This window comes from Pelophylax lessonae (assembly GCF_965119305.1).
Source record: "Pelophylax lessonae genome assembly, chromosome: 4".
Lineage (NCBI taxonomy): Eukaryota > Metazoa > Chordata > Amphibia > Anura > Ranidae > Pelophylax > Pelophylax lessonae.
Window position 1 is genome coordinate 119093052 of NC_138771.1, and position 144179 is coordinate 119237230.

Genomic DNA, 144179 nt, shown 5'->3' on the forward strand with positions numbered 1-144179 from the left:
GCCGAATCGCAAAATGCCCTCTGGTCGTTTAGCAGCCAAATCCTCCGGGGCTTAAGTGGTTAAGAGTGAGTGGACAGAAAAATATGCATTTGTGCTCCCCGTGGGAAGCAGAAAACCCATGTGTTTAATATGCACAGAGACAGTAGCAGTCATCAAAAGTGGTAACGTAAAACGCCATTATGAAACCAAGCATGCACATTTTGAACAAAATTACCCTCAGAACACTGAGGTAAGGGCCATAAAAATAAACCAGCTGAAATCATCCTATGAAGCTACAAGCAGTGTAATAGTTAGATCAGCCACACAACAGGAGCGGGCAACGGAAGCCTCACTAAGAGTAGCATGGGTCCTGGGAAAACAAAAGAAACCCTTCTCTGATGCTGAAATAGTCAAGGAGTGTATGAGTGAAGTGGTGACTGCTCTGTTTGAAGGGACTCAAAAGGATGAAATAATCCAGAAAGTAAGCCAAATACCCTGTTCTGATTCCACTGCTGCAAGACGAACTGAAATACTTGCTGATGATTTGCTTGAACAACTTAGCTTTGCTATTAAAAAAGCCAAATTCATTTCATTGGCTGTGGATGAATCCACAGACAACACAGACAATGCCCAACTCATGGTCTTTGTCAGATTTTTTGATGAAGAAAAGGGAGAATTTCATGAAGATGTTTTGGGTCTCACAAACCTCCATGGACACACACGGGGGGATGACATTTATGAAGCAGTGACACAGATGCTTAGAGACAGAGAGATCGACCTGAAGCATGTTGTTTCCATTGCTACTGATGGTGCACCATGTATGATTGGGAGAGAGAGTGGATTAGTGTCACGCTTGAGAACTCACCACCCTGACCTCATGGCATACCACTGCATAATTCACCAGATGGTTTTGTGTGCCAGCCTTGGAGAAAAGTACTCAGAAGTAATGACAACAGTCATGAAACTTGTCAACTATCTGAGGGCATCCTCTGCTCTGCAACATCGTTTGTTGCGCTCATTTTTAATAGAGGTGAATGCAACATTTGATGATTTGCTCCTTCACAACAATGTCCGGTGGCTTAGTAAAGGCAAGGTACTGGAGCGATTTTGGGCACTGCGGAAAGAGCTGGAGACATTTCTATTGAATCAGAAGAGTGCAAAAGCCAAACCATTTCTGGATTTCATGCAGAATGAAGAAGACATGGAAGTTGTTGCTTTTCTAACTGACATTACTTCCCATCTCAATGACCTTAATATAAAGCTCCAGGGCAAAAACAGCACAGTGTGTGACCTCATGTCAGCTGTCTGTGCTTTCCAGAGGAAGCTGGAGGTCTTCAAATGTGACTTACAGCAGAACCTTCTTCACTTTCCAAGACTTTTGGTTCAGACTGCAGGAAAACCTCACCGTCACAATTATGCTGAATTCCTGGAAAAGCTGATTACAAATTTCCAAACTCGCTTTGAAGATTTCCCTCTGGCAAAACAAGTCTTGTTGTGCATCGAAAATCCATTTCTTGTCAAAAATGTTGCAGAATTTTCAACTGAAGCCACAAAAGTCTTCCCATGGGCCAATGCTGCTTCTCTGCAAACAGAGCTAATTGAGCTCCAAGAAAACCTAGCACTGCAGGAATCTCTCTGTGACCCTGTCACCTTCTGGACAAAGATGGTTACTGCAGTAGGTGTTCCTCTGCTGCAGAAGATGGCCCTTCAGGTTCTCACCATGTTTCCCTCAACGTACTGCTGTGAATCTGCCTTTTCAACCATGAACATGGTGAAAAACACTTACCGCAGCACACTCACCAATGAACACTTACATCAGTGCCTCCGCCTGGCCCTCACACCTTTTATGCCCAAGTTTAAAAAACTGGTGGCACAAAGAAGGTGTCACCTTTCACACTAAAGGTCTCTACCACATTTTTTTGTATATAGTTCGAAAGTTTTGGGGAATTACTTTTTTTGTTGTTGGCGTTCTGTATTTGGAATTTGACGGTCACTTTTCCGGACCTCGGACTGAATGGAAAATTGGTAAGTGGACCTTTCAATTTTATATTTGAGTACCCCTGTACTAGATCCTTTGGTCTGGTATGGATTTTTTGGGAAAACCCCATGCCAAAATAAAAAAAAAAAAAACAGCATGAGCCCTCCCCCCAAAAATCCATATCAGACCCTTATCCGAGCAAACAGCCTGGCAGGCAAGGAAAGGGGGGATGAACGAGTGCCCCCCTGAACCATACAAGGCCACATGCACTCAACATGGGTGGGGTGCTCTGCCCCTCCTCCCAAAGCACCTTGTCCCCTTGTTGATGGGGACAAGGACCTCATTCCCATAACCGTGGCAGGGGTTGTGGGGGTCTGTGGGCAGAGGACTTTAAAAGGGTGCCCCCAGATTGCAGCCCGCCCATGTGAATGAATATGGGGTGCATTGTACTCCTACCCATTCACTTTAAAAAAAGTAGTGTAGTGTGACAAAAATCAAGAGACAGTCCTTTATTGAAAATGTCTTCTTCCTCCAGTCTTCTTCTTTCTATGCTTCTTCCTCTGGTCTTCTTCTTCTGGTCTTCTTCTTCCATCGCCGACATCATCCGGAGACCTAGCCCCTTGTGACATCACCGCCTAGGGCATGATGGGTCCATGACGTCACAAGGGGCGGGTACTATGGATGATGTCACCCGCTGGCCACGCCCTATGCTTGTGGAAGAGATGTCAGTCATCAGGGTGAACAGAAAGGCAGGAGCCAGTGCGAGGATGATTGTTTTTTTTTTATTTTCAGCGGGTCAGCAGAGGAAGAAGAAGACCGGAGGAAAAAGACATTTTTAATTAAGGACTTGTCAAAAACTGTCTCTTGTTTTTTCTCACACTACACTACTTTTTTTGGGTGAATGGGTGGGGGTACAATGTACCCCATACTCATTCACTTAAGGGGGAGCCGGGATCTGTGAGCCCCCTTGTTAAAGGGGGCTTCCGGATTCCGATAAGCCCCCTCTCCGCAGACCCCCACAATCACTGCCCAGGGATGAGGATAAGGGGATAATGCCCTTGCCCTATTAACATGGGGAAAAGGTGCTTTGTGGTGGGGGGGGGGGGGGCAGAGCCAGCCCCAAAGCACCCACCCTCAATGTTGAGGGCTTGTGACCTGGTATATTTCAGGGGGGGGGCGCTCGACCCCCCCCTCTCATGGCCTACCGGGCTGCATGCTCGGATAAGGGTCTGGTATGGATTTTCGGGGGACCCCATAACATTTTTTTTAATTTTGGCGTGGGGTTTCCATACCAGACCGAAGGACCGAAGATGACTCATCGGTTGCTGAGGACAAGGCGGCTGGCTTGCTGGCTCGTTCCTTAGCCACCAGCTATTTGCAGTGAAAAAATGGAAAGTAAAAAAAACAAACAAAGAAAAAAACAAAATGCGGCAAAATTGTGGTCAAATTGTGGTAAATATGCAGTATTTGCGTTTTGGATGCTGATCCATTGGAGTCTATTACTTTAAAATGCTGCATGCAAAAAAAGTCAATGACCCTTTCCAAAAAGCAGAGGCACAAAAATGCTTTGATGTGAATGTATAGGAATAACATAGGAACCCATGTTAAAAAAATGTCTTGCATTTCTGAAAAAACAAAAAGCAGGAAAAAACGCATTGGTGTGAATGGAACCTAAAGGAATCCTTTCCTGAGAAAACATGGACTTGCCAATTTTTCATTCTTTTCATTCAAATGCTAATTTCCTGGCTGTCATGCTGACACTTTTGCTTCAATACTTAAGCCCCGTACACACACGCAGATCGTCGTCATACAAACGTCGGCGGACGAAAGATCTGCCGATTGTACGCGTGTTAGTATGGTGCCTCCGACAGATGTCTGCACACAATCCGCGGACAAGTCTTTCTTGCAAACATGAAAATTTTTGTCTGCAGACACCAGAACGGACGATTGTTCGCCTGTCAGTACAGAAATCAGCCGACAGACCGCAGATTTGCAAGACTGGGCATGCTCAGAAAATAAAAAAACACAGGGAAAGTTAACCATTACATGACATCACTTCTGCAGTCAGCTGAAGTCTGCGGACAAAATTCTTGTGCTGTCCTTGTGCTGTCTTTGCACTTTTCAACAGACACCGACATCCCGGGGAGAAAAGACGAACATTTGTATGACGACGATCTGCGTGTGTGTATGGGGCTTAATCCAGAACTTGTTGCAGTTCAGTGACTGAGAAAGGATTGAAGCCCGAGGGTCAGCATAGCAACATTTTGAAAAGGTAGCACCCATTTGACGATATTTCTTTTTTAAGGATATGAACAACATAATTTTATACCTTTTAAATTATCTATGAAAGCAGGAAGTTTGTAGTTTAAGTGATATCATTTATTGGTCATCTCAGTTGGCTGGGAATAAACATTTTAAATAGGTTATGGATGTGTAACATGATTTGAAAGGTTGCATTTTCAGTGTATTAAATTAGGAAATAAATCGAATTACATGAATTCAAAACTTCTAAACAGAAGCGATATTGCAAGTACATTGTGTGAGGAATAGGAATAGAGTTTTATTAAACATATCAACCAAGATGCAGCTCTTAATTTCTTGAGTCAGTCAAACAGCTGCAGACCAAAGGTGCATTCAATAAGATCTATGTTTCCTCTGGAAAAGATCCTGTGTGGCTAAATGAAATAGTATAATGACCTAAGCAACAATGCTCCAGGGTGTGAAGCAGTCACCTGTGAATTTGTAAATGAGAGGCAATGCATGGTTAAAAAAATGTATAACATGCTTATTTTATGATGTTAAAGTGATACCACTCCCTGGCTAGCTTATTAGACTGAAATACAAGCATTCAAAACATTTTTTTTCAAGATATACAAATATGTAAAACATTAACCTCCCTGGCGGTATGATTCTGTCAGGAATTCTGTTCCAAAAGCCGTACAATTCTTTTCATGGAAATTTGGCGTTATGTATTATAGGCCTACAATTCTTAGTAATTACTGACTTAAACCTGACCAAAATAAGACTCTAGTAGACATCCCAGATGTGATAAATTTGAAACACAAACAAGTGAATTATAATCGAATCAATAATATTATTTTATTATTTAATATATAATATATATAATAAAATTATATTATTGATTAGATTATAATTCATGCGTTATATATTATATATATATGTGTGTATATATATATATATATGTGTGTGTGTATATATACGCATGAATTATAATCGAATCAATAATATAATTTTATATATATATATATATATATATATGTGTGTGTGTGTGTATATATATATACATATATATATATACAGCAATGAGAGCTCATCGCTGGATCGCCAGGATAAGGTAAGAGAAGCTCCGCTGCGCTGTCTGCATAGCTCTGCCCATTGACCCCGAGCGTGACTCGGGGATACCGCTAATAGCAGAAAATTCCTACCCCGAGTCACGCTCGGGGATACCGCTAAGGCGGTTAAGTAGTGGTTGAGGCACTCAAACAGATACATCTCACAAAGCAAAATGTATTACTTTGCCCATCTTTCACAATACCAAGAGAAAGATGGATTGGGCCACACCAAAAGCACACAGACAGGCAATAAATATTGCTTGTTGAGATCTACAGTAGCTCCTTGTCATGTAAGGGCCACGAACACTACTATGGGGATGATTTACTAAAACTGGAGAGTGCAACATCTGGGGCAGCTGTGCATGGTAGCCAATCAGCTTCCAGGTTTTATGTTGAAGCTTAGTTGAACAAGCTGAAGTTACAAGCTGACTGGGTACGATGCACAACTGCAGCAGATTTCACACTCTCCAGATTTAGTAAATCAATCCCTATGTATTATTTACACTTCATCTATAAGAGCACCCAGTCCCTCACCCAAGTTATATACACCTATATAAAAACACATTATTTTATTTGTAAGAAAAGCCCTGCCACTGTAAAATGGCAACATATATATGAATGTTATTCATATGGCAAGTTGTAAGGTAACACAGTTCTTCGCAAAGGCAGTTAGATAAATTAGTCCAATTTGGATTCCATTTCTTATTGATTAGACTGTTGATTTACTGTTATTTTTTTTTTTTTTTTGCTTTGTTTTTGAACACTGTGGGGTTGGTTTACTAAAACTGGAGAGTGCAAAATCTGGTGCAGCTGTGCATGGTAGCCAATCAGCTTCTAACTTCAGCTTGTTCAATTAAGCTTTGATAAAATTATGGAAGCTGCACCAGCTTTTGCACGCTCCAGTTTTAGTAAATCAATCCCTGTCAGTCTGAATTAACTTTACTATTTCAGTAATTTTGTTAGAAAGTTTTGAAGAATATGCTACCACTGATCACAGTACAGTTGATTTATTTATGTTAAATAAACTGTAAATTTACCCATTAGGCAATTTTAGTGAAGCATGGATAATGTGTTAAAAACACATAATTAATGAGAAAATCAAAAAAGCAGATCATCATTATTTTCATGATTTTCTAAGTTCATGTGGTTGATAAAGTTAAAGTGTATGTCTGGGCAAATAAAAAGAAAACATTCAGTTTTGCTGATCAATGTATTTTGACATCGGAGAAGTTCCCACTGTCAAAATACAATTTCACAGCAGGGAGGATTCCTCTATCCAACTCGCTTGTTTAGATGACGTAATCCGCTTGTTTTCTTTCGATCAGCCCATTGGCTGATTGGCAAAAATCAGACCCGTGTATGCACAACTTTACTCTACATGACACTGAGACTAACTCTACATGACATAGAGAAGAAGGTCCTGCTCAATGTGAATGTCCTCCTATTGTGGTCACCAACAAAGAGAGGCCTACAAGACAGCCTGGACATGAGAAAATACAGTGTGAAAAGGATACTAGCCATCAAGCCAAAGAAAACAAAAATCACAATGTTGTAAAGGAAGACAAAAATCATGGTGTTCCAAAGAGAGAACACAAAACAAATGAAGAGTTCTTCCTTTACTATAAACAACTTTACTCTTGATTAACCAGCTTAGCGGTATCCCCGAGCGTGACTCGGGGTGGATTTTCCATGCTATTATCGGTATCCCCGAGTCACGCTCGGGGTGGATGTGCAGAGCGTGCAGCGGTATCACTTACCTTTTCCTGGTGATCCAGTGATGATCTCCCATTGCTGTGATCGCCAGCCGAGATCCCCGCCACTCGTCCGTAGGTATGAGGACTTCCTGGTTCCGTTCCCTGCAGCAGCAATGCTGCATGGGAGCGGAACTAGGGAGGGAAATTCAAACGTTGCACAAAACACAAACACATAACATTTATATTATATATATATATATATATATACATACACATATATATATATACATACACACACACATATATATGTATATATACACACACACACACACACACACATATATATATATATATATATATATATATATATATATATATAACACATGAATTAGAATCTAATCAATAATACAATTTTATTATATAATATAATATATATATATATATATATATATATATATATATATATATATATATATATATATATATATATATTATATATTATATTATATAATAAAATTATATTATTGATTAGATTATAATTCATGAGTTTGTGTTTCAAATTTATCACATCTGGGATGTCTACTAGAGTCTTGTTTTGGTCAGGTTTAAGTCTTTAAGTAATTACTAAGAATTGTAGGCCTATAATACATAACGCCAAATTTCCATGAAAAGAATTGTACCGCTTTTGGTACAGCATTCCTGACATGATCATACCGCCAGGGAGGTTAATGTAACAGCTGCACATAGCTTGGCCTTAACATTAACCAATTATTACGTTTTAAGCCAGGAAAAGAGGCCTTGAATGACAAGGTATGCAGAGCAGTCTAAGCCACCAGGAGACATCTAAAACCACCGGAAAGATTCCAATCTGGAGAGGAAAGCATAGAGGAAGGGAGGGAGTGGAAAGCAGGGAGAGAGGGTGGGTGGGAAGGGCAGAGAAAGGGAGGATGAGAGCTAGGGACAGGGAGGGAGCAGAGGAAGGATGGGGGACTTTGTAGTTCAGCAGTGGAGAACTCAGACAGGGCTGACAACACTGCTTGGGATTTCAGTGCAACCCACCATTTTGTGGTGAGCTTATCCAGGAAATTAGGGCCATACTGGCTTTCTGGCAGGACAAAGGGTATTTGTATGTACTTGCAGCATTTTCTGAAGCCCTTTATCTTGGACTGCAGACTAAGTACTGTCTATGTTGTGGAGAATATATGAGAGTGAGTGATTTGAGTAGTTTATAAAAAATATACCTGGGCAGGGCTGACAACACTTCCAGCCAACAAAAAATGCTGTGTGCTGTCAGCCCACAACTGAACTTAGGTGCTGTGTGCATTTCTGACAGATCAACAGATATTTGTAAGTACTTGCAGGGCTTAAAAGCGATAAAATATAATGTGCATGAACAGCAGAAATGTACTGCATACATTTTATTTTTTTTATTTTTTTTTATTTTGCCCTAACATACTCTTTACCTATCCCTGCATTGCCTAGTGGAAAGCAATGCTTGGACCTCAATGATATTGTCATTCTGAGCAGCTGTGCTTACTCCACCAAACATATTGTGGGAGAGTTGCTATTCATCTTCCATGTATAACTCCAATATACATTTAACCAAAAATAAAAAATAAAAATCAACAGCAACACAATTAGAATTCATTTTTATTTATTTAAATTGTAAATATTCAAGCTATTTAAATAAAAAATATTTTCTTTTAAAGCATTCATTTTCAAAATATTCAGTACAGCAGCAAATATATGAGCTTTGCATTAAATATTTAAGCTCGTTTTTTTTAAGAAATATGCAAGAAAAAGTTCATGTAGGTCTGTCTCCATACATGTTCCCAATATGTATTGGGACAATAATGTTCGCCCATTTGTGTATGACTGGGATAAATAGAAATACGGAGCCAAGGACTGAAACCAGAAGAAATGTCCATAAAAACACGCGGTCCAATACTTGAGCCACAAATTTCCAATCTTCAACAACCTGGAAAATGAAATATTATTTCTTAAGTATGAGAAATTGTATGTATGCATTCATCTTTTTAAAAACACAAATATATAAATTAACCACTTTACCCCCAGCCCTATTTCGGACACTTTTTGTTCACAAGTTAAAACCAGTATTTTTTCCTAGAAAACTGCTTAGAACCCCCAAACATTATATATATTTTTTTAGCAAAGACTCTGGAGAATAAAATTTCGGTCATTGCAAAATTTTTTGTCACGCGGTATTTGCGCAGCGGTCTTTAAAACGCCATCTTTTTGGAAAAAATTTGAAAAATCACATTTCACTGCATTTAAAAAATACTAAACAGTAAAGTTAGCCCATTTTTTTTGTATATTGTGAAAGATGATGTCACGCCGAGTAAATAGATACCAAAAATGTTACGGTTTAAAATTGCGCCCCCCGTGGGATGGCGACAAACTACGGTCAATAGAGATCTCAATCTGCGACGCTTTCAATTTATGTAACGGTTACCAATTTAGAGTTAGAGTGTAGCTCTTTTTTTTAAATTATTGCCCACGCTCTGGCAATCGCGGCGATACCTCACATGTGTGGTTTTAACAGCGATTTCAATTGCGGCTCGTCTTGCGTATTCGTTTTTTTTTGTGCGCGAGCTAACGGTGACGGGGGCGGTTAAATTTTTTTTTTTTTTTCCTATTTATTTTTTCTTTTTTTTAACTTTATTACAGGTTTTTAAAAAAAAAAAAAATCTGATCACTTTTATTGCTGTCACAAGCAATGTAAACATCCCTTGTGACACCAATATGTAGTGACAGGTACTCTTTATGGAGGGATCGAGGGTCTAAAAGACCCTAGACCCCTCCACTACACTTCCCTGTATGCAAAACGCCGAAAACGGCATTTTTGCATACAGCCGTTTTTCAAATCTGCCGCCTTTTGCAGCACAGTAACCCGGATGTGACGTCATGGACGCCGCCTCCGGGTTACGTCATCGGAGCCCCGATCTATGCCGTTTCCGGCATTCATCGGGATTCCATCCAGCCGGCGGACGCGCCGGCTGGGTGCTCGGGGCTCCCGGTGGGACGGGAGCCCCGAGCAAAGCTCGGAAGGCGGCGGGAGGGGGGGGGGACGTCCCCTCCCGCCCCCCCGGGTAACGATCGAGCGGCTCCCGAGCCGCATTGATCGTTACCGACGGAAAGCCAACCGTCGGCTTCAAACAACGGTACCGGTATGATGCCTCTAGCTAGAGGCATCATCCCGGTATAACCACTCAAAGTCAGCTGACGTAGGTCTACGTGGCTGGTCGTTAAGTGGTTAAGGTAACAGTTACAATAGTTTAACAAAAGAAAACATGCCTTGTTATACTATGAGTGTCTTGCCTACTTTGCCTTTCTAATTTCTTTGATCAGAAACACACAGCAGCTGTAAAGAATGCAATGTAGAGGACAAGTACTGCACATTAAAGTGGTTCTAAAGCCTTAAGGATTTTTACCTTAATGCATTTATGCATTAAGGTGAAAAACCTTCTGTGCTGCAGAATCCCTCCCCCTCAGGCCCCCCTTATTCTTACCTAAGCCTGATCTGATCCAGCAATGTGCATGGGAGCAGCATCTCTCGCCACTGTCTCCCTCCTCTGATGGGCAGATTGATAGCAGTGGGAGCCATTGGCTCCCACTGCTGTCAAACAAAGCTGTGCTGATCGAGCAGAGGGTGGGTCCGAGCCACCTGCTCTGTGTCAATAGACGCAGACAGGGGGGCTCGAAAAGAGCATGCACGGGTGCCCCCATGGCAAGTGGCTTTACATGGGGGCACTTGCTGAAGAGGAGGAGCCTGAGGCACCAACGGGGGACCCAAGAGGATTAGGATGGGGGCTGCTCTGCGCAAAACCATTGCACAGAGCAGGTAAGTATAATATGTTTGTTTAAATTTTTTTTTAAAATTAGGCTTTAGTATCGCTTTACCTTTTCAGCTATGTTTTAGTTAGTGAAGAACCTGTGAAGCGAGAGTTGGACCTATATACACCACTTGTAGCACAAGATGTTAATAAGGCCTGTTTCACGCAAGCTTCAGCTTGTATAAGAGCAGTGTGAACGGCAAGCCTTGACAAAGCATTTTCAGAGTTTTCAGAAAGCTTTGTTTAAGCTTTTAATGTACCATTCAACTCCAGTTTTTAAATCTTGAACACAGATCTTAATGGGAGTGCTGACTGGTACTTTAAACAAGGTACTAGCAGACTTCAGCACTTCTTGAAGCTTTTTGAAAGCATGCTGAAACCTGCTAACAGATTGTTTAACCACTTTAACACTGCTCACATTGCTGCTACTACAGCAATGTGGCTCGTTATCGTCCAGCGACGTAGACCTACGTCGCTGGACTCCGCCCCTTGTGGGCGGCGCGCACGCACCGCCGGAGGCTCGCTCCCGCTGTTTTCAGTCACAGCGGGAGTCGGGCCCGGGGAGGAGCGGCGACGATCGCCGCTGCTCTTCCCCGATCATCGGGGAATCTAGTTTGGGGATCCGCCCGCTTGTGTAAACAGAGCTGGCGGATCTCCTCAGTGACAAGGAGTGACAGATTGCAGTGTTCAGCATAGCTGAACATGTGATCTGTCCTTGTGTCACTCAGTCAACCCCCCCCCCCCACACGTTAGTAAGCACCAGGCATACATTAACCCCTCCCTCTCCAATAAAATTAACCCCTTCCCTGCCAGTGTCATTTTTACAGTAACAGTGCATATATATAGCACTGATTACTGCAGTAATGTCACTGGTACCCCCAAAAGTGTCAAAAATGTCAGTCAAGGGTCCGATCTGTCCGCCGCAATGTCACAGTCCCGCAAAAAAAATCGCAGATCGCCGCCATTACGCGTTAAAAAAAAAAACACCAAAAATGACAGAAATCTTTCCCTTAGTTAGTAAACGCAATAACTTTTGCGCAAACCAATCAAAATACGCTTATTGTGATTTTTTTTTACCAAACATAGGTATCAGAAAACAAATTGGCCAAAAATTTAAAAAAAATTAGATTTTTACATTTTTTTGGGGGGAATTTCATATAAAAAAATGTTAAAAATATTGTTATTTTTTCAAAATAAACGCTCTTTTTTTGTTTATAGCGCAAAAAGTAAAAATCGCACAGGTGATCAAATACCACCAAAAGAAAGCTCTGTTTGTGGGAAAAAAAAGGACGTACATTTCGTTTGGGTACGGTGTCGCACGACTGTGCAATTGTCAGTTAAAGTCGCACAGTGCCGAATCGCAAAAAGTGGCCTGGACGTAAGACAGCAAAATCCTCCGGTGGTAAAGTGGTTAAGGTGCCAATCAACACTCCCATTAGGATCTACAATCTAACATTTACAAACTAGAGTTAAATGGTACTTTACACGCTACAACAAAGAAGCTCATGTGAAACGGGCCATAATGACATGGGGGGGGTGTGGAAGGATTTTTTTCATCCTTGTTTTGCCTTCCTCTGGAATTATGAGTTGATACACTTGGGTAGACATCTGTGTTGTTTTAGCCTAACTACAGTATGTACCTTCAATCATCATATCAAGTATACAGCAAACTAAGTTAAATGAGTTAGGTTTACAAAGCGGGATGATCAAAAAAAAAATTAACGGATTCCCCCATCCACACAAGCAAAGTGGATAAATGAATCCTCCACTGTCAGAATACACTGATCAGTGTTGCAGCCTATTGGCTGCATGCGTTGATCGAAGGAAAATTTTCCAGCATTTCCATTCAAGAGAAGCAGGTTGTTAGATTGACTTCTCTCGAGCGGGATTGGCCAAAGAAGGATCAAAATTAGGCTGGTCCTTGCTGAACCAGCTGATTTTTGATCCATCTGTTACAAGCTTTATTAAGCTACGTGAACATTCTCAAAGCCGTTAGTAAATTGACTAATGGCTTTGAGAATGTAATGGTTGTAATGGTCATCCATGGTCATGGACACTGCACACTAGTTTAAGAAACTACACTAAACTACGCTGGTTGAACAAAGAACACCATTAAACTGTGATGTAGACCAGAGTGTTGCATCAACCCTCAGGTACAGACTCAACCAATGCACCCTAAGCAAGGGCAGAGGATCAGTATTTGGTGTTGTCCCTAATCCGGAGACCACTCCTTCTTCTTTGGAATAACAATAAGTTCTGTTCATGACACATTTTCTCCTTGCTTTTTAATTCCTTCTTCTTCTTTGGAATAACACTAAGTTCTGTTCATGACACATTTTCTCCTGGCTTTTTAATTCTTGACAAAGCAGACACTGAAATTATGAAAGCCTATATGATTCTTGTAACCTAACTGAACCTACATTACAGATCAAGATACCTGTATCATTGGTGTATGGGAGTTGGAAATACACTTAGATAATTATGGACGTGACCAGGGACCTGCACTGAAAAACTTTATCTAGTCTAGGCCCAGCTGCAGTTGCAATGAGGGGTCTAATAATCATTAATTCATCTAACACCTCACCTACAGTATTTTTTCAGGGGTTATAGGTGCTCATTTTATTGAGGAAAACTTTGATAGTATGGGCCTTAACCATTTTTGCTTAACCACTCTACTACCACCGCCTAACAATTGTTATGATGGTTATTTATCCAGTGCTGTTTATAAATGGCACTATATAAAGCACCACTCAGTGGTTGTTTCACCCAAATGCCAGTGAACTGAACCATCTTCTGATGGTCTTCAGACACTGTGTTTAATTACTAAAGGCAAATACACTGTTCCACATTGAAGTAAAATTGCACTCTGCAAGAGAAGTTTCCCCACAGCTTAGTGAATGTGGTGAAGCTTCAGTTTGCAATCACAGCATTTTTAGCTTACACATGATTGGATAATAGAAGTAAGCAGAGCATCACCCCATTCATTAAGCTTTGGGGACAAAGCCCTTGCAACTGCAATTTGTCTTTAGTAAATTAACTTGTCTGTGTGCAGAGCCAATCTGAGTGGCTCTGTGTCTTGTCTTTGTAGAAAAAGAAAAAGGTTGCACTCCGTCATGGAATGAAGTTGCTTGAATTTATTGAAGTATCGTCATGCCAAACATCCAAACAGACAGGAACTGTTAACGTTTCACAAAGATCTCCCTGCTTGTTCGAAGTGATCACATATGTAAACAATATAGTGTTTACATCTGTTGACCACACCATTACACTTACAAAAGAGGAACAGAAATGTCAACTAAAGCATAATGCCTTAGTCCCCTTTCACACTATCCGTCTGTCGGTCCGCCGATTCCCCGCTGAGCAGCAGGACGACAGCTGTGTCTCCGTGCTGTGCGCAGAGACACAGCTGTCAGTTCCCCATGCATCTCTATGGGGGAAATTGGATGGGAACAGACCGTCGGTCCGTTCTCATCCGATCCCATCCGATCCGATCCACTGGATGGAAAATAGGGTTTCCATCCGTCCAGATTTGACGGAGCGGATCAGGTCGGATGTCAGCGGACATGTTTCCGCTGCCATCCGATGCCCCATAGGAATGCATGGGGGGACCGTTCAGATCCGCCAAAAAAACGAACAGGCGGATCTGAATGGTCCGCCTGTGTGAAAGGGGTCTTAATCAAAGCAACAGCAGCAAATAAAGCTTAACTCTTTCACCTCCGAATTCTCTCCTACATTATTGATCTCCAGTCTGTTTCCATGTGATCTGTATATTAACCTCTTTACCTGCATATATGCACATTAACACCACCATTTTCATCTTCCCAATGTATTTGATCTGTACATTAAACACTTTGCCTTCTCCTCCCTTTGTGTATGACCTTTATGCTGTTTATTGTGCAACATTACCAAGTTTCCTTTTTAGCCCCTAAGTACCAGCATGTTTTTTATTTTCAAAAAACCATGGCAAAAATCATACTCAATAGAAAGGAAACAATATTTTTTTTTCTAAAAAAGGTAGGATTATTTTTTCTTTAAATAGGTAAAAAAAAAGTCATATCATAACAATGCATATTATGTATATGTTATGTATATGTATATTACTTGATGTGAAAATCAAAATGACTTTGTGCAGATAATACATTTTTAATACCTGTAAACCATCCATCACTTTGTACAAAAATTAGCAAGTGCAACTTTAACATGTGAACTACAATTCTAAGCATAAACTATAAAGTACCCAGTGCAAATTTTGGCCAGTGCAAAATGTTTTGGATATTTGCACAATATGCTGATGTGATCCACCAATGTGCAAACAAATCAATGCTGTGTAACCAATAGTTAAAAAAAAAAAAAAAAACAATAGTCCAAAAATACTCTCAGTGCTACTTTGTTGGGTGCAGATATTAATAACACAATATTAATTCGTTCACCAATCTTCTGAACACTTAGCAAATCCTCAAACCTTTGATTATATGGGTCTTACACACCTATTTTTTATACACTGCCAGAGCCAGACCACCAACCCCAGTTTTGGGTACAAGTTGAATCAGGAGAGGAAATAAGCTCACATAGCTTAAAATTGTTTATTAAAAGTCAAACATAAAAACAAATCATGGTACCAATACCTGCACTTGATAAAAATGCTTGTATATTCATGAGAGTGCGGCTCCACCAGCTGACTGCTGTGTGTAAGTGGCCGCTCCACTGTGTGGTAAGCACAAACCTCCCTTTCTCATAGTTATACAATCATTACCCTTACAGTGCTTCTGATGGTGTCTAGAGGAGGAAAAGTGTAGGGCGTAGGGACCCATGCATTGAAAAGACTGTTCATTAAAGTAGACTTCCAGGCTAAACCGAACCAGTCTTAAAAAACACCAATGCTGACTAACCTATGTAAGAAAGATGTATATGCTTACCTATTTTTAGCCCACTTGGGTCCGGCCATGTAATCCATCTCCCCTTTGTCAGACAGCAGCGGCTGCAAGGGAGAGGAGGGAGACAGATGGGTCATATTAAGCCTATGTGTGACATTACTGCTCCACGGCTTTACCAAGCATTGTCGAGCACTCTCTCTTCTCCCCCGCAATCACCACTGGCTGACATGGGATCACTTGACCAGACCAGAACCCACTGAAAATAGGTAAGTATATACAATACATCTTTCCCACACAGGTTAGTCAACATAAGTGTTACGTGAGGGGAGCTGGACTGAATAGGTTTAGCCCAGAATTCTACTTTAAGTATCGATCAATGTTTGTACAAAACTACCCTTATGATCAGAGTACAAATATTGTGGAGCAAAAAGGCTCTATGTAATGTTAAAGTCCGATGATGAATGGGGAAACATTTACAGTTAGTCATCTGTATTACCAATTGGACAATAAAGGAGCAGTACTACACTGATGAGTTCATCTCATTGCTGTCTCCTTTTGTAAGCATGTATGTATATTAACCTCCCTGGCGGTATGATTCTTTTGGATTTTAGGTGCTGAAAGCGGTACCATTATTTTAGGTGCTGAAAGCATGTAATTCTTTTGAATGAGCAGCCCAAACCAACTGTATACATTTATTATACATATTATATATATGTATATATATGTATGTATACATATATTATGTATACATATATTATATATATATTATATATATATATATATATATATATATATATATATATATATATATATACGTATATATATATATATATATATATATATATATATATATATATATAATGTATACAGTTGGTTTGGGCTGCTCATTCACAAGAATTACGTGTATATATATATATATATATACACGTGTATATATATATATATATATACACGTATATATATATATATATATATATATACATATATATATATATATATATATATATATATATACATGTATATATATATATATATATATATATATATATATATATATATAATATGTGTGTGTGTATATATATATATATATATATATATATATGTATATGTGTATATATATATACGTATATATATATATATACTGTATATATATGTATATATATATATATATACATATATTTACATAAAAAGTACAGTAAAACTGCAGGAAAGGGCACTGGGGGGCAATGTAATGTGATTTTATTTTGAACGATATCAGTGTGTTTGGTGCATTTTACATTCGAATTTGCCGCCGGTTCCACCCCCCGGCGGACGTCACGTCGCCGGAGACGGAAGCCGGGGCTCGCAGACGATCGGGAGAGAGCTCCGCCGCCGCACACCGCTCGCAGTCTTCGCTGGATCCCGGAGAAAAGGTAAGTAAAACCTCCTCCAGCATCCAGCGATCTTCTTAGCGCTACCCCGAGTGTGACTCGGGGTTACCGCTTTTGGCACTAAAATCTTACCCCGAGTCACACTCGGGAATACTGCTAGTAAGGTTAAGACTGACAGCACACTGCAAAGTGCAGCTCTAACTCTACCACTCCAGTATGAGCCCTGCTGGGCAGATGATTATAGGTTGTTTTTTTTTTTTGTTTTTTGTTTTTTATATATGCCACAAAATTAATAAAATCAAATGTTTAGATAAATTATTTTTCAAAACAATAATGCAATTTTTATGTATGCTTTTAATTGTTAGAACTTAAAAATATCCTGCAATGCTTTAGATATTCTTTGAAAAAAGTAAGAAGGGTTGTACGCTGGCTGTTATGCATTAAGTAACAAGGACATTGCTGTTGGCAAAAATGGGATCTTTGACTTTCCATTTCTCTGATGTTCATTGACTGACACAGCTCCTGATCTTCTTAACCTTTGGGTTATACTGCCCCCTACAGGAGTAGGATACTAGGCAGAAAAAAAGTCTGGCTACGCCTATGGGCATTCCCAGGAGGTATAATCCCTCTCTCTGCTATACGTACTCAGTTTTTTTTACAAGCAGTGTCAGAAGAATTACAACTCCGCAGAGGTGTGGGTGCTGTGTCCGACAATGAACATCAGAGAAATGGATTTTATGGTAAGTCAAAAATCCTATTTTCTCTTTCATTTATTGACGGACACAACTCCCAATCTTCTTAACCACTGGGACGTCCCAAAGCAGTGTTAAAAATGAGGGGTGGGTAACTATAGCCAACTAGCCAAATTAGGCAACAGGAGCTCAACCAAAACAACTGAAGCTCACCTGAAAAAAACAATACACCCTCAAAGAGGACCAGGTCCTCCAAACAGCAGCCTGCAAAACCTTGGGGCCAAAGGAAACATCCACCTCATACAACTTTGTGAAAGTGTGCACCGATAACCAGGTGGGCGCCTTGCAAACCTGCATCACTGACCCCTAATGACGGAAGGCCCAGGAGGCACTGAGCGCCCAAGTAGAGTGTGCCTTGACAGGGAAAAGAGGAACCTGACCCTTGATGGAATAGACCTGAATTACTGTCTGTCTGATCCATCTGGAAATGATCGCAGAGGAAGCGGACAACCCTTTCCAAGGCCCATCCGTAAGCACAAATAGGGAGTCTGATTTCCTAAAAGACTCCGTAGCTGACAGGTACACCCTAATCACCTGGACCACATCCAAGGCATGCAAAGCAATTTCCTTCAGATGTTTTGGCCTGGGACACTGGGAAGGCAACACAATGTCTTCATTCAAATGAAAATCAGAGACAACCTGAGGAAGGAACAATGGACAGGGGCGAAGAACCACCTCATCACTGTGAACCACCAAGTAAAGGTGAACGACAGGGTAACGCCACCTATTCCGACACCCTGCGTGCAGAGGTAAAAGCCCCCAAAAAGGCCACCTTCTGGGACAGTGTAAGCAGGGGAATCTCCCTAAGATTCTCAAAGGGAGGCTTCTGGATGACTGAGAGGACCAAATTGAGGTCCCAAGGCAGCAACAGAGACCGCACTGGAGGGGTCAAGTGCCTCACTCCCTGAAGAAAAGTACGCACCAAGGAGTATGTGGCGAAGGGCCGTTAAAGTAAGACCACTATGGCTGACACCTGACCCTTGATGGTACTCAAGGCCAGTTTCTGCTCAACCCCCCGTTGAAGTAAGGTCAAGAACTGAGCCCCTGGAAAAAGAGCGAGGGTGAACTCCAGGAGACGCACACCATGCACTGTACATCTTCCACGTACGGTGGCAGATCTTCCTAGAAGTAGATTTCCTAGCTTTTAACAGCGTTGGAATCACCGACTCAGGCAAACCTCTATCCATCAGCACCTGGTGTTCAACAGCCAAGCCATCAAAGCCAGCGACTGTAAAACAGGAAGGAAGATCCTCCCTGAGAGGAAGCTTCCAACAACCATTTGCAAAAGATCGGTGTACCAAGCCCAACGAGACCAGTCCGGGTCCATTAAGATGACCGGAATCCCTTCTGCCTCAATCCTGCATAGAAGTCTTTGCAGAAGCTTGAGAGGAGGCAAGGCGTAAGTCACATCATACTGACCCCCACGGTGCCACCATTGCATCAGTGGCATCCGCTAGAGGATCCTGTGACTGAGCCACAAACCTCTGCAACTTTCTGTTGAGCCGGGACGCCAACAGATCCACTTTGGGGATGCCCCACTGTAGACACAACTGATGAAACATCTCCGGATGAAGGGACCACTCCCCTTGGTCCAACGCCTGCCGACTAAGGTAATCTGCTTGCCATTTTTTCACCTCGAGAATGTATATGGTGGAGACTAGAATGAATCGTTCTGCCCACCTTAGAATGCCGGCTACCTCCAGAGCCACAAGGACACTTCTTGTGCCCCCCTGGTGATTGACATAAGCCACGGCCCTGGCATTGTCCAATTAAATGCGCACTGGACATCCCTAAAGATGATCCGTCCAATGTTCCAGGCCCAGTCTGATCGCTTGGAGTACCAAGACATTGATCGGTAGTCTGAACTCTTCCAGTGTCCAGACCCCCTGAGCAGAAAGTTTGCAGAGGATGCCTCCCCAGCTGGACAGGCTGGCATCCATGGTGACCAATGTCCAATACAAGGGGAAGAAAGATTTGCCCAGCCAAAGCGCTGAAGAATAAAACCACCATATCAGGGACTCTCATTCCTCGGCTCAGCCAGATCTGATTGTCCAGAGACTGTAGATTCTTGTCCCATTTGGCCATAATCTCCCTTGCAGGGACCTCGTATGGAACTGGGCAAATGAAACCGCCTTGAAGGTAGACACCATCAGACCCAGCACCCAAATGCAAGTCTGGAGCGATTACTATCTGCTGGACAGCAGGAGAGGAATTATAGCCTACAGTTTCGGGAGTTTGTCCAGAGGAAGGCACACTCTGGCTTAGGCCCAGATAGTCCAGCTTTGTGGATGCAGGTAGAGCAGACTTCTGAAAATTCAGAATTCAGCCAAAAACCCTCAAACTCGTAAGGGGATTTCCAGGTTTTCCACCAGAGCAGTAGGTGACTCCCCTCGCAGAAAGGAGGTTGTCCAAGTAGCCCAGTACCGCGATCCACCATTGGCGTAACAATGCTAGCACAGGGGCCAACTTTAGTGAAGACCTGAGGAGCAGAAGCGAGATCAAAGGGTAACAACACAACTGATAATGCTCCTCTCCCACGGCAACGCGGAGGAAGCGCTTGAGACCGACACTTATTGGAATGTGAAAGTAAGCGTTCTTGATGTCGATGGAGGAAGGAAAAATCCCCCTGATGCAGGGAAGCCACCACCGTGCGAAGAGACTCCATTCTAAATTTCTGCACCCGCACAAAGCATTTCAGCGCCTTGAGGTCCAAAATTGGACACACCCTGCCTTCCTTCCTGGGGACTGTAAACAGGTTTGAGTAAAACCCCTGAAAACATCTCGAAGTCAGAACCAGGACCATCACCTTTTAAACTAAAAGGTCTTGCACTGTCCCAAAAAGAGCCTGTAAGTGGATCGGGGGCAGTAGTTCCTTGGAAGGAAGAACCTTACCGGAGGGTAACTAAACTTGATATTGTAGCCGGACTGAATGACCTCATGGACCCACCTGACTTGTACCAGGGGAGTCCACGGGTCCAGGAATCAGCGAAGAGGTCCCCCCACACCAGACACGGGTGAGGGCACACTTTCATGCTGAAGGGGCCTTTTCTGCAGGTTTGGAGAAACCCACTCTGGACTTGCCAGACAAAGTTCACTTGGATCCTCCAGAGGAGGTCCCGAAGAGCTCCGATCTCTTATCAGTCGACCCTGAGGGACAAAAAACATCTTATGAGCCGAGAAGGAGAGCCCAAGTCTATGACGAGGGTCCTTACCTTTGGTAGCCTGCGGAAGAAAGGTACTCTTCCCTCCTGTGAGACCTTTAATGATTTCATCCAAGGTAGCACCAAACAGGTGATCTCCTTGAAAGGGAAGATCAGTCAAGGCCTTTTTAGAAGTCTGGTCCGCAGACCAGCATTTGAGCCAAAAGACCTGCCGAAGGACCACTGCAGAAACAGAGAGCTTAAGCCACTAGGGGAGCCGCATCCAAAGAGACATCACAGATAAACTGCAGCCCTTGGACCAGCTGGTAGTAGGGTTAGGGGATACTGCGCTTCTGGGAAGTATTAATGGCTGATCTTGAAATAGATATTTAAGTGAAAAAAATTTGATTTAATATATAAATTAAGATCCCTCAAAGGATGTAAACAAAAATTATGTTTGTTTATATAAAGTGCTTCTATACATAAGTGTAATCTATACATAAATTAGATGATAAAAAAAAATATATATATAGTACTCTTATCTCCATACAAAACCATCAGGTGTAAAGTGCATTAGTGTACTCCATAATTTCAATAAATATTAAAATTAACGTTCTTATCTCAATATACAAACTTATAATTAATCAAGTGACAGGTAAAGTGCAGTGCATTAAACAAAGCAATAGTGCATAAAATCATTCAGTCCTTTATCGGGTGCCACAGGTGACCAAAAGGATTTTTTCAGGTGAAAGATAATATATATCCAGGTAAAAGAAATCCCAAAAAGGAGTTGACCCTCCATTTAACACTGTGTAGAAAAAAATGTGGGGTGCTTCTTCTCTCTTGTATACCCCTCTGGGTGTGCTAATCGCTCACCTCTATATCTCTGATCGTGCGCCGTGTTACAAAATCCCGGAGCTCCTCTCCACTCCTATTCTGTGTTTCAATGGATGGTGGTACTCAGACTGCCTAGCATGGAACAGCCTTCTATATTCTCCAATGGCCAGCCAATCTCAAAATCAAAAAGCTTACAATAGTGCAATATTGTCATAAACCATCGACTTTATTTCAACAATAGATTAAAAACACTCACATTTGTGATTCGAATAGTGCGCCTTAGGTTAGGTAAACAGGAGAGATCGCGGTCCTCACTTCCGCGTTCATACGTCACTTCCGGTTAAGCGTCCCTATGCGTTACGCCACTTCCGCTCACGTGGCTTCTTCAGGGGATTCTCCCCACATTTTTTTCTACACTGTGTTAGGTGGAGGGTCAACTCCTTTTTGGAATTTCTTTTACCTGGATATATATTATCTTTCACCTGAAAAAATCCTTTTGGTCACCTGTGGCACCCGATAAAGGACTGAATGATTTTATGCACTATTGCTTTGTTTAATGCACTGCACTTTACCTGTCACTTGATTAATTATAAGTTTGTATATTGAGATAAAAACGTTAATTTTAATATCTATTGAAATTTTGGAGTGCACTAATGCACTTTACACCTGATGGTTTTGTATGGAGATAAGAGTACTATATATATATATTTTCTATCATCTAATTTATGTATAGATTACACTAAAGCACTTTATATAAACAAACATAATTTTTGTTTACATCCTTTGAGGGATCTTAATTTATATATTAAATCACATTTTTTTCACTTAAATATCTATTTCAAGATCAGCCATTAATATTTCCCAGAAGCGCAGCATCCCCCAACCTTACTACTAGCCTTTTACTGCATGGTTGTCAGTACCGGTACATGCAGCATTTGGGAAAGGTCCATTTATTATATACCTTGCCTCAGACAGCGCGTGACTCATACCATAATACTTATAACCCTGGACCAGCTGGTCCGCCAGCTCAGCAAAGGCAGGGGGAGCTACTCCCCCTCCAGGTCACGGCGCAAAAGCCTTGCCTATTCGGTCAGAGTCTGCGACACCAGGGCAATGGTGAATATAGGCGTCAGTGCCGAACCAGCCAGGGTGTACATATTACGGGCCACAGCCTCCGCCTTCCTGTCAGCTGGGTCCTTAAAGGCCGGGGTCTATTAACCGGAATCATGGTTGCCTTGTTTAATCTGAAAACCGGAGGGTCCACCACCAGTGGAACAGTCCACTTATTAAGAAGGGACTGCTCATAGGGGTATCGCCTAGAAAAATTGCTAAGGGACCCCAAGGGAACGCTTTGGTCCTCCCCACTATTTAGTGACAATTCTGTCAAAATAGGAGGGGAAAGGGAACACCTTTTCCGCTCTAGATGGCTTGTGAATGCCAAAGGGAACCTGTGCCTCTGCTGCAGCTTCAGCTGCGTTCTCCATCTTTAAGGTCTCACGCACAGCTACAATCAGAGCGTCCCCTAGTGCCTTTTCATACGCGGTTGCAGAAGTGAAGGAATCCTCCTCACTATCTGAGGATTCAGGGCGCTTGGTCGCAGATCCAACACGGTGACTAACATCCATAGCGGCCGAATGAGGTTTAGGATCTGAGGAGACAGATGAGGCAGGGGAAGGCTGGGGGTGTTTTTTGCCAGCCCGTCGCCCAAAAACCACCTCCACCCGGGACACCAAGAACTCCAGAACAGCCGTCAGTGCATTGATGAATGGATGGGACCCGGAGGGCCCCGCAGCCTCAGAGAGGGGATCAGGTGGAGAGATGTGCTCCAAAGACTCCATGAGTCAATAGGGGGACCCCACAAAAAGGTGCAAAAACACTGCTAAATGACAATCCCCCCCTGTTCTGGCAGCCCTCCCGGTTACCAGTCACAGAGCACCAATTAGTCCTCAGTAGAGAGGGAGAGGACCCCACCAGACTCACTACCCCACAGAAACCAGGCACCGCAGCTACCAGGAGAAACTGAACTGCATGAACGGCGATCAGGAAATGAAAAGATCCAGGAGGATAAGGAGGGACTCCCACTGCCCAAATCACCACCCAGAGTGCTCCACTGTCATGGCCTCCGCTAAGTTCAATGGCAAACCACCAAAAAATGCCCGCCGGACTACACAAAGATGGCCGCCGTGCATTAAGCACACAGGCTACAAGAAAATAGCAGCCCTGCGCGGCACCACGAGGCTCCCAGGGACCCGGGAGGGATCCCTAGGCCTCAGAAAATGACACAGACAGGAAGAGGGGGCCCTGGAAGGAGCCCCCTCAAGTAAAGCCCCCCCCACAGCCAATCCCCCGGTCCGCACCCCCTGCCCCAATCACCAGCTCAGCACCCTGCCCCCACCCTAGGAGGTGGACTAAGCCACCCCACAGCCCCAGCGTCAGTGGAGGGGGGGCGGACGGTGGGCGAGATGGCCCACAGGGACCACCAGAAAAATGAGGGGTGTGCCTAACAGGAAGGAGGGGAACCCAGGGGTCCAACTGTCCCATGGAGGGGCCCACATGATTGTAGATCTCATAGGAAAAAAAATCCAGGACAAAAAAAATTCTATCTAATAAGAAAAAATTGCCAGGGCCAGAGATCGCACCAAGACACTAGGTACTGTGGCAGGGCAAATGGATCCGTGGTCGACGGAAGATACGTGTCACCGAGGTTCCTGGCCTCGGTGAGATAAGAGCCGGTAATTCTGTGTCAGCAGCAGCTAGTGCTGTTTGACATTTTTCTATTTTAGTATGGCTGCAAAGCCGAATCCGGGCCGGCTCTGACTGCTCCTGGGAGCAGTCAATGTGTGGGTGGGTGGCTGCTCCCCACGCTCCAGGCCAGGTCTTGCCTGGGGTTTATAAGGCAGACAGCCTAACAGGTGATTGAGAATTATCTCCATGCACCAGAAGGCTGTGGAAGTGAGTGCTGAGGCTGGAAAGGTTTCAAGCAGGTGAACTGATCCGTTGCTGTGTGTGAACAGCACCAAAGAGACACAGGTGAATGGACTTGTTGCTGTGTTTAAAACCTGCCTTAAAGACTGTCGTTTTCCTTTTTGTTGGGTGTGAGTTAACACCAAGAAAGACTGTTACTTTTGTGTTCCTGAAGTGTAAATAAAACACTCCTGATTTACTTTGAAGAACCATCTGTTTTGCCTCTATACTGCACCCGCAAATCCTACCTACCAGAGCAAATCCCCACATTTGGTGCTCGGATGCGGGCAAGCGCAGTGAGGCTGGCGTAAGACGCCAAAATATTTTTGTTCTGCTGAACATGACTGTACATGTCCTATATTAAGCCTGCTAAGCTGAGGCCACAGGAAAAGATGGAGGAGATGATAAGGCAGCTTACCCAGGTCAGTTTAGGACAACAGCAGGCCTTGGAGCTACAGCGGGAGACTAACCTGCAACAGCAAAAAAGACATGAGGAGGCTATGCGTGCACAGCAGGAGACTAATCAACGGCTGCTGCAACATGTGTTGGCTTTGGAAAAGTCTGGGGTGTCTCAGGGAAAGCATGATGTCCAGAAAGCGGTCCGTGCAGCAATACCTAAGATGGCTCCCACGGATGATGTTGAGACGTACCTCGCCATATTTGAAAAAGTGGCGGTCCGGGAGAAGCTACCCCGTGACCAGTGGGCTGAGGTGGTCTCTCCGTTCCTGGCATCCGGACCCCAGCAGGTGTTTTTCGATTTGACAGATGACCAAGCTGCCGACTACCCGACCGTAAAAGGTGAGATCCTGGCGAGACTGGGCGTAAATGTCTTAGTCCGCGCTCAGCGAGTGCATCAGCGGGGCTAAAAAGCGGCCGAACCGGCCAGGCCACAATATTGCGATTTACTGCACAGATTGCAAAAATGGCAGCAGCCTGATCTGTTAAAGCCCACTGATATGCTGGACCGCTTGTTGGCTGACATGTTTTGGAGGGCCTTGCCTTATCCCCTCCAGCACTGGATCGGCCAGGCTTCTCCTGACAATGCTCTGGATATGGTTGACCTGGTGGAGCGCTATGAGGCCACCAAGAACTTGCAGGGATGTACAGGGGGGAGGGGGCCAGTCAAACCCCGGAAATCTCCGCCACAGACCCAACGCTTGGTGGCAATGAGACACACTCAAGACGTACTCCCTGTACGCCCGGCCCCAATAGTCTGCTGGCGGTGTCAGGAGCCAGGTCATGTGAGGGCTGAGTGTCTACAACAGGACGAGCCTATGGAGACTAACTATGGACACCGCCACTCGTTGTATGCACGAAAGCTATGCGCCACAGGCACTGGTGAGGTGATAGACGGTAACCATCTGTGTCAGGTGGAAGTGGGAGACACTTTGGCGGTGGCTCTGCTGGACTCAGGAAGTCTGGTGTCCCTGGTAAGAACGGCTTTAATACGGCCTGCTGAGTATACCGGCCGCAGAGTCGGGGTCGTATGTATTCATGGAGACTTAAAGGACTATCCCACAGCGCTGGTAACTTTGTCCACAGCGGCCGGCAAGTGGACCCATGAGGTGGCTGTCGCTACCAAGTTGCCACATGAACTAATACTCGGAAGGGACTTTCCAGGTTTTCCAGCGCTGTGGCCTACGGTTAAAGGGTCTGACAAGCCTGAGACAGGGACAACCCTAGCAGAATGGCCTGGTTCCAGTGCGAGGCCAGAGCCCTGGGAGCCTGAGTCCGAAGGGCCCTCGGTAGGGGTGACCACAGCTTCTGTGATAGAGGGGGACACCACCCCGCTAAATGTAATGGTGGGAGACGTGGAGGACTTGCCATCCGGCCCTGAGTTGGCAGACCTCAATGTCTCCGGGGAAAATTTCGGGACCGCACCACACCGGGATACGTCCCTAAGCAGGGCCTGGGAGAATGTTGTAATCATTAATGGTAAACCAAAAAACCCTAGGGCTGAATTGATGTTTCCACGTTTTATTGTTCAACAGGAAATGTTGTATCGAGTGAATCAAATCCGGGGTGAACTGGTTGAACAGTTGGTGGTGCCCACAGCGTACCGCAAGCTTGTTATGGAGCTTGCCCACCAACATGTTCTTGGGGGACACTTGGGGTGGCAGAAAACACAGGACCGAATACTACAGAGGTTTTATTGGCCCGGTGTGTTCAGAGAAGTGGAAGAGTATTGTAAGTCATGTCTGGTCTGTCAGATAACTAGCGCCCAGCCCCATTTCCGTAGTCCCCTGATACCTCTCCCAATAATTGAGGTCCCATTTGAACGAATCGCTATGGATCTAATCGGCCCTGTTCCAAAATCTGCCAGGGGTCACCAACATATTCTAGTCATCCTTGACTACGCCACTCGCTACCCGGAGGCGATACCCCTGCGACATACGTCCGCAAAACTTATAGCTAAGGAGTTAATGGAAATGTTTTCCCGGGTGAGACTGCCTAAAGAGCTCCTGACTGACCAAGGGACACCGTTTATGTCCAAGGTTATGAGAGAACTCTGTAAGCTGCTCCACATAAAACAATTACGTACATCCGTCTACCATCCCCAGACAGATGGCCTGGTCGAGAGATTTAACCAAACATTAAAAAACATGTTAAAAAGAGTAGTTTCCAGGGATGGTAAGGACTGGGACCTGCTTCTACCCTATCTGATGTTTGCAGTGCGGGAAGTACCTCAGGCTTCCACGGGGTTCTTGCCCTTCGAACTGTTATATGGTAGGCATCCTCGCGGGTTGTTGGATATAACCAAAGAGGCCTGGGAACAACAACCCACCCCCTACAAAAGTGTTGTTGACTATGTCACCCAGATGCAGGAATGGATGGAAAAGGTGATGCCCTTGGTCCGGGAACACATGGAGGCAGCCCAACGAGCCCAGAGTAGGATCTACAATCGACAGGCTAGGGTCCAGAACTTTAACCCGGGTGATCGGGTAGTGGTACTAGTACCAACAGTAGATAGTAAGTTCCTAGCTAGGTGGCAAGGTCCCTATGAGGTGCTCGAAAAGATAGGGGAAGTAAATTACAAAGTACACCAGCCAGGGCGGCGGAAGCCGGAGCAGGTGTACCACGTAAATTTACTAAAGCCGTGGAAAGATAGGGACTTGTCCGAGAACGACAGCCCCCAGCCAGGGTTTCTAGGTGAAAAGGGTCCAGCCCCTCCTCTTGAAGCCTGTGAAGCAGTAACCTCGGTAAAAGCTGCAGATAGCCTGTCCTCCAAACAGGTCCAGGAAGTCAGGGAGTTCATTAGTCGGAACACAGATGTGTTCTCAGACCTCCCTGGACGTACGTCTCTAATCCTACATGATATTGTCACTGAGCCCCGGGTCAAGGTCCGGGTAAAGCCATATCGGGTACCCGAGGCTCGGCGACATGCTATTGAGGAAGAAGTACAACTCATGTTAAAACTCGATGTTATTGAAGAGTCTAAAAGTGAATGGGCCAGTCCTATAGTCTTAGTACCCAAACCAGACGGGACGTTGCGGTTCTGCAACGATTTTCGTAAGCTAAACGAAATCTCCAAGTTTGATGCGTATCCCATGCCCAGAGTAGACAAGCTGATTAAGAAATTAGGCCAAGCCCGATATTTTTCAGTGCTAGACCTCACCAAAGGGTACTGGCAAGTACCCTTAACGGAGTCTGCAAAGGAAAAAATGGCTTTTGTTACTCCTCAGGGCCTATATCATTATAAGGTGTTACCCTTTGGCCTGCATGGCGCCCCTGCCACCTTCCAAAGACTAATGGACATAGCTTACCTGGACAATGTCGTCATCCACAGCCGGGATTGGGAAAGTCATCTGCCCAAAGTGCAGGCGGTAGTGGATGCCCTTAGGAAGGCCGGGCTAACCGCTAATCCAAAAAAGTGTTTAATAGGATTAGAAGAAACTAAATACCTGGGGTATGTGGTTGGGCGAGGAGTCATCAAACCCCAAATAAACAAAATAGAAGCCATACGTAGTTGGCCCCGACCAGTCACCACTAAGCAGGTCAGATCATTCCTGGGAATGCTGGGATATTATATGAGGTTCATTCCCCATTTTGCCACCTTAGCTGCTCCACTGACAGGGCTACTAAAGGGACGAAAGTCAGTCATGGTCCACTGGAATGATAAGGCGGAAGAGGCCTTTTCCGCTTTGAAGTCGGCACTATGTGGGTCCCCAGTGTTGGTCACACCAGACTTCAAGAAGGGATTTATAGTACAGACCGATGCCTCGGAAGTAGGTCTAGGGGCTGTACTATCACAGGAGGTCAATGGGGAGGAGCATCCTGTCGTGTACCTCAGCCGAAAGCTCACCCCAGCAGAGACCCGATACAGTATAGTGGAGAGAGAGTGCCTGGCTATCAAATGGGCACTCGAGTCTCTTCGCTATTATCTGTTGGGGAGGAAATTTCGTCTGGTGACCGACCATTCCCCTCTCCAATGGATGAGCCAGGCCAAGGAGAGAAATGCTCGGGTCACCAGATGGTTCCTGTCCCTTCAGAACTTCAAGTTCTCAGTGGAACACAGGGCAGGCCGCCTACAGGGAAACGCGGATGCCCTGTCTCGCGCACACTGTATGACATGTGTTCACCCCCTGAGGGTTGAACAAAGGGGGGAGGTATGTGGCAGGGCACATGGATCCGTGGTCGACGGAAGATACGTGTCACTGAGGTTCCTGGCCTCGGTGAGATAAGAGCCGGTAATTCTGTGTCAGCAGCAGCTAGTGCTGTTTGACATTTTTCTATTTTAGTATGGCTGCAAAGCCGAATCCGGGCCGGCTCTTATTGGGAGCAGTCAATGTGTGGGTGGGTGGCTGCTCCCCACGCTCCAGGCCAGGTCTTGCCTGGGGTTTATAAGGCAGACAGCCTAACAGGTGATTGAGAATTATCTCCATGCACCAGAAGGCTGTGGAAGTGAGTGCTGAGGCTGGAAAGGTTTCAAGCAGGTGAACTGATCCGTTGCTGTGTGTGAACAGCACCAAAGAGACACAGGTGAATGGACTTGTTGCTGTGTTTAAAACCTGCCTTAAAGACTGTCGTTTTCCTTTTTGTTGGGTGTGAGTTAACACCAAGAAAGACTGTTACTTTTGTGTTCCTGAAGTGTAAATAAAACACTCCTGATTTACTTTGAAGAACCATCTGTTTTGCCTCTATACTGCACCCGCAAATCCTACCTACCAGAGCAAATCCCCACAGTACTTACTCATGACTAGGCAGAAAAAAACTGAGTACCTATAGCAGAGAGAGGGAGTATACCCCCTGGGACTTCCCATAGGCATAGCCAGACTTTTTTTCTGCCTAGTGTCCTACTCCTGTAGAGGGCAGTATAACCCAGTGGTTAAGAAGATTAGGAGCTATGTCAGTCAATGAACGAATGAGAAACTCACATTTAATAAACAAAAGAAATAATCATACCTCACGGACTTCATGTTCTTTGACCACATGCCGTGTTATATAACGAATGGAATCCAAAGCTGCCTCTAAAGTGTTTCTGGAGGTCTCCGGGCCATTGGCTATTCCTGTCGATTCTTTTCGTGTAAAGTACCTGTCTACATGGCTCCTCATACAAAGCAGTTTAGGAAGCTTGTGAAGGAAGATCTTCCTCACCCATGGTGCCATTGCATTGTGTGTTGAGGAGGATCGGCTGTGGATATTGATGGCAAAGACTGTTATAACAATGGACAGAGTTACAAATATCATAGTGAACACCAAATATTCTCCAATAAGAGGAATGACTTTAGAGGAAGATGGAATAATTTCTTCAATCACCAGAAGAAACACCGTCAGAGACACAAGCACAGATGTGCACAGTGAAATTTTTTCACCCCCGTTAGAAGGAAGGTAAAAAACAAGGATGGTTAAGAAGGAAAGTCCTATACAAGGAACAATAAGAAAGAGTGTATAAAAGAGGGGCAAGCGTCTTATGATGAAGGAATAGGTAATAAATGGATACCAGCAGCATCCATCTGTACGGTTCCCCTTGTTTCCAGTTGCAGTTACTATTTCCCATTCTCCATTATCAAAGAAGTCTCTTTTGTCTACTTCATAGTCTTCAAGTGTGATGTCAACTTGTGACCCATCGTAAGTCCAGGATCCAAACTTCATAGAACAGTTTTGGAGGTCAAAAGGAAAGAAGGTCACATCAATAGTACAAGAACTTTTATAATTAGCTGGTGGTGTCCAGTTTATGGTGCCATCATATTTCACAACAGCTTTTGTAACAGAGCCTTCAAAACGCCCATCAGCACTAGAACAAAAAATATTGTTATACATTATTATACGTGATTGAATAGGTCTCAGAAGCATCTGCATTTTTGACTGTTCAATTTGTTAACTGCTACACAGATGTATTATCTTTTTTTCATTAATTTAAGATTACACAGTCAAATTAGATAAAGTGCTGGTTTAAAACATAGACCTAAACATATTACTATAAAATAGCTATAAAATAGCTATGTGTGTTGTTTTTATCTATACTTCCCTGTTCTAGATTAGTTATCTTGAGCCTCCTAATTTAGCAACAATATATAAATAATATAAATAAATAAAAATGTATATTAATATTCAAAATTATATTATAGTAATGGCTGCAACAGAAAAAGTTACAGACCAAAGCTTGTAGGGCCTATATTTATAGATAACTGCACGACCTGAGCTGAGAGAAAGAAATGATGGGTTCCTTGAGATGAGATCTGCTGGGAAGCTTCCATGTCAACTGCCCAACCATAGGCTCATAGTACATTGTCTCTACTTGCTACTGCACCAGCAAAAACAGTATTAAGTAACAGAGATCTGTAGTATTTTACATTGCTCCTAAGTTGATACTCTTATGTGCGCTTGAGGGTTAGGGGTGCAACCGTGCATGCGTATCAGAATGAGGTTTCAGAGTTAACAGACATGCTACTGCCGGACCGTAGGAGTACTCAGTTCTAGTTCAGCTGAAAATGTCAGCTAGATGGGGAGGCATACATCATTCTTTTGTAAGCAAACTGGCATAGTTACAAAGGTTTAATACTTAGTACTGTTGTAAGGGCAATACTAGCAGTGGTGGACACGGTGCTTCAGTACTGAGCTTGCAAGCAAAAATGTGGACTAAAACAGTAGCAGACTTGAATGCACTAAAGCAGTAATCTCCAAACTGTGGCCCTTTGCTTGCCTTTATCTGGCCCCTGTTGCGCTATTCCTCCAATGAACATCAATGATGGGGTACCATTTCTCTCACTGACACCATCAATGTGGCTTTATTCCTCCAAATGACACCATCAATGGGGCTTTATTCCTTCAACTGACATCAATGATGAGACACCATTCTTCCCACTGACACCATCAATGGGGCTTTATTCTTCCAACTGACACCAGGGATGGGGCACCATTCCACTAACTGACACCATCAATGGGGCTTTACTTCCCAAACTGACACAACCAATTATGGGGCACCATTCCTCCCACTGACACTATCAATGGGGCTTTATTCTTCCAACTGACACCAATGATAGGGTGCCATTCCTCTCACTGACACCAATAATGGGAAACCTTTCCTCTCACTAACACCATCAAAGTGGCTTTATACCGCCAACTGACACCAGTGATGGGGAACCATTCCTCTAACTGACACCATCAATGGGACTTTATTTCCCAAACTGACGCCACCAATAACGGGCAACCATTCCTCCCATTGACACCATCGATGTGGCTTTAGTCTTCCAACTGACACCAATGATAGGGTGCCATTCCTCTCACTGACACCATCAATGTGGCTTTATTCCTCCAACTGCCACCATCAATGGGGCTTTATTCCTTCAACTGACATCAACAATGAAACACGATTCCTTCCACTGACACCATCAGTAGGGCTTTATTCCTCCAACCGACACTAGTGATGAGGTACCATTCCTCTGACACCATCAGTGAGGCTTTATTTCTCCAACTGAAACAAATGATGGGGCACCATTCCTCTCACTGACACCATCAATGTAGCTTTAGTCTTCCAACTGACACAAATGATGGGGTAACATGCCTCTCACCGACACCAATAATGAGGCACCATTCCTCCCACCGACACCATCAATAGGTTTTTATTCCTCCAACTGACACCAGTGATGAGACATCATTCCTCCCATTGACACCATTGGTGAGACACTATTTCTCCAACTGACTCCAATAATGGGGCATTATTCCTCGCTCTAAAATGTATGATGGGATATAATTTACTGACACTGGGGGATGTTTCTACTTCCACTGGCCACAGTCTGGCCCTGGAGTACAGTAAACTGGCCCTTCATTTAGAAAGATTGGTGACCCCTGCACTAAAGGAACGCTTACACTGCCGGCTTTTTCTATAGTTTGTTTCTAGCAAACATGAATGCACTTACTTGTCATACAGAACAATGTCAGGAATCCAGATGGAATCAGATGGCACTCGAATTGAAGTTATTCCAGCAAACTCACTAGGAGACCACCTTAGCTTAACATCTACCCATTCCTGAAAAAAAATGATAAGGAAGTAAATATGGAACACCACTGTGAAAACCTTTTCATGTCTGTGAAATGTAAAAACCTCATTGAAAAATTGAAGATTTAAAGCTTTTCAATCTCCTCACTAGTGATTATATGTAAATAGGCAACTCTGTTACAATAGCTGTCACTTCCATGAAAATCATTTTAACATAAAGGGTAAAATATATGCAAGTAGATTATGTCAAACCACTTTATGATGTGCCTGGAACTCCCAATGGGTTAAGGAATGTTACAAAAGGTTGCTGTGTAAAGACTGATCTGAGAAGTGACAACTCTGATGGATGGGGAGGCAGGTATGGGATATCTCTACAGTTAAACGTGTTCAGTATGAATAATGTCTCATAAGCAGTCACAGCCCGTTCCGTGGTAAGAATCAGAGAAAGACTTAGAAAATGCAAGTACAGTACATTTAAAATGTACATTCAAAACAAATACAAAGCAAGTGAATACATTATAATACAGTACAACTGTATCTCAGAATAATCTTGGCCACATATGAAACTTTGTTTTAATTGATAAATTAAACATATAGGCTAGATTAGATGGATAAACCTTTTTTGTAATTCGTTTTTGAAAACAATATCAGAAAGGTTATACTGTAGATCAGGGGTGTCAAACTCAATTTCCTCACAGGCCGCATTTGCATTATGGTTGCCCTCAAAGGGATGGATGTATCTGTAAGACTAGATGTCGAGAGCATCCCCCCTTACAGCAGATATCAAGAGCCCCCCCACCATCAGAAGTCAAGTCCCGACCCTCCTGTACATAATAGTGAACCACCCTTACCTTGTGCTGCTGCTGGGAAGAAGCTGGGGGAAGATCTGTGAAGCAGAAAGTGCAAGGTCTGGAGGAGGACCAAAGGAGGGGTGGAGTCTGTTGAATGCTGGGACCAGGGGAAGCAGAGACAAAGTGGTGCTGTGGCTGCACCAAGAGGTACAGGATCTGTAGGAGAAGCTCTGTCCTCCTCTCTGCTGCTGACTGCTGAGACGGGAGGGCAAGAGATGAGCCTCTCCACAGCTGCATAAGGGGGGTACCGCAGCTGCAGGGAAGGTGTGAGGGCCACATGAAATGGCCTGGAGGACCAGATTCGGCTCGTGGGCCTTGTGTTTTACACATGAGCTGTAGATTATTGTTTTTGCATTGTACACAGAACAAACGCTGCTGAGGACAAGGATAGATCTAAACAATTGGTGGAGGTAGGAAGCGGAGTTTATTTAAATAAGGCTGGCTAAACACAAGTTTTTTTTTTTATTTTGTTCAATCAGCAGGTTGAAGAAAAAAATAAAAGACAGCGGCGCTGCTCAAGAAAATTTTCAGCAGGCTGGTTGTACACATGCCAATCGATAGATCAACTTGTGTACAACTGAAATGCTCATATATGGACTGAAATTCCTCTGGTCCCTGCGCTGAACTGGCCGAATTTGATTCCATATGTACTGCGGCAGGGCAGCAGGGTGGCCCGACTGCGCAAATTCACGTACATGTATGTGATTTTGTGCAAGGGGTTTTTGGGGGTGGGTGCGCGCGGGCCGTCAGAGCAGGGCGCTCCTGCTGTGATTGAACACAGCGGGAGCCAATCAGCGGCACCCACTGATTGTTCGGCAGAATGACAGAACGGTAGAATGACAGAATGACGGAATGGCTGTGTAAACAAGGCAAACCGCTGTTCTGTCAGGGAGAAAAAGAGAGATCCTGTGTTTCAGCTAAGCTCAAACACAGATCTCTCTTTTCCTCTAGTGTATCCACTCCCCCCACAGTTAGAAAGCACTCCCTAGGAGCACCCTTAACCCCTTGATTGCCTCAAGTGTTAACCCCTTCCCTGCCAGTGTCATTTATACAGTAACAGTGCATTTTTTTTAGCACTGATCACTGTATTGGTGTCACTGGTCCCCAAAAAGTGTCACTTAATGTCAGATTAAGTAAAAACTATAAAAAAAAGAAAAAGTCAATAAATGTATCCCATAGTTTGTAGATGCTATAACTTTTGCGCAAACCAATCAATATACACTTATTAGGATTTTTCTTACCAAAAATATGTAGCAGAATACAAATTAGTAATGAAAAAAATTGATTTAAAAAAAAAAAAAATATTGGGTATGTTTTATAGCAGAAAGTAAAAAATATTGTTTTTTTTTTTTTTTCAAAATTGTGGATATTTTTTTGTTTATAGCGCAAAAAATAAAAACCACAAAGGTGATCAAATACCACCAAAAGAAAAGCATGGGGGAAAAAAGGCATCAATTTTATTTCAGTACAGCGTCGCACAACTGCGCAATTGTCAGTTAAAGCAACACAGTGCTGTATCACTAAAAATGGCCTGGTCATTAAGGGGGTAAAACCTCCTGGAGCTGAAGTGGTTAAAGGATATTCACTTTAAAAAAAAAAAAAATAATAAATGCACATTTTTATGCAGGTAATTTTTTTTGAGCCTGCAAAGCATTGCACCAGCGATCAGCAGATTACTGGTCCTATGCAGGTCTCCTGCAGACCCGTCATTGTACCTGTGTGCCCCTACATCCTGAATAGGTAAGCAGATACAATCTGACAGGAAGAATTAATGAGCTACCACGGCACCCCATAGCAATGTGATGGTTAATTGAGGACTAAAAGCTGACATCGGCAAAGGATGTTGGTATTTGAAGTTCATTCATACACAGAACTCTGTTAATAAATGATGTGGCCTTGTGGGCAGAGCCCCTCATGGCCACGCTGATTTAAACAACTGGCAGCTAGTACAGGGAACTTCTCCCTGCACTGCTGTCACCCTGGGGGGAGGGTGTTGGGCAGCAGCTGCAGCTTTGGGAACATGTTATTTGTTCCACCCTAAAAACGGGTAGAACCTGTACCATTTTCCCAAAGGTGAACTTATCCTTTAACCACTTCAACTCTGGAAGGTTTTACCCCCTTAATGACCAGGCCATTTTTTGCGATTCGACACTGCATTACTTTAATGAAAAATGTAATGAAAAATACAATTGATGTCCTTTTTTCCCCACAAATAGAGCTCTCTTTTGGTGGTATTTGATCACCTCTGCAGTTTTTCGATTTTGCGCTATAAACAGAAAAATAGCGTCAATTTTGAAAAAAACACAACATTTTTTACTTTCTGCTATAAAACATTCCCAATAAAAAAATTAAAAAAAAAGAAATTTTTTTTTTTTTTTTATCAGTTTAGGCCAGTTTGTATTATGCTACATATTTTTAGTAAAAAAAAACAATCCCAAAAAGCGCATTTGGGTTTGCGCAAAAGTTATAGCATTTACAAACTACGGGGTAGATTTTCATTGATCTTGATTTTGGCAGCCGAGCCGCCCTGCCATAGTATATCTGTACATACTTGTTTTAGCCATACGTTAGTCGTCATTAGCTGATTTTTTTCATCCTGCAACAGATCAGAAATATTTTCTATTAGTATACAGTATAAAGATTGTCTAATGACATAAGAACAAATACAGTTAACTTTAGAGTGTGTTATGATGAGCATCTTAGAGTTGGAAAAGCTAAAGCTACCTACAAACATTGGATGGAGGGTGGACGTGACTGCTTAGATTGGCCAGCAACAGAAGTGCCTTCTTTACACATGCAGTAGCCATCGCTGCCCCTCCTAAAAGTGTATTTCTATTCAGTTGGGGGGTAAAAATATCATCTTCTCACCATAACTCTGAAAAGCCCACACCACCATGCTGCAACCCCATGCATTGCATGCGGTTGCCAAGCAGTTGTGGTTCAGCCCCATTCACCCCTTTAGCACATTATGGATTATATTTATATACATGTAGAAGCTATTCGGATTTGAGCACAGGTTTATCTTTTTTCTATTGCAGTGCAGGTCATTGGCCAGACCTGAACATTGTAGCTCTCCTACAGCTTGTGACTATGTGCTTCATATTGGCACTATATCCACTGGAACATTTGCAATTTGCAGAGCAGCATAGGAACTGGCCAAAGAGGGATTACTTTGACTCAGTCGGTCAGTTTAAACATGTATTGCAATGAATGTGAATTAAAATCCCTGTTTTTTTTTTTTTTTGCAACGTTTGCTAGGAAGGGTATATAGCAGTGTGCAGAGAGTTCTTTCAGAATTATTTTGTGTTAACGTGGTCAAATCACTTTAGCACCTGATGGATTATATACATGTTGAAACTATTGAGATTTCAGCACAGGTATATTTTACTTCTATTCACGAGAGTGGGTCACGTTCTGTGGCAGTACTGCCCGCTAAACATGACAGGGGGTATTTCTGGCTATTGTATAAGATTAAAAGGATGGTCAGGGAGATAGTAAAACCATGGCTCAACTGCCTAATTTTACCACCATGTTTAGAGAGTGAGGGATCCCCTTGCTCAGGAACCTCCTGCCTGCCAGGAGACTACCTTCTGTCTTTGAGGGGAACACTGAAACATCAATTTCTGCCTCCTGATCTTCCTTTTAACTGGGCCTGGCTCTGTTTTCCTTCTCATTTTTTTTGTTCTGGGTATGTATTTCTTATCAGCTGCTATATGACTAAGTGGTGCTCACACTTTACATATACAGTATTTATGCGTTTATTCTTTTTGGTTAATAAAACAACAATATATATCACTAAGTGCAGCAGCTCTTCACATTTACAAAAGTCCATAGCCCTCCACCCTTGGTGGTGAAATAGTGCAACGAAAAGGCAGTGCAAAGATCTCCTTAAAAAGGGCAGTTGTAAACTTCAATCCTCCATTAAGGATGGCACCCCCTTTGTGCTTAGGGGGTTACAACCCCTCAGGATGATACACTCATTGCAAATAATTGCCTGTCACATTAATAACTGAGCTATTAACAAACATCCCTTCAGGTGGATTCTTTAGACTTCTTCCTCGCCATAGCGGTCATGCTTCAAAGCTCAACATAAAGTAACAAGGCAGCACACATGGCATAATGCCGTTTCTCACATTTATTGCTTGAACTCCCTATTAAAATTCACTCACAAACATAGGACTCTTGATCAATTTTGTCATATATACAACACCAGATATTCACTGTCAAACTGGGGTGCTAGCGGTATCTCACCACTCCATGGATTCCCACGTTCCTTCCCAATCAACAGGCTGACGTCACTCAATTTATGCTGTTGAGACCCTAACGTTTCGTCCTTTCGACTTCTTCTGAGGAAGTGGCTAGATGGCACGACTTGCCTCTATTTATAATTACCTCTCAATAAATGTAACTCATTAGACTATTTCCTCAAACAACAAATAAATGTATCCCTCCGCTGTATGAGCCACAACATCTAGTGGTGACATATAGCATTGAACTTCATTATACAGGGTAACAGATGATTTTACATATTTCAATTAAAATTCCTTCTGTACTACATCCTATATCATTCATATATCGCAATTAGGATGGGAGCTATAAATAAATACATAACACATCTTTACATCACAAACTGACTCTTTAAAACCAGATTAAAATCAAAAAATAAAACTTACAAAAATAATTCCAGAATACTACTCTATTTTCCTTCAGAACTGATACCTATTAATAGTCACTAATAAAACAATTAATGTAATTTTCTATTTTCAGGCCTTTAGGGGTTAACGTGTCTGTCATAGAGATCCATTTCGTTTCTCTTTTTGATAGATCTCTCACCATATTATTTCCCCTCCATTAAGGTTTAATTCTTTCCACCCCCCAAAACTTCAAACCAGCAGAGTCCCTTCCATGGCATTGTCTAAAATGAAGCAAAACACTATGGTATTTGTACCCAATGTTTGTATTGTATATATGCTCTGCTATTCCTATTTTGAGGGGTCTTTGCTATTCTTTTTGGTTAAAGATTGGAGACAGGAGAGCAAGTACCTATGCAGTATTATGCTTTATGTGAAATGACATAAACTTGAATATTTGTATAATTGTGCATATATACTGAATAAAACTTTATTGTAAACGTTTTGGTATGCTTATTTGGAAAGGAATGGAAGCATGTTACTGGCAGAATGAAAAAAAAATAATGCAGACATTATTTATACTGGCAGAATAAAAGAAAATGCAGCCACCTCCCATAAGGACCAACAAGCTGCAATATATACATTTTTGTTCATGGGCTTGGATACGCTTTGAAGCGAAACTCTCCAGGTCTGTTATGGCAAAGAAAAGAAAATCCCCAAGGCCAACTATATATACAGTATTTCAAAGTTCTTTGAAAACCTTGTTTAAATTTGGACTCCAAGCAAACAGATAAATACACAGATGAAACACACATATAGAACTGTTTTACTTTCCAAAGGTTTGAGATTTACACAGCTCTGCCAGACAGCACAGTTCTGTCTAGCAGGGAAGAGGAACTTTATCTTTCTCTGCCACAGTTTCACTTTCACTTACATGTCTCCTCCCCAACTTGTGACTAGACAGTGGAAGGAGATGCACCACACAGATGAGTTTATATCTCTGTCACTCTGTCCTCTCCCACTATCCGCATGCTCGTTGCACTGCAGGTCTACATTTAATGCTTTTCCTGGCATATTAGAACAATAGGGTTAAGAGAGTTTGGATCACCTTTGTAGGGGCCACGGGGTCAACCAATCCCAACAAGCAAATTTCCACAGTGGGGATTATGTGTAATGTCGTGACAGAATTTACACATTGTACTACATTGAGCCAAAATTGTTGTTTTTCTGTACAATCCCAAAATACATGAATGAAATCCGCATTGGAGGAATTACATCGCCAACAGCTAGGCGACTGGGAGGGAAACATTTTAGCCAAACTAGCAGGGGTTAAATAAATTTTGTGTAAGAATTTATATTGGATAAGGTGGTCTCTTGCGGACACCAGTCTAATAAATGAGGTTTCCCAAAAATCTTTCCAGTCATCCCCATCCATGTTAGGAAAATTAACTAATCAAGCATTATGAAAGGGTAGGAGAAGCATGGCAGTATCAATAAATAGTTGCATATATATATGGATTATAACTCTTTTTTAAGGCGTCATCCCTTAGTTAGGGCTCCAAGTTGACCACATGCACTTCTATACCCAAGGAGCCGAACTGAGTCTGAAAGGCGTGTCTGAACTGTAGGTAGTGGAAGAGGTGACAGTTAGGCAATCCAAATTGGGCATTTAGAACATTACATGTAAGCAGTGTCACATTTCGCACCACAGATCCTACTGTTTTTACACCAACTTTAGTCCAAATAATGGGCTATAGAATGGGCTCCATAAGGGCATATAAGGAGAAAATACACTATCACCTCCAAACTCCGCCCGCCTAGTCACCTCCCAAGCCCAAATTGTGGCTTGCATGGATTCAGTGAGAGGATAGGGGGCCCTAGCTCCTAACAATACCAAATGGGACAATGCCTAATAGGAGCCAACAACAGCTGCCTCCAAAGACACTGCCACATCGTCATCTGGAAGAGTCAGTCACCTATGGACATAGACAAATTGCCCTGACAGAAAGTAACAGGAAAAATTCTGAACCGCCAGACCCCCCTCCTTCCATGAGGAAATTACATTTCTGAGGAAGTTCTGTAAGCCAACTGTGTACAGAAGGCCTGCAGTTTGCCATACTCTATGGAATTTTACAGAAAGACACAGTGGCTGCAGTTTGAAAAGAAAAGGTCATTTTTAATTACATTAAATTACAATATGGCTTGTGTAGCACCTGTATATGCTATATTTTTTAATTGCTATTTTTATTTTTCACAAAAGCAGAGTTACCTTCTAAATCAAATCAGCTTTACAAAGAAAGCTCTTTTAATAAAATCCAGATCATTAGCAAAATATGAACTCTTTTCTACTTTTATCATAATAAAATGTGTTATACATACTACATCCACAAGCTGAGTAATAGCAAGACCAAATTTCACTTTCACTGTGTCATTCAAATGTTCAACTGGGCGAACCCACTTCTGGTAATCTTGTTGTTGAAATAAATATTTGAATAATCTATCTTCACTCTTTGCTATAAAAGACGGTTCAGATATTCCTATTAGGCAAAAAAACAAAACAAAAACAATGATTAGTGTAAATTCAATCAGTTTTATATTCAGTCAATTGTATTAATAAATATGTTTGTATTTTATCCCTTTAAAATAGTAGTTAATTTCGTAAGTATGAACCAAAAAGAAATACTAGACTGCTGAAAACGTGTGTGAAAAATGGTGCGCCGTTCCTTTAAATAATGATGTAATAGTGGTATAATTGCTAAGTGAATCACAAATTACAACTGAAGATAGTGTATATACAAAGATAAAGTGCAAGTGCATGAAAAAACAGTAAATGTTATTATATACAACAAAAAATTATGAAAACTGAAAATCCATAGGGCAACCTATAAGGTATAAATATATATATAAACACATTCCAATATAAATGTGACAAATGAATAAAGTGCTCAGTGCTCATGGACAAACTTCTGCTCCAAAAAAGTGCTCCAGTGCTCCAAGCATGCTCCTTAGAATGAACAGACAGCCTCTTACCAGATAGCATTGATCTTGGTTACAGAGATCAAACAAGCCTGCATATAATCTCCAAAAAAGAAGTTCCAAATGATGGGGTATTGCTGCTGTGGCATTTCCGCTACTGGGAATAAGCTCAAGTGACCCTTGTGAAGAGCCACTCACCATGCATCTATATATAAAATGTAAACAGGGAGAAGCCTCATAGCGTAAAACAGTACAGTAATTTTATTAAGAAAAAAGAATTGCACTTACAATGAGGCTGAAAACCACAAGTGGTGTGTAAAAAAAAACAGGCTGGCCGCGGTGTCACTCATGGAGCCGGCAGCAATGATGTTTGCTCCGCCCGGCCTGCTTCCCCAAAAATGGCATCTTTTGAGATTGGACGCCGTTTTTAGAAGAGAAGAGATGAAAAATCACCCGGGTGCAGCACTCCTTTTTTAAAATAGCAAAGCCCCATTAAAAGGGATGTTTGAAGAAAACTTAGAAAATATAATAAAAAGGAAGGATTGGTTTACATTTTTATCCTGGTCCGGCTGATTTGTTTGAGATCTGGCCTTGCTGGCAGGGTTAACTTTTGGTCTCGCTGGCTAGGCTGAGTTTTGGCCTGGATGGTGGGGCTTAGTTCTGTCCTGAATGACTGGATGGAATTCTGTATGTATGTATGTATATATATATATATAAAAAGATTGGAGTGAACGGCTGGCTTCTGTCAGTCTTTGGCAGTATATAGTTTGTGTAGGACAGTGCAGGGTTCAGGAGTAAGTAATGCAAAGTGCAGAGGTCAGTTGTACATAATGCGGAGTGCAGAGGTCAGTGGGAAACAAATTCAGAGTGCAGAGGACATTAGGTTAATAATAAGTAATACAGACTGCAGAGGTCAGTATGTCAGTAATAAGTAATGAAAAATGCAGAGGTCATTAATAAGTAATGCAGATTGGGGATGTTAGTGGGTCAGTAAAAAGTAATGCAGAATGCAGAGGTCAGTAATAAGTAGCATAGAGGTCAGTGGGAAGTAATGCAGAGTAGAGAGATCAATAGGAAGTAATGCAGTGTGCAGAGATCAGTAGGTCATGGAAGTAATGCAGAGTGCAGAGGTCAATGAGAAACAATGCAGAGTGCAGAGGACAGCAGGTCAGTAATAAGTAACGTAGAGTGCAGAGGTCAGTATATCATTAAAAAGTAATGAAGAATGGAGAGGGTGGTAGTATGTAATGCAGAGTGAAGAGGTCAATAAAAAGTAATGCAGAGTGCAGAGGTCAGTAATAAGTAGCACATAAGTCAGTGGGAAGTTTTACAGAGTGCAAAGGTCAGCAAGAAGTAATGCAGAGTGTAGGGTTCAGTAGGAAATAATACAGAGTGTTGAGTTCAGTAATAAGTAAAGCAGAGGTATGTAGGTCAGTAAGAAGAAATGGTAGTGCAGAGGCCAGTAGGTCAGAAATAAGTAATTCAGTGGTTGGTAGGTAGTACTGTGGACTGCAGATGTCAGAAAAAGGTAATGCAGAGGTCGGACGGTAGTAATGCCAGTGAAGAGGTCAGTAGGCCATTATTAAGTAATGCAGAGCTCAGTAGGTAGTAATGCAAAGGTTTGTAGGTCAGTAATAAGCAACACATAAGTTAGTAGGTAGTAATGCAGGGTCTGCCGTTCTAATTATAAGAAGAGAAAGCACATCTGAGGAGGGTTGGGGGGGCACAATCTATCCATCACATGGCCATGATTGATAGGTAGATTGCAATCAATGCATTGCCGACTCCCAATGCAGAGGTTAGAAGAGATACTAAAATGAGTAGCTACTATGGATTTGGTCATATGCATATACAGAAAGTCTGGGTCCAAGAACATATTGTGTGGCTTATGCATTACAAGTATAACCAATTTTAGGTCCAAACTACATAAGCAAATTGTAGTTATTTGGCCTGCAATAAGCTGTGATTATTCAAGTAAGATCACAAAATTCCTAAATTTGCATTACTTGGCATGGCTAATATTGGTTAAATGATGCCACGTAGCAACTGCTTTAATAGTTAGTGCAGGTCATTTCAGCTGATTACAATAATTTAAAACTGCAAATGATGTTTGGTTGTACGCAAACACTGCCTTTGTCATTTGGACCGACTGCGTAGTTCCAGTCTGTGCATCTATTGATTAAAATGTCAGGCATGTTCTTTATACAAGGCTCAAAAAATTAAAGGAACACTTTTTAATCAGAGTATAGCATCAAGTCAATTAAATTCCTGGGACATTGATCTGGTCAGTTAAGTAGCAGAGGGGGCTGTTAATCAGTTTCAGCTGCTTTGGTGTTAATAAAATAAACAACAGGTACACTAGATGGGCATCAATGAGACAACCTCTGACAACCACTGAACTCTGTCCTGCATCCTTCCCAGCTGCCAGCAGAGTTACCCAGTGCGCCATGAAGGAAATGTAACGTCCCTGACAATGCCTGTTGGACCAAGAGTCAGCAGTAATGTGAACCCTCCTGCTGACTGCTCTATCCAAGGAGGCCAAAACATTGCCTTCCCCATGATGGTACAGAGCTGGAATGGCCTTACGTGAAAATAAAATTATTTTTGGAACCTGCCACTGGGGTACAGCATATTCCGCAAATTCACGAAAGGGGACAGAGTCTACCAGATGAAAAGGCAGCAGTTGTAGTGCTAGCAATTGGGCCAAAATAGCATTTAGATGCTGAGCATGTGGATGACTGGAACAGTATTTTTATTAACGGTTCAGCAACTGGGAAAGCAAAATTTACTTGCTGGTCAAATCAACAGGTGGTGTACTGCTGGTAGATTGGGTGCAAGTACCTGTGGCACAGATTGCTATACCATCATCTCTCTCAGTGCAGGTAGTTGAGAGGACTTGAGGTATAGTAGGGGTAGAGATCCCAGATAAGGAGCAATGAGAAATTTGCATTTTATAATGATGTGGGTCTTTCAAGTGCTGTTGCCAACGGACTGCATGGCAGGTCGTCATATGTCTTATCAAGCATGTGGTGCCGAAGCGGCTGGTGTTCTGTAAATGCTTGATCCACTTCAGACAGCAATGCTGTGGTCTGCAGCACATGTGTTGAAAAAAGCCCACACCAATGAACTTTTGGAAGTCCGCGGGTAGCTGAGTTAGCAGGGCCCTGCCCTTGTGGAGCTCTGTGGTGTGAATCAATAGGGTGGCTACGCTTAAGCCGGCTCCTGGAGGCCGTGGCCTACCTAGAGCATTTGGAACCCAGGGTGGATCCTATATCTGGCATCCCCTCCCCAACTTTAAAATGTAAAAACACCCACATAAAAATTTGTATTGTTTACAAGAATATTTATTGCACAAATTCCAAAGCCCCCCCCCCCAATCACAGTGCCCCTTGAAGTCTGTCCCCCCCCCGTCTCTCTAATCACAGTGCCCCCTTTTACACTTACTGCTTTCCCTGCACAGTCCTACCTTCGGCATAAACAGATAGCTAATACTATTAGCAATGTGTTTAAGTTTAAGTAAGAAATTTGAGGCATGCTACAGGAGACGGTCAGAGACTGCGGACATGATACAGGAGATGATCAGAGACTGCAGACATGATACAAGAGATAGTCAGAGACCGCAGACATGATACAGGAAATAGTCAGAGACTGAAGACATGATACAAGAAATGGTCAAAGACTGTGGACATGATACAAGAGATGGTCAGAGACTGCGGACATGATACAGGAAATAGTCAGAGACCGCAGACATGATACAAGAGATGGTCAGAGACTGCGAACATAATACAGTAGGTGGTTAGAGACTGCAGACATGATACAGGAGATGATCAGAGACTGCAGACATGATACAAGAGATAGTCAGAGACCGCAGACATGACACAGGAAATAGTCAGAGACTGAAGACATGATACAAGAAATGGTCAAAGACTGTGGACATGATACAAGAGATGGTCAGAGACTGCGGACATGATACAGGAAATAGTCAGAGACCGCAGACAGGATACAAGAGATGGTCAGAGACTGTGAACATAATACAGTAGGTGGTTAGAGACTGTGGACATGATACAGGAGATAGTCAGAGACCGCAGACATGCTACAGGAGGGGGTCAGAGACTGTGGACATGATACAGGAGATGGTCAGAGACTTCGGACATGATACAAGAGATGGTCAGAGACTGCGAACATAATACAGTAGGTGGTTAGAGACTGCAGACATGATACAGGAGATGATCAGAGACTGCAGACATGATACAAGAGATAGTCAGAGACCGCAGACATGACACAGGAAATAGTCAGAGACTGAAGACATGATACAAGAAATGGTCAAAGACTGTGGACATGATACAAGAGATGGTCAGAGACTGCGGACATGATACAGGAAATAGTCAGAGACCGCAGACAGGATACAAGAGATGGTCAGAGACTGCGAACATAATACAGTAGGTGGTTAGAGACTGTGGACATGATACAGGAGATAATCAGAGACCGCAGACATGCTACAGGAGGGGGTCAGAGACTGTGGACATGATACAGGAGATGGTCAGAGACTTCGGACATGATACAAGAGATGGTCAGAGACTGCGGACATGATACAGTAGGTGGTTAGAGACTGTGGACATGATACAAGAGATGGTCAAATACTGTGGACATGATACAAGAGATGGTCAGAGACAGCGGACGTGATACAGGAGATAGTTAGAGACCGCAGACGTGATACAGGAGATAGTCAGATACAGCCGACATGATACAAGATATGGTCAAAGACTATGGACATGATACAAGAGATGGTCAGAGACTACGGACATGATACAGGAGATAGTTAGAGACCGCAGACATGATACAGTAGGCGGTCAGAGACTGTGGACATGATACAGGAGATGGTCAGAGACTTCGGACATGATAAAAAGAGATGATCAGCTACTGTGGACATGATGCAGTAGATAGTCAGACACTGCGAACATGATACAAGAGATGGTCAGAGACTACAGGCTTGATACAAGAGATGGTCAAAGACTGCAGAGGTGATACAAGAGATGGTCAGAGACTGCGGACGTGATACAAGAGTTGGTCAGAGACTGCGGACATGATACAAGAGATGATCAGAGACTGTGGACATAAAACAAGAGATGGTAAGAGACTGCAGACACGATACAGGAGATGACCAGAGACTGCAGACATGATACAGGAGATAGTCAGAGACTGCAGACATGATACAGGAGGTGGTCAGAGACTGTGGACATGATACAGAAGATGGTCAGAGACTGCGGACATGATACAAGAGATGGTCAGAGACTGCAGACATGATACAGGAGGTGGTCAGAGACTGTGGACATGATACAGGAGATGGTCAGAGACTGCGGACATGATACAAGAGATGGTCAAAGACTGCGGACATGATACAGGAAATAGTCAGAGACCGCAGACAGGATACAAGAGATGGTCAGAGACTGCGAACATAATACAGTAGGTGGTTAGAGACTGTGGACATGATACAGGAGATAGTCAGAGACCGCAGACATGCTACAGGAGGGGGTCAGAGACTGTGGACATGATACAGGAGATGGTCAGAGACTTCGGACATGATACAAGAGATGGTCAGAGACTGCGGACATGATACAGTAGGTGGTTAGAGACTGTGGACATGATACAAGAGATAGTCAGAGACCGCAGACATGCTACAGGAGGTGGTCAGAGACTGTGGACATGATACAATAGATGGTCAAATACTGTGGACATGATACAAGAGATGGTCAGAGACAGCGGACGTGATACAGGAGATAGTTAGAGACCGCAGACGTGATTCAGTAGGCGGTCAGAGACTGTGGACATGATACAGGAGATGGTCAGAGACTTCGGACATGATAAAAGAGATGATCAGCTACTGTGGACATGATGCAGTAGATGGTCAGACACTGCGAACATGATACAAGAGATGGTCAGAGACTACAGGCTTGATACAAGAGATGGTCAAAGACTGCAGAGGTGATACAAGAGATGGTCAGAGACTGCGGACGTGATACAAGAGTTGGTCAGAGACTGCGGACATGATACAAGAGATGATCAGAGACTGTGGACATAAAACAAGAGATGGTAAGAGACTGCGGACACGATACGGGAGATGACCAGAGACTGCAGACATGATACAAGAGATGGTCAGAGACTGCGGACATGATACAGGAGATAGTCAGAGACTGCAGACATGATACAGGAGGTGGTCAGAGACTGTGGACATGATACAGAAGATGGTCAGAGACTGCGGACATGATACAAGAGATGGTCAGAGACTGCAGACATGATACAGGAGGTGGTCAGAGACTGTGGACATGATACAGGAGATGGTCAGAGACTGCGGACATGATACAAGAGATGGTCAAAGACTGTGGACATGATACAAGAGATGGTCAGAGACTGCGGACGGGATACAAGAGATGGTCAGAGACTGCGGACATGATACAAGAGATGGTCAAAGACTTCAGACATGATAGAAGAGCACTAGGGGAATGGGAGAGCACAGGGGGAGCAGAGAGAACTGGATGAGCTGAAGGGCATGGAGGGGGACTGGAGAGCACGAGGGGGGGGCTGGAGAGCATTAGGGGGAGGGGTCTGGAAAGCATTGCAGGGGGTTGGAGAGCGTGGGGGGGGTAGAGAGAACTTGGGGGGGTGGCAGGAAGAAACAGGGGGAACGGAGAGCACGGGGGGAAGTGGATGAAGAGCATGGAGGGAGGGGGTGGAGAGCACTGGGGGAGCCAAAGATCACTGGGGAGCGAGAGAGCACTGGGGGGAACTGAAGAGCACTGGGGGGACTGGAGAGTACTTGGGGGGGAGCTGCAGAGCACTGAGGAGGGGAGCCAGGGAGCACAGGGGGGTGGAGAGCACTGGGGGAGCCAGAGAGCATGGGGGGAGCTAAAGAGCACTAGGGGGCTGGAGAGAGAGTGCTAAATAGCACGGGGGGGGGGGCTGGGGAGCACTGGAGGGCCACTAAAAGAAGCTGGATAGGAGGAAAAGTGGGGAAGCTACATATGGTGGAATTGATCTTTCCATATTCCTCCTGCAGCCGCTGAATGCCTGATTCTCCTCCTCTCCCTTCTGCAGGCATTCAGCAGCTGCAGGTGGAATATGGAAAGATCAATTCCTCCATATGCCGCTGCCCCACCGCTCCTCCTATCCAGGCTCGGGCACTCACTTTCTCCCCCCCCCCCCCCCCCAGTGAACAGCGCGGACTGAAGGAGCAGCTACTGCAGCTGCTTTCACAAGGAGATGCAGGCCAGTGGGCACCACTGAGTGGCGGCCTGACACCCCTCCCAGTGTGTGGCATCCCCCCCTCCTCCTTGTCACTGAAGCAAACTTGGCAGTATGCTGCAGCTGGGGGAACATGACTGCTAGTTTCTTGTCCGTCATTGTCACCCCCCACTCTCTAGGCTCATGTTATTCCCTTCCTCAACCTGGGAACCAACATTGGAGCATTCAAATTGCTGCGCATCCTCCAGTATTATGTAACTGACACTATGATCGAGTAATTCAGGTGACTCCTCCATGCATGATGGTGAGGCTAGGGAAGGAATAGCTGTGGACAAGAAGCCTGTGGAATAGGCCACTTTGGAAGCTGTGGTGGAAGGCAAACTAGTATGAGCCTGGGTGACAGAGGATGAGGAGGATGAGGACGGCTTAGGTATCCACTCCACTAACTCTTCTGCATGTTGTGGCTCAATAACACGGCCAGCACTGGAAACAAGGACATGCACCATGTCCGCGACCACCACTTTTCACTGTGGATACAGAGGCTGCTTGCCCTCTTTTAGTAGCCTGGGAGAATCTGTCTCATCTTGTTGTCCTTTCTGACATGATGGGGGGGGGGGTTATAACTTTTTATTATAGAATGTGGGTTACAAATATAATGTTTGGGTGCAATACATTTGTGCTTGGTGCACTATAAACTGTTTTATTATTGTTTTTTATTTTTTGGGGGGGATTTTTATAACTTTTTATTATAGAGTGTGGGAAGGGAAAATGGTGCTTGGGTGCAACACTTTTGTACTTGGTGCACTATAAACTGTTTGATTATATATTTTTTTTAATAACGAAAAACTTAATAAAGCCAAAAAAAGAAAACCCCTGCTGATGCAGAAGGAATAGCACCTACGACACAAAAGGGAGGTCAGCAATTATGCTCTAAATAAAATTAGTGCTTTTCCACCACAAAAAAAAAACAAAAAAAACACTGCTTACGCAGAAGGAATAGCACCTGCAACACAAAAGGGAGGACAGCAATTATGCTCTAAATAAAATGAGTGCTGCTGCGCCACCAACAATTCCCCACTGCTGACGCAGAAGGAATAGCACCTGCAACACAAAAGGGGAGACAGCAATTATGCCCTAAAAAAATGAATGCTGCTGCGCCACAAAAAACCCCACTGCTGACGCAAAAGGAATAGCACCTGCGACACAAAAGGGGGGACATCAATTATGCCCTAAAAAAAGGAGTGCTGCTGCACCACCAAGAAAAACCCCCACTGCTGATGCAGAAGGAATAGCACCTGTAACACAGAAAGGTACTAATATTGCAACAACAGAACCTGATGCTGCAAAAAAAATTTGAAAAGAAAAAAAAAAAATCAATGAAAAAAAATTGGGATCAGTGGGGTGACACAGACTGTGTTACACAAGAATCAGCCCTACAGTACATTGCACTGACTTAAATATGAAAGCACAATCCACTAACTACCTGTCTAATCTCCACTAAAACACTACACACGGCTGCCGTGTAGGCAGCCTTAGATAGTGTGGAGAGTGTGAGGGGTATTGCTGGTGGTGTATGCTAGGGAGAATATAAATATCTGAAGCAACCTTTCAGAAAGGTCTTTGACTCTTGGACTGTTGCCAGGGAAGGAGGCAGTGTTGGATGTCTGCTACCTACAGAGAGCCTTTATTAGAAGGGAGACCTTTTGAACATTAAATCGGAGCTCCAACCAAAAGAGAAAGTTACGCTTGTTTGCTCCCCCCTCCCTCTGCTGCCATATTTGGCACCTTTCGGGGAGGGGGGGGGAGGTGTGGAGCGGGTATTTGTTTTTGACAGGTACTCGCCCTCACTTCTGGGAGACCTTGCTGCGACAAGGTCCCCTGGAAGTTCAGCCCCCCTTCTCCTTCCACTGTCGCTGGGCCATTCAGAAGCGCAGTGTGCTTCATGCATGTGCAGTAGTGAACTGGCTGTGAAGTTGCAAGGCTTTACTGCCAGTTTCCCTTACAAGCAATGGTGGCGGCAACATGATTAAACGATCACCGAACAACGATTAAAATATCTGCTGGGGTACAGATATCGTGGGATCCCTGGACAGGTAGGTGTCCTAATATTGAAAGTCAGCAGCCACAGTAATAGTAGCTGCTGACGTTTAATTTTTGGAGGGGGGGGGGCTGGAGCTCCACTTTAAGTGCTCTAAAGCTCTCTCCTTGAGTTTATTGTACCTAATAAATACGATGAACATGACTAACACATGTTCATCGTATTTCTACCCCAGAAAGAGTCAAGGAATTCACCTTGGAGAATCCCAGGTATTACAGGTCATGACTGTCTGCTTGCTCCAATACTATTTGTTCTCTCACTAGAACAGGATTTTAATTTCTTGGTTCGGCTGCTCCAACATCATTAGGATGACAATCTTCCAAAGGTTCCTAAATCGAATAACCCCTTTGCCAATTAACATTCTTCTAACTTTCTTCAGCCAGCCTCAGGGCTTTTTACCAAGTTTATATGGACCAATAAGTGCCCCAGGTTGAAACAACAAATACTTTAACCCCCCCCCCAACTCCTATGGTGTAATCGCAGTAGCAGACCTGACATGATACTATACAACCTATCACCTGGTACATCTCATTGATTGGAATAGGCACAGCCATAGTTAGGCCTGGGTACACTTTGAATATGCTCAATATAAGATTCCACTAAAAACCTACCCCAACAGATTTGAGATTTCATCCATTCATTGACCCGGACTGCTTATAAAAAAGCATTTGCGAAACAAAATCTCACATCCTATCCATCTCTTCACTTGAAAACTTTAGGGAACTAGGAATTCCCCCTGGTCTCCTTGACCCCTATTTTCTGCAACTTCAGCACAGAAGCATTTACCTCCCACACATTTATGGGTTCAAAATGATCAACAATTACACACCTGACTTCTCCAACATGCTTTTTCTGCCTGACTTTTTGGAATGCCCTGCTACTACACCATTTGTTGACCATTTACCATCACCCAGAGAATTCCATTACAACTTCTTGGGCTTTGAGAATCTATGTTCAGACGAAGGCCCTCCAAGACATGGCCTGTCACTTATCTACCACATTCATTATGGCCAGGGAACATGACTTAAACATTACTTTCTCCCTGGAGCAACTACAAAAAATGTACTGTCACTTTCAAATCATCAATCTGCACCAGGATACAAGAATGTAATTACAAGATCACCACAAGGTAGTGAAGAATTCAAGAGCCACAAGTTCACATAATCTGTACCAGATCATGGATGGAGATGTGGTGATAACAGGGCATCTCTTGTAATCTCAGAATTCTGGGATAAAGTCAGAAAAATCTCACAACAATTCACTGACTTTCACATCCCTGCACATCTCTTCCTCTTACACCATCCCCACTAAAACTTCTTGAGAATTGATCTTAAGACACCTCCTCAATTTTGCTAGGATCAACACCCTGCCTGCTAGCTGGAGGAATCTCCTCGGTCCATCCAGATGTAGCCTTATTGGGTAGATGAAATAGGGCGAATGGAGCACCTGACTTACAGAGAAAAACCAAAGAGAAGTTTCACAAAACTTGACAACATTGGCATATGTTTATATACTCAAACATAAGCAAAACGCCTAATGTTTGGAGTGGAAAGAGAGATGAAAGCACCTTACTAATGGGGTAGTAGACAGGATTTCTCGGATAACTAAATAACTTAAACTAAGATAAATAAATGACACCACAATAATTTAAGGTTGGAAATTGAAGAGGCCGCGGCTGTTTATTATTTATTAAAATTAACCAATAACTTTTAGATATCAATACAAAACATCATAAAACAACCCAGTCACCACGAACCAGGTTGCCACCAGCAAAATTAAAACTTCAGAATAATTATCCAAACGAACTTAAAACATTCAATCACAATAATAAACGTCCTCCTTTGCAGCATGCAAAGGTGACCCTAAAATAATAAACTGACGCGACAAATAAGGGAGGGGGGGTGGGGAACCGCTCGGCTTCGGCTTCCTGAGGCGAACTGAAGTCCAGTCAGTGAGAGATACCTTAAGTGAGGCTGAAGGAGGGCTCTGGATCAATCCCGGATGAGGAAAAATAGGTGGGAAAAACGGGACGCAGCAGGTAAGAAGCCTAATCTACCTTGATACTGGGGCAGCTAGTAAAAGGAACAGCCAATCAGCTCAAGGATGAGCTAACCGGCCTAAACTCCCTAGTAATATCCCTGGTCCTATAATACTTATGCTAAGCTAACTGTACCTGTCACTACCCCATAAATAAAAGGGGTTAATTAACCCCTTTTCTTTTTATGGGGTAGTAGACAGGATTTCTCGGATAACTAAATAACTTAAACTAAGATAAATAAATGACACCACAATAATTTAAGGTTGGAAATTGAAGAGGCCGCGGCCGTTTATTATTTATTAAAATTAACCAATAACTTTTAGATATCAATACAAAACATCATAAAACAACCCAGTCACCACGACCCAGGTTGCCACCAGCAAAATTAAAACTTCAGAATAATTATCCAAAAGGCAGGCGGCTTACGCCCGCCTGGCACAACCCCAACAAGCGGCCTCTTCAGCGAAAGTCCCTAAATTGGCATTAAAAATGTCCAGACCTATGTCTGACAAATGGGTGTCATCATGACTATAAGACCACTAACACCTCCCACGAGCTCCGTATGCCTGAAATAGAAAAGACCTGCGGTACGCAGCAATTTCTCCGAAGCTCTGTTCATTCTATTCTAAGCTTTCAAGTGGCTTTACAGCACCACGTTTGAACCATACTAACCCAGTAATTATGTCTTAAAAGACTAAAACCATTTGATAAGATAACATAATAAGTTGAAAATCATCCCTAATAGCATAAATTAAATTTATTGTTTCAGCTTTGCCCACGTCGTTTCCCCCCAATACGCACAATGAGCACATCAGGAGGGGAAAGGAACTGAAGTAATCTAAAAACCCCTGAACGAAACTTGGACTATAGCATGCCCCTCTTACTAAAACAGTGAACCTCGAAATGGTTAGGATCCAGACCCATGCTTTCGCCGTATGTCCTCCTCCTAGCTCTGGCTTGTGCCCAATGGACAAAGGAGTGGCCGATGGTCCATACAGCAACCCTGCGCCCTAAAACATTAATAAAAAGAATCAGGGCGAATATATGACTGGTAAACATTAGATCTCCATCCACCAAGCTGTTTTAATAAGTGCTCATCTAGACCCAACTTGGCAGCTTCTGTGGCTGCGGCAATATGGAAAAATTGTGATGTCAACCGTTCATTTACAAAGTTCAGCGATATTAAACATTTTTTTTTTTTTAAACATACAATGAATTGATATCTGGTTAAAAGTTTACCTGTGTGGTGTGGACACAAAGAACTTGGACCCGAGGAACGCAATTCCTCCAATAAACGAACAGTACATATAATAAAATCTCTGAACTTGTGCAAATGCATCCATTTGCCTACTCATAATAGATCATTTTTGAAAAGCGAAGGAAAATACTAATACTGTCAATAAATAAAAACACATCAGAATGTAGTAGCCCCGAATCTCGCAGGCTGCCAGCGGGCACCAGTTCAGCTATTCTCAGTGCCGCGAAAAACATCAATGAAAAGGCCGCCTTAAACAGGACCAACTCATACAGGGAGTAACACACAGATCGGGAAACTGTGCATAGCATAGCCAATATGTCGATAGTGCTAGGTTTCCTGCAATCTGGATGAAAATTACCCTTGCGATAACCCTTTAAAGCTCGTCGCACTGTAAAATGAGGAACAAGGAGGGAAATTTCTAATCTTGGCAAAAATGACACCCCAGCTAATATCTTGTTATGTGTACCCTAGAACATTTGTCTGAAAAAGTGAATTCAAAAACAATAACACTAAGCGCTCGGAAATTTTTTGGAGGCTCCCTTAAAAAATGCCAGGAGGGATAACCAAAGAGACCATGCCGATTCATATCCGGCAATGGTGGAAGGGGCAAACAACTCATAATATTACGGGAGATTAAATTTAAATCATGTTCCGCAAGCGGGTCGGGTACCGAAAACTCTCCTTATCTGCTTCTGGAAACAGCAGAAAAACGCTCCATCAACGGGCGAGATAAAGCATCTGCCAAAATATAAATTTTGCCTGGGACGAATGCAGCTCCGATCCATATGTTTAGTTGCAAACAACTGGATACAATGTAACTTAGCAACGCAATTCCAGGAGGGGATTTTAGAAGATAAGCAATTTATTGCAAACATCACCCCCCAAGTGTCTGTTCTAATTAAGATGCGTTTAATCCTAAAATGGTGACCCCAGACCAATTATCCCAGTAGTCAGCGCACCAATGGGTGCGCCAAATAGCGGCGAATCCTAAAGAACCAGCCGAATCCGCGAATAGACATAAATCCATGTCCTTTTGCAAAACATTTCTGCCATTAAATTGGATCAAAATTGAATCTAATATGTAGTGGGAGATTTAGACCTGAAATGGCTGTGTACAATTTCCCGAAATAACCTGCCCAAGGGAATGACCCTAGAAACAAAACTAACGAGCCAAGACTGTACTCCATTTAGACATACCTTACATTTGCAAACCATCAGCAATATACATACCTTCAATTTAGCTACCTTCTCCTGTGGCAGCCTAAAGTCCATGTTCACAGAATCGATGGTGACGCCTAGAAACTGGACGCAAGTCGAAGGCCATGCCGACTTCTCATGCGCCAAAGGGACTCCGAATTGTTTACACACATCAAAGAAAGTATTCAATAGGCGCAAACAACCCGGATACCCCTCATTACCTAGGAATAAAAAATCATGGACAGTATCATCAAAATTACATTTAAACGAAATAACCCGTTCCAAAAACGTGGAAAAGCATTCAAAATAAAAACAAGAAAAAGAAAAACCCCATAGGGAGATACCTATTAAAATAATGTTTACCTAGAAAGAAAAAACTTAAAGAATGAAAAAGAATCAGGGTGAACTTGAAACAGACGAAATGCAGATTTAATAACAGTTTTGGTCATCAAAAACGCCTCAACCTAGCCTTCCTATTTGCATTAAAGCATAAGCAAATGACGTATATTGTACCGTAGACGAATCAACGCTTATCTCATCATCGAGCGACTCCCCAAAAGGGGAACGATAAATGATGGATGAGCCTGTAGGTATTGGCTCCTTCTTCTGGATTATTCCTAGCGGGGATACTCTTAAATTGTAAAATGGGGCACAGATTTTAAGTTTGCCACTATCTTACACCCAGGGCCAGAAAATCTGGCAAAGCAAAGCCCTCGCTAAATCCCTCCAGTAGAAGGGTGGCCTTCACCCCATCAGGGTACCGCTGAAGCTATGGGAGCATGGCGCGGAGCTTCGCCGGGGGGTTGTGGTCTTTCGGAACATTACCAGAAGACTGTCCCCCCTGCATTATCTTAAAGCAATACGCAATGGGGACCCAGAGCAAAAACACACTCGTGCCTGTACTTACCTGAACCCCGGCCACTTACAGTGAGACCCATTATAGTGGAAGCACACCCCTTTTCTAAATTAAAGTTTGGCGTGGAAAGCTGGAGGCTGCTGACCGATAAAACTCGGCCTATGGAAAATTGACCTTTGGGGAAGAAAAAGGTCAAGCCACAGGCTGACCTCTTTCACTCCCCATTTTAGTGTTGGCTGTATGAAAATTACAGTCACCTGGGCAAGAGCCCACAACCTTTATCATGAATACGCTTTTACCTTAACCTTCCGGCGGGAAGGCTACTGTAATTAAACACGATGTACCTCCAAAATTCTATAAGCCTCTAATATGATGTAAGATGCTGGAAAAGTCCCATACTCTTGGTAAGGAATTTCTTTTTTTTTTTTTTTTCCTTTTTTTTTATCAGTGCAGCATAAATGAAAAAAGGACTGCAACCAATGGTTGAGAGATTTTGCAACAGGGCGCTTCCTTTCATCCTCTTCCCTCTTGTCACTTTGGGACGCAAAGTCCTTACACCGAAGGCAAGAGAGAAAGCATGCCCTAAAGCTAACCTACCAAATCCGTTCAACTACATTTACAGGAGAAAGCCCGAAGGAGACGGTTCGTATGTAAGTTAAACATGTCTCGGGCAAATCCAGTCATTTTTTAGGGACATCATAAATCACACTAGCTGGCTGTGTGCTGATTTCTAAACCGCCACTAGGTGGCGCCCAAACGTTGATGTTGTTGATGATTTATTTATTTTTTTTTTAATCAGGTGAGGGAGAAGCCGTTTTGAGCAATAGGGACAGCACTAGTTTAAAAAAGAGGAATCGATAAGAGAACAAACTAGTGTTATCAAAAGTGTGGGGCATGGAATACTCACTCACCTATCCACCCCCTTAACAGAAAGGACCCTATGCTGTAACAAAATAGTGTAAATGGGTGAAATGAGCTCAAGAGCATTGAAAAGGCTTCCTCACCTGCCCTCTGAGTGATGAGCTGCTCCGATCCTTGTGGCTGCAGAGATGAGGCTGCCTGTGTACTGGCCCGCCGTGCGCCGCTCCCTTGAAGTACTCCTCCTGTGTCTCGCCCACCCGGGGAGGCTCTCGGGGCCCTCCTGGTGTGGTGGCTGGAACCCGCTGGGGAAGAGAATCTTCGGCGCGGAATGCGCCTCCGTTTGCTCCCCCGGCTTCGGAACTGGATCTTGCGCACCTCTCCCGACATGACGTCTGCTTCCTCCGGTCCCATCGGTGATGACGGTCTTCCTCCGTTGACGGCCGTGTCATCCGGTCCGCGACCTCCTCTTCCTCTGGACGACTCTCGCGCTGATGTCCCGGCAAGTATGGCTCCCGGCGGCTCCTCTTGACCCGTAGAGAACGGTAACTCCAAACAGCACTTTGTCCAATCTTCTCCTCCTTCTTCTCCAGCACGCTCGAGCAGTCGACGTAGGAGGCTCATAACCACGGCTGCAGATGAGTCCAACGACGGAACCGCTCGGCTCCGGCTTCCTGAGGCGAACTGAAGTCCAGTCAGTGAGAGATCCCTTAAGTGAGGCTGAAGGAGGGCTCTGGACCAATCCTGGATGAGGAAAAATAAGCGGGGAAAAACGGGATGCAGCAGGTAAGAAGCCTAATCTACCTGGATACTGGGGCAGCTAGTAAAAGGAACAGCCAATCAGCTCAAGGATGAGCTAACCGGCCTAAACTCCCTAGTAATATCCCTGGTCCTATAATACTTATGCTAAGCTAACTGTACCTGTCACTACCCCATAAATAAAAGGGGTTAATTAACCCCTTTTCTTTTTATTCCCATCACTTGCCTCCTTCTTCTATTAGTCACTGATCACCCTCCCCTGTTACCCCTTGTTCTTTGCTATATTTGCCTGAAACTTAAAAAAAATGGAAAATCTGAATCAGTGAGATTGTCACAGATAAAGAACAGATACTCCCTGAATTCTCTCTATACTGACCACCACAAAATGAGATGTGTAAGTAATGGATTTCACTCCATAGCCAATATGCTTACGCAAATTAACCACTTAAGCCCCAGCCCTATTTCGGACACTTTTTGTTTACAAGTTAAAACCAGTATTTTTTCCTAGAAAACTACTTAGAACCCCCAAACATTATATATAGATTTTTAGCAAAGACTCTGGAGAATAAAATGTCGGACATTGCAAAATTTTTTGTCACGTGGTATTTGCGCAGCGGTCTATAAAACGCCATTTTTTGGGAAAAAATGTGAAAAATCACATTTCACTGCATTTAAAAAATACTAAACAGTAAAGTTAGCCCATTTTTTTTGTATATTGTGAAAGATGATGTCACGCCGAGTAAATAGATACCCAACATGTTAAAAATTGGGCCCCCCCCACCCCCGTGGGATGGCGACAAACTACGGTCAATAGAGATCTCAATCGGCAACGCTTTAAATTTATTTAACGGTTACCAGTTTAGAGTTAGAGTGTAGCTTTTTTTTAAAATTATTGCCCACGCTCTGGCGATCGTGGCGATACCTCACATGTGTGCTTTGAACAGCGATTTCATTCGCAGCTCGACTTGCGTACACATTTTTTTTTGTGAGCAAGGCTAAATTTTTTTTTTTTCCTATTTATTTTTTATTTTTTTAAACTTTATTACAGGTTTTTTAAAAAAAAAAAAAATCTGATCACTTTTATTGCTGTCACAAGCAATGTAAACATCCCTTGTGACACCAATATGTAGTGACAGGTACACTTTATGGAGGGATCGAGGGTCTAAATGACCCTAGATCCCTCCACTACACTTCCATGTATGCAAAACGCCAAAAACGGCGTCTTTGCATACAGCCGTTTTTTAAATTTGCCGCCTTTTGCAGCACACTAACCCGGAAGTGATGTCATAGACGCCGCCTCCGGGTTACGTCATCGGAGACCCGATCTATGCCGTTTCCGGCATTCATCGGGACTCCATGCAGTCCCGGTGGGACGGGAGCCCCGAGCAAAGCCACAGAAGGCAGCGGGGGGGGGGGGGGGGGGTAATGATCCCGCTCACCCGGGTAATGATCGAGCGGCTCCCGAGCTAGAGGCATCATCCCGGTATAACCCCAAAGTCTGCCGACATACGGGTACGTCAGTATGCAGTAAGTGGTTAATATGGCTCAGTATATACTCCAGATGTCTTTGTGAAAATATATCAGTCATCTTTTATAAAGAACAGTTTTTTTTTTTTATTATAAATGATTTTTATTGAGTTGTATAGCAAAGATACATTCACAGTAATAATTCACAATACCACATATGCGCATATACAACAGAAAAGCATGACAGTAAAACATAAGTAAACAAAATAACATAAATGATTCTTCCCGACAGTTGCAGAGCAATTGATTGATTCCATATCACATACACAGCATTTAATACCATACAGGCAGTGGTGTATTTAGGTTTTGTGCTGCCCTGGGCTTAACTAAACTTGGGAACCCCGTAATTTTAATATGACCCATCCCTTCCTGTAAAGGCCACACCCCTTCCTGTTTATTACCAGCCCTGTCATCTGTAAACCACAGACCACAACCATAGTCTATCAGTGCCCATCAGTGCAGCCTCATTACTGCCCATCAACGCAGCCTTATCAGTGCAGCATATCAGTGCGGCCTCATCAGTGGCCATCAGTACAGCCCCGTCAGTGGCCACCACTGCAGCATATCAGTGCCCATTAGTGCAGCCTATAAGTGCATCATATCAGTGCCAATCAGTGCTGCCTTATCAGTGCAGCCCCATCAGTGCAGCTTATCAGTGCCGCCTCATCATTAGCCATTAGCACAGCCTCATCAGTGGCCATCAGTGCAGCCTATTAGTGCCCATAAGTGCAACATATTAGTGCCCATCAGTGCAGCCCCACCAGTGAAGCTTATCAGTGCTGCCTCATGCCCATCAGTGCAGCCTCATCAGTAACCATCAGTGCAGAATATCAGTGCAGCCTCATTAGTGCAGTTTATCCGTACCCACCATTGCCACCTCATCAGTGGCATCAGAGCAGCATATTAGTGCCCATCAGTGCAGCCTATTAGCGCCCATCAGTGCAGCATATCAGTGCCCATCAGTGCAGCATATCAGTGCCCATCAGTGCAGCCTATTCACGCCCATCAGTGCAGCATATCAGTGCCCATAAGTGCAGCATATCAATTCTGACTTATGCAGCTTATCAGTGCCACCTCATCAGTGGCCGTCAGTGCAGCCTTATCAATGCCCATTAGTGCAGCCTTATGTCACTGAATTAGTAAGATTACTCCTATCTTATAAGATATTTGGACTTGTGTTTGCTGTCACTGATTGTAATCATAGGATTATTTCACTTATTTGTATAAAGACTAGGAAGTCCATATACAAATAAATGAAATAATCAGTGGCAGCAAACACAAGTCCAAATATCTTATAAGATGGGAGTAATCTTACTAATCCAGTGACTTACTGCGATAGCACATATGAGGTGAGCAGGTCCAAAATATTATTGCCATCATATACAATTAAAAGTCTTAATTGTATATGATGCAATTCAATATGCTTGCTCAAGGACAAGGATGTTTAAAGAAATGAAATTATATTATTGACATGATGCCTGCCATATCTGGGGGCGGAGGAGGGTAGGCGGAGCATAAGGCTGTAGTGCCACAATTATTAGCATTGGCGGCTGTCGGGCCAGTTGTAGTAGGTGTGGTTGGCGGCCTGCGGTCTGTCCGAATGTCCTCACCGGCCAGTATTATTATACCTGATTTACCTCCTGGACCCTGCCCTCGGGCTCTATTCGCCCCATAAGACTGGCACTATACTAAAAGTGTAGAGCAAGCTGGCGAGGACCCTTTTTGTGTGGGAGACGGGAGGAGGCTGTTTTTTTTTCATGTGGGGTGCAGCTTTTTTGCTGCCCCCCTGCAAAGTGCTGCCCTAGGCCTGGGCCTTGTTGGCCTAGGCTAAGATACAGCACTGCACACAGGTGACAGTACCGCACTTGGGGGAAAAAGGTTAAGGTTATATTTATGTTCGCACTGTTCAACCACAAGAGCCCAATGGCGCATGCACTATAACATTTGTAACTATAGTGTATATATATAGAGAATCTAATTTAGGGAGCAGTAGCCACAGGTGTGTGCACAACATGTTTCAATAAGTGGTTATGAAGCACATGACAGTGGAGACTGCAACCCTCTATTCCATATCTTATTATATTTAGCCGAACACCTACTATTAGTGTAGATGATCTTCCTATAAGGCAGAGTGATATTCACTTCAGCAATCCAGGTTGCCAGAGTAGGGACTGTGGCCTGCATCCAACTTCTAGCCACTAATTTCCTGGCAATAAACAGGGTTTTATGTATAAATTGTGACATATATTTGTCCATATCTGAGTCCGGGAATAGTCCCAAGAGACACTGTCTGAGGTTCAACGCCACAGGTGAACCCATCTGATCATGCAGAAACTGCACCACTTCTTCCCAAAACCGATTAATCTGGGGACAATGCCAAATAAGGTGCTGAAAGGTGCCAACGGATATCAAGCACTTGGGGCAATCCGGACTCAGAGAAGGATCATATTTAGCCAACCACGACGGTGTGAGATAGGCTCTATGGAGACTATATATATATACATATATATATATATATATATATATATATATATATATATATATATATATATGTGTGTCAGTCGATCTGACATCTTTGGAGACACCAGTTTTCAAACCTCCAGTACTCTCTCTCCAATACATGATATCTATTGATGTGTTCGGTCAGTAGGAGTCAAGCATGTTTCTTAAACATTTCCCAAACAACCAAAGGAGAGGCCGTGTTGGCATTAGAGCTAAAAAAGAAGCGCCATTCATCTGCCAGCCATTCATCTGCTAAGATCAGGCAGGAGAGACAACCAAAAAGGGTTAAATCTGCAGTTCGGGTTGGGAGGATCAGCAAAGGGAAGGAGGGTGACCCAGTATGGGACATGGTCAGACAATATGCGGGGACAAATGCCTGCATCCTGCAGTCTGGGAACAAGTCGCTGGGAAATCAGGATGATATCAATACGAGACATAGTAGAGTGAGATGCAGAGAAACAAGAATAAACCCTACGTCTGGGGTAAAGGTGTCTCCATGTATCAATCAGGGAAAAATCCGCCACAAGATGAGCAAATCTGGTCTCACGATCAGGTTGAGGTACATTGTCATCCAGTCCCATTCTGTCCAGACTAGGGTTAGAAGGATGACGAGACATAAAGGAGAACCCTTCAGCAAGCAAACTGGAGTTGTAGGGAGGTGGCATGTACCATGCCAGGATCAAAATAGGATAACTATTAATATGAGCAAATAAAAAAACATATCTACCCCATGGGTCCATCTTTACCAACTGTACTGCAAAGACCACAGATTTAGCAATCAGCACTGATATTCCTCTGGCATGACTAGTATGGGTAGAGCGAAATGCCCAGCCAATCTACGGCTTCTTCAGTGCACGTTGTAAAGAGCCAACAATGTGTGTCTCAACCAATATAATGATATCTGCACATTGGCGCTTTAAAAAGGACAGTGTGGCCGTGCGCGTCACCCTGTCCCTAAGGCCCCAAACATTCCAGGTTAAGAATTTGAGAGGGGCCATTTAGAAGAGATAGAGTAATAATAAAAACAGACGGCAGAGGTGAAACCCCAAAGCAGTGAAGCCTAAATTATATCAAGCAGCATAAAACTAAAACAAAACATATAAATGACAAATGCTATTACATCTGCAGAGTTATTCCAACTGTCGTTGAAAAAGTTTCGGACTGTACTCTGAAGAACCAGAAAAGAAAGAAAAGAAAAAATGAAAACACTAATCCACCCAGCTCTACACAAACCAAAACATGTGCAAGCATAAATTCCAAACCATAAACTATTTGTACAGCAAGTTGAAATCTCCAGCACACTCCCTGGACCTTAAGAAAGGCACAGAGCTGTGGCTGGGGCGCTAGAATTAAAGCATAACAACATAGTAGAACAGTGCTTCGGAAAAAAAGAAAAAGAATAATAAAACACAAATTCCTCAAGGGCAGTAACTTCTCAGAAAAGCGCTAAGAGATGGCAGACCATATCCCAGAGAATAGGTCTTCAGTTCACAGCAGCGGTAACTAAGAGGTCTATCTTTAGTGAGGAAGAACAGTCAGGAGCAACATTCCCACAAAACATCCACAGGAATTGTAAAAATGAACCTCTGGGCAGTGTATAGAGAAAATAGGAGAGTACCCCACAAATGACATAAAAGGCACATAGAGACCATACCTCTCTCAGTATTCTAAGGAAGCATATAATGCTGAGTATTTGAGAACCAAAGCTGGTTAGTCAAAGGGAACACAGCCGTCCACAGAAGTAGTACTCACGGATTATCCAGCAGCAAACAAAAAACAGGAAACCGGGGGGGGGGGGGGGGTAAGTTCAAACAGGTACATTTCAGCAGTCCAGCCACTCCACGGCCAAGGCAGAGTCCTCAAAGAACTGGACTCGATCATCCACCTCCACCTGTAGACGTGCAGGATACCGGAACCGGGACCTCTGCCGCTGGACCTCAGTGGAAAAATCAGGGAACACTGCCACGTGACCATTTTGAAAAGGTATGTTACCTTTTTCTCTAGAGAGGAGAAGAATCTTGTCATGGTCTCTAAAATTGAGAAACTTGGCAATAAAGGTACGGGCAATGGGGGGGGGGGGGGGGGGTCGTGCAGGGATGTGGTGCGCTCTTTCCACAGTGAACATCACAGAGAAGTCCTCACGCCCGTAGGCCTTCAGGAGAAGATCTTTAAGAAAGCTAGCTGGGTCAGACCCCTCCGCTCATTCAGGCAATCCAATAAATATTAAATTGCACCTCCACAGGCGATTCTCCATATCATCCTGCTTGGAATGCAGAAGCTGTAATTAACGCTGTATATCCTCAGTAGTATGCTGCAAGGGGTGCAAAATATCCTCTGCAGTACCAATGCGGATCTCTGCTTCAGTGACCCCAGCCCAAAGCTTCGACATATCCTGTCAAATGAGAAATATGTCAATTTTAACTCTCTCTATTTTGGTAGTAAGCGTACTTTGGCAAAGTGACATTGCCTCAAGAACTTTCACGTGTCCGCGGCTGCATGCTCTGTCTCAGAGGAGGGTCAGCGCCATCTTCAGCCTGCTGGTCCTTGTCCTAGAGGTGGAACTTTGCCAGCTGAGTGCTCACTTCAGCATCTTTCTTAGGCGGCGACATCAGCCCCAGAGGATCAGAGGAGTTAGGTAGATGCAAATTTGCAAAGGGTTATGGCCACAGGATAAATGTACTGGAGATTAGGTAGATGGAGCTCTTACCACCAGCGATTTATCCCATCACGCTCCAGGCCATACCCCCAATGAAATGGGTATATGACCTTGTTAATACATAAATAAAACAATTGGAAAAAAAATCTGACTTAGAATATAGACATACAAATTCCTTGTAAAGAATTCTACCTTAACAAAGGTACAGTTTGTACATACATCTTCTCTGCTTTCTAAATGGCATGACACTTATGAAACACAGACATCATATATCTACAATAAAAATTGTCTATATAGATTGAAGAAAAGAATTCCGCTTTTTCAGAGTTTGTGCAATTCGAAGTTCCAATCTATACACTAGTTTATCTTTCTTTGTAAAATTAGTCCTTCGAGATTCATCTGTTATTCCTTAGTGTAAAAGTCACATATGATAAGAAAAGGTCCAGTATATAGTGGCCTTTCATTGCACTGGCCACATTTAACACCTAGCAAATACATCCTGACATGTTTATGTTAGTGAGCACGTAGCCTCGTTTGAAGCCCCACTTCAAGCTGCTGGTAAATATTCCCATGTTTGGGGGGGGGGGGGGGGGGGTCCCAATGCAATGCCTGTTTGCTTGAAGCAAAACAAAGAAGTACAAATGCTTACTGTATTCTTCACTCCACTGGCAGTCAGCGCTCCATTCCACTGTTCAATGCTCTTGAATGTGGACAGGCCTTTACTGTCACCCCCCCTCCCTCCCCATACAATGCAGGAATTCTGGCCCTGCATTGTGCGTGATAATATCATAGAGCTGCCACCGGCTGGTAAGCTGAGTAAAGGGGCTTTGGGAGACTGGCCACACAGATAGGAGAAAGCTTGCAATGGAAAAGAAAAAGGTAAATACTTGTACTTATTCCTTTCTCACCTAGCCAAAATAGCATTGAACCTATGCAGTGTGAGGTGGGCCACTCTGCATGGACACATTTAACAGCAACCTGGAGTTATTCTCTAAAAAACTGACAGAATGAATAAACACTTAACATGCTATCGAACACATTCACTAATCAACCTCCTAAAGGTTATAGCTTTAGCATCTCTGTGCCTAAGGTCTTGGATGCACCCATCACTGTTATTATGAGGGGCATTTATTTGACATTCTAAGGAGTGCAACAGTGAATGCATCATAGGAATATAATGGAGGAAGAAGGTGGAATTAGTAGAGCAGGCCCTCAAAGTGTATCTAAGCTCAAAAACAGCAGTTGAGTATACTTCAGCTTTTTTCCTTATTTTACCCTGGGAATTCTGCAAATTACACACTTCCATTCCCTGGATGGCTGAGTACACTCACTTCTTCCCTGTATCCAAGGAGAGATCTATGGTCGTCACCCAGGCTGAACTAAAAATTTGTTTGCCTTTGTTCATCTCAATTATGTTGAGGATGTGGAGATGGGGTTGCAAAACCTGGTTTAAAAACTGGCGCAGAAGGGGAAGGAAATGGAGACCTCACAGGTTTCATCTAAGAGGCAAGGGACAGATATAGGTACAGACAATAAATAATCAATAATTAATAAGATAGTCCATTATCTGGAAGTCCATATATCAAGTCCATATATGATCCATATATAAAATCCCAAAAAACGCACTCTGTAGGCTGCACTGGTGACAAGTAGAAGAATCTTGGGAACAACTGTAAGGAGAACACAGGCGCCACTCTAAGTGCAGTATTTAGGATTTATTGATAAAAAAAAAAACAAAGGAAAGGTACTCACAAAGAATAATATAAAAGAAGCATCGTAATATCCATATATGTGGGGTAGATGTAGGGTGGATCAATCACTCCGGTGTCAAGGTCAGGATGGCTGAGCGGTCTTGATCCACAGGCTGTAACCGGTGGATGTCGGTACTTCCCGATTGTGGGGACTCACCACTGCCCTCCTGCCGTCACTTCCGGGAATGCGTGATTGCGTAGTGTCGCCAGCGACGCGTTCTCGGAGCATGCGCTCCTTCCTCAGGCCGCTGCAAAACCTGGTTTTCCCTATTCCAAAATGGAAACCTGAGAGTTTCCTGTTCCGCCCTGGGATGATTGGTCCGGTTGCTTAGCAGCATCGATAAATAGCGTGCTGGTGCCACCCTCCACGTACCCCGCTGAAGAAGTCACGCCCACTGACGCAACGCGTACGGGGGAGGAGCTGTGACGTCACCCGCGACGCTCCGAAGGGATCGCACACCGAGCGGTCAGCTGGCTGTGCTGTTTTACACATTTGCTGTTCGTTATGCACTGGGAAAGTGCTATGTTTGTAAGTGCATCACCCTTTTTTTATTATTTAATAAATTGTTGAATATACGGAGAGCACTAGATGTCCTTTTGTTCCCTCCTCTACATGATGGAATCTCTTACTTTATGATCGGTCTGAGGTTGGAGGTTGGAGGCAAAGCTGAGCAGATTGGGAGCCCATCAGGTGTTTGATAACACACTGCGCAATGACCCTAGAGGTCTGGGAATTGAGGTGAGAGGCTAGCACACACTCTGGTGATGGAGTCACAATTGAAGAGGTGCAATAGTTTCATCCTTCACAGCACGGGTTTCCCATAATCTTATGGCTTGGATTTGCTGCATTTAAAGGACTCTTCTTTACTTTAATTTTAATCTTTATGTTTACACAGTATTTGTGATTTAATTGTTCAGTTAGGACTTTTTTCACAATTATACAGTCTGAGTTTACATTTTATATGTTATATTTTATTTTATTTTATATTATAGCGCTGCACCCCTTTTGTATTTTATGTTATTTTAAACCTAATTTCCTGTTCTTATAAAGCCATCATAAGTCAATACAAAGCATATTATAATATCTTTGGTTAAACTTCAATTTTGCTGACAATTACTGAGAACAATTATGCCTCCTCAGATGGAAAAATGAGAGAAGGGGAAAACGTTATTTCTATAGACCTATTATACAACTTTATTTCCAGTGAAATTTCAATTTCATGGTGGGTGGAAGAAGTTTCTCACTGAAAAAAAATGCTTTTAATCTAAGATGAAGACCCCTTTAGCCCTGGATCAAAGCTTTACTAAAGAATAATTGTATCAGAATTTTAAACACATAATCTTGTACAGCACAATTTACCAGTACTTAAACAATAAGCACACTTTTAGGACGTATTCTTTAGATTTACTTGTACCTGAAGCTTGCTTAAAAATTTCAGTGCAAGGGGTACCTGTTTTAGACTCCAGGATCCAGAGCCACAAAATCCAGGACACTAAATTATGCAAATTCTAACTAGAGCCTAGAAGGCCAAGCTTCGGCCCACTCTTCTCCATCTCTCTAATAATGTGATTGTTGGCCTTGCTGCCCAAAAACATATTTTGGAGATACCTAACTTAAAGGTATTGTAAAGTCTTGTTTTTTTCCTATAAAAAAATAACAAACATGTTATACTTAGCTGCTCTGTTGAAGTTGGTTTTGCACAGAGCAGCCTGGATCCGCCTCTTCTTGGGTCCCTCTTCTGTGATCCTGGCCCCTCCCTCCTGTTCAGTGCCCCCACAGCAAGCAGCTTTCTGTGGGGGCACCCAAGCTGAGTCACAGCTCCCTGTGCCTATTCAGACACAGAGCCCTAACCCGACCCTGCCCCTCTCTCTCCTGATTGGCTAGCTAACTTTGATTGACAGCAATGGCAACCAATGGCACCGCTGCTGTGTCTCAGGCAATCAGGAGGGAGAATCTCAGACGACTGAAGCACTCGTGGACATCGCTGGACAGAGAGGGACCTCAGGTAAGTGTTAGGGGGGGCTGAGTGGGGCTGCTACACACAGAAGGCTTTTTACCTTAATGCATAGAATGCATTAAGATAAAAAAAGCTTCTGACTTTACAACCCCTTTAAGATCACATATCAGATACTGTATGTGGTTAGAGCAGTGTTTCTCAACTCCGGTCCTCGGGGCACACTAACAGGCCAGGTTTTCAAGAAAATTTAAATACATCACAGGTGATATCATTTGCTGCTCAGTGATTGCAGTATTCTAGTCTGCATCTCCCTAAGGTAATACTTAAAATCTGGCCTGTTAGTGTGCCCCGAGGAACGGAGTTGAGAAACACTGGGTTAGAGCACTAATCAAAGCAAGGGTTTATCAAAGCATGAACCAGGGAGCAAGGTAAACAAAGGGACTATCCAAAAACATGTGTAGCTAAGACATCCATACGAAGTCATGAGGGACTTTGTTAGAGGCAAAATCCACAAAGCATGGTATACTTTTAAAAACAGGATTCAACCCCTCAAAAAATTCCTCCAAAGCTCTGCATCTTGTAGTCTTCATGAGGTGGTCAGACCTGTTGTGTCTAGATGCTCACCTTCACCATCTACTGAACAATTTTTAACACTGCAGTGTGGTCACTCTACAGCTACAACCTGGGTTTTTCCAGGATGGGCAAACTGTGGCCCTACAGCTGTTGCGGAACTGCAAGTCCCATCATGCCTCTGCCTCATGCTTGTAACTGTCAGTCTTGCAATGCCTCATGGGACATGTAGTTCTACAATAGCTGGAGGGCAGCAAATTGCCCACCACTGGTTATATATTACACTGGGACTGAAGCATTCTATATCTTGACCTGCCGGGTTGCTATTGTGTACTCTGATCTGATTACCTGTTACAACTCTGCACCTGTCTCCTAGCTCATCCAGTAATTTTGGATGTCATTAGTTATGAGCTTTTGATACATGCCTGCTTGGCTACACCGAAAGCTCTAATTGCTGTCCTGTTCAGTTGTAAGGCTCACATGTATCCTACACAGCATTATCAGCTTTTTTAACTGCTATTTCACATTGTTATCCTGTCACCTTAATTTTTGCTCACAGCCCTGATGAAGAAGAGGGAGATCCCTAAAACTCACTGGCTCTCCAGAATTCTTTAAAAACATTTTAACTACCAAATAGAAAGAATGAAGTGGTATAGTACATTCTTTTGGACACAGGCACAGCCCTTCCTTAATAATAAAGGGAAAATCTTACAGGACATGAAGTAAAGGAAAATATTCCTAATAAAACCAAAAAAAAAAAAAACAGATACTGACCAGTTTTTAAATCCCCACTCTGAGATAACATTATTATTTTTTTTTTTTACCACACCAGTTGATACTCCAGGGAGATATAAAAACAATTTTTAATGCAGTTGTGTATTCCTTTATCATAGTTTTTTTTTTTTTTTTGAGAATTTTCATTTTTTGAATTTTTCAACAAACAACAATACAAACATATCAAAAACCAAGACCACCCCCCCCCCCCGTACCAAGGTAGTGCAATAGTCCATAGTGTGCAGAGCTATACTTCAGATACCTAAACAGTTCCCCTCCACCCCCTGCCCGCCAGTGGTCAGGAGCCCTTCAAAGTTCAATCAGTACCCCACAGAATCAGAAAAGCAGAGCACAGAACATTTACTCATAAGAATGGAAACTAGCATACACTCATCAGCTAGTTAATTAACGGTCTCCACTGCTGATATCCAACATTGACAAATCTTCTCAAACTTATGATGACATTCCCTGTTCAAATAAGTAGCTTTATATAGCGTTAATACTTTATAGACCAAATCTTTTCAATAGGACAGGGAAGGAGCTGCAGGCTTTTTCCAACACAGGAGAATGGCCTTGCGAGCATAGAAGAGGGAGACTGACAACAGAGTTCACTGATGTCTACGCGGTGCTATGCCCTCCACCAGGCCCAACAAGCACACTGAAATGGACAAAGGGATGGGAAGCGCAGTGAGATCGTGCAGGGTCGCAGTAATCCCCTTCCAAAATTCCTGCATCTGCCGATAGAGCCAAAACATGTGATCAAAGTCTGCTAGAGAGGCAGTGCATCGCCAGCATTCTGCAGAGCCCGAGCCATAGATTGTGAACAACCTGGCCAGAGTGTAGTAAGCCCTATGTAATATTTTGAATTGGATATATCTATCCCTAGCCGACACCAACATACGAAAGGGCAATTCCCACATGTCATCCCAGTCCTCCCCCTGCAAGTCAGGGGCCGATGCCATCCATCTATCTCTACATTTTACCAAAGCCACCGGTCTGTCCCTGAAAATCTCCCTATAGGCCTCCGATAATGGTTTCTTTAGGGACTCGTCCAAAAGGAGATTTTCTAATGGGGAGTAGTCAGTTGACACAGTACCAGAGGAGAATTGTGCTGAGAAGGCTTGATGCAGCTGTAGAAAGCGGAAAAAATAGCCATTAGGTAAGTCGTGTGTAGTTTTTAGTTGGTCAAATGTAAGCAAGCGCCCCTCGCCCGTGACATCTTTCAGTTGCTTGATACCCACTTTTGACCACACCACAGGGTCAGGAACAGTGCAAAAATGGGGGAGCTTGGGATTATACCATAACAGGGTGGCTGGAGAATAGCTCTGCTCCGCGGTCTGTACCAAGAAACCAACCCTGTCCCACCCCCTAACGGTAGAATGCATCGATCCCCTTAAGGGGAGGTCTACCTGAGCTCCCCTGTAAACCAAATACTGCAGGCTCTCGTACAACCCCAGGAGAGCTGCCTCGAGTATCGTTGCAGCATCCCCATCATCCCGATTTCTTTATAATAGTTAATGTATTCTTACATTCAAGTAGAATATGTACCTGCATCTGTCTTTATATCAGGCTCCTGTCATCCCCTGCACAGCAGCACTCAGAAAGGTAGATGGAAGGAGAACACTAGGCGCTAATCAAGCTTTGCTGAATGTACATGTGCTGGAAGGAGGAGAGAGCAGAGTAAGCAGAGTGTATGGCTTATCAGTGTGTTACTATTCCCTCATTGTCCCATCAGCAGACTGACATGGTGGTGACAGCGCTGTATAAGAGAATGAGTGGTGTCTTCCTGTTAGCTGTGTTGTCTGGAAGAGATGTGTGCATTACAAGAGTGTCTAAATAAAATTAAAAATCTTTGGCAGAGAAGACAGTTTACATATGTGAAATTTAACTGTGTGCTCAGAAATGTAGCCTTAACCACTTGACGTCTGGAAGATTTACCCCCCGCTTCATGACCAGACCATTTTTTGCAATATGGCACTGTATTACTTTAACTGGCAACTGTGCTACATATCATATCCAATTAAAAAAAATAAAAAATCTAATTTCTTCATGAATTTAGGCCAATATGTATTCTGCTACATGCTTTTGGTAAAAAAAAAAATCCCAATAAGCGCAAAAGGGTTAAATGTGTGCCTAGCCAGTGTTTTTGTGCACTGTGTTAGGTGCTTTTACTAGGGGAAGAGATGGATTTTATTCCCTGCTTTGTAGGAACACACAATCCATTTCTTCCTTGTGTCAGAATGCGGATCTGCCTTCTTTACATATCTCAGTTCTGTGTATTTTACCGACGATTGGCGGGTGCCGGAAGATTATCCAGTGCCCGGCACCTGCAGATCGGCTTCTGTTGAGCTTATTCACAGCAGAAGTGGCCTGTCAGCAGAAGTGCTGAATCAGGTATATATATATATATATATATATATATAAATATGTGATCCAATACAAGAGAACCACCCTCTAGCAGTAAATCTGCTATGGGGTGGTCTTGAAGTGGTTTATAAACCATTGGTTGAACCCTTGGATTGGTATGACTTTGCAGTCCGAATGACCATCAAGAACATTGTTAGACATGTAACGGGGTAAGAAAGGGGTTGCCATTATGCTCTTTGGCCATCTCCTGTCCTAAGGTTTGCCTATAAACCAGTCTGCCAGATTAAACCCAACAAGGAATTTCTCTCCCTTTGTTTATATTCGTTTTTAGGTTTATTTTTACCTTTTATCCTGAATTTACATACTCAACTTCCCAGCGAACCCAGCACTGCCTTGCTGTGATCTCGGCTCTCACACACCTAGGCCCAGGTCCTCTATCTTCTTCTCTGATGTCATTGGGAGCCGACTGTCTCTTCCAGTTCTAGATAGCCACCCCCCCAAGGATGCCTCTAGGCACACCCCAACTGCAGTGTGTGCAAGCTGATGCCTCCTGTGTGTCCTGGAGCCGGAGCACATCATTGGAGGGAGGAAGGTAGGCTGGGTCGAAAAAAAAAAAAAAGAATAAACAACTCTCTCCCAAAAAAAGGCAAACTATTTTACCTTGTTGAGTGGGTTGGAATGCAATGAGGAAAGGTTTATTTTAAGTGAAGGTTCGCTTTAACTTATAAATGCCCTGGACCTTGACAGATTAAGTAATGAATGCTGACTTTTAGCAATTAGTATGACTTTATTCAGTCATTATTAATGCAGAGGCTAGTGGAAAGGGTGATGGCGGATTTTAAATCATCTAGTTTCACAGCAATAAATTATCTTTTCACTGCATTTATGTTGACGTGTGTTAAAAAAAAAAAATTACAGTGGAATATTTATAACTGGAAGAGGAAAATGACTGCAACTACATTATCCGTGGGTGGTGATGCGTTTGGAACGGAACTCCTGGCAGATATAAAAAGAAACATGTAATTTAATTAGGTATTATGTAAAGTCTAATTTAAATGTTGTTTAGAGTGCTAATGGTACCCAATCATCCACACAAACCAATCCGAACATCAGCTTTTAGCAATTACAAAAGTCATATTATAGAAAGGTCATTTTTGATGACAATGTTCTATTTATCTATGTGTTAGTAATGCATGAGAACCCTATATGCAAGAAGCACGGATCACATTGCATATTTTGTTTTAGTTAAATCCCTTTGACAATGCAAACATCAATACAAAGTAATTGGATTGGCAAATCAATATTAATAAATAACACAGCACAAAAGCATTGTTTTGTAATGCAGTATGTCTTCCTAGGGACTTAAACCATTTCTTATGGCTGCCGATAAGAAGTTATTAATGTCTCTGCAGTGGGCAAACATCAAGGTATGCGGGAGTTGCATGTACATGCTAATATGCCAACAACGTAATACTCCCATTTTCAGCCAGGTGCATTTATATTATTGCCAAGATACAAGAAAACAATCCCGCAATGGCTCTGAAAATCAGTTAAAGCATATGACATTTTTACCTGAATAATGATAGCATAGTGGATTTTTTTTTTCAAGTACAACACTTGGAGATAGTGCTGTAAATAAAAAGTACAGTCAGCATGAACTTTATGAAGCATACAGAAATTCATATATAATAAACATTATACCATTATAAAAACATACATGTAACTTTGCAACACAAGCACTAATATTAATTCACTGAGCTATAAAGAATTTATTTTATGTCATTATGATAATTATTTTTAGCCATGTGGCTGATACTTAATGGTAGTTATTTGAAACAAGCATTGCTATAACTATGTCATGTGCTTTAGCAAAATATAAATGATATCAATATTTTTAGTATGTCTGCTATTATCATTTAGAAATTCTATTGATAAACCAATATTTGTACACAAATCACATGCATATATAATTCCACATAAGTAATTGAAAGTAGTCATTATGATAAACATATCCATTCCATGATCCCTATGCAACATCGAACCTTTACAGTCTTAGCATTGGGTTTATTCTTTTTACAACCTGTACCATGGCGTATATGAAATCTATCATATGAATTATAACCATAATGATCACACAGCATAGGGTGTTATTAGCACGAACATACATTTACTTACCCCAGGCTCTTTTCAGATAGACAAAACTGAAGATCCAGCATATAAAGCACTTTCCATACACCATCATCTTCAGACATGAAAAATCTCTTTTGTGTAACAAAAGAATGGAAATGATTGTTCCAATCCCCTTCTATATTGTGCACAGAGGCTATTCTTCACCTCTCTATGTATGAAGAAGACCCCTATTTTAACCTGTGTTCAGCATAACCAGAAAAAACAGGCACACTGTAAGGATGCTGCTATGGATAACAAGTGTAAAATCATTTTCCCTAGCATGTATGAGCTAGTGAAACCAGATGTGGCTGCCTTCTGCTAAATTCATTATGTGTCAATAAATGCAGAAGGATGAAGGGGGATGGGATCAGATGGTCTCAGCTTGTGCTATGGTAGCTCGGGGGGAACATTTTTTTCAATCCCAAGCTTTAAATCTTGGTGGAGTAGAAAGAATAGCACCAAACATTTAACAAGGCTGGCATGCTATAAATTTCAAGGCTAGGAGATGGAGCCTGATTTTACGACCTAGCACATTAATACTGCAGGGAAGATGCACTTGGGTTCACTTTATCTATTACATTCATCTATTATATGTATGTAAACACATTCTGGAAAATGGAAAATAAATCCTACAAAGCACAGGACATATTTAAAGTGAACCTTCAATAAAAATGGGATTTTTGACTTACCATAAAATCCATTTCTTTGATGTTTGTTGAAAGACACAGCTCCTGAATCTTCTTAACCATTGGGTTTTACTGCCCCTACAGGAGTAGGACACTAGGCAGGAAAAAGCTTGATGATGCCTATGGGCAGTCCCAGGGGGTATACTCCCACTCTATGGCACTCAATTTTGTTACAAGCAGTGTCAGAAGAAACCAATTCCACAGAAGGGTGGGTGCTGTGTCCATCAATGAACATCAGAGAAATGGATTTTACAATAAGTCAAAAATCCCATTTTCTCTTTCGTTCATCGATGGACACAGCTCCTGATTCTTCTTAACCATTGGGATGTAGTAAAGCAGTGTTAAACATGAGGAGTGGGAAAAACAGCAGGAAAAAAATCCCAAGGCTAAACCTTAGACAACCAGGTAACCTGGAGCTCAACCAAGAACAACTGGAGCTCACCTGGGAAAAACAATACACCCTCAAAGAGGGCCAGGTCCTCTAAACAGCCGTCTGCAAAAACTTTGCAGCCAAAAGAAGCATCCGCAGATGCCAACACATCCATTTTCTAAAACATTTTTTAAAAGTTTGCACAGGCGACCAGGTGGCCACACGCCACGCAATGTACATCTTCCAAGTACAATGATAGATCTTCCTAAAAGTCGATTTTCTAGCCTATAGCAGCGTAGGAATCAACCAAGCCACTATCCCGCAGCACCTGATTTTCAACAGCCAAGCCGTTAAAGCCAGCGACTGTCAAACAGGATGGAAGATTGGCCCTTGGGACAGCAATCTTCCCTGAGAGGAAGTCTCTAAGGAGCATCGGTGACGAGCCGTACCAGATCAGCGTACCAAGACCGGTGAGGCCAGTCTAGAGCCCCTAGAATGACTGGAATCCCTTCTGCCTCGATCCTGCGAAGGGAGTCTTGGCAGAAGTTTAAGAGGCGGAAAGATGTAAAACAGACGATACCGACCCCAAGGAGCCACTAGTGTGTCTGAGGCATCGGTCAGAGGAACCTGAGACCGTGCACAAACCTCTGTACCTTTCTGTTGAGACGAGAGGTCAACAGGTCCACCTTAGGAGCACCACACCAGAGACAACTGATGAAACCTCCAGATGAAGTGACCATTCCTCCTGGTCCAATGCCTGTCGACTGTGGCAATCTGCCTGCCAATGGAATCTGCCTGGAATGTGTATGGCAGAGAGGGCTGGAATGAAGCATTCTGCCCACCTTAAAATGCCGGCTACTTCTCGAGCCGCCAGGACACTTTTTTTGCCCCCTTGGTGATTAACACAGGCCACGGCTGTGGCATTATACAAATGGATCCACACCAGACACCCCTAAAGACGACTTGTCCACTGATCCAGACAAAGCTTGATCGCTCAGAGTTCCAGTACAATGATCGGCAGTCTGGACTCTTTTATAGGCCAGAACCCAAAAGCACAATCTGTGCCTAGATCGCCTCCTCGCCCGGTCAGACTGGCAGCCATGATGACCATCGTCCAGTACAGGGGGATAAAGGATTTTCCCTGTCGACATGCCAGAGAACGAAGCCACCAAATCAAGGACCCTCTGATACCCCAGCTCAACAGGATCAGATTGTCCAGAATCTCTTTTTGCAGAGATTTTGTGTGGACCTGCAAACGGAACTGCCTCAAAGGCAGACACCATCAGGCCCAGCACCCGCAAGCAAGTCTTGAGGGATGACCATCTGCTAGATAATAGAAGCTGAATTCCATCCTGCAATTTCTGATGTTTATCCAGAGGAAGAAAACAGACCCAGAAAGTCTAACTTCTGAAGGATCAGAATCCAGCCGAACTCCCATACAGTTCGCAGAGTTGTCTCCAAATTGTCCATCAGAGCATTCAGAGACTCTGCTCATAGAAGAAGATTGTCCAGGTACCCCAGTACCGTGATCATCTGCTGATGCAACAAGGCCAACACCGGGCCCAAAAACGTTTGTGAAGAAGCGAGACCAAAGGGTAACGCCACAAACTGATAATGCTCCTCGCCCACAGCAAAGCAGAGATCGTGCAGGTGACCTGCACATAGTGGAATGTGAAGGTAAGAGTCCTTAATGCCAATAGAAGCCAGAAAATCCCCCTGATGCAGGGATGCCACTACCATGCGAATGTACTCCATTCAGAACTTCTGTACCTGCTCAAGGCAGTGTAGTGTCTTGAGGTTCAGCATTGGATGCACCTTGACTTCCCTACTGGGAAATTTGTATAAAAAACCCCAGAAAAAAAACATTCCAAAGTCGGGGACAGAACAATAACCCTTAATCACCCTTGATCACCCAAGTCTTGCACTGCCCCAAAGAGACCCTGTAAGCGGTCTGGTGACAAGTGCAGGTTGGAAGGGAAAAAACCTTCCCAGAAGATAGGACCGGAACTCGATCTAGTAGCCTGACCAAATATGGACTAACTTAACCTGTTATAGGGAGATCCACGGTTCCCAGAACCAACGAAAACATTCCCCCCACCCAGATACAGGTGAAGGCGCCCCTTCATGTTGAGGAAGTCTGTCCGCAGGTCTGAAAGAGCCCACTCTAGGCTTGCCAGACCAGGTCCTTTTGGAACCTCTGGTGGAAACCCTGAAGGGGTTTAATCCCATGTCTCGAGATCCTAATGGATGACAAAAAGCTTCTTTTGAGCCAAGAAGAGTGGACCATGTCTACAACGGGTCTCTTTGCCCTTGAACGCCTGCAGAAGTAGTACTCTTCCCCCCTGAGAGAATGATGTCCTCCAGGAAAGCTCCGAACAGTCGATCCCTTAAAAAAGGGGGGACTGCATAAGGCCATCTGAGGAATATGGGCCGCAGACCAACAAGTTAGTCAAATAACACGCCGAAGGGCCACTCTCTAGGTGACTCATCAAATGGAAACCTACGGCAAGGCAAGTAGGAAAGGACAATGGGCGATTTTGGACGCTCCCAGCTTTAGACATCAAGACTGTCAGAATAGGATGTTAAAAAGGAACAGCATGCCGCACGAGACGGCTTCAAAAGGAACGATCCCCTCTGCCAAACTGCCCGCACAGATGTAATTATTGCCACAACCTACGCTTGCCAACCAGCGGAGTGGAGGAAGCATCCTCACCATCATTTAGAACCGGGAGTGTGGCTCAACCCTGCAGGGTGGGCCATGTCTGAAGCAATTGGGCCAGACCCAGATCTGATGACAGATGAGGCAGGGGAGGGCGGTTGGCACTATATACTAAGCTCACCTGGAAAAACATGTAGCGCTGCCCCCTAGAGGACTGCTAGTGATTGACACTTTTGGATTCCCCTGGGTTACCCATAGCAACTGCATGCAGAATTCTTATCACTTTATGTTCTTGGCTCAGTCAATGATCAGTCTAGGGGTAGATGTTTTTGTTGTTTTTATTTTATATTGGGATGGGAGAAGGAATGAGTGTGATACTCCAACCTTGAACTATTCACAAATTCTGAGGACTTCTAACTTGAGACTGCGGCAAGGCAGCTACTTCATCCTGCCACTTGAATGAAGACGAAGTAAATGTTCCTGTTTGTATTTCTCTTCAGGATACTCCCCCAGTACCCCCTTTCTCTATATACCGGCTGACACCCGTCCACTGACTACACTCTCCGGAGTGGTTCCCTTCCTGGGCAGACCCCTAGGCAAGATCCTCTGTACTCACGATACTGCTTTTCAGATTCTCGCAGTGCCCCAACTCCTCATTCAGCTCTCCTGGACCTCTGGGTTCAGCTCCACACTGTAGGTTTACCAGGCTGACTGCCTGTAATCATCACTAACTGCTGCAGAAGAGGAGGCAGCCGTCACCCTCCTTCTCTGACTCTTCGGCTTCCCGCCAAAGACCTCTACCTCACGTGCCCCTGGCTTTTTATACCCTGCCTCACTTTGCTACAATGTAAAGTAGTGAGTGTACAGCTTGTATAACAGTGTAAATTTGCTGTCCCCTCAAAATAACTCAACACAGCCATTAATGTCTAAACCGCTGGCAACAAAAGCCCGTACCTAAGTGACAATGTCCAAATTGGGCCCAATAACCATTTTCCCTCCTGGTGTCATATGACTCATTAGTGTTACAAGGTCTCAGGAGTGAATGGGGAGCAGGTGTCTTAAATTTGGTGTTATCGCTCTCACTCTCTCATACTGGTCACTGGAAGTTTAACATGGCACCTCATGGCAAAGAACTCTCTGAGGATCTGAAAAAAAGAATTGTTGCTCTATATACAGATGGCCTAGGCTATAAGAAGATTGCCAAGACCCTGAAACTGACCTGCAGCACGGTGGCCAGGACCATACAGCGGTTTAACAGGACAGGTTCCACTCCACAGGCCTCGCCATGGTCGACCAAAGTAGTTGAGTGCATGTGCTCAGCGTCATATACAGAGCTTGTCTTTGGGAAATAGATGTATGAGTGCTGCCAGCATTGCTGCCGAGGTTGAAGGGGTGGGGGGTCAGCCTGTCAGTGCTCAGACCTTACGTCGCCCACTGCATCAAATTGGTCTGCATGGCTGTTGTCCCAGAAGGAAGTTTCTTCTAAAGAGGATGCACAAGAAAGCCCGCAAACAGTTTGCTGAAGACAAGCAGACTAAGGACATGGATTACTGGAACCATGTCCTGTTTCCTGATGAGACCAAGGTAAATGTATTGGGTTCAGATGGTGTCAAGCGTGTGTGGCGGCAACCAGGTGAGGAGTATAAAGACAAGTGTGTCTTGCCTACAGTCAAGCATGGTGGTGGGAGTGCCATGGTCAGGGACTGCATGAGTGCTGCCGGGACTGAGGAGCTACAGTTTATTGAGGGAACTATGAATGCCAACATGTACTTTGACATACTGAAGCAAAGCATGATCCCCTCCCTTCAGAGACTGGGCCCCAAGGCAGTATTCCAACATGATAGCGACCCCAAACACACCTCCAAGATGACCACTGCCTTGTTAAAGAAGCTGAGGGTAAAGGTGATGGACTGGCCAAGCGTGTCTCCAGACCTAAACATTATTGAGCATCTGTGGGGCATCCTCAAGCGGAAGGTGGAGGAGTTCAAGGTCCCTAACATCCACCAGCTCCGTGATGTCATCATGCAAGAGTGGAAGAGGACTCCAGTGGCAACCTGTGAAGCTCTGGTGAACACCATGCCCAAAAGGGTTAAGGCAATGCTAGAAAATAGTGGCGGCTGGTGCTCCATGGGCCCAGACCACACCAGCCCGCACACCCTAGCATTGCCACCTGCAAGAGACCATACATAGAGCCCTTCGTACCTTCGTAAGATCAGAGTCATGCAGTTCGTAAGATCAGAGTCATGCAGCTGCAGCTTCTCCTCAGTCCTCATTCCCCTGCGTCTCCCTGCATCTCCTTGAGTCCTCCCTCCTCCTCCTCCTCCTCCTCCTACATGGCCAATGGCATGGGTTCGCCTTTCAGCCAATCGGGAAACGCTTCCTGATTGGCCAGGAGGAGGATCCGTGTGACAACAGCAAATATTAAATACTCACCTGCTTCAGAAAAAAAAAAAACATTGAACTCCATGCGTCCGGCTCCCCGCATATAGATTAGGGGGCCGGATGCATGGATAGGGTGGGCGGCGTCCCTGCGCCCCAATGCCCCAGCCGCCACTGATAGAAAATGGGTGGCGACACAAAATATGACACTTTGGAACTAATTTGGACATTTCCACTTAGGGGTGTACTCACTTTTGTTGCCAGAGGTTTAGACATTAATGACTGTGTGTTGAGTTATTTTGAGGGGACAGCAAATTTACACTGTTATACAAGCTGTACACTCACTACTTTACATTGTAGAAAAGTGTAATTTCTTCAGTGTTGTCACATGAAAAGATATAATAAGATATTTACAAAAATGTGAGGGGTGTACTCACTTTTATGAGATACTGTATATACACTGTATATATATATACACACTCACATACATGTATACACACATTTATATATACACTCAGATACATGCATACAAACATACGTACACACTCAAATACATGCATATATATATATATATATATATATTTTTTTATATATATATATATATATATATATAGTATATATATATATACACACACACATATACATGCATACACTGAGATGCATGCATCTCATATATACACACTCAGACACATATACACACCCTCAGATACATGCATACACAGGCCGGCAAGTTCCCCTTGCCCTGGGGCTGCTAAGGACCTGTAAAAAAAATGGCCACGGCCGGCCCGACATGCGTACTGCGCATGCACTGCCACCAGTCGGGAAAGCCCGTACGTGTGCGGCTATTCCTGGGCAGACGGCGCATGCGCAGTGATGTGTTGGCGCCGGGCGGCGCCATTTTTAAATGTAAGGCGCCTCACAAAAGATAAGTGAGACTCCTCAGGAGATGCAGTGCTGTGGGCATGGTAAAGGAGATTCTCCTGTAACATGCCTGCAGCACTGCATCTCCTGCACTATGCCCGCAGCCCTGCATCTCCTGTACCATGCTCACAGCCCTGCATCTCTTGTACCATGCCTGCAGCCCCTGCACAATGCCAGCAAGCCTGCATCTTCTGTACTATGCCCGCAGCCCCTGCATCTCCTGCACCATGCCCGCAGCCCCTGCATCTCCTGCACCATGCACGCAGCCCCTGAATCTCCTGCACCATGTCCGCAGCCCCTGCACCATGCCTGCAGCCACTGAATCTCCTGCACCATGCCCGCAAACCCTGCATCTGCTGCACCATGCCCGCAACCCCTGTATCTCCTGTACCATGTCTGCAGCCCCTGCATCATGCCCACAGCCCCTGAATCTCCTGCACCATGCCCGCAAACCCCTGCATCTCCTGCATCATGCCTGCAGCCCCTGCATCTCCTGCACCATGTCCGCAGCCCCTGCATCTCCTGCACCATGTCCAGAGCCCCTTCATCTCCTGTACCATGTCTGCAGCCCCTGCATCTCTTGTACCATGTCCGCAGCCCCTGCATCTCTTGTACCATGCCCGCAGCTCCTGCATCTCCTGTACCATGCCTGCAGCCTCTGACATGTCCTCCTGTACCATGTCCGCAGCCTCTGACATCTCCTATGCCATGCCCGCAGCCCCTGCATCTCCTGCACCATGCCCGCAGCTCCTGCATCTCCTGCACCATGCCTACAGCCCCTGCATCTCCTGTACCATGCCCGCAGCCTTTGCCATGTCCTCCTATACCATGTCCGCAGCCCCTACATCTCCTGCACCATGCCCGCAGCCCCTGCATCTCCTGCACCATGCCCGCAGCCCCTGCATCTCCTGTACCATGTCCAGAGCCCCTGCATCTCCTGTACCATGTCCAGAGCCCCTGCATCTCCTGTACCATGTCCGCAGCCGCTGCATCTCCCGCACCATGCCCGCAGCCCCTGCATCTCCTGTACCATGCCAGCAACCTCTGACATGTCCTCCTGTACCATGTCCACTGCCTATGACATCTCCTGTACCATGTCCACTGCCTCTGACATCTCCTGTACCATGTCCACTGCCTCTGACATCTCCTGTACCATGTCCACAGCTCCTGCATCTCCTGTACCATGTCTGAAGCCCCTGCATCTCCTGCACCATGCCCACAACCCCTGTATCTCCTGTACCATGCCCGCAGCCTCTGACATGTCCTCTTGTACCATGCCCACACAGCCTATGACCACCTCCTGTACCATGTCCGCACTTTTACCACTCTGTCTTATCTATACATAACACACTCTTTAAATGTGCTTTAAAATGCGTGGTTTTCCCTTTTATGAACATGAAAATAATGCTGTTGGTCTGGTATAATAATGCTATGGGGCTGGTATGAAATTATTTCCTGGGCTGAATTTTATTCCCAGTCCGACCCTGATAGACACACATACTGTATATACACACTCAGATACATGCATACACACAATATATACACACACTACACACTGAGACTATTTGACACATACCTACCATCAGTCAGACTGCAGATTTTATACATACAAATAAACAAAGGAAAATGATCACGCAAAAAAAAAAAAAATCGAATATCAAAGCGATAGTGCAATCACTGTATGTGAATAACAGTATATGAGCTGAAAATACAGAGAAGGTGCATTTTATGTCAAGCATTGTAAATTACTTGGCCGAACGCTGTTATTCAAAGGTAGGTGTTGGAATTTCTACCTTGCAGCAGAGTACACAGCAGTAATTTGATTTCTGACACGCAGACCACCTTTGTTACACATCTAGCATGTCTCATGAGTATTGGGTGGGTGGTACAAGATGACATGAAGTCAAGCTGCCTAAATTTAAATGCAAATTGACAAGGGCACAGAACATATATCAGTGTCATGTGTCAGTCAGTCTCCCTCCGGCCTCTACATCAGCACCATCTGCACTGGAGCACATATAACCAATGACACAAAAATTGCTTTCATACAAAAAATAGTGCTCTGGGGAATATTTTACAACCAATTTTACATTTCATTTGCTCATCTTCCAAGTACATTAAAAGCACTCAACCAAGTGAACAATGCTACAATGTCTGAGCGGCTGTTCAAATTGAATTTGTTTCTCAAACCTTATTGTATCGGAAAGCATATTATTCCATGGTACTTTTTATTAGGGGTAATGCAATGTCTGTGTGGGGTATATTTATAAAGCAGTGAATGTAACACTCAAATTTACTACAGGTGTATCTTCCTGGTGCATATGTTCTACTGAAAATTACGGACAAGGAGGGTACCCCCAATTGTTTGGGACTGTGAATGCCAATAAACACTGAGAAAAATGTACAACTGAATAATAAAATAATCAAAACTTTATTTATACACAAAAGAAAGAAGAAGAAGTATTCGACAAGTTAATGATACAACCAGTTACAACTGGGTATACATAACACTTTAAAATTGCATGCAAAAACAGACCATCCTCAGCATAGAAGACTCCCAGGTACAGCTGGTGAGGAGAACCGGACAGGATCCTACGCGTTTCGGGTAAATACCCTTCTTCAGGGTCAACCAAAGTTCAGAACACGAAATGTGCCCTAGGGAGTCTTCATATAGAGCAGGTGTCTTCAAACTATGGCCCTCCAGTTGTTCAGAAACTACAAATCCCATCATGCCGAGTCATGTCTGTGAATGTCAGAGTTTTACAATGCCTCATGGGAGGTGTAGTTCCGCAACAGCTGGAGGGCCGTAGTTTGAGGATCCCTGATATAGAGCATGGGTGTCCAACCTTTTGGCTTCCCTGGGCCACATTGAGTGTAGAGAAATTTTCTTGGGCCGCATATAAAATAAATACTATAGTTAAGGTATATAAGTAATAAAACACTGCCGCGCCCTTCCCACGCTGCCGCCCCCCCCCTAGCACTAATTTAACACAACTAGAGGATGATCCCTTCCGAGGCAGCCTCTGCCTACAGTTAGTTGGAAGCTGCTGTGGCCATGCCCCTCACCCGACTTCCTTCTTCCCCATCAAAAAAAAATAAAATTTCAGGGGGCAGTGGGCCGCATTGCCTGCAGCTCTGGGCCACATGCGGCCCCCAGGCCGCAGGTTGGACATGCCTGACATAGAGAGAGATGAGCTGTCAATTAAAACGGTAAGTATTCCGATAAGGAGGAATGCCTGGTTTCCAATACACATGATCTAATGGGTAAGTAAATAGAAGAGCAAAGAATGGCGTCCGTGCTGAGAGCCCATGAGCGCCACAATGATCCACAAATGATCCAGAAGAGGTCCTTACACGGGTGTATAGACAAGTATTGTGTACATGTTATAGGTGAGTGTTTGCATGGCTAGAGGTCATGCGGTGTAGGATGTAAGTATCGATCCGGTATGTAAAGTATTTCAAAGTATGGAGGTCTGCCACTTCCAGTACGAGGTTACAGACCTCCATACTGGATCATTGTGGCGCTCATGGGCTCTCAGCGCGGACGCCATTCTTTACTCTTCTATTTACTTACCCATTAGATCATGTGTATTGGAAACCCGGCATTCCTCCTTATCGGTATACTTACTGTTTTAATTGACAGCTCATCTCTCTCTATATGAAGACTCCTTAGGGCACATTTCGTGTTCTGAACTTTGGTTGACCCCTGAAGAAGGGTATTTACCCGAAACGCGTAGGGTCCTGTCCGGTTCTCCTCACCAGCTGTACCTGGGAGTCTTCTATGCTGAGGATGGTCTGTTTTTGCATGCAATTTTAACCTGTTATGTATACCCAGTTGTAACTGGTTGTATCATTAACTTGTCGCATACTTATCTTCTTTCTTTTGTGTATAAATAAAGTTTTGATTATTTTATTACTCAGTTGTACATTTTTCTCAGTGTTTAGTGGCATTCACAGTCCCAAACAATTGGGGGTACCCTCCTTGTCTCTACTTATCGGGATGACGGCCACTCACACTAGGTACTAGGTGATGCGACTAAATATCCTTACTGTAAATTACCATCATTGGTTTGCCTGCAGTGAATGTTTGGTGAATGTCATATTCATTGAGTTCTAATTATATCCTTATGGGAAAACGAGGTTGTGGTAATATAGAGTGAGGAGAATACATGCCATACCAGTGATGCATATTAGGCAGGGCTGGTGTCCTGACAGAATACCGCTACCCGTCAGAAAATGCAACGGAAATGACGTTCTGAGAAAAAAATGCTTACTGCGGGATGCACCATGCGTTCCAACATGGCCGCTATGCGTTCCAACATGGCCGCTTTGCGTTCCAACATGACCGCTATGCGTTCCAATAGGTTTCCTAATCTGACAGAACACGAAGGCAGCAACAGACACTTTCCTACACTCAAGCAAATCTTCAATTTCACACTTATTTTAGCAGTAAACTCTCTTTATATACTGAAATACAGTACTTCATTTTTATTATTATAGTATTATAGTAAATACAGTGACAAGTAGGGCTGCTGAATATAATCGCCGAATCGATGCATCGTGATGCGACCCTTCGCGATTCTGCATCGATTCGGGGTGACTGCAAAATCAATTACTTAATGACGTCATTTATGGGGGCGGGGGGAGTTGTCTGTCAGTACAGATTGTCATGGCGGCGCTGGCGCGTGATGAGAGTGGCGGCGGTGGCCGGGCCTCGCGGGAGAGGAGAGCGGAGCTATCAGTGCTCTGGCCCCAGGAAGGTTTGGGGCGGCCGCGGCCTTCCCAGCCGGAGATGTGACGGCGGAAGATGACGAGAACCGGGAGAGCGGCAGAGCCAGGTGAGGGGGCGGATAGGGGAAGCACACTGAGGGAGAGGATCTGATATGCTACTCGTTGTGTGGGTGGGCCGGGGATGCGGCCAGCTTTTGAGATATCACCCGCATGAACCCCCTGCTGCCCGCTCACGCGCCTGCCTGCCCGCCTATCTGGCCACTCGCCTGCCTGTCTGCCCGTCCGGCCACCCGCCTGTCTGCCCGCCTGTCTGCCTGCCCGGCCACACACCTGTCTGCCCACCTGCCCGGCCACCCGCCGGCATTTGGAGAGAGCAGCAGACCAGGAGCATGATGCAGGTGGGGGATGGGGGAGTCAGTGTCAGTTGCACTGTCCGACTCCACAGTGACATTTTAACCCACCTTCCCCCCTTCTGCATTTGTGGTAATGTAGTATTATTACTCCCTCCCCCCACATTAGGGGGTCATGGAAGGAATTAATTTTCAATGCCACTGACCACCAATGTGGGGGTTATTAATGCAGCCTCTGACACTAATGCTGGGGGGTCTTTAATGCGTCCACTGACACTAATTCTGTGAGAGTGGTGGCGAACTCTGACAGCAGGACATCGCCTCCTCTGTCACCCTCTTCTCGGAGTCTGGCAAAGAACAGGCCCAGGACGGCCTCGCCGCAGAGACCTCCACAGTTCCCAGGTATGCTTGCTTCTCAGCCCCCCCCCCCCCCCCCCGCCATGATGCCTGCCTCCCAGGGTGTAATGGATCCCTTTGCAGCATTTCCATCAGGGGATCAGACAGCCTGTCTCTGTGTCTCTCATCAAGGACATGCTATATACCCTAAAATCCTCCATGCACGCGGACATGATGTCCTGCATGCATCAATTCAAATAAGAATTACAGTCCCTGGGCTCAAGGGTGGATTGTGTGGACCCTGGGCCCTGGTAAGGAGGAATGCTGTGCTCTGTAGTCCCCCTAGTTGTAGTACAGTAGGCCCTGGTAAGGAGGAATGCTGGGCTGGCTCTGTAGTCCCCCTAGTTGTAGTACAGTAGGCCCTGGTAAGGAGGAATGCTGTGCTCTGTAGTCCCCCTAGTTGTAATACAGTAGGCCCTGGTAAGGAGGAATGCTGTGCTCTGTAGTCCCCCTAGTTGTAGTACAGTAGGCCCTGGTAGGGAGGAATGCTGGGCTGGCTCTGTAGTCCCCCTAGTTGTAGTACAGCAGGCCCTGGTAAGGAGGAATGCTGGGCTGGCTCTGTAGTCCCCCTAGTTGTAGTACAGTAGGCCCTGGTAAGGAGGAATGCTGGGCTGGCTCTGTAGTCCCCCTAGTTGTAGTACAGTAGGCCCTGGTAAGGAGGAATGCTGGGCTCTGTATAGGGTGACCACGTGTCCCGGATCGCCCGGGACAGTCCCGCATTTGGACAGTCTGTCCCTGCTGCTGTGGTGTGTGACAGATAGTCACTTCCTTATACTATGTGATCGCCGAATCAGATCGGCATCGCATAGTACTGTCCAGTGTGTGTGGCTCCTCCCCTGCCTTGCTGCACGCAGTGCGCGGCCGAGTCACGTGACGACTGTGACGTCAGCCGGAGCCGGGATCTCTACTGTGCGGCGCCTCAGCCTGGGTGTCCATCATATTTTAAGGAGATACAAGTGAGGGACAGTAATGAAGAAGAAGGTGACACAAGTGGGAGGCTGTAATGAAGAAGAAGGTAAAACAAGTGGGGGACAGTAATGAAGAAGAAGGAGATACAAGTGAGGGACAGTAATGAAAAAAAAAGTTGACACAAGTGGGAGGCTGTAATGAAGAAGAAGGTGAAACAAATGGGGGACAGTAATCAAGAAGAAGGTGACACAAGTGGGGGTTAGTAATCAAGGAGAAGAGGACTTAGTTAAAGCAGGTGCACATTGTAAACAACCTGTTTTAACTAATTGGCAAAAAAAAGTATAAAAAAATCATCTTTTTTTTTTGGGCGGGGGTGTTGTCGGACGGAGGGGGGGGGGGGGGGTGTCCCTGAATGGCAGTTTGGAAAAGTGGTCACCCTAGCTCTGTAGCTCTGTACAGAGCCCAGCATTCCTCCTTACCAGAGCCTATTATACTACAACTAGGGGGACTACAGAGCCCAGCATTCCTCCTTACCAGAGCCTGCTATACTACAACTAGGGGGACTACAGAGCCCAGCATTCCTCCTTACCAGAGCCTGTTATACTACAACTAGGGTGACTACAGAGCCCAGCATTCCTCCTTACCAGGGCCTACGGTACTACAACTAGCATCAGGTAACTCTTCTAACCTGATGTGGCCTGCTCTAAAGGGGGATCTATGAGGGGACCTGCTCTACTAAAGGGGGATCTATGGGGGGACCTGCTCTACTAAAAGGGGATCTCTGGGGATGCTGGCCTGCTCTAAAGGGGGATCTATGGTGACCCTTCTCTAAAAAAACATTCAAACCATAATTTCTTTTGATATCTGGCATTGGAGCATTGTGTACAAAAGCGTTATAATTAGAGATTAAAACAAGCATACACAGATTACAATGTACAGTAATGTATTCTAAAATCCGTGCTATCTTTTTTGGGTAAATAAAAAGAAGCCTCCCCGTCGGGGTTCGAATGCTGGGCTGGCTCTGTAGTCCCCCTAGTTGCAGTACAGTAGGCCCTGGTAAGGAGGAATGCTGTGCAACCTCATGCAACCTCATGCAACCTCATGCAACCTCATGCAACCTCATGCAACCTCATGCAACCTCATGCAACCTCATGCAACCTCATGCAACCGGCCGGTTAGCTCAGTTGGTTAGAGCGTGGTGCTAATAACGCCAAGGTCGCGGGTTCGATCCCCGTACGGGCCAATTGTTTTTTATTGTTAAGTCTTCATAATTATTAATGTCATCCTCAAATAAATCATTCCCTTTGTTTCTTTACTAAAGCAACTGATGTATTTTACCTTTCTGCCCAAAATTATATAAATTCCGTTTTATGTATTAACCGCTTCTGGACCAGGCCATTTTTTGCGATTTGGCACTGCGTTACTTTAACGGACATTGCGCGATCAAGCAATGCTGTACCTAAATAAAATTGACGTCCTTTTTTTCCCACAAACAGAGCTTTCTTTTGGTGGTATTTGATCACCTGTGCGATTTTTAATTTTTGTGCTATAAACAAAAAAAAAAGTGATAATTCTGAAAAAAAAAACTATATTTTTCACTTTCTGCTATATAACATCCCCCCCCCCCAAAAAAAAAATTAAAAATCAAATTTTTTCATCCTTTTAGGCCAATTTGTTTTCTGCTACATATTTTTGGTGAAAAAAACCCCAATAAGCGTATTTTAATTGGTTTGCGCAAAAGTTATCGCATTTACTAACTAGGGGAAAGATTTATGTATTTTTACTAGCAATGCGATTTTTAGCGGGACTGCGACATTGCGGCGAACAGATTGGACCCCTAACTGACATTTTAGACACTTTTGGGGGGGGGACTAGTGACATTACTACAGTAATCAGTGCTGAAAATATGCAATTTGGCACTGCGTTAATTTAACTCTCAATTGCGCGGTCATGCGGCGCTGTACCCAAATAAATCTGATTTCCTTTTTTTTTCCCACAAATAGAGCTTTCTTTTGGATGTATTTGATTATCTCTGCTATTTTTATTTTCTGCGCTATAAACAAAAAAAGAGCGACAATTTTGAAAAAAAAAAAAAACAATATTTTTAATTTTCTGCTATATAACATTCCTAATAAAAAAAAAAATTAAAAATCAAATGTTTTCATCATTTTAGGCCAATTTGTATTCATCTACATATTTTTGGTAAAAAAAATCCCAATAAGTGTATATTGATTGGTTTGCGTAAAAATTATCGCGTCTACAAACTAGTGGAAAAAGTTATGCCATTTTTATTTTTTACAAGTAATGGCGGCAATCGGAGATTTTTAGCAGGACTGTGACATTTCAGCGGACAGACCAGACCCCTAACTGACACTTTTGGGGGGACCAGTGACGTTATTACAGTAATCAGTGCTAAAAAAATATGCACTGTTACTGTAATAATGACACTGGCAGGGAAGAGGTTAACCCAGTGGTGATTAAAGGGTGAAATGTGTCCCTAGGGGAGTGTTTTCTAACTGTATGGGGGAGGGACTTGTGAAATGACCATAGAGACCTGTGATCCTATATAGAAGGATCACAGGCGCTCTGTGATCATTTCAGAGAGAACAACGATCAGCTGTGTTTACAACAGTAGACCCTCGTTCTCTCTCAGCGGGGAGCGGTCGCGGGTGCCCGGCAACTGCGGCCGCAGGCCCCATGGATCGGCATCCCCACTGCCTAGCCCCCCTGTAGCGCTCCCGCGAACCGCCACACAGGTACGGGGATTCGCGCAGCCTGCCACAGTATATATGAGGTGGGCGGTAGGCAAGTGGTTATTTCATATAGCGCCTGTGCAAGTCATTACTGCTCTCTGGGAAACCAGGAGGTGGAAACAACATAAAAAAGTAAGAAAAAGAAAAAAATATATATATTTTTTTTTTAAGTAACCAGTGTTAGATGCTCTCTTGTGTGGCGTATAGGGCAGCCCATATATTTCATTGGCTTTCCTACTCACAAGAATTACAGGGAACGACCCTTTTATAAAATGATGTCTCGCCTAAGTACATGGTGCTGCGGTACTTTGCAGTTGTTTGGCGCTCGCAAAAATGCGCTTGTTTGTGGATGTAAGGCCTCTGCTAAAGAGCAGCCAGCAAGCTTCTGTGGGTATCGTGTCATTTTGCCCAATGTTCCCGACATGTATAGATGTGAACTGAGGGGCAAAAGTCCACTTTAAGCATTAAAACAATTAAAAGCAGAGATAAAAGGCAATTAAAGACATCAATATAATAATAGCAAGGACTACATATACATCTACATGTCATTTCTAACAATGACTAATTGGAGATATAAACACATGTGGATGAAAATTATTTGCCTCCCCGTCGGGGAATCGAACCCCGGTCTCCCGCGTGACAGGCGGGGATACTTACCACTATACTAACGAGGATTAGCTTGTGGGACTTTCGCCCATCCGTCAATTTTTATAGAATACTATGTCATATAGTTGATTCTATAAAATGTGTAAGGAGTTCTCCCATGTGACACTATAGCAGCGATGAAACCCATAGCATCTCCAAATCTCCATCTCTATACAGCAAGCCCTTTAGTATAGAGGTATTATCCCTGCCTTTTGCGTGCGGGACCGGGGTTCGAATCCCCGACGGGGGAGGTTTCTTTTTATTTACCCAAAAAAGATAGCACGGATTTTAGAATACATTACTGTCTTCATAATTATTAATGTCATCCTCAAATAAATCATTCCCTTTGTTTCTTTACTAAAGCAACTGATGTATTTTACCTTTCTGCCCAAAATTATATAAATTCCGTTTAATGTATTAACCGCTTCTGGACCAGGCCATTTTTTGCGATTCGGCACTGCGTTACTTTAACGGACATTGCGCGATCATGCAATGCTGTACCTAAATAAAATTGACGTCCTTTTTTTCCCACAAACAGAGCTTTCTTTTGGTGGTATTTGATCACCTGTGCGATTTTTAATTTTTGTGCTATAAACAAAAAATAAAAAGATAATTCTGAAAAAAAAAACTATATTTTTCACTTTCTGCTATATAACATTCCCCCCCCCCAAAAAAAAAAATTAAAAATCAAATTTTTTCATCCTTTTAGGCCAATTTGTTTTCTGCTACATATTTTTGGTGAAAAAAACCCCAATAAGCGTATTTTAATTGGTTTGCGCAAAAGTTATCGCATTTACTAACTAGGGGAAAGATTTATGTATTTTTACTAGCAATGCGATTTTTAGCGGGACTGCGACATTGCGGCGAACAGATTGGACCCCTAACTGACATTTTAGACACTTTTGGGGGGGGGACTAGTGACATTACTACAGTAATCAGTGCTGAAAATATGCAATTTGGCACTGCGTTAATTTAACTCTCAATTGCGCGGTCATGCGGCGCTGTACCCAAATAAATCTGATTTCCTTTTTTTTCCCACAAATAGAGCTTTCTTTTGGATGTATTTGATTATCTCTGCTATTTTTATTTTCTGCGCTATAAACAAAAAAAGAGCGACAATTTTGAAAAAAAAAAAAACAATATTTTTAATTTTCTGCTATATAACATTCCTAATAAAAAAAAAAATTAAAAATCAAATGTTTTCATCATTTTAGGCCAATTTGTATTCATCTACATATTTTTGGTAAAAAAAATCCCAATAAGTGTATATTGATTGGTTTGCGTAAAAATTATCGCGTCTACAAACTAGTGGAAAAAGTTATGCCATTTTTATTTTTTACAAGTAATGGCGGCAATCAGAGATTTTTAGCAGGACTGTGACATTTCAGCGGACAGACCAGACCCCTAACTGACACTTTTGGGGGGACCAGTGACGTTATTACAGTAATCAGTGCTAAAAAAATATGCACTGTTACTGTAATAATGACACTGGCAGGGAAGAGGTTAACCCAGTGGTGATTAAAGGGTGAAATGTGTCCCTAGGGGAGTGTTTTCTAACTGTATGGGGGAGGGACTTGTGAAATGACCATAGAGACCTGTGATCCTGCATGAAAATCATGTTTTTCTTGAAGGATGCAGACTTCTTCCTGTACCACTGCTTGAAGAAGGTGTCTTCCAGAAACTGGCAGTAGGACTGGGAGTTGAGCTTGACTCCATCCTCAACCCGAAAAGGCCCCACAAGCTCATCTTTGATGATACCAGCCCAAACCAGTACTCCACCTCCACCTTGCTGGCGTCTGAGTCGGACTGGAGCTCTCTGCCCTTTACCAATCCAGCCATGGGCCCATCCATCTGGCCCATCAAGACTCACTCTCATTTCATCAGTCCATAAAACCTTTGAAAAATCAGTCTTGAGATATTTCTTGGCCCAGTCTTGACGTTTCAGCTTGTGTGTCTTGTTCAGTGGTGGTCGTCTTTCAGCCTTTCATACCTTGGCCATGTCTCTGAGTATTGCACACCTTGTGCTTTTGGGCACTCCAGTGATGTTGCAGCTCTGAAATATGGCCAAACTGGTGGCAAGTGGCATCTTGGCAGCTGCACGCTTGACTTTTCTCAGTTCATGGGCTGTTATTTTGCGCCTTGGTTTTTCCACACGCTTCTTGCGACCCTGTTGACTATTTTGAATGAAATGCTTGATTGTTCGATGATCACGCTTCAGAAGCTTTGCAATTTTAAGAGTGCTGCATCCCTCTGCAAGATATCTCACTATTTTTGACTTTTCTGAGCCTGTCAAGTCCTTCTTTTGACCCATTTTGCCCAAGGAAAGGAAGTTGCCTAATAATTATGCACACCTGATATAGGGTGTTGATGTCATTAGACCACACCCCTTCTCATTACAGAGATGCACATCACCTAATATGCTTAATTGGTAGTAGGCTTTCCAGCCTATACAGCTTGGAGTAAGACAACATGCATAAAGAGGATGATGTGGTCAAAATACTCATTTGCCTAATAATTCTGCACTCCCTGTATATATATAGTTCTGATAAAGAGGAGTATCACAAAAAGGAACAGAGCCCCTCTTCTGAGCCTTAGTGAATATAGTTAACTGTTGCAGAGGCGTAACTAGAACCTTCAGGGCCCCGATGCAAGAAACGATGAAGGGCCCCCCAGACCCCTGGCCGGGGCCCTTCCCTTCAAGCCCCGGGCTCTCCCCACTAATCCTGGGGCTCTTTACTCTCGTTGCAGGGCCTTTTATTATGGTCCCGCAGCAGGATCCTTTCACAAGTTCTGCAGTGGGCCCCCTTCCTGCAATCTTGGGGCCTCCCCACAGTGGTGCAATGCCAGGGCCCAGTCGCAAGTGTGACCTTTGAGATCCTGGAAGTTCACCCACTGGTTTGCTACCGGGCCCCCTGGAGCATGGGGCCCGGTAGCAATTGCAACCCCTGCAACCCCTGTAGTTACGCCCCTGAACTGTTGTCTTAAAAAACAGGTAATGTCCAGATCTACATTGAGACCTCTGGGGACAAGACAAGATAGTCAATTTCGTAAAGCCATTGGGTCTTTTTCCTGGACACTTCCCTATTTCTATTACTTCCTCTCCAATGTAAGTTGACCACATTGATTCGTATCAATTTCAGTAAACTAGCATATCTTCTATGGAACCTTTTGAATTGTGCTGATGAATTGTGTTCTTGAAGCCTTTCCTAATATTGTATACAAGCCAGTCACAGAGCCATCTGGTGGTCCTTTCAACGTATTGCTTCTGGCATGGGGATTCCAGCATGTATACAACATAGAGAAAGACAGCTATATGGCCATGTATGTCAATCTGTACATAAAGACACCTACGTCCCCAATGAGATATAGAAAAAATGCTAAAAAGGGGTCACCATGAGACAAGTGCAAAAAAATGTAACCCAACTTGACATGGGAGACGCCCATGTACCCAATAGTCAATGGGCTATTGCACTCGCGACATGGAAAGCTCCAAGAAGCATATGAAGGGGGGGGGGGGGGGGGCAATGTATGGGACTTTAATGGTGTCAAACACAAATATAGGTAAAGACAATTTAGTAAAATTTGAAAAGAATTTTTATTACATCAACAAACATATTTTTAAAAAAATATACAACGAACAGGGTAAAATACACCCATTCAGAGGACATAGAATATGATATTAGATTGTTCTAACAAGAGGGACATGGAAAGATACATATTTAATCAGAAAACCAGAACCTCCGGTAAGTTGATACAAGGGGTCCATGTCTGTCTGGAATACTTTACATGTTTTGCGGTGTTTAGACCGCTTCTTCAGAAGTTTATTGTACACAATAGTCAAAATTCTCTAATATAAAACAATGAAACAAGGGCAAAAAGAGAAAAACAGCGTCAATAATAAGAATTAAATAGTACACATTTTATTACATCAGTTCACTGACAGCATCCCACAACACCAGCACCCATGCGTGTATCCCCTGTGACGCCCGAAAGGGCACAAATAAAGGTGATTGGGGGTGTGCAGCCAGCCATATACAGTACAGGTCCCCAGGGCGAGTGCGATGGCCCAGAAAAAGGGAAAAACATAGACTCAAAATGGAGAATAAAAATAGTCACAAGGATGGAAAATCACCATTAATAGATGTAATCAAGCATGTACCTCTTAAATATCCTTTGATCCTCTGAGATTTTAAATTAAAAGCAAGGGGAAACCCATACTATAGTATTGTGGTATGATCCTTAGATTCCCTGGCCTAGAAAAGGAGATATATAGTTTGAAAATAGAGGTTATAATGATAATGCCCTTAACTGGTGAGTAGAGTTGAGCGGACACCTGGATGTTCGTGTTCGGCGGGTTCGGCCGAACTTTAAAAAAAAGTCCGGGTCCGTGTCCCGGACTTTTGCCGAACTTTTCCCGGATACCGAACCCCATTGAAGTCAATGGGGACCCGAACTTTAAGGCACTAAAATGGCTCTAAAACACCAATGGAAAGGGCTAGAGTGCTGCAAATGGCAGCAAAACGTAGTTAAGAGCATGGCAAGTGCCCTGCAAACAAATGTGGATAGGGAAATAACTTAAAACAACAAAAAAAAAAAAAAACTGAAAAATAAAACAATGTTCTTCATCTCTGAAGGACGAGGCCCATATGGAGTAGGAGGGAGGTTGAGGTGGTGGTGGAGGTGGCGGTGTCATAGGCGTGCGCACAGGGTGTGCCGGGTGTACCTGGGCACACTCTAATCACCTAGGGCACATAGCATTATCGCTCTGTTTGCCAGTGAGGAGATGGGAAAGATCTCCCTCGGACCTGCTCTGCTCTATTTCTCTTTGCCAGCAGGGAAAGTAATGTATCGGGGCCATGTACATGTAGGCAAACACATGCATGTGTATTTAAACTTTGGGGTGCACACCCTAATGCAATAGGCTGCGCACACCTATGGGCGGTGTAGGTGGAAGCGGCGGTGGAGAAGGACCAGGGCCGGATTAAGAGCATCATGGGCTTGGTGCTGAGGATTTTGAAGGGCCTTAAGGGCCGTGCCTTGGCATGCACCCAGAGGAGGAAGGGTGCAGCCATGCATGCCTAATTCCACATGGGATGCTGTCTCTGAAGCCCATAAACACATCCATGCATCGGCAACTGTCCCTCCTTGTCCGGCCTTCGTGCTGTGTGGGGAGGTTCTGAGGGAGCTGCCTGGGGAAGCGAGCATAGAAGCCAGACTTCTGTGTTTACAAGTGACAGAAGAGCGGTAACAGTGAATATGGCCAACCTGGGGCCTATATAAAGGTAGGGGCCTGGAGCTTCAGCTCCAATAGCCCCTACGTTAATCTGGCCCTGAGGAGGACAAGGTAGCCAACACTGCTTCTTTTCACAAATTTTAAATGAGGGTACACCCCAAAAGAGTGAGAAAGAGCAAAAATGGAACAATGACTGGGTAAGGTCGGTATCCATCGCTATTCTGCACAAGGTACGGAAAAGTCCCGTGGGATCCATGCCTGGTTAATTTTAATGAACGTGAGCTTGTCCACATTGTCTCTGGACAGGCGGCTGCGCTTGTCTGTGATAACGCCCCCAGCCGTGCTAAATACCCGTTCAGATAATACACTGGCTGCAGGGCACGCCAGCACCTCCAAGGCGTAAAGGGCAAGCTCAGGCCATGTGCCCAACTTGGAGATCCAGAAGTTGAAGGGGGCAGACCCCTCATTCAGTACGTCTAGGCGTGTGCACACATACTGCTCCACCATGTTGGTGAAATGCTGCCTCCTGCTAAGACGTTCCATATGAGCTGCTGGTGCTGCTGTTTGTTGTGGCGTGCTGACAAAGCTTTTCCACATTTCGGCCATGCTAACCCTGCCTTCTGAGGTGCTGGCGGTGCCCTGGTTGTGTTTGCGACCTCTTCCTCCTCCTCCTCCTCCTCTGCCTTGTGCTTCCACTGTAGCCCCGCTGTCAGGTGGGAATGCCAGCAGCATCGCGTCTACCAGCGTGCGCTTGTACTCGCGCATCTTGCGATCGCGCTCCAGTGAGTGAATTAAGGACGGTACGTTGTCCTTGTAACGGGGATCCAGCAGCGTGGCCACCCAGTAATCAGTACAAGTTAGAATGTGGGCAACTCGGCGGTCGTTGTGGAGACACTGAAGCATGTAATCGCTCATGTGTGCCAGGCTGCCCAGAGGCAACGAAAGGCTGTCCTCTGTGGGAGGTGTATCGTCCGTGTCCTCTGTATCCCCCCAGCCACGCACCAGTGATGGCCATGAGCTGGCCTGGGTGCCACCCTGCTGTGAACATGCTTCCATCTCCTCCTCCAGCTCCTCCTCCTCATCCTCCTCATCCTCCAGAACTGTGCCCCTGCTGGACAATTGTATCCCTGGCGTTTGTGTGTGCAGGAACCCACCCTTGGAGCCCCTTGCGAATGACTGCCCTGAAAGCCTTGGAAATGTTACCTCTTCATCCTCCTCCTCCTCCTCCTCCTCCTCCTCCTCATCCTGTGCCACATCCTCTTCCATCATCGCCCGAATTGTTTTTTCAAGGAGGCATAGAAGTGGGATAGTTAAGCTGAGAACGGCGTCATCGGCACTGGCCATGTTGGTGGAGTACTCAAAACAGCGCAACAAGGCACACAGGTCTCGCATGGAGGCCCAGTTATTGGTGGTGAAGTGGTGCTGTTCCGCAGAGCGACTCACGAGTGCGTGCTGCAGCTGAAACTCCACTATGGCCTGCTGCTGCTCGCACAGTCTTTGCAGCATGTGCAAGGTGGAGTTCCACCTTGTGGGCACGTCACATATGAGGCGGTGAGCGGGAAGGCCGAAGTTACGCTGCAGCGCTGACAGGCGAGCAGCAGCAGGGTGAGAATGCCGAAAGTGCGCACAGACGGCCCGCACTTTCTGCAGCAGCTCTGACATATCGGGGTAGTTTTTAAGGAACCTCTGCACCACCAAATTCAGCACATGCGCCAGGCAAGGGATGTGCGTCAAACCGGCTAGGCCCAGAGCTGCTATGAGATTTCGCCCGTTATCGCACACCACCAGGCCGGGCTTGAGGCTCGCTGGCAGCAACCACTCATTTGTCTGCTGTTCCATGCTCCTCCACAACTCCTGCGCGGTGTGTGGTTTGTCCCCCAAACAGGCAAGTTTTAAAACTGCCTGCTGTCGTTTACCCCTGGTCGTGCTGAAGTTGGTGGTGAAGGTGTTACGCTGTCCGGATGAGGAGGCGGTAGAGGATGAGGAAGCGGAGTAGGAGGAGTTAGGAACAGGAGGCAAACTGAAGCGCCCTGCAATCCTCGGTGGTGGAAGGACATGCGCCAAATTGCTATCCGCCTCAGGCCCATCCGCCACTGCATTTACCCAGTGTGCCGTTAGGGAGATATAACGCCCCTGACCGTGCTTACTGGTCCACGTATCGGTAGTTAGGTGTACCTTGCCAGAGATGGCGTTGCGCAGTGCACACCTGATTTTTTCCCCCACTTGGTTGTGCAGGGAAGGGATGGCTTTCCTGGAAAAGTAGTGGCGGCTGGGCACGACGTACTGTGGGACAGCCCCCGACATAAGGTTTTTAAAACTGTGCGTCTCCACCAGACGGAATGACAGCATTTCAAAGGCCAAGAATTTTGAAATGCTGGCATTCAGGGCCAGGGATCGCGGGTGGGTAGGGGGGTACTTCCTCTTCCTCTCAAGTGTTTGGGAGATGGAAAGCTGGACATTGTGGAGATGGTTGGTGACCCAGGTGGTGGTGTTGCTGACAGATCGTCTGTTTGCGGGGTGGCAGGTGCCGGTATCACTACAGATGTGGCTGGAGCGGCCGAGACTGCAGCAGAAGAGGAAGCAGGATGAGCCAGAGACGTTTCTTGGTTTTGAAGGTGTCTACTCCACTGCAGCTCGTGCTTTGCACTTAGATGCCTGATCATGCAGGTTGTGCTCAGGTTGAGAAGGTTTATGCCTCGCTTCAGACTCGTGTCCTGTCATCAGCACATTTTCTAAAGAACTTCCACGCTAGGAACTCCTTTGAGCTGACTTTGGTGCGCTCGTTCCCTTGCTGCGTTGGGCAGTAGCGGGCGTAGTGTCTAGGGCACGGCCGCTCCGCTTCTGCACCCTGCTCCCTCTTCTGCTGTGCTGGTGGCTCTGTGCGACCACCGCCTCTTCCTCCAAACTACTCAGGTCACCTGCATGACGTTCATTCCATGTGGGGTCGAGGACCTCATCGTCCTCCACATCATCTTCCACCCAGTCTTCACCCCTGCCCTCCTTTTCGGTCTCCACAATGCTGAAAGCCACAGCAGTTGGCACCTGCGTTTCGTCATCATCGGAGACGTGCTGCGATGGTCCTTGCATGTACTCATCTTGAGAAATAAGTGGTTGGGCATCGCTGCACTCAATCTCTTCAACTTCTGGGGCAGGGCTAGGTGGATGGCCCTGGGGAACCCTGCTGACAGAGTCCTCAAAAAGAAGAAGAGACTGCTGTATGGATTGGGGCTCAGACTGCTTGCCTGATTTCCAAGGGGGTGAGGTGAAAGACGGTTGGACATTGGCTGCAGGTGCCAACTCTGACCTTTCTGCAGTAGACTGGGTGGGAGACAATGTGAAGGAACTGGAGGCACTGTCAGCAACCCAATCTACTATCGCCTGTACTTCTTCAGGCCTCATCACGTCTAGAGGCGCATTATGCCCTACCAAATACTGCTGCAGGTTCTGTCGCCTACTCACACTTGTGGAAGGTGTTTCACTTGTGCGTGTAGCTGGCACAGATCGACCACGTCCTCTCCTTGCAACAGGAGCTCTACCAGCAGCACCACGACCCAGGCCACGGCCCCTATTTGACGGTCTCCTCATATTTCTGTAATTTATGATCTTGCCCTAGAAAGGTGTTTATTGAATAGCGGAACAAAACAACAACAGTATCGCACGGGTGTATCTGACAGGCAAATATGCAAACTATGCCGCAATTTAATGTTTTTTACCCCAAAAGGGTGTATATTGAATAGCGGAATAGGAAAAAGGATAAAAAAACAGTGTATCTCACACGTACAAACACAGACTAGGCCCCGATTAAAATTTTTTGTACCCTAAAGGAAGGATGAGGAAGAGGAGTAGGAGGAGTTGGGAACAGGAGGCAAACTGAAGCGCCCTGCAATCCTTGGCGGTGGAAGGAGATGCGCCAAACTAATTTAAAAGGTGTATCTCACACGTACCGATACAGACTATGCCGTAATTTAATTTTCTTACACTCCAAAAGGGTGTATATTGAATAGCAGAATAGGAAAAATGTTATAATACGGTGTATCTCACACGTACAAACACAGACTAGGCCCCGATTACAATTTTTTGTACCCTAAAGGCAGGATGAGGAAGAGGAGTAGGAGGAGTTGGGAACAGGAGGCAAACTGAAGCGCCCTGCAATCCTTGGCGGTGGAAGGAGATGCGGCAAACAAATTTAAAAGGTGTATCTCACACGTACCGATACAGACTATGCCGTAATTTAATTTTCTTACACTCCAAAAGGGTGTATATTGAATAGCGGAATAGGAAAAATGTTATAATACGGTGTATCTCACACGTACAAACACAGACTAGGCCCCGATTACAATTTTTGGTACCCTAAAGGCAGGATGAGGAAGAGGAGTAGGAGGAGTTGGGAACAGAAGGCAAACTGAAGCGCCCTGCAATCCTCGGCGGTAGAAGGAGATGCGCCAAAAAAATTTAAAAAGGTGTATCTCACATGTACCGACACAGACTATCCCGCAATTTAATTGATCCCCAAAGGTTTTGATTGAATAGCGGAATAGGAAATATGATCAAAAAATGTGTATGTATCTCAGACGTACAAAACCACACTAGGCCCCAATTACTATTGTTTGTACCCCTAAAAGGCTGAATGAGGAGTAGGAGGAGTATGGAACAGGCAGCACCCTCAAATCTTCAGAAGTATGAGATGAACCCCAAAAACTTGGAAAGGTGGATCTCACACCTACCAACACAGACTATCCCGCAATTTAATTGATCCCCAAAGGTTTTGGTTGAATAGCGGAATAGGAAATATGATCAAAAAATGTGTATGTATCTCAGACGTACAGAAGCACACTAGGCCCAATTACTATTGTTTGTACCCCTAAAAGGCTGAATGAGGAGTAGGAGGAGTATGGAACAGGCAGCACCCTCAAATCTTCAGAAGTATGAGATGAACCCCAAAAACTTGGAAAGGTGGATCTCACACCTACCAACACAGACTATCCCGCAATTTAATTGATCCCAAAAGGTTTTGATTGAATAGCGGAATAGGAAATATGATCAAAAAAAGTATATGTATCTCACACGTACAGAAGCACACTAGGCCCCAATTACTATTGTTTGTACCCCTAAAAGGATGGATGAGGAGTAGGAGGAGGAGTATGGAACAGGCAGCACCCTCAAATCTTCAGAAGTATGAGATGAACCCCAAAAACTTGGAAAGGTGGATCTCACACCTACCAACACAGACTATCCCGCAATTTAATTGATCCCCAAAGGTTTTGATTGAATAGCGGAATAGGAAATATGATCAAAAAATGTGTATGTATCTCAGACGTACAAAACCACACTTGGCCCCAATTACTATTGTTTGTACCCCTAAAAGGCTGAATGAGGAGTAGGAGGAGTATGGAACAGGCAGCACCCTCAAATATTCAGAAGTATGAGATGAACCCCAAAAACTTGGAAAGGTGGATCTCACACCTACCAACACAGACTATCCCGCAATTTAATTGATCCCCAAAGGTTTTGATTGAATAGCGGAATAGGAAATATGATCAAAAAATGTGTATGTATCTCAGACGTACGGAAGCACACTAGGCCCCAATTACTATTGTTTGTACCCCTAAAAGGCTGAATGAGGAGTAGGAGGAGTATGGAACAGGCAGCACCCTCAAATCTTCAGAAGTATGAGATGAACCCCAAAAACTTGGAAAGGTGGATCTCACACCTACCAACACAGACTATCCCGCAATTTAATTGATCCCTAAAGGTTTTGATTGAATAGCGGAATAGAAAATATGATCAAAAAATGTGTATGTATCTCAGACGTACAAAATCACACTAGGCCCCAATTACTATTGTTTGTACCCCTAAAAGGCTGAATGAGGAGTAGGAGGAGTATGGAACAGGCAGCACCCTCAAATCTTCAGAAGTATGAGATGAACCCCAAAAACTTGGAAAGGTGGATCTCACACCTACCAACACTGACTATCCCGCAATTTAATTGATCCCCAAAGGTTTTGATTGAATAGCGGAATAGGAAATATGATCAAAAAATGTGTATGTATCTCAGACGTACAAAACCACACTAGGCCCCAATTACTATTGTTTGTACCCCTAAAAGGCTGAATGAGGAGTAGGAGGAGTATGGAACAGGCAGCACCCTCAAATCTTCAGAAGTATGAGATGAACCCCAAAAACCCCAAATATCAATCAGCTCTGCTGCAGGCCACAATTTAATTTTTTTTAACCCAAGGCTGTATATTGAATAGTGGAATAGAAAAAAAGTGTATGATTTCTGAAACCACTCAATATTAGCACATGTGAACTGAACACAGCAGTGTATGATCAGTCACTCAGCACAGCACAGCTGAAGAAAAAAATGCTGCACACAGTGCCTGATAGAAAAATACTTTTCTCCCTCCTCCTCAGTGGGCAAAAAAGATTGTGTTCACTGCACCCCAAAAAGATTGTGTTCACTGCACCCCAAAAAGATTGTGTTCACAGCAGCCCACACACAGCAAAATGGATGTGGACCACTGACACCTGCCTAGCTCCTATCCCACACCACACAGCAATATCGATTGTAGTTTGTAGAACACACTGTCTGACCCTAAAAATCAGCAGACTCTGTCCCTAAAAGGATTGATAAGATCGTAGATCGGGTGACTGCAAACCCCCCCCCCCCCCCCCACACACAGCAATATCGATTGTAGTTTGTAGAACACACTGTCTGACCCTAAAAATCAGCAGACTCTGTCCCTAAAAGGATTGATAAGATCGTAGATCGGGTGACTGCAAACCCCCCCCCCCCCACACAGCAATATCGATTGTAGTTTGTAGAACGCACTGTCTGACCCTAAAAATCAGCAGACTCTGTCCCTAAAAGGATTGATAAGATCGTAGATCGGGTGACTGCAAACCCCCCCCCCCACACAGCAATATCGATTGTAGTTTGTAGAACACACTGACCCTAAAAATCAGCAGACTCTCTCCCTAAAATGCCTACAACTCGCCCTGCCTAATTCACTCCGACCTGTCCCTCAATTCTATCCGGACACAAATGTTTTTTTTTTCCTGTCTGTCCCTAATCAGCAGCCAGCACGTATGTGTGCTCTGTCCCTGAACTAGTACACAGCAGAATGATGCAGCGGCGCTCGGTCTCTCACTTATAAAGACATGGTCACATGCTTCAGACGGCCAATCACAGCTACTAATACATTTGTAGGCATGGCTGGGATGGCTTAGGCACACTAGTTAAACGCTTGTTGATTGGCTGTTGAAAGCCCGCCATGAAAAGCGAACCAAAGCATGCAAAACCCGGAAATAAAACGACCAAACACGGATTTTTACCCGAACATACAGTAAAGATTTCGGGTCCGTGTTTGGGTAACAAAAATCCAATTATTCGGTATGAACACAAATAATACAGTCCGTGTTCGCTCAATCCTACTGGTGACATAACATAACAAAAAGAAAATGCATATATGTGGATAATATCCAATGTTTATCATACCATGAAACTGGTCCAGGAAGTCAAAGAGGGGCCAAAAGAGTGCGGTCAGAAAGCTGATCATAGGGCCTGTAGAAATATTGGTATAGATAGAAATTGTCCTTGATACTTAATAATGGAGGTAATCCAAGGTAATCGGATATCCACCCCAGTGTAGAGAGACTACAGTGGGGAAAGAAAAAAGGGGGCAAAAACTGTTCTTCAGATGCAGATTTTGTAGATCAGGCTGGTCAACTACGCACCAGGCTACTGGACCTTGGCTATACACGATCGACCCTCAGGAAGGCTTTCAACAAGGCAACAGGCCATTCTAGGACTTCTTTGTTACATAAAAAACAAAAACCCCCGCCATCTAATGTGGTTAGACTAATCACACAATTCTCTGGTAATGAAGGTACCTTACGCCACATTCTCAATAAACACTGGCATTTATTAACTAGTGACCCCACGCTTAACAAGTATATAAAAAATACTCCTCAGATTACATTTAGACGGGCCCTTTCGCTAAGGGACCAATTTACTAACAGTCACTATGTAAAAAAATTCCCCCACTTTGAAGTCCCCAAAGGGCACATATAGATGCGGATCATGTATACGTTGCCCATGGGTCCATCAAGCCAAGGGCATACATTTACCAAATGGAAAATGGTTTAAAAGTAAATCTTTTGCAGACTGTACTACACGGGGAGTCATTTATCTTATGACTTGCCGCTGCAAAGCATTTTATGTAGGCAAAACGATTAGACAATTTGGCCAACGCATAGGTGACCATCTTAATTGTGCAGGGGGTGGCAAGACACTCACAAGTGTCACCAGACATATTGGCCTACACCATAGGTACAATAATGAAGTAGTGTCTTTCTTTGTCTTGGAGGTTGACTGGGACCGACATATCCTACAAAGAGAGACACTATGGATCGAACGTCTATGTGCCACCTCTCCTTCTGGGATCAATGAGATGTTGACATATAAGTACTTTTTATGAAGCCAAGTGTGTTGTCTTTGATGACAGATTTCTTTTCGATATATCCATGCTAATTTGACAAATCTGTTATCCATCTTAATTTCCTTCCTTTTTTTCCCCTTCGTTTTTTATTTCATGGGATGTTATAATCATGTTTGCTCCATATCCATGTTTTTCTGGCAGACTTTTGTATGTGCAGTATGTCCCGAGCCGTCTCTACTTGGATGTGTGCAGTGGGGGGAAGACTCAGCTGTTTTTGCTTATTGTACTTTTTACTGTTTTGTAAATCACTGCAAACACCCGATTAGTGGCTGTTAATGTGACATATTATATTGATTCTGTATATCTTGTATATTGTATTTTTGTATTGTCTCTGTATAGGCTCTCCGCGGCCCTTGCATAGTTCACTGATTGTTTCCCTTGACGTAGCATCCATGTGTGTATCCTTGCCCCTGTTTTCAGTGATTGGCGGATGCTCCACGGCCGTGTTTTGGTCCAATGGGCGGGTGCGCGCTGTCGGGAGAGGGGGCGGGCTCCTTTACGGGCGGTTTTCCGCCCGTGGTTTCCACCTCCTCTAGCTATCCCGGATGTGGAGCTCCACTCCACTATGTCCGGTATTAGCAGTGCGCCTTCGCAATCACGCGCACGCGCACTTCGACAGCGGGTCCGGTGTGTCACCTCCGGTTCTTCCGGATTGGTTGATGCCCGGATTGTGGCGCGAATAAAGGCAGAGACCCGGCGTCCTAGGAGTGCTAGGTGGCCATCGAGGGTGTGCGGTCCGGATATCAGGTAGTGATTGTTTTCTTGCATATATTATTTGGCTCCACTATACAATGTACTAGGATGTCTATCCTATACTTACTATGTGTGTTGCCTTGTTCTCTTTTTGCCCCCTTTTTTCTTTCCCCACTGTAGTCTCACACTGGGGTGGATATCCGATTACCTTGGATTACCTCCATTATTAAGTATCATCTGAGGACAATTTCTATCTATACCAATATTTCTACAGGCCCTATGATCAGCTTTCTGACCGCACTCTTTTGGCCCCTCTTTGACTCCCTGGACCAGTTTCATGGTATGATAAACATTGGATATTATCCACATATATGCATTTTCTTTTTGTTATGTTATCTCACCAGTTAAGGGCATTATCCTTATAACCTCTATTTTCAAACTATATATCTCCTCTTCTAGGCCAGGGAATCTAAGGATCATACCACCATACTATAGTATGGGTTTCCCCTTGCTTTTAATTTAAAATCTCAGAGGATCAAAGGATATTTAAGAGGTACATGCTTGATTACATCTATTAATGGTGATTTTCCATCCTTGTGACTATTTTTATTCTCCATTTTGAGTCTATGTTTTTCCCTTTTTCTGGGCCACCGCACTCGCCCTGGGGACCTGTATATAGCTGGCTGCACACCCCCAATCACCTTTATTTCCAACTGTGCCCTTTCGGGCTTCACAGGGGATACACGCATAGGTGCTGGTGTTGTGGGATGCTGTCAGTGAACTGATGTAATAAAATGTGTACTATTTAATTCTTATTATTGACGCTGTTTTTCTCTTTTTGCCCTTGTTTCATTGTTTTATATTAGAGAATTTAGACTATTGTGTACAATAAACTTCTGAAGAAGCGGTCTAAACACCGCGAAACATGTAAAGTATTCCAGACGGACATGGACCCCTTGTATCAACGTACTGGAGGTTCTGGTTTTCTGATTAAATATGTATCTTTCCATGTATTTTACCCTGTTCGTTGTATATTTTTTTAAAAATATGTTTGTTGATGTAATAAAAATTCTTTTCAAATTTTACTAAATTGTCTTTACCTATTTTTGTGTATGACACCATTAAAGTCCCATACATTGCCCCCCCCCCCCTCTTCATATGCTTCTTGGTGTTTTCCATGTCGCGAGTGCAATAGCCCATTGACTATTGGGTACATGGGCGTCTCCCATGTCAAGTTGGGTTACATTTTTTTGCACTTGTCTCATGGTGACCCCTTTTTAGCATTTTTTCTATATGTATACAACATATTTGGTATTATATGTGATAAAGGAATTTATGTTATAGCTTTTCTGTGTGGTATTAGAACAAAACTAAGTACATTTGTGGATGAAGTTTTTGTTTCCCTGCAAATAACGCCTTTTTCACACAGGAAGAAACCTTTAATGTCTGCAAAAATAGTTGTACTGATGGGAAATCTAAAACATTTGGTGCCAATCTATCTCTAAGGCTAGGGGCCCTCTTGAATATAACCTGAGGTTGTGATGGTAAAATGGAATTGAGGACTGGATCTCTCAATAATATCCCCAAAGTTTCTTTATGATCCTCTTAACCTGGGACTGTTGGGTCGAGAAATTAGTAATGAATAGACAGGAATCTCCTACTGGTTCTTTAGGTTTCTCTTTTCATAGTAGATACTTCTTGTATGATTTTAACTAATTCACCATTATTACATCCTTTCTCTACAAATATCTCTTTTAGTATTTACGATTGAGTTTAAAAATATGTTAAGTTAGAGCAGTTGCGCCTCATTCTAATGAATTGACCTTTGGGGATATTTTGAAGCCAATTAGGGTGATGGTAACTGCTTAGTGGGATATATCCACTTCTGTCTGTAGGCTTAAAAAAAGACTTGGTCCAGATAAAAGTGCCCATGTTAAATAGAGTAAGATCCATAAAATGTAACTCCACTTGGCTACAAGTGCAGGTAAGCTCAATATTGAGGTTTTTATTATTAAGAGTCCCTATAAGTTGTCCGGTGAGGACTTATCACCTTGCCATAGAAAGAGGACATCATGAATGTACCTATGGTAAAAAGAAAGTTCAGGCCATACAATGGCATATATGATGTCTTCTTCCCCCCTGGCCATATATAAATTTGCAAGGCTGGGCGCACATTTAGTCCCCATAGCAACTCCTTTTCTTTGCAAGTAAAATTTGTTGTTGAACCAAAAGTATTTGTTGTATATCTGGGATGTCATTGGCTATGTAAAAATAGAAACAAATAGCTTCCAAACCATCTTGATGTGGGATATTACTATACAAGGCTGTCACATCTGCTGTGACCGTGTAGTTGGATTTGGTAACCCTCAGTGAATGGAGATCATGATTCAGTACCTGTCTGTTATCTTTAAGGAAAGATGAAGTAGATGGAACAAGAGGCTGGGGGAAAAAAAAGTCGAAATATGCCACTCACAATTGGTCTGCCCAGTGGTTGAGAGAGACTGTTATGGATTTTGGGCACAAAGTAAAGCACTTGTATTTTTGGTGCTACTGGGCATATGAAATCTCTTTTTTGTTGATGATTCCTTGCTCGTAGCCTTGGGCGATCAATCCTTTTAAGGTACATTTGTATTGTTTCGTAGGGTCTTTCGGTAACTCTTCATAGGTGAACAGACAAGGAGTCACTGCTCAAGGTGGTGTGATTGCCTGATGACTCACACAGGTGCATGCCCCGACTCGCCTCCGTGAAAACTTGATAAAAGAAAAGGAATTGGCAGCACTCCAGGTTGAGTCAAAATCCAGGTTTATTGACTGGACATCCAAATATGACAATCCTGACAAGGTAGACGCGTTTCACACACTGACTGTGTGCTTAATCATTACTTCAGTCAGTGTGTGAAACGCGTCTACCTTGTCACGATTGTCATATTTGGATGTCCAGTCAATAAACCTGGATTTTGACTCAACCTGGAGTGCTGCCAATTCCTTTTCTTTTATCAACTCTTCATAGGTGGTTGAGTCATTCAACAGCAGATAACATTCATTAACATAATCATTCTTGCCTAGGACCACTACTCCCCTACCTTTATCGGCTGGTCTAATTACCAAATCCTTTTTCTCCAGAAAGCTTTTAATGCTGCTATCTATAGTTTTGGTGTTCCTAAAGGGTTTTATCTAAAGTGTATCCAGGTCCCTAATGACCATTTCTTTAAACACATTAATATAGGGATTGGTAGATGTAGGGGTATTAAAAAGAGAGGCGTTTATTAAATTAGAGTTTCTAGATGTTGATTGAGCAGTGCTAATGATGGGGGTTTGTGCTAAATATTTTTCAAGCTATACCTTCCTTGTGAATATGCAGTATGTCTGGAACTTATTAAGCTTAGCTTGTGGGGCAAACTTCAGACCTTTATTTTACATAGACAGTTTGTCAACTGACAAAGTAGATTTGCTAAGAATGAATTACTCCTTACGTTCTTCTCTTTATGGAATCTGTGAACCCTCTTTCCATCTCGGGATCCGCTTCTACATATATGCTCCTTTTTTTTATATCAGCCCTGCTCTAAAAAATGATCCTCATGAATGGGTCTATAAGGTCCTGGGTGTGGTGAGTGTGGAGAGTAAGGATTATATATTAGATGTTTAATGTTCCCTGTTTTAATGCTGAAGTTTGTTTGATATCTGGTGAGTGTTCTGACACTCCATACTTACCATTGGAGGAGTTTTTTTGGATACACTGAATAGTTCAGGTGACTTCTGATAGATGTCTATTTGTTCATGTTCATCACTTGGACATTTCTTGCACTGTTAGTTGATTGTTTTGCATCTAGGTCACAATTTGTTGGCTCAGTCTCACTGTTTGGACTATCTTTACATAACACGTTTTTAATTGTACCTATTCACATTGAAGCACTGCACAAACTTTTCCCACTAGATATATTTTGTAGCACCCTCCTCTAGTTAGGTTGTTAAGCTAAATGTAGTTTTTGGCCTCACTGTAGTTAGTGGATCAGTGATCTATTGTTTTTGACTGGTGAGGGTTTCCTAAGCTGGGTGATTGGTTTCTCCTACCTGCTACTGGAAGAAAGTTCCAGGATATTGGGCAGGAAGAGTCAAAGGTCCTTTAATGAATATTTATATTGCCTCAGTCAATCCCCTGAAGGGGGCATCCAGAAAGGCATAAAGGACTCATTTGCACATTTGTGCCCTAAATTCTTAAATAGAATACAATAAACCCAATATTATTTCTGATTTCTATTGGAAATTATGACATGTTAATAATTTCTTTTATACTGAAAGGTACTGAGTTTTACATTGCTTTATAAGGACTTGCATTTTAGGAGTGCACACCCTATCCACTGCCTGGTACCAGAATTAAACCTCCTTCTGCAAGCCGGAGGAACTTCAAGCACGCATTTTGTCTTTTTTTGTTTATGAATGCAGCCAACCTGATTGAGTTGTGCTAAAAATCTTTAGATTTCAATATGTTTTGTGTATGTACATTTTTGGAGAGTTAATACACCTCCAAAATCCCATGAGCCTTTTTTTGGTGTCTTGAGTGGCAGATGTGGACTTCTATGTCAGTGCACAGATCTATGTCTGAATCAAAAGCTCTTTCACTTTATTGCATAATCATGACAGCACACACAAAGTCAAGCTCCCATTTCACATAGCAACATTTTAAACTATGTCTAGCCTTTTGTCAAATTAGGAGCAAACTGCACCAGTTTATTTCTAACTTGACAAAGAGATAGACATGTTCCAAAATTATGCTACGCATAATAAGTACTTAACTAGTTTTTACCTCCAAGCTTATGCCATAAAGTAAAACGTTTTTGTTTCAGACAGAGGTCTGTGTGCCAAGGTTATATGCATTGCTTTAGATGGGGGACATTTGGTTCCTTTGGCCCATTTCACAATATCCTGCCAGGTAGGTAACCCTCCCCCAAACCACACCGGATAGACCTGTGTGTTTCATACATTGCACTTATGGGGGCCAAACAGGGATATGCAATTTGCAGAAATTAGTTCATATGTTCAGGCTGCATTTGTACTTTCAACTAGTGGTTCTGGATGAATAAATTGTTCCGATGAATGATTTGCATGGTTCTTCCCACTATGCTAAAATGAGCAATGAAGCCATCATTGTTTGGATTTGTGACAACATTACTAGTTTCAAGAGGGCATATTGTATCTTACAGTATGTTAGAGAACTGTGGGCTGTGCCCAAACTGCATTTGGTAATGGCTAATTTATATCTAGGAGAACAATAAAAGGAGAGATACTTACCCAATTTACCGCTCTTACCCACAGCTAAATGGGTCCCCACAGATTCTGCACCCCCACTCTCTGGCAGTCTAGGGTCCTGGCATTATCAATACCAGAGCATGGTCTATAGCCTTGCATTGGTTGTGATGTCATCATAAGACAGTTCACCACCAGATTGTGGGGGGTGTTTTGCCTGTTGGGGAAACAGAAGACTGGGTAAGTAAAACTGCTTTTTTTTTTTTTTTAATCCCCTGGACGAAACAAGGTATTACCCCTTTCAGTGCGGGCACAACCCCCCTGCATGGGATATTTTTTTGTATCTCCCCGGAGTTGGGATTTAAGTTAGCTAGTTACTGTTATTTAAATCATGTTTACATTTTTTTTTTAACTACTATGGCAACCTGGGGCAAGCCATTACAAAGCTAAAATATATTATTTATTAGTGCCACAAAAAAAAAAAAAAGCATTTGATGTTAAGTATTAAATTGCAATACTTTGCAAGAATGTGCAAGATATTAATATCAAAAGAACATAACATTTTGTGTATTATATTTCACATCTAAATTTAAATTCTATTCTTAGGTTTGTATGTCTTTTTTTATCCTTAGTGGTATGTATATATGAGAGAGCTCTTCAAATAGCTGAATAGAGCTGCCTAATTTTCCATGTGCATTTTAATTATTTACTAATTATACAGCAGAGTGTACGTTTGGGACTGTGTGAAACCAGTTAGTGTAAGACAACCCTGCGGTTTACTTACTTTGATTGGAGGTCTTAATTTCTTTAGGCAAAAACATACCATTGCTAGTGAGCTGTAGAGAAAGTAGCACTCATTCAGTACCACTCAATGGCATAATGCAATTGTAAGCAGGATTTAAGGCTAGAGGAGGCTAGGAATCCGAGAGCAGAATATCCTTTTATGTATTATATTGAAGTATAACTAAAAGTACATTTTTTTGTAGTTTTAAATAGAGTGGAGATGGATTAGAACACCTTTTTTTATTGCTGTCTGTGCACCCATAATTTGTCCCATTTATTATTATCATCATCGGAAGTGAAAGTAAGAGAAAATCCCACATTTTGGGTTGTCCCCAGAAAAGTAATAGAAGGGAATTCTTCCAATGAGGACTCTAGTTCTGGGGACCTGGGGGTCCCCAAGGAATTCCCTTTGATCAGTAGTCAACAGTCTGTGAACCAAAAGTAAGGACACCTTCCTCAATGTATGAGGGCTTCCTGAACTCAGTCCTGCCAGATAATGTTTTGCTGGTGATCCTCCAGAGCAGGGGTTATCTTCAAAGTTCTCATTGTTGTGTTTGAATTCCAGGCTCCATTTTTTTGACTGTGTATCATGAGCCATCTTTCCTCAATGTGGCCTACATCTCCCTATTAATCTCATTCAGCATCACTTTAATTTTGTGAAGCTATCAGGACATCACACAGTTCGTGATTTTATCCATTATGCAAGATGATGCACTTACCTAAGATGTTCACTCACCTGTTAAACATATCCAAGGCAAACATTGGGCGATCTTTTATAAACCCATGAAAGATTAATGATGGTATATGCCCCCCTTCCCTTCATGGTGAGGCTTACAACTACCAATTGATCGTCGTATGGCTCCTTAATAATGTCCTGTCCTGTGCATACCATGTGACCACATTCCTATAGAAAGTATAGGTCCGAAATGTATAATGGCCTGTAACATATCAATGTAAAATTCTCAGTTCACCTTAGCTGACTCCTCTTGGGCTGAAGGAACAAAAATTCTGTTTCATGGATATTCTGAATATCTGAATTTCTAGGCCTTTTTTTAGGTAAATTTAGCAACCAGAAAAGTCCTTAAATGTCCCTACTTATATCACAGATTTAGTACCAAGAATGTCCTATAAATAAACAAGCGCTCCAGAACTAGAATATTAAACCAGTACCTCATTGAAAGCAATTCCACAACCAAGACCTGCATCATTTTTAGATAATTAACCCAAAACGTATTTTTTGCTTTCAAAGCAATTTGCTTCTGAAATAGAATACGTGTTCATTTTGTTAACTTTCTTCAAATGCTGTTAATGTCTGAACCAATTATTAAATGCCCAGGCAGATGCAGCCTTTGAAATCAACTTCTTTTCTTCCTGTGCTCTAGTGCCTTTGCAAGACAGAATACATTGTTTGGAACAAAAAGATTTAATAGGAGCCACAAACATTAATGAAAGATTTGAAAAACGTCAAATATCTTTTTATAAGGTCATCCAAACAATAAAGGTTATTAATTACTTTCTAGAGGAGAAGGAAAAGCAGCTCATGTGTTTCAGTGGAACAGGTGAATATGTAGAGTACTTACAGACCCCTATCCTGCAATTGAAGGAGTTTTGTGAAGGACTGCACTATTGGTGAGGTGATGTATGGGCGAAAGGCAAGCAATAATAGAGGGTTAGGTCACCTAAAGTCTGCCAATTACTGGCTTGTCAGCTGTTTGACCTCACACAAAGTACCTGATTTACTAAAATGTAAAGTGATTTGAAGTACAATGAACTGAAGTGATCGAGCATCCAATCATGTGCACGTGAATAAAAAATAGAGCTTCTCTTGACAATGATAAAATGTTTTAAGTGAAAACTTCACTGCACTTTCCCTCATTGTAAACTAGGATTCATATCTCTGAGTTTGCAGTAAGTATGAGGCAGGCAGTTGGCAGTCAGAAACTTTTAGGTCTAAAAGTGTAAATTTTCGTCTTATTTGGGAAATTTCCCCTTCACTTCCTGTCCCAAAGACACAACAAGAACAACAAGAAAATCTCTCCAAAATGGGTCCGTTGTTATTTGTCACCAGAACAGGTGTCCTCATAGCAAACTTTCACCCACCTCCTTTTCCTCTAACAGTTCTAAAATTTTGGATTTCCCACTATTGTCATCAAGGATGGACAAAAATAAAAACCTTATAGGAGTTTTAACATTTCCACACTTGACCCCCCCCCCCCCCAAAAAAAAAAAACAATACATTTTGAGTCTACATACAGTTTAAGGTGATCTGTGAACTCCAGCTTGACCACTTGACGACAGCCCTCCACAGATTTACTGCGGCAGGCAGCCACTCCTGGGCAAAGCGATGTAGCTCTACGTCGCTCGCTCTCAGGAAGCTAGTGGTCGGTGCACTCCTGCCCCTCGCTCGTCAGCCGGGGAGCCAGTGTGGGTGTCAGATGGCTCCGATTGCCGCCTGACACTGGCGATCTCCACCCGCTGACAGAGAAGGACGGACGGCTGATGTAAACACAGCCGTCCGTCCTTCTCCCTGCAATGATCACAGAGCCCTTGTGATCCTGCTATATAGGATCGCATGTCTCTGCGATCATCTCACAAGCACAACCCCCCCACAGTTATAATCACTCCCCTAGGGTCACATTTAACCCCCTTGATCACCAATAGTATTAACCCCTTCCCTGCCAATGGCATTATTACAGTAACAGTGCATATTTTTAGCACTGATTACTGTAGTAATGTCACTGGTACCCCCAAAAGTGTCAAAAATGTCAGTTAGGGGTCCGATCTGTCCGCCCCAATGTCGCAGTCCTGCCAAAAATATCAGATTGCTGCCATTACTAGTAAAAAAAAAAAAAAACAATACAAATGACATAAATCTTTCCCCTAGTTAGTAGACGCAAAAACTTTTGCGCAAACCAATCAAAATACGCTTATTGCTCATGTAGCAGAAAACAAATTGACCTAAAATGTTAAAAAATTTTGATTTTTACATTTTTTTTTGGGAATGTTATATAGCAGAATGTGAAAAATATTGTTCTTTTTTTCAAAATTGTCGCTCTTTTTTTGTTTATAGCGCAAAAAATAAAAATCGCACAGGTGATCAAATACCAATTGTCTGTTAAAGTAACGCAGTGCTGAATCGCCGAATAGGGCCTGGTCATTAAGCAGGAAAATCTTCCGGTCTTAAAGCGGATAAAAGAGAAGTATAGGATTTTTTTTTTTTTTTTTTTAAGAATTGTCCCCTGCTGTCTCTAAGGTTCTCACTGATCCCTGAGCAGAGAGCTGCTGACTGTCAGTCACCGTTGTCTGCTCTGCCCCCCTCCACACTCACTAGAGCTCTAAGCTGTGGTGGGGTGGGAACCACTGGTTCAGTCGCTCAGCAGCTCGCTTAGAGGCTGGGTGCTAGTCCAGGCATTTGGGTGGATCCCAACCATATGGTCATGATTTTTCCGCAGCCTGGACGCCTTTATGATGTCAGCCGACGCGGGTTTCAGCCCACTGTCTCCTGAAAAGGAATCACAGGAGTGCATAATGAACTGCAGTCCTGTGATCCACAAAAGAAGTACAGCCAAACAAGATTTGACTGTACTTCTCCTTTAATGTGTATGTATAAAAAAAGCATTTCTTTTAGATTTTGGAAAAGCATAGGGAAGGGTTTCTTTTTTTTTGTATTTCCAATGACAGAGATTTTCCTTCACTTCCTGTCTCAGAGATGCAACAGAAAGTGAAACAATACCTCTACAAAGAGGATGGAGGTGTTAGATTTTTCAGTACAGTCTGTCTCAGTGGTAATGGTCAACAGAACAGATAGAAAGGGTGAAACTAATGGGAACTCAGACAGCAATGTTGACTGGCAGAGATTCAAATCCTTCCCAACTCTATCTAAAACTAAAAGAAAATGTTTACATGACTTTTCTGGTAACAGTTTTAGTACTTGTAGACCCTGCCAGTGGTTTTCCACTTCCTTAAACAGGGTGACAACACTATTCTTTTTGCAATGAAATTGTGCAGCAGAGTTGTCACCTGATGGACGAGTAGTCTTTGAAAGACAAACAAACTAAATTCTAACTCCAGCTAACAATTTTAAGGCAATTACGGCAATTGTTATTTTTTACTTTTGGAAAAAAAAAAACAACATGAAAAAGGATGACAGTTGTAGACACCATTGTCAATGTTATATGGTATATATGTCCCTATGGTGCTAACTAACACTTTTGTTTGGCAGCTAGGCCTGCATGTAGAGTAAATGCGGAAAAAACATAAATGGAGGCATGTGAAATGGAAAAAAATAAATGAATATACTGTAACTATCACCAGAGGTATTAATCATATACAGTTATTCGAGTTCATTATTTCTTTTCTCTAAAGTAGTTCTTTAACCACTTCAGCTCCAGAGGGTTTTACCCCCTTAATGACCAGACCATTTTTTGCTTTACGACACTGCGTTGCTTTGACTGACAATTGCGCGGTCGTGCGACGCTGTACCCAAATACACTTGATAATGTTTTTTTCCCCCCACAAATAGACCTTTCTTTTGGTGGTATTTGATCACCTGTGCGGTTTTTTATTTTTGCTCTATAAACTAAGAAAAACACAATTTTGAAAAAAAAAAACAAACAATATTTTTTACAATCTGCTATAAAGCATACGCAATAAAAAAATGTAAAAAAATCAAATTTTCTCATCAATTTAGGCCAATATGTATTCTGCTACATATTTTTGGTAAAAAAAACCCTAATAAGTGTATTTTGATTGGTTTGCGCAAATGGTATAGTGTCTACAAACTATGGGACAGATTTATGGACTTTTTATTTTTTTTATTGTTTTTACTAGTAATGGCGGTGATCAGTTATTTTTAGCGGGACTGCGACATTGTGGCAGACAAATCTGAAACCTTTTTGCCTTCAGAACTGCCCAAATTGTTCATGGCATAGATTCAAAAAGGTGTTGGAAACATTCCTCAGAGATATTGGTCCATGTGACATGATAGCCTCACGCAGTTGCTGCAGATTTGTCGGCTGCACATCCATGATGTTATTCTCCCGTTCCACCACCTCCCAAAGGTGCTCTATTGGAATGAGATATGGTGACTGTGGAGGACATTGGAGTACAGTGACCTCATGTCATGTTCAGGAAACCAGTGATGAGATGATTTGAACTTTGTGACATGGTGCATTATCCTGCTGGAAGGAGCCATCAGAAGATGGATACACTGTAGTCATAAAGGGATGGACATGGTCAGCAACAATACTCCGGTAGGTTGTGGCATTTAAACGATGCTACATTGGTACTAAGGGGCCCAAACTGTGCCAAGAAAATATCCCCCACACCATTACTCCACCACCAGCAGCCTGAACCATTGATACAAGGCAGGATGGATCCATTCTTTCATGTTATTTATGCCAAATTCTGACCCTACCATCTGAATGTCCTAGCTAAAATATTGTTTTTCCAATCTTCTATTGCCCAATTTTTGGTGAGCCTGTGCAAATTGTAGCCTCAGTTTCCTGTTCTTAGCTGACAGGAGTGGCACCTGGAGTGGTCTTCTGCTGCTGTAGCCCACCTGCTTCAAGGTTCAATGTGTTGTGCGTTCAGGGATGGTATTCTGCATACTTTGGTTGTAATGAGTGGTTATTTGAGTTACTGTTGCCTTTCTATAATCTTGAACCAGTCTGCCCATTCTCCTCTGACCTCTGACATCAACAAGGCATTTTTGTCCACGTAACTGCTGCTCACTTGATATTTTCTCTTTTTCGGACCATACTCTGTAAACCCTAGAGATGGTTGTGTGTGAAAATCCCAGTCAATCAGCAGTGTTTGAAATACTCAGATCAGCCGGACCGGCAACAACAACCATGCCACGTTCAAAGTCACTTAAATCCCCTTTCTTCCCCATTCTGATGCTCAGTTTAAACTTCTGCAAGTTGTCTTCACCACGTCTAGATGCCTAAATGTATTGAGATGCTGCCATGTAACTGGCTGATTAGTAATTAGTGCTACCAAACAATTGAACAGATGTACCTAAAAAATTGGCCTGTGAGTGTATATATTTGTTTGGGTTTTAATTCCGCTTTAAGTCCTTTGCCCACGGAAATGTGGAATTGCACCTCAGTTGCAGTGGTGTAAAAATCTAAATAAGAAAATGTGATCACTTGGAAAATGTGAGCTTGCATGCTTTATAAGTCAGAGCTATTTTTTTTTTTAAGGTTTTTTTCTATTTCTTTCTTATATTTAACAAGCTTAGATATCTCCTTTCTATGCTCTGGTGATAAGGAGGGGATTTGACCAACTAATCATGGAACATAGTTTGTTCATTTTCTGTTGCTTTGATTAAACCATTGCTGTACAGCGAGTGATTAGTGGCAGTTATTTTTACATCACTTTATTAAAGACGCTACATTACAAAGATTAGCTACAAATTCAGAATGGTATGGCGTGCCAACATTTGTCTAAAAAGGAAAGTATACTGTACAGCCACCCAGGGCCCCACCAGCACTTGCCATAATGTGTAAGATTCACTGAAATCTTACACATTTGAGGAAATGTTTCTCTCAGTGTGATAAAGTCTCCCCATCACCATCACTGCCATGTTCTTGGATTCTTATTCTGGACCGCCATCTTCTCAGCCATTGGGTGGCCAGTGGTGATGTAACTCTAGCACATGTGCACTGGACATTATCCCAGTATTCTAGTCTAAGGCCCCTTTCACACACGCAGTCCGTCAGGCGGATTTCGTGTTTCTCAGCGGGGGATCGATCCGCCGATCCCCTGATGAGCAGGCGAATGACAGCTGTGTCTCCACGCTGTGTGCGGAGACACAGCTGTCAGGTCCCCATGCATCTCTATGGGGGAACCGGATGGGAACGGACCGTCTGTCCGTTCTCATCCGATCCGCCAGACGGATGGAAAATAGGGTTTCCATCCGTCCGGTTTTGACGGATCGGATGTTAGCGGACATGTCTCCGCTGACATTCGATGCCCCATGGAGATGCATGGGGCGTCCGTTCAGATCCGCCAAAAAAAACTGACAAGCGGATCTGAACGGACTCCCTGTGTGAAAGGGGCCTTAGGCCCCTTTCATACAGGGAGTCCGTTCAGATCCGCCTGTCAGGCCTTAGGCCCCTTTTACACAGGGAGTCCGTTCAGATCCGCCTGTCAGGCCTTAGGCCCCTTTTACACAGTGAATCCGTTCAGATCTGCCTGTCAGGCCTTAGGCCCCTTTTACACAGGGAGTCCGTTCAGATCCGCCTGTCAGGCCTTAGGCCCCTTTCACACAGGGAGTCCGTTCAGATCCACCTGTCAGGCCTTAGGCCCCTTTTACACAGGGAGTCCATTCAGATCCGCCTGTCAGGCCTTAGGCCCCTTTCACACAGGGAGTCCGTTCAGATCCGCCTGTCAGGCCTTAGGCCCCTTTTACACAGGGAGTCCGTTCAGATCCGCCTGTCAGGCCTTAGGCCCCTTTTACACAGGGAGTCCGTTCAGATCCGCCTGTCAGGCCTTAGGCCCCTTTTACACAGGGAGTCCGTTCAGATCCGCCTGTAAGGCCTTAGGCCCCTTTCTCACAGGGAGTCCGTTCAGATCCGCCTGTCAGGCCTTAGGCCCCTTTTACACAGGGAGTCCATTCAGATCCGCCTGTCAGGCCTTAGGCCCCTTTTACACAGGGAGTCCGTTCAGATCCGCCTGTCAGGCCTTAGGCCCCTTTTACACAGGGAGTCCGTTCAGATCCGCCTGTCAGGCCTTAGGCCCCTTTTACACAGGGAGTCCGTTCAGATCCGCCTGTCAGGCCTTAGGCCCCTTTCTCACAGGGAGTCCGTTCAGATCTGCCTGTCAGGCCTTAGGCCCCTTTTACCCAGGGAGTCCATTCAGATGCACCTGTCAGGCCTTAGGCCCCTTTTACACAGGGAGTCCGTTCAGATCCGCCTGTCAGGCCTTAGGCCCCTTTTACACAGGGAGTCCGTTCAGATCCGCCTGTCAGGCCTTAGGCCCCTTTTACACAGGGAGTCCGTTCAGATCCGCCTGTCCGGCCTTAGGCCCCTTTTACACAGGGAGTCCGTTCAGATCTGCCTGTCAGTTTTTTTTTTGCGGATCTGAACGGACGCCCCATCCATCTCTATGGGGCATCGAATGTCAGCGGAGACATGTCCGCTAACATCCGATCCGTCAAAACCGGACGGATGGAAACCCTATTTTCCATCCATCTGGCGGATGGGATCGGATGAAAACGGACAGACGGTCCATTACCATCCGATTCCCCCATAGAGAAGAATGGGGACCTGCCAGCTGAGAAAACCGGAGTCCGCCTGACGGACTCCGTGTGTGAAAGAGGCCTAAGTCTAGTCATCTTAAAGCTGTAGAGAGTACACTCTGCATTGTTTATGCTCTACAGGTAGTATGCAATTATGAAAAAATGCCAGCAAACAGGTAAATGAGATGACAGCATACATGAGGTAGCAGCCTCACCTACCTCTGCCCACGGGACCAGTGCATAGCTATAAAGAATTGAAGCCCACACAACAGCCAATCCCGTTTTTTTTTTTATCCCCACAGAAGCTACAGCTAGTCTGCAGAAAATAAACCCTTACCTGCAAGCTTTGGTGGTTTTAAGCACAGGTTCAGCGTCTCCTGTAGCGCAGTCACTGACCTAGGGATGCTAAAAGCTCTAATATGGCAGGAAACCCCTTCTGTGGTTCTTTCGGGGTGAAAAATTGGGTGCTAAGTAGCCCCACATAGAGCAGCCAGGGCTATTTTCCTCAGAAATGTTCTCCTTGTCTGGAACCTACTTCCCAAGGAGTGAGTGAATCCATGGAATTGTGACACCGCATTCCCAAAACAAGTATGTTTTCTCATTTTTATTTAAATGTATCTGTGAATGACCTCATAAATTGTGTTACATCCCTTCTCAGATGGGCCGTGGCTACACTGTGTTCATTCTAGTGGCCATTGTGAAAGGTTAAGCCAAGTGTCTACATTCAACGGAATGATGTGTAATGATGAGCAGGTGGATAGATCTCACATAGGGGCCATCTTGTTTGGGAAAAGCATTGCCCCAGGGGCCATCTTGGAGTTGGGAAAAACTGTTTGAAAGCTATCTTGAAAGTGGGCAAAGTGTGAAGATTAAAAATCAAAAAATGTGCTGCGCCAGAAGTGCACCAAAATAATTAGTGATTACATGAATCAACAAGTGTTATCAACAAAATATGGTGTCCATCATATGTGCTCTGATGAAACATAAATGTTCATATAAAGTGCTCCAAAGTAATGATTAGTATATCCAGGTGATGACAGGACAGCCTCAATCCCTTGTGAATCAAGCAGGAACCACCAGTGTGTGAACTCCCTCCACCAGTAAGATTGGCCTCTCACCTTGATACCAGACCCAAACGGGCCAGCATGAGCATATCAGGGGATAAACAGACTATCACAGGTAACCTCTCCAGCCTTCACCTCCGGGGGTCGCCAGGACATAGAATAAAGATAAAGCAAAGATCTAGTGCTCTCTAAATGTAAATAATGAGCTTTTATTGAGCATAAAGGGGTAACTCACATTTGTTGGGCACTCAGCCGTGCCTGCTATTATGGCATTCAGTGTTGGAGAGTAGCACCCGAGCGATCGGCGTCAGGCACGCAGGCTCCGCCTCCCTATACGCGTTACGCCTGGAGCGTGGGCTCCGTTTGGCTTCTTCGGTAGACAGCTCCAGTCCCAGAAGCCGACTCTTCAGTGGAAACGCGTCGGGGGGAGCTAGCCGTGCTGCTATCAGTCTCGGATCGTACTGCAGACGCCCGTGACTACACCTGTATATGCTGCTTACTCCTCTGGATTCTGTAAGTGTTACTCTATATATTTTTTCAATAAACTGGAGGTAATGCACTATAGTCCCCTCTTCTTCTTTGGGCATGATCTTTGTGGCGATATCCCCCTGTTTGGAAGCCTATAGATCCCCTTAATCTGGAAGCGGTTGGTCGATCCATTCCATCTGAGAATCGTATCATTTAGCTGACCATTTTGGACTCCTGGATAAACACAGTATATGCTCGCATCTCTTCATATTGTGGTAAGAGTCCCCTCCTATCACTGGGTGTTATCACTGTCAGAATTAATAATTAATAATAATTAATAATATCTCGCTGTGCCTCCATTATGTCAGAATGTTTATACTGCTCTGAATATAACAGTTTCTATTTATGGTTAATAATAAGCAAAGATCTATGATGTAGGAGATTCTCAACTTATCCCATAAATCAATATGTAGCGAATTCTTTTTATTGAATAATTTCTTTTTAAAAGCATATACCAATCTTAGTGAAAACAGTCTACATTATGGAATATATAAAAGTTTTATTCACGAGACATGTAATCACGATAAATGATCAAACTTGAGATGACACCAAAAAAAATAACTTCACAAAAATACAAACTTCAAACAATTAAATGCAATGTGATTTGTAGCTCAATAATGAAAGTGAAACTGAAACAAAGTTAAAGTGAAACGAAAGCAAGATTACCATTTTCCCCAGATGTAGTAGAAACCATATTTAAGTATACTATACAATCAGACCACAATTGTCTGCGCAATGCAAAACCTGATAATCACTTCACTGCAGATGAAGTGAGAATAAGCCATGCAAAACGGAAGACTTAAAATCGCAAATAATGCGCTTAATCTGATATTAATAAAAATATTATAAAAAGCAAAAATCATCTCTTTAGAGAAAAATCTACATATGGTTTATACGGCTGGGATTGTACTTTCGTTACCCCTTAAATATGAAATGTAAAACATTTAAGGAAGTACATAAACAATATTGAATAATAATCAAATAATTAGCAAGGCATATTTACCATATTTAAGACGGACGCTAGCTTAGAATAGTAGTTACCAGGTTCCTTAAGATGGCTGCATTTCCAAGATGGTGGCCAATTAGGGAGGAGCTTCGTTTGGCGTCCCTCAAAGGTTCAGATACATGGTGTATTGAAAGGAAGTCTGTGTAGATTAGCCTGTGCATAGCTGTTAGTAGTGTGTATGTTGTAAGTGTGATGTATATTGGGCAAAATGTGATGTGTTATGTGTCTCTCTCATCTGGGCTTTTATATGGTATAGAACAAAGGATTATTAAAATTACCATAAGTTAAACCCAGAGGGAGGAACATGATCATCATTGGTTGGAACATCTTATTCATTAACTGGTGATGTCATAGGGTGACACCTCTTGGTCAACCTGTATATTAAAATTAAATAAAGATTTCTCCATATAAGACTATTATAAAACAACTAGTGTTGAGCGAACACGGACTGTATTATTCGTGTTCGTACCGAATAATTGGATTTTTGTTACCCGAACACGAACACGGACACTTTACTGTATATTCGGGTAAAAATCCGTGTTCGGTCGTTTTATTTCCGGGTTTTGCATGCTTTGGCGCTCTTTTCATGGCGGGCTTTCAACAGCCAATCAACAATCATTTAACTGGTGTGCCTTAAGCCATCCCAGCCATGCCTGCAAATGTCTCAGTAGCTGTGATTGGCCGTCTGAAGCATGTGACCAAGTCTTTATAAGTTCGAGGCAGCCGCAGCGGCGTCATTATGCTGCTTAGATCAGGGACAGAGCACACATCAACGTGCTGGCTGCTGATTAGGGAAAGATAGGCAGGAAAAAACCATTTGTGTCCGGATAGAATTGAGGGACAGGTCGGAGTGTTTAGGCAGGGCGAGTTGTAGGCATTTTAGGGATAGAGTTTGCTGAATTATAGGGTCAGTGTGTTCTACAAACTACAATCGATATTGCTGTGTGGGGTGGGGTCTGCACTTAGTTCTCCTGATCTACGATCTCTTCTCAATCCTGTTAGGGACAGAGTCTGCTGAATTTTAGGGAAAGTGTGTTCTACAAACTACAATCGATATTGCTGTGTGGTGTGGGATAGGAGATAGGCAGGTGTCAGTGATCCACATCCATTTTTCTGTGTGTGGGCTGCAGTGAACACAATCTTTTTGGGGTGCAGTGAACACAATCCTTTTGGAGTGCAGTGAACAAAATCTTTGTGGGGTGCAGTGAACAAAACCTTTGTGGGGGTACAGTGAACACAATCTTTGTGGGGTGCAGTGAAGACAATCCTTGTGGGGTGCAGTGAAGACAATCCTTGTGGGGTGCAGTGAACAAAATCTTTGGGGGGTACAGTGAACACAATCTTTGTGGGGTGCAGAGAAGACAATCCTTGTGGGGTGCAGTGAACAAAATCTTTGGGGGGGTACAGTGAACACAATCTTTGTGGGGTGCAGTGAACAAAACCTTTGTGGGGTGCAGTGAACACAATCTTTGTGGGGTGCAGTGAAGACAATCCTTGTGGGGTGCAGTGAAGACAATCCTTGTGGGGTGCAGTGAACAAAATCTTTGGGGGGTACAGTGAACACAATCTTTGTGGGGTGCAGTGAACAAAACCTTTGTGGGGTACAGTGAACACAATCTTTGTGGGGTGCAGTGAACAAAACCTTTGTGGGGTACAGTGAACACAATCTTTGTGGGGTGCAGTGAAGACAATCCTTTTGGAGTGCAGTGAACACAATCTTTGTGGGGTACAGTGAACACAATCTTTGTGGGGTGCAGTGAACAAAACCTTTGTGGGGTACAGTGAACACAATCTTTGTGGGGTGCAGTGAACACAATCTTTGTGGGGTGCAGTGAACAAAACCTTTGTGGGGTGCAGTGAACACAATCTTTGTGGGGTACAGTGAACACAATCTTTGTGGGGTGCAGTGAACAAAACCTTTGTGGGGTACAGTGAACACAATCTTTGTGGGGTACAGTGAACACAATCTTTGTGGGGTGCAGTGAACAAAACCTTTGTGGGGTACAGTGAACACAATCTTTGTGGGGTGCAGTGAACAAAACCTTTGTGGGGTACAGTGAACACAATCTTTGTGGGGTGCAGTGAAGACAATCCTTTTGGAGTGCAGTGAACAAAATCTTTGTGGGGTACAGTGAACACAATCTTTGTGGGGTGCAGTGAACAAAATCTTTGTGGGGTACAGTGAACACAATCTTTGTGGGGTGCAGTGAAGACAATCCTTGTGGGGTGCAGTGAAGACAATCCTTGTGGGGTGCAGTGAACAAAATCTTTGGGGGGTACAGTGAACACAATCTTTGTGGGGTGCAGTGAACAAAACCTTTGTGGGTACAGTGAACACAATCTTTGTGGGGTGCAGTGAACAAAACCTTTATGGGGTACAGTGAACACAATCTTTGTGGGGTGCAGTGAAGACAATCCTTTTGGAGTGCAGTGAACACAATCTTTGTGGGGTACAGTGAACACAATCTTTGTGGGGTGCAGTGAACAAAACCTTTGTGGGGTACAGTGAACACAATCTTTGTGGGGTGCAGTGAACAAAACCTTTGTGGGGTGCAGTGAACACAACCTTTGTGGTGTACAGTGAACACAATCTTTGTGGGGTGCAGTGAACAAAAGCTTTGTGGGGTACAGTGAACAAAATCTTTGTGGGGTACAGTGAACACAATCTTTGTGGGGTGCAGTGAACAAAACCTTTGTGGGGTACAGTGAACACAATCTTTGTGGGGTGCAGTGAACAAAACCTTTGGGGGGTACAGTGAACACAATCTTTGTGGGGTGCAGTGAAGACAATCCTTTTGGAGTGCAGTGAACAAAATCTTTGTGGGGTACAGTGAACACAATCTTTGTGGGGTGCAGTGAACAAAATCTTTGTGGGGTACAGTGAACACAATCTTTGTGGGGTGCAGTGAAGACAATCCTTGTGGGGTGCAGTGAAGACAATCCTTGTGGGGTGCAGTGAACAAAATCTTTGGGGGGTACAGTGAACACAATCTTTGTGGGGTGCAGTGAACACAATCTTTGTGGGGTGCAGTGAACACAATCTTTGTGGGGTGCAGTGAAGACAATCCTTTTGGAGTGCAGTGAACACAATCTTTGTGGGGTACAGTGAACACAATCTTTGTGGGGTGCAGTGAAGACAATCCTTGTGGGGTGCAGTGAACAAAATCTTTGGGGGGTACAGTGAACACAATCTTTGTGGGGTGCAGTGAACAAAACCTTTGTGGGGTACAGTGAACACAATCTTTGTGGGGTGCAGTGAACAAAACCTTTGTGGGGTGCAGTGAACACAATCTTTGTGGGGTGCAGTGAAGACAATCCTTGTGGGGTGCAGTGAAGACAATCCTTGTGGGGTGCAGTGAACAAAATCTTTGGGGGGTACAGTGAACACAATCTTTGTGGGGTGCAGTGAACAAAACCTTTGTGGGGTACAGTGAACACAATCTTTGTGGGGTGCAGTGAACAAAACCTTTGTGGGGTACAGTGAACACAATCTTTGTGGGGTGCAGTGAAGACAATCCTTTTGGAGTGCAGTGAACACAATCTTTGTGGGGTACAGTGAACACAATCTTTGTGGGGTGCAGTGAACAAAACCTTTGTGGGGTACAGTGAACACAATCTTTGTGGGGTGCAGTGAACACAATCTTTGTGGGGTGCAGTGAACAAAACCTTTGTGGGGTGCAGTGAACACAATCTTTGTGGGGTACAGTGAACACAATCTTTGTGGGGTGCAGTGAACAAAACCTTTGTGGGGTACAGTGAACACAATCTTTGTGGGGTACAGTGAACACAATCTTTGTGGGGTGCAGTGAACAAAATCTTTGGGGGGGTACAGTGAACACAATCTTTGTGGGGTGCAGTGAACAAAACCTTTGTGGGGTGCAGTGAACACAATCTTTGTGGGGTGCAGTGAAGACAATCCTTGTGGGGTGCAGTGAAGACAATCCTTGTGGGGTGCAGTGAACAAAATCTTTGGGGGGTACAGTGAACACAATCTTTGTGGGGTGCAGTGAACAAAACCTTTGTGGGGTACAGTGAACACAATCTTTGTGGGGTGCAGTGAACAAAACCTTTGTGGGGTACAGTGAACACAATCTTTGTGGGGTGCAGTGAAGACAATCCTTTTGGAGTGCAGTGAACACAATCTTTGTGGGGTACAGTGAACACAATCTTTGTGGGGTGCAGTGAACAAAACCTTTGTGGGGTACAGTGAACACAATCTTTGTGGGGTGCAGTGAACACAATCTTTGTGGGGTGCAGTGAACAAAACCTTTGTGGGGTGCAGTGAACACAATCTTTGTGGGGTACAGTGAACACAATCTTTGTGGGGTGCAGTGAACAAAACCTTTGTGGGGTACAGTGAACACAATCTTTGTGGGGTACAGTGAACACAATCTTTGTGGGGTGCAGTGAACAAAACCTTTGTGGGGTACAGTGAACACAATCTTTGTGGGGTGCAGTGAACAAAACCTTTGTGGGGTACAGTGAACACAATCTTTGTGGGGTGCAGTGAAGACAATCCTTTTGGAGTGCAGTGAACAAAATCTTTGTGGGGTACAGTGAACACAATCTTTGTGGGGTGCAGTGAACAAAATCTTTGTGGGGTACAGTGAACACAATCTTTGTGGGGTGCAGTGAAGACAATCCTTGTGGGGTGCAGTGAAGACAATCCTTGTGGGGTGCAGTGAACAAAATCTTTGGGGGGTACAGTGAACACAATCTTTGTGGGGTGCAGTGAACAAAACCTTTGTGGGTACAGTGAACACAATCTTTGTGGGGTGCAGTGAACAAAACCTTTATGGGGTACAGTGAACACAATCTTTGTGGGGTGCAGTGAAGACAATCCTTTTGGAGTGCAGTGAACACAATCTTTGTGGGGTACAGTGAACACAATCTTTGTGGGGTGCAGTGAACAAAACCTTTGTGGGGTACAGTGAACACAATCTTTGTGGGGTGCAGTGAACAAAACCTTTGTGGGGTGCAGTGAACACAACCTTTGTGGTGTACAGTGAACACAATCTTTGTGGGGTGCAGTGAACAAAACCTTTGTGGGGTACAGTGAACAAAATCTTTGTGGGGTACAGTGAACACAATCTTTGTGGGGTGCAGTGAACAAAACCTTTGTGGGGTACAGTGAACACAATCTTTGTGGGGTGCAGTGAACAAAACCTTTGGGGGGTACAGTGAACACAATCTTTGTGGGGTGCAGTGAAGACAATCCTTTTGGAGTGCAGTGAACAAAATCTTTGTGGGGTACAGTGAACACAATCTTTGTGGGGTGCAGTGAACAAAATCTTTGTGGGGTACAGTGAACACAATCTTTGTGGGGTGCAGTGAAGACAATCCTTGTGGGGTGCAGTGAAGACAATCCTTGTGGGGTGCAGTGAACAAAATCTTTGGGGGGTACAGTGAACACAATCTTTGTGGGGTGCAGTGAACACAATCTTTGTGGGGTGCAGTGAACACAATCTTTGTGGGGTGCAGTGAAGACAATCCTTTTGGAGTGCAGTGAACACAATCTTTGTGGGGTACAGTGAACACAATCTTTGTGGGGTGCAGTGAAGACAATCCTTGTGGGGTGCAGTGAACAAAATCTTTGGGGGGTACAGTGAACACAATCTTTGTGGGGTGCAGTGAACAAAACCTTTGTGGGGTACAGTGAACACAATCTTTGTGGGGTGCAGTGAAGACAATCCTTTTGGAGTGCAGTGAACAAAACCTTTGTGGGGTACAGTGAACACAATCTTTGTGGGGTGCAGTGAACACAATCTTTGTGGGGTGCAGTGAACACAACCTTTGTGGGGTACAGTGAACACAATCTTTGTGGGGTGCAGTGAACAAAACCTTTGTGGGGTACAGTGAACACAATCTTTGTGGGGTGCAGTGAACAAAACCTTTGTGGGGTACAGTGAACACAATCTTTGTGGGGTGCAGAGAAGACAATCCTTTTGGGGTGCAGTGAACACAATCTTTGTGGGGTACAGTGAACACAATCTTTGTGGGGTGCAGTGAACAAAACCTTTGTGGGGTACAGTGAACACAATCTTTGTGGGGTGCAGTGAACAAAACCTTTGTGGGGTACAGTGAACACAATCTTTGTGGGGTACAGTGAACACAATCTTTGTGGGGTACAGTGAACACAATCTCATACTTCTGAAGCTTTGAGGGTGCTGCCTGTTCTATACTCCTCCTCCTCATCCATCCTTTTAGGTGTACAAACAATAGTAATTGGGGCCTAGTGTGCTTCTGTACGTGTGAAAAACATACACTTTTTTTGATCATATTTCCTATTCCGTTATTCAATAAAAACCTTTGGGGCTCAATTAAATTGCGGAATAGTCTGTGTCGGTACGTGTGAGATCCACCTTTCCAAGTTTTTGGGGTTCATCTCATACTTCTGAAGCTTTGAGGGTGCTGCCTGTTCTATACTCCTCCTCCTCCTCTTCCTCATCCATCCTTTTAGGTGTACAAACAATAGTAATTGGGGCCTAGTGTGCTTCTGTACGTGTGAAAAACATACACTTTTTTTTGATCATATTTTCTATTCCGCTATTCAATAAAAACCTTTGGGGCTCAATTAAATTGCGGAATAGTCTGTGTCGGTACGTGTGAGATCCACCTTTCCAAGTTTTTGGGGTTCATCTCATACTTCTGAAGCTTTGAGGGTGCTGCCTGTTCTATACTCCTCCTCCTCCTCCTCCTCATCCATCCTTTTAGGTGTACAAACAATAGTAATTGGGGCCTAGTGTGCTTCTGTACGTGTGAAAAACATACACTTTTTTTGATCATATTTCCTATTCCGCTATTCAATAAAAACCTTTGGGGCTCAATTAAATTGCGGAATAGTCTGTGTCGGTACGTGTGAGATCCACCTTTCCAAGTTTTTGGGGTTCATCTCATACTTCTGAAGCTTTGAGGGTGCTGCCTGTTCTATACTCCTCCTCCTCCTCTTCCTCATCCATCCTTTTAGGTGTACAAACAATAGTAATTGGGGCCTAGTGTGCTTCTGTACGTGTGAAAAACATACACTTTTTTTTGATCATATTTCCTATTCCGCTATTCAATAAAAACCTTTGGGGCTCAATTAAATTGCGGAATAGTCTGTGTCAGTACGTGTGAGATCCACCTTTCCAAGTTTTTGGGGTTCATCTCATACTTCTGAAGCTTTGAGGGTGCTGCCTGTTCTATACTCCTCCTCCTCCTCCTCCTCATCCATCCTTTTAGGTGTACAAACAATAGTAATTGGGGCCTAGTGTGCTTCTGTACGTGTGAAAAACATACACTTTTTTTGATCAGATTTCCTATTCCGTTATTCAATAAAAACCTTTGGGGCTCAATTAAATTGCGGAATAGTCTGTGTCGGTACGTGTGAGATCCACCTTTCCAAGTTTTTGGGGTTCATCTCATACTTCTGAAGCTTTGAGGGTGCTGCCTGTTCTATACTCCTCCTCCTCCTCTTCCTCATCCATCCTTTTAGGTGTACAAACAATAGTAATTGGGGCCTAGTGTGCTTCTGTACGTGTGAAAAACATACACTTTTTTTTGATCATATTTCCTATTCCGCTATTCAATAAAAACCTTTGGGGCTCAATTAAATTGCGGAATAGTCTGTGTCGGTACGTGTGAGATCCACCTTTCCAAGTTTTTGGGGTTCATCTCATACTTCTGAAGCTTTGAGGGTGCTGCCTGTTCTATACTCCTCCTCCTCCTCCTCCTCATCCATCCTTTTAGGTGTACAAACAATAGTAATTGGGGCCTAGTGTGCTTCTGTACGTGTGAAAAACATACACTTTTTTTTGATCATATTTCCTATTCCGCTATTCAATAAAAACCTTTGGGGCTCAATTAAATTGAGGAATAGTCTGTGTCGGTACGTGTGAGATCCACCTTTCCAAGTTTTTGGGGTTCATCTCATACTTCTGAAGCTTTGAGGGTGCTGCCTGTTCTATACTCCTCCTCCTCCTCCTCCTCATCCATCCTTTTAGGTGTACAAACAATAGTAATTGGGGCCTAGTGTGCTTCTGTACGTGTGAAAAACATACACTTTTTTTTGATCATATTTCCTATTCCGCTATTCAATAAAAACCTTTGGGGCTCAATTAAATTGCGGAATAGTCTGTGTCGGTACGTGTGAGATCCACCTTTCCAAGTTTTTGGGGTTCATCTCATACTTCTGAAGATTTGAGGGTGCTGCCTGTTCCATACTCCTCTTCCTCATCCTCCCTTTAGGGTAGGAAAAAATTTAATCGGGCCTAGTCTGTGTTTGTACGTGTGAGATACACAGTTTTTTATCCTATTCCGCTATTCAATACACACCCTTATGGTGTAAAAAACATTAAATTGCGGCATAGTTTGCATATTTGACTGTGAGATACACCCGTGCGATACTGCTGTTCTTTTGTTCCGCTATTCAATAAAGACCTTTCTAGGGCAAGATCTTAAATTTCAGAAATATGAGGAGAGCGTCAAATAGGGGCCGTGGCCTGGGTCGTGGTGGTGCTGCTGCTAGAGCTCCTGTTGCAAGGAGAGGACGTGGTCGATCTGTGCCAGCTACACGCACAAGTGAAACACCTTCCTCAAGTGTGAGTAGGCGACAGAACCTGCATCAGTATTTGGTAGGGCATCATACGCCTCTAGAAGTGATGAGGCCAGAACACAGAGAGGCGATAGTAGATTGGTTTGCTGCTGACAGTGCCTCCAGTTCCTTCACATTGTCTCCCACCCAGTCTACTGCAGAAAGGTCAGAGTTGGCACCTGCAGCCAATGTCCAACCGTCTTTCACCTCACCCCCTTGCAAATCAGGCAAGCAGTCTGAGCCCCAAGCCATAGAGCAGTCTCTTATTCTTTTTGAGGACTCTGTCAGCAGGGTTTCCCAGGGCCATCCACCTAGCCCTGCCCCAGAAGTGGAAGAGATTGAGTGCAGCGATGCCCAACCACTTATTTCTCAAGATGAGTACATGGAAGGACCATCACAGCACGTCTCCGATGATGACGAAACGCAGGTGCCAACTGCTGCGGCGTTCAGCATTGTGGAGACCGACAGGGAGGGCAGGGGTGAAGACTGGGTGGAAGATGATGTGGAGGACGATGAGGTCCTCGACCCCACATGGAATGAAGGTCATGCAGGTGACCTGAGTAGTTTGGAGGAAGAGGCGGTGGTCGCACAGAGCCACCAGCACAGCAGAAGAGGGAGCAGGGTGCAGAAGCGGAGTGGCCGTGCCCTAGACACTACGCCTGCTACTGCCCAACGCAGCAAGGGAACGAGCGCACCAAAGTCAGCTCAAAAGAGTTCTCTAGCGTGGAAGTTCTTTAGAAAATGTGCTGATGACAGGACACGAGTGGTTTGCACCCTGTGCAATCAGAGCCTGAAGCGAGGCATAAACCTTCTCAACCTGAGCACAACCTGCATGATCAGGCATCTAAGTGCAAAGCACGAGCTGCAGTGGAGTACACACCTTCAAAACCAAGAAACGTCTCTGGCTCATCCTGCTTCCTCTTCTGCTGCAGTCTTGGCCGCTCCAGCCACCTCTGTAGTCATACCGGCACCTGCCACCCCGCAAACAGACGATCTGTCAGCAACACCACCACCTGGGTCACCAACAACCATCTCCACAATGTCCCGTGGAAGCGTTCAGCTTTCCATCTCCCAAACACTTGAGAGGAAGAGGAAGTACCCCCCTACCCACCCGCGATCCCTGGCCCTGAATGCCAGCATTTCACAATTATTGGCCTTTGAAATGCTGTCATTCCGTCTGGTGGAGACGCCCAGTTTTAAAAAGCTTATGTCGGTGGCTGTCCCACAGTACGTCGTGCCCAGCCGCCACTATTTTTCCAGGCAAGCCATCCCTTCCCTGCACAACCAAGTGGGGGAAAAAATCAGGTGTGCACTGCGCAACGCCATCTGTGCCAAGGTCCACCTAACTACCGATACGTGGACCAGTAAGCACGGTCAGGGGCGTTATATCTCCCTAACGGCACACTGGGTAAATGCAGTGGCGGATGGGCCTGAGGCAGATAGCAATTTGGCACATGTCCTTCCACCACCGAGGATTGCAGGGCGCTTCAGTTTGCCTCCTGTTCCTAACTCATCCTACTCCGCTACCTCATCCTCTACCGCCTCCTCATCCGGACAGCGTAATACCTTCACCACCAACTTCAGCACGGCCAGGGCTAAACGACAGCAGGCAGTTTTACAACTTGCCTGTTTGGGGGACAAACCACACACCGCGCAGGAGTTGTGGAGGAGCATGGAACAGCAGAAAAATGAGTGGTTGCTGCCAGCGAGCCTCAAGCCCGGCCTGGTGGTGTGCGATAACGGGCGAAATCTCATAGCAGCTCTGGGCCTAGCCGGTTTGACGCACATCCCTTGCCTGGCGCATGTGCTGAATTTGGTGGTGCAGAGGTTCCTTAAAAACTACCCCGATATGTCAGAGCTGCTGCAGAAAGTGCGGGCCGTCTGTGCGCACTTTCGGCGTTCTCACCCTGCTGCTGCTCGCCTGGCAGGGCTGCAGCGTAACTTCGGCCTTACCGCTCACCGCCTCATATGTGACGTGCCCACAAGGTGGAACTCCACCTTGCACATGCTGCAAAGACTGTGCGAGCAGCAGCAGGCCATAGTGGAGTTTCAGCTGCAGCACGCACGCGTGAGTCGCTCTGCGGAACAGCACCACTTCACCACCAATAACTGGGCCTCCATGCGAGACCTGTGTGCCTTGTTGCGCTGTTTTGAGTACTCCACCAACATGGCCAGTGGCAATGACGCCGTTCTCAGCTTAACTATCCCACTTCTATGCCTCCTTGAAAAAACAATTCGGGCGATGATGGAAGAGGATGTGGCACAGGATGAGGAGGAGGAGGAGGAGGATGAAGAGGTAACATTTCAAAGGCTTTCAGGGCAGTCATTCGCAAGGGGCTCCGAGGGTGGGTTCCTGCACACACAAACGCCAGGGACACAATTGTCCAGCAGGGGCACAGTTCTGGAGGATGAGGAGGATGAGGAGGAGGAGGAGCTGGAGGAGGAGATGGAACCATGTTCACAGCAGGGTGGCACCCAGGCCAGCTCATGGCCATCACTGGTGCGTGGCTGGGGGGATACAGAGGACACGGACGATACACCTCCCACAGAGGACAGCCTTTCGTCGCCTCTGGGCAGCCTGGCACACATGAGCGATTACATGCTGCAGTGTCTCCACAACGACCGCCGAGTTGCCCACATTCTAACTTGTGCTGATTACTGGGTGGCCACGCTGCTGGATCCCCGTTACAAGGACAATGTACCGTCCTTAATTCACTCACTGGAGCGCGATCGCAAGATGCGCGAGTACAAGCGCACGCTGGTAGACGCGATGCTGCTGGCATTCCCATCTGACAGCGGGGCCACAGTGGAAGCACAAGGCAGAGGAGGAGGAGGAGGAGGTCGCCAACTCGACCAGGGCACCGCCAGCACCTCAGAAGGCAGGGTTAGCATGGCCGAAATGTGGAAAAGCTTTGTCAGCACGCCACAACAAACAGCAGCACCAGCAGCTCAGATGGAACGTCTTAGCAGGAGGCAGCATTTTACCAACATGGTGGAGCAGTATGTGTGCACACGCCTACATGTAGTGAATGAGGGGTCTGCCCCCTTCAACTTCTGGGTCTCCAAATTGGGCACATGGCCTGAGCTTGCCCTTTACGCCTTGGAGGTGCTGGCGTGCCCTGCAGCCAGTGTATTATCTGAACGGGTATTTAGCACGGCTGGGGGTGTTATAACAGACAAGCGCAGCCGCCTGTCCAGAGACAATGTGGACAAGCTCACGTTCATTAAAATGAACCAGGCATGGATCCCACGGGACTTTTGCGTACCTTGTGCAGAATAGCAATGGATACCAACCTTACCCAGCCATTGTTCCATTTTTGCTCTTTCTCACTCTTTTGGGGTGTACCCTCATTTAAAATTTGTGAAAAGAAGCAGTGTTGGCTACCTCGTCCTCCTCCTCAGGGCCAGATTAACATAGGGGCTATTGGAGCTGCAGCTCCATGCAGGCCCCTACCTTTTATATAGGCCCCGGGTTGGCCATATTCACTGTGACCGCTCTTCTGTCACTTGTAAACACAGAAGTCTGGCTTCTATGCTCGCTTCCCCAGGCAGCACCCTCAGAACCTCCCCACACAGCGCGAAGGCCGGACAAGGAGGGACAGTTGCCGATGCATGGATGTGTTTATGGGCTTCAGAGACAGCATCCCATGTTGAATTAGGCATGCATGGCTGCACCCTTCCTCCTCTGGGTGCATGCCAAGGCACGGCCCTTAAGGCCCTTCAAAATACTCAGCACCAAGACCATGATGCTCTTAATCCGGCCCTGGTCCTCCTCCACCGCCGCTTCCACCTACACCGCCCATAGGTGTGCGCAGCCTATTGCATTAGGGTGTGCACCCCAAAGTTGAAATACACATGCATGTGTTTGCCTACATGTACATGGCCCCGATACATTACTCTCCCTGCTGGCAAAGAGAAATAGAGCAGAGCAGGTGCGAGGGAGATCTTTCCCATCTCCTCACTGGCAAACAGAGCGATAATGCTATGTGCCCTAGGTGATTAGAGTGTGCCCAGGTACACCAGGCACACCCTGTGCGCACGCCTATGACACCGCCACATCCACCACCACCTCAACCTCCCTCCTACTCCATATGGGCCTCGTCCTTCAGAGATGAAGAACATTGTTTTATTTTTCTGTTTTTTTTTTTGTTGTTTTAAGTTATTTCCCTATCCACATTTGTTTGCAGAGCACTTGCCATGCTCTTAACTACGTTTTGCTGCCATTTGCAGCACTCTAGCCCTTTCCATTGGTGTTTTAGAGCCATTTTAGTGCCTTAAAGTTCGGGTCCCCATTGACTTCAATGGGGTTCGGTGTCCGGGAAAAGTTCGGTAAAAGTCCGGGACACGGACCCGGACTTTTTTTTAAAGTTCGGCCGAACCCGTCGAACACGGACATCTAGGTGTCCGCTCAACCCTAAAAACAACCTAAAAATGTAACCATGCTTTCATCTACTAAATGTCCATTTAATATCCATCATGTATCTGAATAAGGAATTAATCTTGATAACACCATTCCAATATTTAATATATCTTATTTAAAATATATTGGATTTTACTTTTTAACCCAAGACTTCAATTACCGTAGTCAGCAAAAATTGCAGTATTGCATTGCTCTTAGGTTCAGTATACAGCGATATTTATCTTCAAATAAACTTTGAACCTTTATATTGACCAATAGCTTACAACCCAGACCTTCTAGAGTCTAGCAATTCAAACAAAATTTTATGATGCTTTATGAAGCCTGTCTTGACATAAAGAGATGATTCATCAAAATCAGTAAAGTTCTTTTTTTAGCAAAATATGAAACAATTGTAATATATAACAATTTTCTACATATCTATGTATGCTATTCATATATATATATATTTCAGTGTTAAGATGACTACCATACAGACAAGATTATCCTGGTATAGCGTCAGCTAGACTTTATCTTAAAGTTTAAACAGACTATTGTCAGTTGGACTTTATCTTAAAGTAAATCAAACAGACTATTTTATTTATTAGCTCAACACAACCTGTCTGGGGTAAACTTGTTGAATAGCCACTTTTCCTGCATAGGCATTTTTCTGTTAAAGGATATTTTAACCATTTAGTAACCTGACAAAAATGGATGCTACTGCTTCATTTCTATGTAGATCAAAATATGACATTTCATTTCTATTTGTTAAATTTAACGTCCCCAAATAACCCTGACATCACGTGCATTTAAGGTTTTGAAGTCACTCACCTTGGATTATCGTTTGGGAAGAGGCCACACCCACCTCCCACCACTCCCCAACCTTCACTATATTCTTTGGATATTAAGACTTTTTATAGCTTCACCATATTCTTTGGATATTAAGACTTTTGTGCTAGCTGCTGGTTTAGCAGACACCATTTATGAACTTTTTCGTTCTCCTCATTTGTCATAAGCGCACTTCTGTAATTTATGTTCCATATGTTACAACCTTTTCATATTTAAGTTTTTTGCAGTGCTGCTTTCACTATTTATCTCACTTCAAGGTTCGCGCACCTATTTCTTTTATCCACAATAAATAAATAGACCTTATAGTCTAGGTGAAAATATGGTATAAATATATAGGCATAGTCTTTACATCTCTGGTGAGCTTACATGTGGTAGTAATTAGTAGTCATGCACATTTACTCCACAATTCCCCCCTCCCAAATAGTGTGATGCAAAGACTTATTAATGATGAAAATGTAGAATTTATTAAGTATGTATAAGTTAAGAATACAAGTTTACACTATAATATTTCTTGATTGAGATAATAATAAGGAAAATTACTTTACATTGAAGGATAAGCCCACCCTAAAATCCCTGCATTTATAGATCTCCACGTTCTAACACTAACCTATCTATCTAGCCCTGTAAAGAAAAAGATCAGTATACTTACCTTTTTTTTTTTAAGCCAATCCGACCCGGTCCCATGCTGAGCTGTCAGCCACAGCTTCGCTGTGTAGGTCGGTGCAGAAGACACATCGGACAATGAAAGCCACATGACAAGTCTATGGGTGACGTCAATTCCCATTCAATTCACAGCCATTGTCCGCCATGATGTCCTCTGCAGAGCTTCCTCCGCTGGAGATCGGGTCAGATCAGCTTGAAGGAAGGTATGTATACTGATTTTTTTCTTTACAGGATAGATAGGTTAGTGTTATATCCTGGAGATCTATAGATGTAGGGATTTTAGTGTTAGGGTGGACTTATCCTTTAAGTATATATATATATATATTGATATACAAACATTCAGGAGCATTATATAAATAAATATATATATGACTAACCACTTCAGCTCTGGAATATTTACCCCCCTTCCTGACCAGTCCAATTTTTTTGATGCGGCACTGCGTTGCTTTAACTAACAATTGCGCAGTCATGCAACACAGTACCCAAATAAAATGTATGTTCTTTTTTTTTACCGCAAATAGAGCTGTCTTTCGGTGGTATTTGATCACCGCTGCATTTTTTTTTTTTATTATTGCGCTATAAACAAAGAACAACTGACAATTTTGAAAAAAAAAAACATTTTTTTTTTTACTTTCTGCTCTAAAACACATCCAAAAAAAAAAAAAAAATGTAAACAAACAAATTTCTTTACCAATTATGGCCAAAATGTATTCTGCTACATATTTTTGGTAGAAAAAATCGGAATACGCATATATTGAGTGGTTTGCACAAAAAAGACAGCATCTACAAACTTTGAGATATATTTTTTAAAATTGTTGTTTAATTATTGTTTTACTATTAATGAAGGTGGTCAGCGATTTATAGCAGGACTGCGATATTGCAGCGGACAAATCGTACACCTAACTGACACATTTTTTGGGGACCAGTGACATTATTACAGTGATCAGTGCTAAAAATATGCACTGTCGCTGTACTGAAACCACTAGCAGGGAAGAGGTTAAAATCAGGGGCGATCAAAGGGTTCACTGTCTGCCTAGGGAGTGCTTACTAACTGTTGGGGAGGTGCTTTTACTACTTGAAGACATTGATCTGTGATCCCGGTAGGCAGGAACACAGGTTTCATGTCTTCTGTACTCACAAAATTACAGTGTGCCTAGGCAGACTGTCATACTGAACGATCTTCAGGTCCCGGTGGACATATGGTTCACAGGACTCACTGTGTAATCACAGCGGAAGCGAGCTGCCAGGGGTGCCCAAAACCCGGAAGAGCGGCCGCCCTGTAGCAGTAATGTGGTCGTAGAGTGGCTAAGGTGTATGTGTAACATTCCCCATCCCCCATATTCATGGAATTTGTCAACATAACTAAATTTTGGAAGGAGAGGCCCTTTCAGTGGGGAGCCAGATTCCTGGCCTTACCTTATATGGGTATAACTATTGGACCAAGCCCTCTAAAAGGGAGGGGGGATGGAGAGTCTTGAAGCTGCTTGAACTAAAACAAAGGATCTTTTTGGACACACACTTTCATGAAATCACGAGCGGGGCCTCTTGCACATCTGGGCATCTTGCCACAGCTACACGCACACTTACATATGATTATACATACACAATTTTTATATCAAGAACATAACTACACTTTTGACATTATTTTAAATTCTGTATTTTAATATTTGTCTTGTAATCCTATGCTATTTTATTATTAAATCCATTTTGAGTTTTTGCACAACAACTGGAAGATCTTTCTATTGTGAACTTTTATAGTTTACAGAATATCATAAAAATATTCTTCACAGGCCCGTAGCTGCAAACGCTGCATCAAGAGCCATTGCCTTTTTCCAGCAGATAGTTATGCCCTTATTCATGTTTCCGTGCTGCATTATTACATTGTATTATACATGAATAAATGTCAGTTTTGCAGCTGACCCCTGCACTATGAGCTCACTGCATACCAAAGATCCACATATAGCTTTAGGTAAGGGTCATCAGACAGGTAGGTATTTTGCTACTAAAAAGTGCATTTAGGCGGTAACAGGCTTCTCTCTGCTAAAGAGCCCAGTCTGTCCTACTGACAGAAACATAGTATACTGTGAAAGAAATGCCAGAAATCCAGTCCAAGGTATAGAAAATCCTCGTCCATACTGCAAACCCCAGCACTAGGGCCTAAATAGTGTATCAAGATTGCCTTAAAGAGGGAGACAGAAGCTCTTCTGCCCACTATTCATAGCCACTAGTGTTGGGCAAAAGCTTTGGCCCGAGCATGAGTTTGGGTCAAACATTGGCTGTTCACCCGTTCGGCGAACATCAGAATTGACAGGGCGTTCAACCATTTGCTTAGTGCGCCAAACAAGCACAATGCACTGTGCCGCCGCACAGTGCTTTGGAAGCCCTGATTGGCTGAAGCAATGAAAGCTTTACCCAATCAGGGCACATGGCACTGTCAGAGTCATGATTGGACACTGTCATGATGACTCTATCCAATTATGGCTCATTGCTCTTAGTCCCACCCCACACTATAAAAATATTCTTCCCATAGGACTCTGTTCTATCACTGATATACTTAAACACATGCCTGATGAAGGGGTCATGCGAGGGTCCGAAATGTTACACTTTCTCTAGTGATGTGATCATTCTGCAATAAAAACTTTTGGACAACATTTGAGGATCCTTGGTGCGTTGGTGAATATGTACATTTTACTGTACATTCCCAGTTAGGCGGTCGACAAATGGTACACAGAGAGACCTGTTTTTAGGCTTAGAGTATGTGGTGCAAGAGAACCAGAAATGTTATATTTTTTATCATTTTGTTATTTAGTCTGTTTTTGATTTAATATAAGCTTAGTAGATTCCCATGAATGATTTGTTTAATGGCATTGAATATGAAAGTAGTTAGCTTATTTACTGCCCAAAGAATATCCTGCATAGGCTTGCTTTAGAGTGTTTCAGTTGGCCACGATAATGTCATAGAGTGACCATGGTCTGGAGACCCTTACAGAAGAGGCTTCGGGACCAGTTGAACAGATGGAGGCATCTTGCTGGAGTGAGGTCCTCATTCTCTAGAGCTGACAAACAATACTTGCAGTGTGTGTAGGAGGGGTGGAGGAGGTAGCACTTCAATGGTAGTTTTTGTAATTCTCAGAGTCAGGCTTTTGCCAAATAACAGTGGAAGACTGTGAGTTGATTTACTAAAACTGGAGAGTGCAAAATCTGGTCCAGCTGTGCATGGTAGCCAATCAGCTTCCAAGTTCAGCTTGTTCAATTAAACTTACAAATAAAAAACCTGGAACTGGTTTCTATTCAGAGCTTCACCTGATTTTGCACTCTCCAGTTTTAAATCAACCCCTGTATCTTTTTAGGTAATAGACCTTAATCCGCAGTTGTGGTACTTTAGGACAGGACCACAATATATGAAAAATGTTTAAAACTTACTTTTTTTTAAAACAATTAAACAGAAGTCACTTAGGTACTGACTACCTTTTTTGACTCAAGAGATCATTTATTTTTTTTTCAAAATGTTACCTAATTTTCATATTTTACTTAAAGGTTGTATCTATTTTGTAGATTTTTGTGATTTTATGCAATTAAAATGGTAAGTTAAAAATATATATTTAGCATGCAATGTCTCTTTGTTGCATGAATAGTTGGTGGCTGCTTGGCTCTCTAGAGCATCATTGTCTAGGTCATTATATTTTTTAATCAACCCAAATAAACACAGCCGTCTGGTAATTCCCACAGAATCATTTCCCAAGGAACTATATTTCTTATTTATTACGTTGCCCTGCAGCTGTCTGTTGATGTAAGAAATACTGTAGAACATGCAGGCTGGTTAAAACATTTCATGAATTTTTTTTTTTAAGCAGTGCAGATACTTGGTTATGTCTGGTAATGCCTGGAATCACATATTATAAAATAATATTAACAATAGTAATAATAATAACAATAACAGGGATAAAAAAAAAAAAAAAATACACAAGAAACTCTATGAATTATCAGGTTACATATGGTTGCTATTTCTTCTACTGATTGTGAGCTGCAGCCGTACCCTAATTTTGCCAATTTATGAGACTTTTCTTGCTACAGAACAAAGCATAGAGGCCGATTTACTAAAAGATTTGAGAATTTTTACACAATAGACTGTATGAAAATTCACTTCAATTATCCAATCCTTTGCAGATGAAATTAATGAACAGGGATTTCTTTAAAGCTATTGGATAAATTAAGTGAATCTTTACACAATTTGTGCATACATTCTCAAATTCTTTAGTAAACCAGCCTCATTGCATGAATATTTTTTTTCTTCCAAACTGGGTTAAATTTTGTGCTTTGCCTGGAGTTATCCCATGAAGTATAACTTACAAACATAATGGGAAACAACATACAAAAGGAACATTTTAAATTATTAAAAATTTGTACTGTACAAAACTGAATAATGATCAAACTCAATGCATGCATATGGTTCTATTATCTTACACAGACCTATATATATTTCTCTTCTTTTTTTTTTTTTAACATAAAAATATAAGGAAACACTGTGATACAAAAATTATTAATTGCATTTCATTTAATTTTAATTTCCACTTTTAATGAAATGTAAATGTTATTTAAAATTATGAAATAATATGTGAATATTTAAGTAATATGTTTATGTGCTTGAATGATACATATGCAGACAATGTCAGTAATATTTTATTTTGTTCTGATCGACACAGTTCTCCTAATGTAGGTACATCATTTATGCTTTTCCCATATATTTATGTAAAGTTTGAGCTGAAGTTAATTGGTACCAGGTAAGGCATTCAATTTTGCTATTGCTTTTATTTTCTGTATATGCGTATAGTGATGATTGATAATATTGAAAAAACAGTATAATTTATTATTATTATTATTATTATTATTATTATATTGCTTACTTGTAAATAATAATATTCATAAATGTATATTTCTGAATTGTAAGTAATAATAATACATATATATTATTGATTTTATGCATTATATACTATATGCTACATATTATAATAATGGGGATGGGAATCAAAATAAAATATGTTAACGAAATGGCTAGAAATTAAAGCAAAACTCAAGACAAACCACTAAATACATTATTGTATACTTGTACGTGTGCTACTTTTGTTTTCTGTTGTTTTTTTTTTTTTTTTTTTAATATATTTTGGTAATTATATTGTACTAACTCTTAAAATGTAATAGAGATAATTTACCAGATAAAATACATTATTTAAATGCATTTTGAATATGTTTACTGATTTTTCCAACAAATAATATGCGATTCTCTACAGTCGGTTTTTTCACACAATTTCCTTAGGCACCAAACAGGTGACATACCTATTTATGTTGTAATACATAATTGCCCTTCCTGTGTCACCTCTCTGCCTCCAGCCTCAGTGGATAGTGAATTGACATGATCAAATTTATCCATTGAGCATGAGCTGAGAAAGAGTGATCTTACTGACTGGCACAGGTGTGTGAATCACAACAACGACTGGCCAAAATTAAAAATCTTTTGGCAGGTAGACCAGCATACATATATGTATTTCAACTGCTTTCATTCAGCTCCATATTAGTAGGGCAAGAAAGTAATATTCTAAAATGTATTTTAAAGGTTATTTATAAAATAAACAGTTACAGTATCACTTGATCACCCCTGGCTAATTAAATTTTTTTAGTGAAAATAAAAGTAGGCAAAACTTTTTTTTCTTAATTTTGTTTAGCACAAGGCAGGGTTATAACCCCTGTCAACAGATGGCAACAAGGCATCTGACACTCCTGAGTGTGTGCCGGAATACTGAAGTGTCTTCTGGAAGCAGAAATTCAGGAACACATTCATTTGCTTCTTTTGCACAGAGCATGTTCTTTTATTTCTATACTGAGGTAAGGGCACCCAAATGTGCAAACCTATCTTGTGTTTAGTTGTGTTTTCTGAAAATGTTGTGTTATTTTCCATTAATAGCCCAATTAAATCTTCTTAAAACAGAAGATATTCACATACCTCATCTCACATACATTATATTACCAAAAGTATTGGGGCACCTGCCTTTACACCCACATGAATTTTAATGGTATCCCAGTCCTAGTCCATAGGGTTCAATATTGAGTTGGCCCACTCATTGCAGCTATAACAGCTTCAACTCTTCTTGGAAGGCTGTCCACAATGTTTAGTAATGTGTCTATGGGAATGGTTGACCATTTTTCCATAAGCACATTTGTGAGGTCAGGCACTGATGTGGTCAAGAAGTCCTGGCAGTCTCTGCTCTAATTCAACCAATAGGTGTTCTTTTGAGTTTAGGTCAGTACTCTGTGCAGGCCAGTCAAGTTTCTTCACCCCAAATTCACTCACTCACTCATGTCTTTGTGGACTTTGCTTTGTGCATTGGTCCAAATCAGGGGTTGGACTTGGCCTCTTAGTTCCAGTAAAGGGAACTCAAGATACCAAGACATTTTGGACAATTTCATGCTCCCAAATTTCATGTTCCAACATGACTGTGCACCAGTTCCCAAAACAAGGTCTATAAACACATAGATGAGCGAGTTTGGGGTGGAGGAATTTGCCTGGCCTGCACAGAGTCCTGACCTCAACCCAATAGAACACCTTTGGGAATAATTAGACGGAGATTGCGAGCCAGCCTTTCTTTCTTTTTTTTTTTTTTCCATAAGCAGCCTTTCTTGTCCACATCAGTGGCTGACCTCACAAATGTGCTTCTGTAAGAATGGTCAAACATTCCCACAGACTCCTAAACCTTGTGGATAGCCTTCCCAGAAGAGTTGAAGCTGTTTTAGCTGCAAAGTGTGGGCCAACTCAATATTGAACCATACAGACTAAGACTGGGGTGCCATTAGTTATCCAAGTCCACGTGTGTGTAAAGGCAGGTGTCCCAATACTTTTGGTAATATAGTGTATCTCATATTCACATATCCCATCCCATCACATATCCCAGAAGAGGATTATTTCTCATTTCAAGACAGCATGCCAAGTCATGCAAATCATTGCTTTTCACCCCTCTGGCCAGATGTACATCCATACCACTGATGTGCAGTGCATATCTAGCCTAGTACCATAGGGGTTGATTTACTAAAACTGGAGAGTACAAACTCTAGTGCAGCTGTGTGTGGTAACCAATCAACCTATTACTTCAGCTTGTTCAGTTAAAGTGTTACTAACCCACAACAGTAAAATCCTTCATTGTTATACTCAATGTGGAACCAAAGGGGTTAATCCTCCACATTGTGTAAAAATGCTGTTTATTCCTGCATTCTCTGATCCTCCCCTTCTTCCCCTGTCCCCAATCCATCTCCTGACAAGACAGAGCTTTTGGAGTCACTCTGCACT

At 43.6% G+C, this 144179-nt stretch overlaps 1 protein-coding gene across 2 annotated transcripts; it reads right to left on the bottom strand.

Annotated features, from left to right (window-relative positions):
* Positions 1-8720: 8720 nt before the first annotated feature.
* Positions 8721-74708, bottom strand: CHRNA5 (cholinergic receptor nicotinic alpha 5 subunit). Of its 2 annotated transcripts, XM_082255639.1 has the most exons (6): positions 74277-74708; positions 41097-41254; positions 36638-36682; positions 33156-33265; positions 30199-31030; positions 8721-8982 (listed from the first exon to the last, which is right to left on the bottom strand). In XM_082255639.1, exons 1-6 carry the CDS (start codon positions 74341-74343, stop codon positions 8809-8811), a joined length of 1386 nt encoding a protein of 461 aa, XP_082111765.1. In that variant the 5' UTR covers positions 74344-74708; the 3' UTR covers positions 8721-8808. The 2 variants fall into 2 exon arrangements, with proteins under 2 accessions (XP_082111765.1, XP_082111766.1); XM_082255640.1 differs by lacking the exon at positions 74277-74708 and having other exon boundaries at positions 41093-41195.
* Between the last annotated feature and the right edge of the window lie 69471 nt (positions 74709-144179).

Bases quoted from the DNA above. Each gene is read 5' to 3' on its own strand.
- CHRNA5 (XM_082255639.1), bottom strand. From the start codon at position 74,343: ATGATGGTGTATGGAAAGTGCTTTATATGCTGGATCTTCAGTTTTGTC. The intron at 41,255-74,276 runs GTAAGTAAATGT...TTTGCCTAATAG, and splicing joins CTATCTGAAAAGAGCCTGGG to GAATATCTGAACCGTCTTTT. The intron at 31,031-33,155 runs GTAAGTGCATTC...TTTTTGTTCTAG, and splicing joins GACATTGTTCTGTATGACAA to TGCTGATGGGCGTTTTGAAG.